Source organism: Gastrolobium bilobum, unplaced genomic scaffold, assembly GCF_033153095.1.
Source record: "Gastrolobium bilobum isolate Gb01-03AN ecotype WA unplaced genomic scaffold, APGP_CSIRO_Gbil_v1 utg8583, whole genome shotgun sequence".
NCBI classification, from domain to species: domain Eukaryota; kingdom Viridiplantae; phylum Streptophyta; class Magnoliopsida; order Fabales; family Fabaceae; genus Gastrolobium; species Gastrolobium bilobum.
Window position 1 is genome coordinate 363,593 of NW_026898347.1, and position 135,542 is coordinate 499,134.

Here is a 135,542-nt window from a genome sequence, read left to right on the forward strand (position 1 = left end):
AAAATTGACGTGAGAGTAACTGCATAAAGCTTTCTAGTGCAGATACAGAAAATGATTTTTGATATATATATATATATATATATATATATATAATGTATTTCTATAATCATTTTAGATAATATTATTCACAATTATTATTTTTTTTTAACTAAGTCTGACCAGTAAGACATAGTTATAACAAGAAACCTATTTTTTTTTCCTTGGACATTGTCGGTGACGTGACGGAGAGAAAAAAATGCAATTTTTATGTCTTACTGCTCAGACTTAATTTTATCTAAAATGACTGTAGAAATGTTTAACTCATATATATATATATATATATATATATATATATATATATATATGAGATATCTTTTGACTTCAGAGTAAGATTTAAAAATTTTACTCTATATTCCAACCGTTGATTTTCTTCCATCTATGATTATAATTTAATGAGTTATAACAATTAATTAATTATTAATTTTAAATAAATAATAACTGTGAGATGTATAGAAATCAATGGCTGAGATGTGAAGTAAGATTTTTAAATCTTACCTCAAACAATCACTTCCCACACATATATATATGGGAAATCATTATCTTAATTTACATGAGATAACTATCTCATGTTGTTCTCACATCAAAAATTGTGTCACCATTTTTCTTTTTTTTACTAGGTGGTGGGCTCCACCACATCATATGTCTATAGTAAGAGATAACTATCTCCTGTAACATGAGAAAATAGAATCCCTATATATATATATATATATATATATATATATATATATATATATATGTATATATATGGGAGATGTTATAGTTACAACCTTTTTTTTACAACCTCTTACAACCATATATCATAACTGTTGATTTCCGCCAATTAACGGTTATGATTTTCACAAATTAAACTCATTAATTAATTATTAATTCATAATAAATGACAACCATGATTGACGGAAATCAACGGTTATGATATATGGTTGTAAGAGGTTGTAAAAAAAAAGTTGTAAGTATAACTTTCCTCTATATATATATATATATAAAGTAGAAGATAAATTATTTATGCAAATAGGATATGATATGAGAAACAGTGACCAAAATGCCAACAGTGTTAATTTCCAATATGCCACGTGGGCAAGTTCGCTACTCCGGGTAGCAAACTTGGTTGCAATTAATGCATCTGCACGTTTCCACCTGCCACGTCACGTGGCAGACATACAACGAAGTTCGCTGCCCGCCCTAGCGAACTTCGTTGCATGTCTGCCACGTGTCATCGTGGCAAGTGGAAACGTGCAGGTGCATTAATTGCAATCAAGTTCGCTACCCGGAGTAGCGAACTTGGTGTCCACCAGGAACGTGACACATCAGTAAACTGGGTTCGCTACAGTGCCCAGCAAACTTGTCCACGTGGCATATTGAGAATTGACACTGTTGACATGACATTTAGAAAAAAAAGTTAAGAAACAGTGATATTTTGGTCACTGTTCCTTAGTATGATATATTGTTTTCACTTTCTAATGCTGAGAGTCTCCACTGTCAAAGTGAAGATATCCCAGTGTCCTTATCGTTTTTCGAACGGACACTGTGCCTTCTTAAGGAACCGTGACCAAAATGCCACTGTTTATCAAGTTTTTTACCTAAATGCCACACGAATAGTGTTATTTTCCAATATGTCACGTTGCTGACGTGTCACGTTTTTAGTAGACACTAAGTTCGCTACATTGGGTAGCGAACTTGGTTGAAATACATATTCCAACCAAGTTCGCTACCCAATGTAGGGAACTTGGTATTTTTTTTTTTTTTTACTTGGTACTTTTTATTCACTAGAAACGTGACACGTCAGCAAACAGAGTTCGCTACAGTGCCCAGCGAACTTGCTCACGTGGTATATTGAGAAATAACATTGTTCCGTGACATTTAAATAAAAAACTTGATGAAAAGTGACATTTTAATCGGTATTCCCGTTCTTAATCTTCGCGCATCATAAATGAATTCAGGAATTGAGATCCGCTTTACAATGACGCAGTATTCCTTTGATTCACTTAATTGTTTTCTTGATTAGCAAATATGTAGGACTTTTTAAGTTAACGACTAAGTTTCGTTCTCATTTATAAATTTCAAGCCTTACGTTACACTTTCATTATTAATAATTGATGCATTGTTGGTCTACAGAAAATATTATTATTATTAATCAATTTATTCACAGAAAGGATAACAAACCATATATAGAATATAGTAATGTGAGGAAGAAAATAAGAAACATTAATAAGGGAAGGTAATTGTAGCAATTATACACGGGGAAGAGTTATATTTATAAATTTTGTATTTATAAATTTTTACAAATTACACTATATGTTTCCGGAAGTTATATTATGTACTTCGGAGAGTACATAGTGTAATTTGTAAAAATTTGTAAAAAATTTTTGTAAACGGATACCTTCCCATTGTATACTAACATATAGATTTGAATCCTGAAAAAATTGTCTTATTATTTAATCATAACCATTTATTAATAATGAGATAAGAGAGAAAAATTATATACTTTTTAAATAAGTAATTATGATCAAATATTGTGACCATATAATCACTTTTTTTCATTAGTGGATGCAAATCCTTATTAACGTGCAAATGCATGTGCCGCAAGTAATGACAGAAGAAACTTTCGGTGCAAACTTAAGTGGGTTCAAACGTCAGCAGGAAGATTGGAACTTGAAATTCAATCCCTTCTCCTTTTTTTCAATATTTTTTTAAATAAATTTTAAAACTATTCTACTAAATTTAAGAAAAAAAAATATTTTTAAAAATTGCTAATATTTTTTAAATCATTTGAAAGTTTTTTAGACATATTTTTAATGAAAATGTTTTTGTTAAACAAAATGTCGACAAGAATTGGATAATGACAAAGTGCCATATTTTTTGCAAAAAATTATCTGAATATCACGTTTTACAATTTTTTTTCAAAATGTCACATCACATAACTCGTTACAACACCTGGCGAGTTAGGTGTTAATACATGACAGAAGATATATGATCACGTAAGTCGATGCGTAGTGCAATTGTAAGTCGATGCGCAGTGCAGTGAGATTATGTGGTGTCAAACATGTTGTGGCAAACGTGTTATATCACTACAACAAAATTTCTCTTTAGCCACGGCAAAAACCGTGGCTAAATGAGTTGTCCACTGTTTCAAAAACTGTGGCTAAAGCAGGCGTTGCATTATTTTAAATACGGTCTTTTTTGCATCTAAGCACGGTCTATATAAGTGTGTTAACATTGAGTTAGCCACGGTTTATGTTATATTAGCCCCGTTATATTTGTGGCTAAACAATTTGGATCCCATTGATGAAAAGTTTTATTTTGCCACAGACAAAACCTTGGCTAATTATAAGGTTTTTTAAAAAAATTACAAATTTTCCCTATCATATAAAAAGCAAATAATAAAAATTGCATTTGATACAAGAACCAAAAACCTAATTAAGGGATAATCAAATAAAATGGAGTACATAATTTAATACAATACATTTTTTTTTCTATTCATGAATAAATCATGTTTTTTACACAATTTCTCAAAATTCATATTTTTTTCTATTTCATATAAGCTGAAGGAATTTCGTTTACTAACAAAAGGAGCTGATCAAATTTTCCACTTACATCATTTAAGAGAAAAAATTGTCAAATAAAGCTAAAACTATAAGTTTGTGATTGTCACAAGACATCTATACAAAATATTAACTTCATTGTTCAACTAAACAAAACATGACAACACATGAGGATGCCCAACAACAACTTAGGGCTGAGTTTGTTTGTTAGTTAATATGCACAATTTAAAAAATATATATATATATATATATATATATATATATATATATATATATCATATCATTCAATAGAATTATTTAAAAATTGCATCTAGTGGGATCGAACCTTTGTTGTTAAGATATAAATTGTAGTATTTACAACTAAGCTACATTTGGTTCTTGATTCACTTGCACCATTTAAAATATTTTTTAATAATTAAGTATAAAATATAAATTTATACACATATCCGATTCATGCGATTGTACCCAGTGACCCACTGACCCGGTACCCCGACTGAATCAATCATCAATCTGAGTTTAATAACATTGATATGATCAGAAAATGTGCTTTTGCTAGATTTAATTATTCCGCTGGCCCCAAAACAGTTAGAAGGATTTTTTTGAATTTTATTTTATTTTCAGATTATATTAATTTTTATCAAGATAACTTTTTTTTATCAATTCCAAAATAATACTGTTTTAAAATTGTAGAAAATAATTTTACCTCCTCTAATATAAGAAACACTTAGTTCGTAATATTAATAAATATCCTATGGGTGACAAGGGTGATTTTATATTTAAATAAAAATTCAAGAAAATAAATTAAATAATGTATTTAAGAAAAATATTTAAAATTATACGATAACATACCTAACTAATTTTTCTAGAATCTAAAAGTATAAATAAAAAGTACTAATAATTATTAAAATAATCATAATTAATTAAAAAATATTGAGTTAAAATTAAAAATAACATATGTCAATCTCAAGAAAAATTAATCAAGAAATTGCAACACTTTAAAATAATAAACTCTAATTTAATATAGGGAGGGGATGTTTATATATATATATTTTTTCTTGACAGAAAACTTTGTTCGCATATGATCAGTGGCACGAAATATATATAGGGCTTTTTCTTTATTATATTCTTTGTTTTTTTTAAACTGTGTTGTAAAATAGTTATAGAAATATGTGTTTTTTTTAAAGTGTCAAAACACAAAATAAAAACAACACAAACATATTTTCTAAATTTGATTCTCAAAACAAAAAAATAATAACAATTTTTTATTTTTTTTTTACAAAATAGACCTTATCAAATGATTTTTTTTATTTTTTTTCTAAAAACCAAAAAAATAATTTTAGAAACTGATCAGTCTAGTACAACATGGGCTGACCAATTTGGACTGAACTAAATCACACACAGTTGAAAAATAAAGCCTTTATGTTGGAAGAAGTACTTCGTGTACTGATGATATCTACTTTATGTTTGGTTGATGTTAAACTTTCTTGGCGCAGACTAGGAGTACCTGCAATGACACATCAGCGCTCAAGTCAGTATCAGTGCAAGGTAAATGTTATATTCTTACTGGAATTAATTTATCATACTTGGATGTGTACCCCTTGTTTATATAGCAAGTCTTATGCCGCCTTTGGTAGGCGGTATGCCTTCTGATTGGCTGTTCCTGGGCTGCAGACTTATCTGACTCAACTGGTGTCTTTCTGGCTATACTCCTATATGATGGTTGCCTTCTTAGAGTAGTGGCAAGCTAGAGCTGTCTTTCGTGTATTGGCTTATAGCACAGTGGATCTTAGTTTGTTATAGGATACTTCATTAGTTCTTAAGTCATATAAGGCGGTTAGGCGCAATGAGACCATTGCGCCTTCGGGTCTTTATGCGCAATGGAGACATTGCGCATTTCATTGGACGTATATGTTTCGGGGCTTTAATCTTTTGTAGACATATTGTATTTTATCCGGATCAGAAACAATATTCAAACATGCCATACAAGCTTAGAAACAGATATTTCATAAATTCAAAGCGACCTAGAAGTTGCAAGATGATGACGAATGAAACTAGAAATAATGAGAAAATTGCAAAACAGAAGTATTCGCAAGGAATCTCTATTTTTGTTTTTGTTTGTATGAAAAATTGGATTTAGGACTTATGAGTATTTGGTAGCTGATATTTGATTTTTTTTTCCTCGAGAAAATGTGATGAAAAAGGTGCTCGTATATAAATAAATTCTAACTTTTAATCATGTAAAAGAAAAAAATTGGGAAAAAAATGTGATTATATATAAAAAATAGTTACGACTATTGATACTAAAAAATTTAATTTTTCTATTTCTTTATAATATTTTATTTATGTATAATGTATACTTTATAATTTAAATTCTGTTTGCACTTTATTTCTTATTAAAATTTTGTTAATTTCTGTTTGCATAATTGATTTATTTTTTAATTGACTGCAAATATTAGTGATGCTTTTTTTTTAAAAGCATTGAAGTCTTTTATTTCTGCAAAAGTTAGTATGATATTATATATAAACAAAATATTATAAAGAAATAAAAAGAAGCCCTAGTATCCATGTGTACTGATAATTTGCAACTTGCAAGTGGACCAACGGAGCAATAGGTAGCAACAGAATTCTCCAAGCACCAAATTAATTAATCTGTGGGTACACTATATATATGTTTATTACTTGTTACTATTATGGAAGAGGCCTCGAGAACTAGGATTCCCGATACATTGGATCTGCTGCTCTTCTTTATTGCTATATGCCATATCTCCCTACCCCAATTATTAATTTGGTTCATATACACATATCAATTAGATAAGATAAGAATAAGGCCTTCCAATTATTTTCTCCATTACATAATCATTGGGACATCTTTGGAACTATAATTCTCTGAATGGTCCGAGCTAGATACAATAGCAGATTCTCTATCGACTTTACAAAAATAAAAAAACGAAAAGAAAGAAAGAAAGAAATATCCTATTAGAACAGTGACATTTTCATGATCTGCAGAATTGTTTGTTGCTCCTCTTATGTTTGTATTTAACTAAACGAAGATTAATATTCTAACTAATCATAATATTTGATTATAGATTAACTAATATGTATACTAATTCTTCGGAGGTGCATCATGTACTCTACTTTGAAAAAAGGACCGGGAAGAATATGGAACTTACCTAGTTAGCAATATAATATATAAGTGGCGAGACGACAATTAATTGTGCATACCATATAGGGTGTGAGGTTATCAAGACCGAATCAATTTAACCAAAAATTTAAATTGTTGGGTAATGACTCTTTTAATGATTTATATTATGTTACGAATAAAATATATAAAAATAGGAAAATGACTTTATCGAAGAAGTTTGACCTCAAATGGCTTTACTGAAGAAGTCTAACCTCTTGCACAAGTGCCTTTTGGGATAACTTTTCTAATTTGATCTGATAATTTTTATTCTAATATTTCAAGGTTTAAATAAATAATATGAGTCAACCATAAAAATAACTACTCACTAACATCAAATACACTTCACTCATAACAAAACAAGAAAAATAACTACCCACTACTTAAATAACCCAATAATTCAGAAAATAATAAAATAACATAAATAAAATCGTAACATTCTCTCCCCCTAAAATTACTCTTGTCCCCAAGAGTGTAAGTTAAATATAAGTAATTGAATCATTTTCAATATCCGCTTCTCCTTTACTTTCGTCCATCATCGTCTCATTGTCGCTCTCTTTTGTCACTGTTTGGATGGTGAACAATTGTTTGCAGCGATGGCCTGGAGCGAATGTGTCATTACAACGAAAGCACAACCCCTTTTGTCGCCGCTCAAATATCTCTTCGAAGGTCAAACAGCGAACGAGAGTCGAACCGGTGGAGGAGGCACCGCTGAAAGATGCAGCACCGCTGGTGGGAATGGATAAAGATGAACCCTTGGTGTTGCTGACTGTTATGCTTTGTTGCACATTCTGAGCAGGAAATATGATCTTCTGATTGCGGGCCTCGTATAGTTTTGCCAGCCCAATAGCAAATAAAAGGGTGTTGGGCCTGTTAGCCACCAAGACGTCCAACCGGTTGGATAATTGGTTGAACATCTCCTTGAATTGCTCTATTACTGAGAAAGCCTGACCTCTTGCACAAGTGTCTTTTGGAACAACTTTTCTAATCTAATCTGATAATTTTTATTCCAATACTTCAAGGTTTAAATAGATAATATGAGTCAACCATAAAAATAACTATCGACTAACATTAAATACACTTCACTAATAACAAAACAAGAAAAATAACTAGTCATTACTTAAATAACCCAATAATTCAGAAAATAATAAGATAACATAAATAAAATCGTAACATATTATTATCTAATATACTCATATAAAAGTTCTTTGAGCTTGAAGTGTGAATTTTGCACAGACCCAATTTTAATTTACCTTGTGTTTATTTATTTCATTAGAAAGTGGGACAGTGAGAATTGAATTTGTGATTTCATGATTATATATTGAGACTTTGATACAATATAAAAAATCAATTCAAATCAAAAACTTAAATTATCGAGTAAGAATATTTTTAATAATTTATATTATTATCCGATAAAGAAATAATGATAAAAGCACTGAATATAAGGAGTTAGTAAAAGACAATATGGGATGGACCGAAAGGGACATAGTAGTTTGCTGTTGACATAGACTAAAATGTCCACAGAGATAGCGACGGGGAAAACGATGTGGGGAAAGCAGGACCCATTTGCCTTTAGATGAGGTTTAGGGTCATTTCTGAGTGACAAAAAGTAAAATAAATTTAGTGGAGTATTAATTTTCTTTGGTTTAACAAAATTAGATTCGAGAGTTATATGAAGGAAGAAAATTGAAACCCATCACATTCTTATATATACATAGTAAAGATAGTTAAAATGTTTAATTTATTCCGGAAAATAAATCAAGCACGAATCCATAAAGGCGCCAGTCCGAATGTAACTGGCTGATACAATTTGTAATCCCTCCCAAAGAATGCATTGTTTTTGACTCGATCTAAACTAGGTGATGACACAACTTGTATCCAAAGAGAGAGAGAAAGAGCGAGGACCCATTAGGTGATAATGGAAGTTGTCCTCATCTCTGGACTCCTTCCTAGTTCCTACTCCTATCACTCCCAAATTATATTTGCTCACTATTGAGATATATAGTCTCACATTGGTTATATGAGCAATTAATGTGATCTTTATAAGGCCTTGAGCACTCTCATCCTTAGAGCTAGCAAAGTTCTTTACATGCCTCACCGTCTCCCACTTTAAAGTGAAATTAAAACAAAAAGCACACAACTACACAACTCACCGTCCCTTATCTTAAAGTGGAATTAAAACAAAAAGCAGCACACAACTCACCATCCCCCACTTTAAAGTGGAATTAAAACAAAAAGCATACAAAAGTAAACCAAACATTGGGCCTGTGCATAATCCACGCTTCAAGCCCAAAGAGCTCTTGTGTGAGTGAGCAACTAATGTGGAGTTTATAAGACTTTGGACACTCTCACCCCTTGAGTTAGCTTTTGAGGTGGTATATCCCAAAGTTCTTTACATGATTTAATACATAAAGAGTATAATTTTGCAAGCAAAGCATGATTTAATAGATAGAAAATTGAATGTTCATTCCAAGTACACTGCCCTATTTCAAAGCATCATCATCATATTATCTGACATTTTACCCACTAAGCTTCCAACAACAAATTTCAGCCCAAGACATGACTTCCTTTATTGTTTAATATGTCCCCTAACAATAACTAAAATCCGTGACAACTAACAAACTCAAAAAATCTCACTTTGTTTAGCGACCAATTCAGTAGGAGGTCTATTCCTCTTATATTATCTGCCACTGCCACTGCCACTCTAATTGGTCAATTTTTTTTCTAATCCATCAATCACTTTCTCTTATTTTTTAGACTTTCATGTACAACTTGTCGAAATAGAGTCCTCCTATCCATATCCCAACAGACAACAGTTGTAGTTTGAAGAACTTGCTCATCTGTTGGATTAAAAAACGATCAAAAGAAACTCACTAGTCAATTTTACTTTCATAACGTGGCGAGTGAATGACTCTTCAATAAAACTTAAAAAACATGATTAACATGTGATTGAAGTAAATTGAATAATTATTACAAAAAAAAAAAAGTAAATTGAATAATTAAAAAATCTACTCACAAAATTTAATAACGAGAGAGGTTATCCCCTTTGTGTAACCTCAGATATATATTTTGCTCAATATGAACTTAGGATGACCAAATCAAACGGACAAAGATTTGATTGATGGGTTAACCAATCTATCGATTGAAACTATCAACCAGTGTTTTAAAACATCGCCCCACTCCCGGGTTGACCCGGGTCAACCCTGACCCCTCCCTTCTGAGGGTTGGGGTCACAAGTTGGACCCTATATGCAAATCGACTCCTCTGATTCCCAAAATCCAGCCGATTTCAGTGACTCTCGGGTTAGAGGGGTCATAGGGGGTCATTGCATGTTTTTTTTTTTAAAAAAAATATTCCATGAAACAACATTGTTTTATTAAAAAAATAAAATAAAAATGCTTGCAAACCTAAATCTAATCGTTCTCTTCTCTCCTAGTGACTTAGACGTTTTCAATCTTCACCTCGCTACCGTGAATCTTCTAGAAAAGATAAAAATTTTACCCATTCAAAAGAAATCCTTACGATCGTCGATGGAAAACAAAACTCATTCTTACTTCCTTTAAATTTTCTTTTGTCAGAGACCTTATCAAAAGAGGCAGAACCAGGTCACGTAGTGACCCCATTGGAATATGAATTTTGTACTTTGGTATTTTGATACTTTAATTAGATTGTGTAATATTGACTTGTGGTTGTAATTGGTGAATTATGTTAAGTATATTTTGAATCTTTGAGATTGATGGTTTGTTTTTTAATATTTTCATATAGGATATATATATTTATATTTTTTTAATATATAAAATCGGGTCAGCATAGTGACCACGTGACCCCCCGGTTGAACCCGTGACCCCTGACCTAGGCCGGGTCGATAGCCGGGTCGATGGCCGAGCCGGGTTTTTAAACACTGCTACCAACAATTATACATTTTTTTTTAAAAATAAATAAATGCTAAACTAATGAAAATTAATTTTTATGATTAATTTTATTAATAATTCAATTATGCATAATAATATTAAACAAAGAATTAAAGTTAAAGACAAGAAGAATTTACTCCAAACCTGCAATTCCCACTCTATAGCTGAATAAATTTTGGAATATATTTACTCAATTAATCCGGTTTAAGTATTATGAGGTCTACCCTCTCAAAATAATTTTTCTCAATTTTGTTTGGGGTTCGAATTCAAGACTCTAATTAAAGGAACAAATTTCAAATCCGTCTTATTGTAAATGAGGCTATTAGAAGATAAAAGAGAGTAAAGAGAAAATATTGATTTCATTGATTGTGGTGAATTGATTTGTACAATGAGTGAGCTCTTATATAGAAGAGCATAACAGAAAAGAGAGATCTAGAATATCATTAAAATACTAAACTACCCTTATACCTAATATCTAATACTCCCCCTCAAGATGGAGAGTGAACAAAGAGAACTTCCATCTTGAACAAGAAAAATCAAGAAAACATAAAAACCAAATAACATGATCATCAGCTAATAAAGAGACAGTGCTGGAATGGACATCAGCAAAGGAAGGAAGGGCTGGGATGAACATCAGCAACCTAATATGAACTGCCGGGGTGGACATCGGCAAAATCAACTGTTCTGAAATAAACTTCAGCAACATGAACAATGCTCCCCCTGAATAGGAAGCCAAAATAAAGCCAAACAATGGCAAAACCAAATAACAGCCAACGACAGAACATCAGAAAAAAAAAAATTACAGAATAAAAAAGCCATGAATAAAATTCATCAAAAGCTACAATGATGTATTGCAATAAAATGCACAAGCTCCATGAATCGTCAGAAACCTGCAAAATGAGAAGAAAAAGAGAAGAAAAAAAAATAGAAAGATCCGGAAATGAAAATACATCAGAGACACAGATTGACAAAAGGTGGAAGACGACTAATAAGGGAGAGAGAAAAAAAATGGCATGGAAAAGGAAAATAAAAAATAAAAAATTGCAGATTAGAAAAGACCAGAGAAGAAAAAAATAGTGAGATAGGGTGAGAAAAACAAATTATAGATCTGAGAAAAATCCAACTCGAATAAGGACCCGAATGGTGAACCATGCGAGCAGATCCAAGCGATCGACGATGAGACGGTAACTCTGACAAGGGCAAACAGAGACCTTTAGGCTGAACGGTGCTAAGTGGAGGAGGAGGAAGCACAAACGGAGACCTCCATACTGAGACGCGAAGACGAACGGAGATGTGAACCAGATCCGGTTCCGACGAACCCGAACAACTTGCTACAGGAACTCGAACGGCAGCACGGTGGTCCATAAATAGAGTCGAAGGACAGCAAGATGGTGACTTGCTCGCGAACCAAAAATAGATGAAGAAAAAAAACCTCCAATCCCATTGTGACGAAGGAAACAGAAAGAGGGAAAAGTGAATGAATGAAGCTGAAAAATGAGATCAAACAAAAAAAAAAGTAGAAAGAGACGAACAACTCTGATGATAAAATAAAATAAAATTCACAGATCTGGAAGAAAGGGAGAGAAAAGATATAGATCTTGGAACAGATCTGGAAAAATAAAAGACTCAGAAAGATCGATGAAGAGAAAACTAAAAAAAAAATTGATGGCAGCGGAACCTCCATTCAAGGAGGATGAAAATGCTCTGATACCATATTAGAAGATAAAAGAGAGTAAAGAGAAAATATTGATTTCATTGATTGTGGTGAATTGATTTGTACAATGAGTGAGCTTTTATATAAAAGAGCATAACAGAAAAGAGAGATCTAGAATATCATTAAAATACTAAACTACCCTTATACCTAATATCTAATAGAGGCAAATTAAGGAGCCGCAGCCCGCAGGTCCTAATTAAGTTAGGAAAAGGAGATTACTATTTTGGGAAGGGGTTGACAACATCTTAATAAGTATCTTCAGCTGCTAATCATTACGGTACTGTGCTTTGCAACTTGATATCAAAGCGCGTGGGATGCACGGCCACTTTGTTAGGACGGTGAATGCGACGCTCCACGTGTCGTTCGGTGAGTTGTGTCGCAACTTCCCAGGTAAGGTAACGGAAGCCGATCAAGGAGAGGACTAATTCCGCGTTTCTCCACGCCACGTGACGCATCATCAACTGACATGTCAGATCGCAAGCTCATCAATTTGCCACGTGGAAGAACCCCATGTGGTCGAAGACGCAAGTTGGACCCAGTTCCTGCCATTTTTCACGGGGCCCAGAAAAACACCCAACACTAACGCAAATGCTTCCATTCCCCTCCATAACTAACACAACGGTACGTTGAGGATGCGACCATAATAAATTAATCTCACACTCTTTTTCTTCATTTTTAAGTATAATTTCTTATATTATATAACTTAAATAATGATAAAATGTGCAAATGAAATGTTTTATGGGGTGACGTCGTAGTATTTGACAAATTTGATTCGATAATGAATTATGCTGCTTCATGGATGGTGATTACTTACTATAATTAGTATGAATAAAGTATTACGGAGTCAAAGGGAGTCCCCGTTCTGCCATGGTTGTGACACGCCCACGTGGTGGTCATATCAAAGGGTCCCACAGCATGGTTTTATTTCTCAACCTCTATCTAATCCTATTTCTCTCTCTCCTAATAATTCCGGTTACTTCTTTACACACTAATAAAACTAAACTATTTCTTTTGTTTATTAATATTAATTATTATTTATGAGAAATGAGTTTTCCTTTCCCACTTTATTTATACCCCTACCCATTTTCGAGTTCAATCTGAACAAGAATAACGTATCATCATCATTCTTAGTTTTCTGCTTCACCTTCTACTCCTACATATCTGAATTCTGGAGCTTCAACTCACCTCATCACACAAATCACAAGAGGTTCGTGTGTTGGGGCATGAGGGTTTACTCAACTGACCCTACTTTGCTTTGCTCTAAAGTCTAAAGTATTATAGTGCCTTTTGAAACGCTAGCTAGCTCCTTTCTGCAAACCGAGCCTAGCCACATATTGTTTGAACAAGAAGCTAAGGCTAGCTAGGCTATAACTATTATTATTACCTGATTCGTAATTATTAATAACAAAACATGTTGCACTGTCTGAACACTTCGGGAAATCTAGATGGGAGCGGCTCCGACATGACAGTGATGGAAAGGCAAAGGGCAAGGATGAAGTGGCAACAAGAACGAGGATACTTCTCTGCAACTATGTTCTCTTCTAATTCTCAGGATTCTGAGGGGTCCATCATGATCGCTGCTGATTCCGCTTCTTCACTTGCTCAGGTTGTGGCTCAGGCTCACTCAATGAAGCCTGACCCAATATTCCACAACTTTGAGGCTGGCTTTGATGTCAATTCTGCAATTTCAAGGACTTATAGCTGTCCTCCTTCTCTGGCAGAACCCAAAGGCACAGACTTGTCAATTGGGAAAGACAGTTCTAAGAAGAGGAAAACTGACAAGGCTCAGAATCCCAAGGTGAGTGTGTCTTTCTATTTCTGGCCATTTTTGCATATAGAGAGAACATGTTACGCATCCTCAGATATTTATGAATATGATCTTTTTAGTGTTAGAATTGTCTAAACTAGGCATAGGAAATTTTTGTTGGTTTTGTTTAGGTTGTTGCAGAAAATGATAACAAAGACAAGAGGATCAAGGTAGGTGGTGCTGACGATGGGGAATCCAAAATCACAGGCAAGACCAGCACAAAGAATAACACAACAACCGCAGATAGCAACAACAACAACAGAGAAACTTGTGGAGAACATTCAAATTCAAAAGCTTCCGAGGTTGAAAAGCCTGACTATATTCATGTCCGAGCACGTCGTGGCCAAGCCACTGATAGCCATAGCTTAGCTGAAAGAGTCAGTAGTAATTGACCCTTTTTTTTTTGTTTTTTTTTTAAATTTTTGGTACAACTTCTCTCTTTAGATTTTTGCCGTTGGAAATTCAAAGCAAGTTTTCTTCTTATCAATTTTCGTGCAGGTTAGAAGGGAAAAAATTAGCGAGAGAATGAAGTATTTACAAGATTTAGTACCCGGTTGCAACAAAATTACAGGAAAAGCTGGAATGCTTGATGAAATCATCAATTATGTTCAGTCTCTTCAAAGACAAGTTGAGGTTAGAGTTAGGTCCATTTCATTCTTTGCTTTAGACATGGATCCATCCATCCAAAATTTATGTAAAACCCACTATTTATCTAAAGTATATATGGTTTCACTTTGAGCATCAATTAAAGGCCATGTGACTTAGTATATACATATTATGATCTTATGCAGTTCTTGTCAATGAAATTAGCTGCTGTGAACCCGAGGCTTGACTTCAATATTGATGATGTGTTTGACAAAGAGGTAAGGGACATGCAGATAGCTTATCTTTTAACTCAATTGCATTCTCTGTTGCTAATTAACATACTACTTTTATTTGACCCCCACAGGTGTTTTCTGCTTGTGCTGCTACTTTTCCAACCATAGGGATGTCATCACAGATGTCTAACCCTTCTTATCTTCAGTTCAATTCACCACAGCAAATTGTTCCGTGTGGTGGATTAGATATGACGATGAGCACTTCAGATGTGGGGCTCAGAAGGACCATAAGTGCTCCTGTATCGATGCCTGAAACGTTTCTTGACTCGTCCTGTTTCACTGTAGGTTTCACCTCTGTTTACCTGTCCATAGTGTTGTTCTAGTTGTGTTTTTTCTGTTTTCTCAATTTGATTTTATTTACGTGCGTTGCAGCAAATTTTACCCTCCTCAACATGGGAAGGTGATTTCCAAAACCTTTACAATGTGGCTTTTGATCAAGCCCCAGCAACATCCTTTCCTCATCAGCTATTCACTGGTACCTAAAAATTTGTGTCTTGTCAAATCACTTTTTTCCTTAGCCTGGTTTCTTAACAGGAGAAAGTAGAAACAAAAGACTCTGGATTTTAATAGATGATGGAGACGTCTGAGTCCCACTGATATTGATAAGAGCATAGCAAATGCTTACACCATATTTTTTTTTTTCTTTCTCAAAATAAAGAATTTTTTACAAAGTTTTCTTTTATGTTTTCTTTCCCTTTCGCACTACTTCTACTCACAGAGGAAGTAAAGGTATTGTGCAGTTTGATAAATGCTAGATTCTACATAAGTAGTATATTACACCGAATTATTTGAATCACATGACAAGAAACACTCATTTGGCATGTTAATTGTATTTTGTTAAATATAATGGATAACATTAAACAGGAAGCTCGCACTACTATTGAATCGTTTTCTTCAAGAAATTTTAGTCAAGGGAATTGCAAAGTGGACCTGTTTCTGCTTGCCATTCCACAGTCTCTCTTTTTTAGGACCAAATGAATTATTTACTACTTTGGGAGTAATTGTACTAAGCTACTCTAATATAAATTCTAAAAGTGTTCTTTGATATCTCTGCAGGTCTAGTTGAAGCTAGCAATCTAAATATGGACATGTAGAGCAGAGCTCATATTACCATTCGTTGGATTAGCTCACCCCAGATGCCTCTTATCAAGATTCTTTTTCTTTTCAAGTACATAGCATATATATTGTTTGTATACTGTTTCATAATATAAATAAAATTATATTAATACCTATTAGCTTCAGTCACCTCCTATTAGTGGCAACTTTTCACTGCTCTCTCTCTCTCAGTATAATAAATTTTTGGTAATGCTGAAACCGACATGAACTGGATACATATTAGAATATAAAGCATAAACAAATACTTAGTCACTTAAAACAATCTTTGTATTCACAAACTTATAATGGCTTGTACAGTGTGTGGAGCAAGTTAAGCAAGTGCAAGAATTTGGCTTTTGACTCTTATGACCTTTAATTAATAATTAATTATCAAATTGTCTTTCATTTAAAATTACTTTGAAAATTTAACCTCCCCAACAAATATAACACCAATCTGTCCCTGTTTGACCGTTGACCACGAAGCCTACTCGGGTATTTTTTGAAAAATTTTATCTACCCCGGTAGGGAGAGGTGTACCTGGGTATAGTTCTTGAATCTGGGAATTTGTTTGAATTATTTACCCGGGTAGGGAGGAGTGTACCCGGGTAAATCGCGTCCAGAAACCCCAATATCTATAGGTTTCGGCCATTGTTGCGAGGTATAGGGTTTTTGAAACCCCAAATCTCTCTCCCTTACCCTCTCTAATCCGAAACATCACAAATGATATAAACGAAAATACAATGAATCAGAACAGAAATCAGAACATAATTGAAAAAAACGAAAAAAAAATGCACGTTTGATCGATTTCAATTGGTAGAAGGCAGAGAGGTTGCAAGGTCCGCGAATGATGATCAGAAACAAGACGAATTGGTGCAATATTATGCCTGAAATCGCTCAAGACGACACACCTCTAGCAGCTCTACCCGGGTACCCCTTTGTGGGTTTTCGAAATGGGCTGCTGGGGTATTTAAAAACCCTACGGTCGATGTTTACCCGGGTACACTCCTCCCTACCCGGGTAAATAATTCAAAAAAATTCTCAGATTCAAGAACTATACCCAGGTACACCCCTCCCTACCCGGGTAGATAAAATGTTTCAAAAAATACCAGGGTAGAAAGGGGTGTACCCGGGTAGGCTTGGTGGTGAACGGTCAAACAAGGGCAGATTGGTGTTATGTTTTTGAGGGGGGTTAAATTTTCGAATTAGTTTCAAATGAAGGTTAAATTGGTAATTAATTAATAATTAAGGGACATAAGGGTCAAAAAGCCGCAAGAATTTACAACTATCGCTTAAACATAACATATTCCCATCAAATTTAATAATTATGTTGGCAGACTTTACCTGACTCACTGAAAATACCTTGAGATACTCCTTCCATCTTTTTCACATGAGAAGATCCACTCTCATCTTTTCTTTTCTTTTTCATTCAAATACAAATGATTCGAGAGTTAGTAGTGGAACTAACATATCACTTTTTATGAACTAAATTATCTACGGTTCTGTGATTCAATTAAGCCTTATCCATTTAGTTGGATGAAGCAGAAAGAAAACATTGAATGCTTGAAAGAGAGAGAGGAAATGAGAATGACAGTGGACCTTCACTAAAGAGCCTTTGCGGACAGAGTAAGAGGCTGTTGATTGAGACAGTGATAGCTAGGCCACACAATGATGAATACATAAGCTATAAATATGGTAGGGAGAGGAGAAGGATGGGTAGGCATTTCCATGTCTTCAATTTATTAGAATGATTTTTTTGTCTCTTAAGTACAAAAAAAGAACTATGATTCAATTCAATCAAAAGGGTCATTTCTACTCATTTGTCTATTGTTAAAAGGATAGATGGTCGGTCACCCCAGTTGTCAAATGTTTAGAATAGTATGGACAAAGGACCCACGTGTTTGTTCATTTGAGTTCTTCAATTGCTTAGACTTGGGATCATGGGATCATTTAAGGATTAAGAAGCTTTCTAAGCAGAGCTTCATGGATACTAAGAAGTTCATATACCTTCTAAATCATTAACAGACATAAATATTGGACGTAGATTCACGTCTTAATATGCATGAAAGGAGCTTTTCAATGTTAGGTTGCATCGACGGTTAATTAGGGATTACTTTTTATCTTGGAGCTACAAGTGAAGTGACACAGCTATACTTCACTTTCAAGGCACATATAATGGTGACAATGGTGGACCTGTCTCATTCATAGCCAAGATTTTGTTGATTCTCTACCCTTTCACTCACATGGGACGCCGTTGAGCTGTTCCAAGGCTCGTGAAAGGATAAGGAAAAGCCACAATGATTCCCTTGGTAGCAGCATAAAATATCAGTAAAACTTTAAAAGCATAAATCAACTTGAGTTCCATGTTTGTGTCTCATTCTTCTTCGGAAAATTCTAAATCTTGACCACATGCCCCCAGGCCGGATCAGGTTTTAAGGAGGAACGTTTGGCCCAACATTCTAATTGTATATTTTTAATTTAATATTTATTGACACATATTTTTTTTAAAAAAAGGAGAAACTTCCATTGTTATTGCTGACACGTCAGAAAAAAATTCTTACGGTATACGTAATAATTATGAAATTCTAGACGACGTTGTTTCTCGTTTTAATTTAAAAATAAAAAAGACTAGTAATTTGTCTTTTTGGGAAGATGCTTCTACTAGTACTACTGTTGTACCAAAGATTCAGTACATCCCACCAATAAAAATATTATATGTTAGCTAAATTTTTTTTTTCTGTCAGATTTTTTTTTGCTCTCCTGTGATGTAATACTCTCTTTGATGAGATGCACTGAATTTAAGTACAACAGTAGTACCAAAGATTTATTTCTCCCTGAAAAAGAAATTTATGTCCGACTCAAAACAGTAGAGGAAAGAAAAAAATAATGAGAAAGAAAAAATTGATGGTGTGAGCCACATGCATTTGTGAGTCAATTAGAAATGAATTTCTCTTTCCTCTAACATAAGAAATCTTTTTCCCCTTTGTTTAACTCCGAAATGTTTCCTAGTGGTAACATTTAACAAGCACATTCAACCAAAACAAAATTGGGCCCCAAACTAGTTGAGAAAGATAAGACAAACATAGTCATCTAACTCAATTCTCCATTTCCATTTGTTTTATAATGGAGAATGGTGACCCCGATATCGATATATATGCAGATAAACTTTAAGCAGTTAAAATTTTCAAAATCAACTAAACAGACAAAGTCTAAGAAGAGTCAATAGATTATTGACAGTAAGAGCAACAATATATCAGTTAACAATATATTACGGCATTGTATACAAACTATTCCTAGCGGTCACATAAAAAGCATTCAAAATGCTCGTAAAAGCAAATGAGACGGAAGCCATGGCAAGTAAGTCATAACGAGTTTCACAAAAAAGTGAACATAGGCAGCCAAACAATTATTAAGTTCCAGAAAATTATATTCTCCAACTACCATATTTGTGGACACTTCTTACTTGCAAAACGAAGTAAAATACTCGTGAATTTCCGAACTGAAAAGTGGGTTATCACAAAACAAAACACACCACATGAGGTTCATTTTTTGTTCCAATGAATTAGAATCAATCTTCACACTAGTATATGAAGTTAGCTATATACTCAAACAAAGCCAATATACAAAACAGACTCTTTTACAACATAATTCCACTAGATGATTGACGCATCCCCGGCATCTGTCAATCAAAGAAATGAAACACCTTCAGAATTCTAAAATTCAGCTGCAAGAAAATGTTGAAAAAGAATGACCAAGGTGAGGAAGGCAAACCTTTTCCAGGAACAATCACAACAGGTGCTGCTTTACAGTGGTGAAAGCAGTACTCACCAACACTTCCGTGCAATACGCTGAAGAAAATCACAACATCAAGCCCACAAGTGCATCAGAAAAATGGATAACAAAGACACAATCTCACTCACAGACACACAGGGAGGGAATGGAGGGGCAAACCTTTGAATCAAGCTTCTGCCTCTGGTCCCCATTACCACAGCTGCAGGTTTGATCCTCTCTGCTTCCTTGCAAATTACTTTTCCAGGATCACCTTCCACAATCCGAGCTACTGATTTCACCTGTTTTACATCATAAATAATCGATTAGGATTACATAATGGATGAGAATTTCAACCGAACAAAACCAAAGACTGACAGAGAAAGAGTAATAACAGGCGATCATCAATACAGGTTAACCATAAAATTGAATTCAGAAGAAATGGCATTTCTTGTACTCAACTAAGAAAGCACCAGAGTCACCGAAAAATGTTGGTAGGGTTTATTACTACATGCTAAGGACTCAAATATAAAGCAACTGAAAATCTTTGAAGCCATAATAAAAGGTCTCAGCTGTTCAAGAGAAACATTCTCAACCGTTGAAAAGATGTTTCAATTTAGCATTGTGATACAATCCTAGTCATCAAACGGTTTACAAGGTTGTCTAAAAGAAAGAGAAGCAGGGGAATATTGCATAATGCTGAGTCAGCAAAAGTTGTTAGGAGTGGAGATTAGTTGTAGGAAGGCACATTGGGTCACGTAGGGGGAGTTGGTTCTATTTAGAGGAGGGGATCAGCATTCTAAAGAGCATCTTGGAATATTGTGTAAGGAATGGAACCTTGGGAGAAAGTGAGGCCTCTCCAATTGTCTCACATTATCATTTCCCCTTTCTGCATTATCATTTCATTTTCCAGTTCACTATTATTTTTCCTTTCCCTGTAATTGCTGTCTCTGTTTTACTGCTATTAGGTTGTAATGTCTTTTTGTAATTCCATGGATATATGAAAAGCTTGGTTTATCAGACCAATATTCCCTATTCTCTGTTGTTGATTATGTTTGGTGTTGGAGGTCTCTATCAAATTGTGTTGAAATATATAAAAACCATTAACTGTAACCTCACCTAATAGCTTAAGCTTTTGGGTTGAATTGATTTTTTACGTGGTATCAGAGCCTCGTGTCCCAGGTTCGATCCTCGCCGCCCCCCACTTTCTTTCAAGTGGAATTTCTTTGTTCGCACAGGTAGGTGGGCCTGTGCATTGTCCACCCTTCAAGCCCAGTGAGCTCTTGTGTGAGGGGGCGTGTTGAAATATATAAAAACCATTAACGTAACCTCACCCAATAGCTTAAGTTTTTGGGTTGAATTGGTTCTTTACAAAGTGGTATAGAGCTCTTGATCTGAGAGCTTTGGTATTCGATTTTAAGATGATTCCAATATTTGATGGAGTGGAAGCATATGGACGGTAGATCCAAATGGAGCAACACTTCAAGGTGAAAGGAACTCCAGAAACTAAGAAAATTTCAGAAGCTGCGAAGGGACTGAAAGGATACGATCGCATTTGGTACCCTTTCAGGAGGGGGTCGAATTCGAAGGCAAGTTGGTGGGATTTCTCAAAGGCGATGCTAAAGGAATTTCAGCCAAAATACGATCCAGACTTATTTCTATATGACGAAGAGGAATTTGAATTCAGAAATGGAAAGTAAGGGAACTTCGTGATAGAGAAGAAGGAGACATTGAAACAGGAGAAGGAGGGTGATGGTGAAGATAAATCGACAAGAGCAAGGCTGGTTTCAGTTTTAGAATGGCCGGTGGAGAAGGAAACAAAAGTTGAAAAACCAAGGTCAAAGTATAAATTAAATCCGCATTGGAGGAGGAAGCTATACAATTGCTTCCAAAACTAGAAAAAAAGATGCTAAAAGAGAAAGAGGTCAAGGTTGAAAAAACAAATAGTGACAAAAGGGAAGTTATGGATGAGAGAAAGGATTGGGGCAAGGCGACACATAAATCAGCGACACAACAGTCTTCGTTGGTGGTAGTTGACCCGTCACCAGGGCTGTCGGATCTGCGCATTCACAAAAGGGAGGACACATCTTCACGCGGTCATGAAAAGAAGAAGATGCAAGAACTGATTGTAACTAAGTTGTGGCTACCTAGGTCAGGAAAGGAGTTGTAGATGTTAGATCATGTTACAGACGCAATGGGTCGAGCCCAAATCATGTGCAAATTAGCCAGCCCAATTAGATTAATTCGGGTCAAGATGAACCGATGCCCATTAAGTTGAGAATAATGGGTTACCAATTTTGTAAGAAGCCTCAAAAGACAACGATCTCCTTCCTACCAACCCTAGTGATACCGCAAGCAAGGAGACTGCAAAACCTTAGAGAAACAAGAGACAATGGCAGCCATGGATGCAGGGGCGGTGGGTGGAGATTTTCGAAGGAGGATATCCAGACGAAATCGCAGAATGAATTATTCTTCAATCTCGACTATAGGTGGAACCCAAATCACCAATGTAATGTTCGTTTGTTGAATTTGCTGATACCATAGGAGGAGAATGATGGCAACGAAGAGGTAAAACACTGCCATGGAGGGAGTTGGCAGAAGGGGATGAAAGCAAAAGGGAAGAGGAAAGAATTTGGATCAAGCCTTGGATTAGGCCAATTTGTATGTCAGGCCAAAGTTTCGGGCAAATGGATCCAAGATCAATCTTATCCTATCTATGTTCTAGTAGAAAATAAGCGCACTGTTCAGATATATGCTTTTGATATTGGGAGAGATTTTTTGTCTTGCAAAATGAATTAGGACTGTGCATGGTTCAAACTACTGGTCATGACTTTCTTGATAGCTTGGGAGGTGATACCTATCATGGGTTTCATGAAATTGAAAATGCACTAACAAATATAACTTGTTTACAGCTTGTTTAACCGTACAGGTTGATCCAAAATTCAAATTAATATATTTTAATCCTTATGCAAAGGTTGTGTTTGTACCAAATTACAATGAGTATATGGCAGGCGTGGTCATTCTAGGGAGTAAACTATCCAGGCATATTAGCATCGCAGACATGGAAGCAAGTGGCACAAGCCATATAAAATTTGCTTTGAATGGATGCCTTATAGGTACTTTAGATGGAACCAATGTTGAAATCAGGGAGGATATTAGTAATGAGAATTTTTTCCTCTATGGTGCAAAAGCAGATGTCCATAGTCTGCTGAAGGCAAGGGAGAAGGGATTGTGCAAACGCGATCCTTGGTTTGAAGAGACAAAATAGATTTCTGTAAGGGGGGTGTTGGAAGCTATGACTATAGCCCCATGCTTGAGTCCTTGGTGGAAAAATTCTAGTTATTGCCATGGTGATTACCTTCTTGGTCATGACTTCCCAGGCTATATAGATGCTCAGTGGGAACCGCCCAGGGGGGGGGGTTCAAGCAATGGGATCCCAGAGGCAATATCATTGTTACTTGCACTCACCTTGAGGACAAGGTGATGGTTTTTTTGGGTGGGGGGAGTATTGATACGATACCACCTAAGGACAATTTAGTGAAAGCAATACGGCTGACTCAGCTAGGCAGTTATAACTGCTTGCAAATGGTTCGAATAGACTTAATGGCGTGGGAAATGAGGTTGAGGTGGTTAAATAGTAAGTAATGAGAAGAGAGAGGGCTATCTGGAAGTTGTATTGAGAATAGACCTTAGAAAAAAGTGAGGCCTCTCCAATTGCATAGTTATAATTGCTTGCAAAGGGTCCAAACAGACTTAATGGCGTGTGAAGTGAGGTTGAGGTGGTTAAATAATAAGGAAGGAGAAGAGTGAGGGCTATCTAGAAGTCGTATTGGGAAAGGACCTTGAGAGAGTGAGGCCTCTCCAATTGTTCACATTATCTTTTTCCTATTTCATCTCTATATTTTTCTTTTCCCAGCTCTGCAGTTGATTTACCTTGTCATGTCTAAACTGTTTCACTGTCATTTTATACTGTAATACTCTTTGAGATTCCGTAAATACAAAAAACTGGTTTCACTAGGCCAAAAAACTCTGTTCTTTGCTGTTGTTTCTTTATTTAAGCGGAGGTCTCTACCAAATTGGTATCAGAGCTCTGATCCGAGAGCTTTGGTAACCGATTTCAAGATGATTCTAGTGTTTGATGGAGTGGTAGCTTATGGATGGCAGATCCAAATGGAGCAATACTTCAAGGTGAAAGGAATGCTGGGAACTAGGGGCCTAAATGGGCTAGGCTAGGCTGGGCTTTGGCCTTCCTGGCCTAAGCTTAAGTAAAAAAATATTCAGCCTATTGGCCTATTACAGGCTTCGTTTATAGGTCTGACCTGACCTATTTTAAAAAATATAGAAAGCCTGCTATGGCCTACAGGCCTCCCACTGCAGATACTGAGCAAAGAAAATAATTGTATATAATTGTATAGAACAAAGAAAGTTCCATTTATGCATGCACTAATACTTCTCATAAGAAATAAAAAATGACAAACAAGAGTCAATATAATACCCTAGATCTATAATGTATATCAGAAGAGATTTAGAGTCAAAGAAATGAGAAAAATAAAAAAGAAATACAATTACTGGGTCAACCAAAGATGAAACTTAGAGATAAGAGTGAGAAGTCACTTAGAAGCGGTGATGCACAAAAGAAATTAAAGTTGATAGTTTGCCACCTAAAATAAATATATTATTTTATTTTAAAGAATTAAATAAGCCAGCCTATAAGGCTTTAGGCCAGGCTTGACAAAGTTGGCCTACTTTTAAAAAAAGCTTTCTTGCAAGCCTAAGCCTACTCTACTTCTCAGAAAGGCCAGGCTAGGTCAGGCTCAACATAGGCCAGGATGTAGGTCAGGCCAAGCCAGCATGGCCCAAAATTTTAGAAGCAGCAAAGGGACTAAAAGGAAACGAACATATCTGGTACCTTTGCTAAAGGGCGTTGGTGGGATCTCTCAAAGGCGATGCTAAAGTAATTCCAACAGGGATACGATCCTGATTTATATCTATGTGGCGAAGAGAAAGGCAGGGGCCGTTTGTATTCAGAAACGGAGAGGGAAGGAAACTTGGTGATAGAAAAGGAGACACCTAAACTGGAGAAGGAAGCAGAGAAAGAACACGAACAAACGCGTAAGCAGAAACTGCTTCAGCGAAAGCAGGCAACGGAGTTGAGGGAAGAGACCATAGAAAAAAAGGATGTAGGTGTGCAAGAACAACTAACACCATCACCATCGGCAATGTTCGCCGATGCAACGCTATCGCTAGGACCGTCAGATTTGATTTTGTCTATAAGGATGGAAGATTATGCGCAGTGCAATTAAGAAAGAATAAGGTGGGTGATAAGTCTCTTAAATGAGACTTGAAACATATGGTTTAATGTGAAAATGGAGAGAAAAGAATAATTTTTGTGTGATTAAAAACCCCAAATTTATGTTGAGTTGAAATATAATAGGTTTTGGATACTAATGGGCTCATTTTTTATTTTCAGGCCCATATGTTACTTTCCAAATCAGAGAAACCCAAATCAAAGAAGAGAAGAAATAAAAGAAAAAAAAAAGAAATGGGCTGATGATTGTTCATTGACTCACCAGAAGCCCATTTGTAAGGGAAAGACACAAAACCTACGAAAAGACCAACACAAAAGTAGCTAAGTAACATCTGAGTCTTCAGATCTCACGAACCCTAATCCTCTCTTTCTCAAACCACGACTCAGACCCTAACCACAGCCTCACACCAAATCCTTAACCTTTCATTTCAATCCAACCACTTAGCCATCCAAAACGATCATCCAGTCTCATTTTCTGTCACCCATTGAACCACACAAGCCTGCTTTGTAAGGCTATTGTTCTAGAAGCCATACACAAACAGATTAGTGACGAGGATACTGTTATGAGTGCGGAGAAAAATTTCATTTGCAAAATTTGTTGCGATTGTGGAACGGTTGGGGACCACTGGTGTGTAACGCGCAAGGAGCGCGTGTATACCTGCTGAGCTGGAGAGGAAAATCGCGCAAAGAAGGAAAGGAACCCTATAAAAAGGGAAAGAGGAGTGAGTCAAAGCGGTCCCTTCTTCCGACTCCTGATTTTCTGATTTATCGTTTTTATTAGTTCTTGCTTTCTGCACAATTTTTATTTTCTTTTAATTTCTATTTTGTAATGAGATTCTGGTTCATCTGATGAACTCGATACATGCATTTACAGCACTGAAATTGCTGGTTGTTAGGCGAGTGCTGTAAATTATTTTCTAGCATTTCTTTTTTGTAATTTCTTTAGTTTTCTGTTACTGTGTGTAAGCCTCATCCATATGGATAGTGGCTAACTTTTTAGAGGTTGGGTTTTAGGTGATACCCAAACCTCAGTTCTTGTCAAATATTTGATTTTCTGGTTTTAATTTTTATATCTCAGTTGTTTAATGTTTTTTTTTTTATGTTTAAAATTATCTGCATTTTGGCCAGATGTCAGAGGTTTGGTTAGGATTTAGTTGTTGAGAAACAACTAATTCTGGATTCTGCATTAGACACATGGACTTAGATGAGAAATCATCTAAGGGATCTCAATTCAGAAATGAATGAGTCCTCATGTAATATTGGACCTGAGTCTCAAGAGTCCTAATCCCACTTGGCATAGAGATATGGAAGTGGGCAAATTTGGGATAAAATAATTTTTAAGAGATTAAAAATTAACAATACAGTTCTGTTAACTGAGAATCTTAGGATGAGCTTTTTGTTAATCAAATTATTTTTCAAGTACTGTGGGGAAGGAGAGCCAGAACTCAACCCACCTTTTTAAACTTCTTTATCAACTCAGATTTCTAATTTCCTTTGTTATTTCATATTTCAATCTCTGTTCTGTTTCAAATTTTAAATACAAAAAAAAAAGAAAAGAAAATTCTTGTCACATCTGTCATTTAATTTGCTTCATTCTTACTCCTTATTTTATAATTTAGGAAAGTAATTCAGAAAAATTTTAAAAGAAAAGTGAACAGTAGTATTTTAGATCCATTCTAGATTATTTTTACTTTACAATTTTTATTTCTTTTATTTTCAAATAGTAACTCAGTTTTAAGCAATTACAAATTTTAGTCATTTCAAAACGCCAACGATCCTTGTGGGAACGATAACTGGGACTTATAACAGCCCTATATTACTTGTTGTCGCGTATACTTGCGCGCATTACTTGCACAACTGTTAGCAAGGCAACAGTGGGCACAAGTGTGTAAAGAATCGAAGAATGAGAAGTGAAATATGGGCAGGATTGGAAAGAGACCCACAATGTAGCAATAAACATGGAGGAAGATTATGAACTCATTAAGGAGAAGAAGGGAAACAAATCAGATCTGAGTTGAAATTGGGTCAAGTTATAGACCCGTTCCTAATTAATGCCAGGTTTTTTCCAGCCCAATTAAAAAGGAATGGCATCTCTGGTTTATATAGTTATTGGGCTTGTAAGCCCATGAATGTGCTCGAGTTAAGTGAGATAAGAAAAACATGGTCGCCGTTTAAGCATGTTGGATTGGACCTTCGAAGAACAAGGAAATGCAAGCAGGCTCATTGAGTTAATCAGGGAACTATTGGTCCATTCTTCTTCCATATTGCAAACCCTCAACCTCTTGATTTGCAATGGGGACGGCTGCAGGGAACGATGTGGGGCATGAAGCCGTACCTGTTCCAGGTGGGGAATTGTTGCCATTTTCGTTCCATGGTGGTGTGAGGTATTGTTAGGGAGCATATACCAGAGGTGGTGGAATTGTTGGCCATTGGAGAAGGGTCTTCAGTTTCGTTTCAAAGTTGCGACAGTGCTTCAGTTCGGAGAAGCAGAGCTTGAGAAGGAGGCAAAGATCAACAAGGGTCACGTGGTGGGTGTCGATTGGCTACGAAATTTGAATTTCAAACCCAAACTCTTGCTCATGGCGCTAGTTAGCAACATTCTCGACGACATTTGCAGGTTTGTGAACATTTGTGATGTTTGGGCTTTGGGGTTCATATTTGAACAACATCAATCCGAAATGTTTGAGAGCTATCCGACGACCTAGGGCAACTTAGTTTTTGCAAATAGGGAGTTAGTTTGGTGTTCAACGGAGAATTACATGAATTTATTATTCTCCTCCTTAGAGCCTGATTTTTTCCACACTAGCTCATTGGTTCGATGGTTTGCGATATGGGGTGATAAAAGAATCCACGAGTCTAGAAAGGTTGTTTCAAACGAAGGTATTATGGAAAATTCATTGTATACAGTGGGGGGGCTTGACATTAATGGCTTATCTAGCGTAGAAGCTACTTCAAAAGTCATTGAGTGGGTAGAAAAAAATGCAAATAGAACCAATGCATCCAAGGTTCTTCCTGTGCTAGAAATATCCACTGGTTTGGTCAGTTCCACAACTTCTCAAATTGTGAGCTCTCTTAGGCAATATGTTCACATTTTTAGTGGAACCAAAGTTATCTCGCTTCATCAGCGAGACTTATGATTTTTTAGGATACCCTTCAAGGAAAGGTGCTGATGACCATGTATATCCCAATTTTATGGATGTGGCAGTGATAGAGGCTGCTTCAAAATTTCTAAATGTTCATAGTATTGTGGTTGGTTGAAGTGGCAAGTAAAGGCAACAATATTACTAGTGTAGAGACCCTTGATAGCTTATTCACAAAACCACATGGAAGAATTGAAGAGGGGCAATGGGATCCTGGTGGAGGTTATGTAGCCTCGTGCATTAGTTGGCCATTAAGTTTCAAGCAATGTGACCCCCGGAAAATGATCATCACCTTGAGGACAAGGTGATTGTCAGAGGGGGAGTATTGTTACAATCCTAATCAGCAAATAGTTTAGAAGGGTGTATAAAAGAAAGAGAAGCAGGGGAATATTGCATAATCATGAAAGAGAATCGATTAGTATATATTAAAAGAGAGAGAGAGAGAGATGCTAACCATTACGACTTCAAAAGCCTCGACCGCTAATTTCTCCATCAGCCCCTGGGTTATGTCGTAAACAACTTGGTTCTTCACATCTGCAAAATATTTACGTTACTTGGTTTGAGGGGAAAAAAGGAAAAAGAATGAAAAGAAAGCTAAGAAAGAATGAAGTAAAGAAAGGAACCAGAAACTGCGTGAACGAGATGGATGGTATCAGCGAGCCTGCAAAGGTGGATGAGAGCCCAATCAAAGGCATATTTGCTGTTAGGACCATGATCTATGGCTATTAGTATATCCCTTCCTCTTCTCCTTTCCCCTGTTTCTCTCTCAAGTTCTGGCTCCGGCACCACTGGTATCAGAGAAGGAAGCCTCACTTCTCTGTAGTTGTATTCTTCTTCTTCCATCACTGTCTCCATTTTCTCAGAATTTTCAGATCAGGTCAACTTTTTCTTCGCCAACACACTATTCACAATTCAGATCAACTACTTTTGCTTTGGGTTCTCTGTATCTGTATTCCAATTTCAGATGGCGATTATTAAAATTGAATTAAAAGATAGCAAAGGGTTTTTAAATAGTTGGGGGTGAGCTGGCCCTTCTTCGTCTTTTCTAAATAGTCGCCGAAAAATTTCGTGTCCAATTAGAAAACCTGTACCTGCGTTCAATGCTTATCGGTCTCCTCTTTCAACGTTTTTTGATTTCTATTGTTTAATAGGATTTTGAAAAAAAATTCTTCCTCCAAAAATTCTCTTCGAATTTAAAAATAAGTACAATATTTATGGAAAAGCCTTACTTATTTTTATTTTTTTTTGGTAATCTGAAAGCCTTTCTTATTTTAAAATGATATAAAGTTATCTTCTTTTAAATAATAAACGTTTTTCTTCAAATTTATATATGGAGTTTATTTTTTTCATGTTGCGTGAGAAAATAAATTCTTCTGACACACACCATAGAAAGGTGTGTCACTCATTTTTTTTGTTTTTTGTTTTTTTTTAAATAGGTGAATCTCACATGTGATATATCTATAACATGAGATTAGAATTCTCTTATAACATAAGATTTATTTTTCCATTTATATATTCAACATATCATTCATCACATGATGTTATCTCCAATTTAAGGTCTTCTAGAAACAAATGGATAGCCGTTCAAATTGACCAATCTCACTTTTCCAGATTTTAAAATTTTAACCACCCCCTAAAATTGATCAATGCAAATTAGAATTTTTGGATTGCTGGATAATTGTCCGTCACTTCACTCAAAATTAGTCGGTTACGAGAATACTGAAAAGTCTGACTAGTCCCAAATAGACAATTAGAATTATGAAATTCAAAATTAAAATTAACCAATGCAACACTGCTCAAAAGAACCACATACAACATGTGGAATTGCTAATAGAATTTTTAAATATTGTAAACGTGTAACTTAGGATAGGTAACTAACTGTTATTGAACAAGAAAAGGATTGGACAAGGAACCGATATATCTAGCATATTATTGAACACTTCAATAGAATCAATACTATAGTGTAAGGAACAGATAATTCACTAACACACACAAGCATATACAGAAAGGTGGTGGAAAATACAGAGACATTAATCACGATTCTTTGTGAAACTAAAAAAAAAACTGCGTAACTAATCAATTATAATAGGGATAACGAATCAGCTTTCTTAAAATAAGGAAAAATAAAAAGTACATTTGACATGCATGTTTGTAATTATTGATAAAAAAAAAAAGTTAACTTTCTCCTCGTCGTCGGTGATGATCTCACTAGATATATCAGCAGTTACGTCGTTGTTAATGGTTAAACAACCACACCCAAATATACAGTTTTGAAAAAAAAAAAAAACATGACTCAAGCTTTGGCGTGCTTATGTCAATGCTCTTGTGCAAGGTATCATGCAGAGAGACTAACTATTTTAATGCAAAGAGTAATTATACTTGTTTGAGGTAGGTGGGGTCATGCAATTGAGGTAGGTACGGTGGCATGCAAATGCATGCTGGAGGTACACAGGTAGTGGAATACGATGACTGATTCACTGCCTGGTATCCAATGCATGCATGCGCGAACTACCCAAAAAGTGACAGATGAACACCAGTGCCCTTTTTTCAATATTTTTTTTATTACTACACAAAATTTTTATATTAATTTTATGAAATAATATAAACTTATTTCTCATTAACGGAATGAGTATGAAATTTAAATCTTTAATAAAAATAATTTAAATTCAAAAAGTATTTATATAACATTTATAAAAAATGAAATATTGGCTTAATAACCGCACATTTAGTGGTGGGCTGCCCCAAAATTTTGCAGTGGAAGACTTGACGGACAATGGCGGACCCAGAAAAATTAATTCATGTCCGCACATTTATTGGTGGGCTGCCCCGAAATTTTTTTTCATATAACTCTAGGCAGGAACCTTTCCCACCAAAACCAGCCCACCCTGATTTGTCATAAGTAGCCCAATGATTTTGCAGACAAATATTTAGCAAATTCTGATTCAGAATTCTGAAAAAGAAGGAAAAACATATAGGGTGAATAGCAACTCTAGGCGAACAAAAACATAAACTAGTAAAAATGATGTATAAATTAAATGTTACTAGTGAAGCAAGTATGAGAGTGAACCTGTGTCCAATGATTGTTGCGTTGAGCGAATGAAGTGTGCAAACCCAGAAAATATATCATAACACATGGTAAGAACTACAGAATAAAGTATCTTTCTCTAGCGAGCATATGTTTGGGCCTTTTCTCTTAACAATTTATTTGAGCATACAAAGCATAAAATTCTAGCCGTCCTATCTCTTCAGTTACTACTTTAAAAACAATATATATCAGAATTAGTAATATTTAATCTCAACACAAAAAATGTATTTAGCATCTGCATTGACAGAATTAACAGTGACAAACCTCAAAATTATCTCTGTTTTGAACATATTCCCAAGAAAGTATTTTAAATTGTTGAAGAACAACAACAACAATATCCTGAAGATATCCTATTTTTCTGAAATTCTGAGGAAAAATTGCAAGCAACAACTTAACAGAAGAAACGAGTATTTTGGGGGGGATAAAAACAATACCCTTGAACATTTCTGAGGGTCTGGTTGAATCGAGTGTCAAGGATTCCTATGGTGGTGTCTTTGTTGGGCTGATGTTGTTCCCTATTGTTGTTATCCTCGTTCTTCAATCTTCATGGTTGATCGAAGGAGGTAAGGGTTTTTTTAATCACTTTCAGTCTTCAGAGAAGATAGATCGAAGAACCCAATAATAATTGTAAACTCTAATTTTTAATCACTTTGTCATGTGCACCTACGTAGGTCCGCCGCTGCGGGCGGGTATCAACGCATTCTTGAGGTATGTAGGTGCCATAAAACAAAGTAGAATCCGATGACTTGCTGGTACATTGTTTCAGGTTATCTTTATATTGTGTTTTTCTTTCATTGGCATGGATGAGATTCTTTTGGAGTCTTTCACATATTTGTGTCTGTAAGTCACATGAGTCTATTAGATATCACTACAATACAAAATTTGAAGATACAAAACTGCTTGTCATTTTCCTATATCATGACAACTTTGCATTAGGAAATTAATTTTATTTCTTGAAAAATTTACATCTCTTTGTTATTGCAAAATGTGACCAATTTTACTATAGCTTTGACTATATTGTTATTCGAAAAATTCTCGATGGTTCATCTGGTGGTGGATTCAAAAAAATTTATGATGCGGAAAACAAATTAAATATTAAAGTTACAAGTATTATTTTGATTAATAGGATGAGTTAACTATTACAATCTAGCGAAAGAGCTAATCTTATTTTATTTTAATCCATTCGTGTCTAATTTTAATAGATTGCATCATTGCATGGATGGATATCTAAATTAGTCATTTAAAATTATTTTATTTTATTTTATTTAATAAAAAGGAATTATATCTCTCATTAGTGAATCAAGGTTTTGCAATAAAGATGTATCTAAATTTTCTTTTAACAAATACATTTCGAAAAAAATGTTTCTGAGTTAATGCAGATAAGTTATCTGCGTTTATTCCCAAAACAACATCGTTTTGGTATTGAAATCTTAAAAAATTATGAATATAAGGACTATTATAACCCTAAAATAAATTAAAATTACAAAAACACCATGATTTCCGTCCCAAAACGACGTTGTATTGACTTACTGCAAATAAATTATCAAATTATCTGCAGTAAGTTCAGAAAAAACGAACCCATATATTTCATTTTTCTAAAATGAATTCAAATCCCACCTTGATATTTTGTCTCACCTAAATGCACTGAGACAGGCTATGTGTCGAAATACATTTATTTGTCTGAAAAGATCAGTACTATATAGGACAAGTACCATGATAACTCCATCTTATTGTGAGAGCAGAGCAATTTGTCCTCTTCTAGTTAAAAAAGAGCAAATTCTTCAATGGCAGGGACTAGCAATAGCAACGTTCTGATCATCGGAGGCACCGGTTACATCGGAAAGTTCATCGTTGAAGCAAGTGCCAATGCTGGCCACCCAACCTTCGTTCTGGTCCGGGAGTCTACTCTTTCCAATCCCGCTAAATCATCCATCATCGACAAATTCAAGAACCTGGGTGTCAATTTTGTTATTGTGAGTAAAAAAATCCTCTCAACCTTTGCCTACTTAAAAATTATCAAAGGGTGCTTTTTGACATATTTTTATGGGAAAAATTAGTAATTATGTGATTCGAGAGAGAATGTTTCTCTAGAGCATTCATAAATCAAGGATAGAACTTACTCTCTCTTTTTTCTGTCTTCTCTTCTCTCTTCTAATTTGTGAGTTCTCTCACGTTTAAGTAATATTTCCCTATTTTTATTTATAAATTAAAATTTAGACCCATCTAGACCAAAAAAATAAAAAACAAAAAAAAAAATCAAGAGAAAGAAATAATAAAAAAATTAAAATAAGTAATTTTAGAATAAATGAGATGGCAGTTATTTCATATTTGACCATTAGACTTTAGTTTTTGATGGATGTAGCTGGTGAAATTGTTAATTGAATTGGATGTTGTCCTTTATTATATATGCAGGGAGATCTATATGATCATCAGAGTTTGGTGAAGGCCATAAAAGAGGTTGATGTGGTAATCTCTACAGTAGGACACTTTCAGCTAGCTGATCAAGATAAGATCATTTCTGCCATTAAAGAAGCAGCAAATGTTAAGGTATACTCTTTCAATTTTTAAGTAAAGCACTTGCACCGTTTTCTTTCTGTTTTGTTTTCAACAATTCCTTTTTTGTGCTCTGCAGCATTAGCATTTTCTGATGTTGATACTGTTTCATAACCAAAATCAAACCTTTTAAGTATAGAAAGATCGGTTTAATATTGGTGGCTTCTTTTGGATCTATAGCTAAATTACCCAACTTAAATTTGAGCTGAACCACAATTTCGTGCATCTAAACATTAAGTGTTTCGAAGAAGACAAGGTGAAGCTTGTTCTTCTTCACCTTGATAATCGAAGACATCATAAAATTATCATATAATCTGAAATATGACATTGCATGTTCTAATTTGTGTAAAAACTGCTGCGATTGCTTCAGTTCTAATTCTGGATGACAGAAAATTTATATATATTTTGAGGTTGCTCAAACGACTATTTTATTTCACAGAGGTTCTTTCCTTCGGAGTTTGGAAATGATGTGGACCGGGTTCATGCAGTTGAACCAGCAAAGACTGCATTTGCCACTAAGGCCAAAATTCGCCGAACCATTGAAGCAGAAGGAATTCCCCATACTTATGTGTCAAGCAACTTCTTTTCTGGTTGGTTCCTACCCAATTTGTCACAACCTGGAGCTACAGCTGCCCCGAGAGATAAAGTTGTTATCTTGGGAGATGGAAACCCCAAAGGTTAAATCTCAAGATTAGAAATTTACATGTCACTCGTTGTCCTATTACTAACATGTGCTTTTTAACAGCTGTTTATAACAGGGAGGAGGATATTGCTACTTATACTATCAAATCTGTTGATGATCCAAGAACCTTGAACAAAATTCTCTACATCAGACCACCAGCTAATACCTTATCGTTTAATGACTTGGTATCTCTTTGGGAGAAGAAGATCGGTAAAACTGTTGAAAGAATCTATGTATCAGAGGAACAACTCCTGAAGCAAATTCAAGGTTAGTAAGTCATCATTATTTGGGATATGTGCTGGATTTAACAGTGATAACTTAATTTTCTTTTCTTTTCTTTTTTAGAGGCCTCACCACGCTTAAATGTGATCCTGTCGATTGGTCACTCTGTCTATGTAAAGGGGGATCACACTAACTTTGAAATTGAGCCAGCATTTGGTGTCGAAGCTTCAGCACTCTATCCTGATGTGAAATATACCACTGTGGAGGAGTACGTTGACCAGTTTGTCCGTTGATATATCCTCTTGGTAAAACTTAATTTTCTAACTAAATAAAACAATCTAGTAGCACTTCCTTGTTGAGCTGTGCTACTTAGGAACTATGTATGAGTTAGAAACCTATGCTACGTATGCTTTGATAGTTTTATTCCGTGCCTGTTTAAGTTATCAATTTCAATTTTTACTTTCCTTTACTTCTATGAAAATTCAGAGTGAAAATATAAATTTTAATGGAAAGGTAAACAATTTTATTTTCCTTTTTTGATTTTATTTGGAGTTCATCAATCGCGAATCAAGATTAATTTAGAATAAAGGTAATGATGATATTTGCTATGAAAATTGAAAAGGGCAATAATAGTACGTTTGAGGCCTTGTCATCTAAGACACCTGTAGTCGGGAAAGAAATGGATGTGAGACCTATTATATGCAAGCAAATACTAGGACTACGTAACCCATGTTAAAACATGTCCATATCCTTCATGAACTCTCTCAAATAGTCACTAACTTTCTCAAAAACCGTTTTGATCAGGCCTTTAATTTTACCTTTCATGATATAGACGACTTCTAATGCAAGGGGGTAATGATTACATGCCGTTGAACAAAATGATTAATTGGTAAATGCATGATGTACAACACTACTGAAAATGGACAGTGTCTAAATTGCTTAAGCACATCGGCTTTCAACTGCATCATAAGTAATGGGCCCAACGTTAGTCGTACTTTAAGAGACAGATTACAAGAAAAAGTGACCCCTATCAAATCTTTTATTATATAGTAGAGGCAGAAATAAAAGAAAGTGATGGGTGAACTTTGCCTTAATATTGTGGTAGAGAGCACCAGTCAAGGTAAGATTACAGCATCACAAACTCACAATACAAGCAGAGCTTTACAAGAAAATAAAAAACTGAACTCAATACCAATGTGTATCAACAATGAAGTTCACTGCCAATAGTAGCACGTCTTCTGGTATAATAAAACGAGTGAACACTAAGATTTTCTGTAACTGCATACTAGCATTCATAATAATCTGAATACAAATTCCTTCAAAAAAAAGGGCGAAAATTAACTACCCTGAATGTTCACAAAACCTAACTTGTCCTTCATTAAGTAGATCCGTGTTCTACACATCTCGCAGGCAAGTTTTAGTCTGCACGAGAGCCACTGCTACTTGCAGAAGATTTCTTACCGCCATACTTCTGTAAAATATTAAAAGAAATCGTGCATTATATGTCAGGTAGAGGATATAAAATAAAGCAAATCTTACTTCCGCTGGACTTAAGGTACAAAAAAATAACAGGTGCACAAGGCAAATGATACAAAAGAGATTTAAGCATAAGAAACTCAACCTGCTTTCCAAGGTTGAATGGGATATATTTGTATTTGATCATGTGTGCAATTTGGCGCCTCATTGTAAGGGCAAAGAGAACAATCCAATAACAAAGTAATATAGGCCAAAAGACAGGAACATCAAATACGGACAAGAAGGTCATCACAAATGCAATGCAGAAAGCCTTTGTGAAAGAATACCTGCAGCCATAATAAAATTACAAAATTCATAGACCAAACATAAAGGAATGCACATGAAAAGCACCCACCTCTTTCAGGAGAGTTGAATTATATAAATCAACTCACACCACCAGAGTCATTACTTAAAGTTATTCTTGTTTATGATGCCATCCCCGTCATACAACAACATCTAATCTCCACTCAGAAATAGATTTGTTCCTTAAAATATCATTTCTCAACAAGCATCAGGGTATCAATTTTAGCATGAAATCTTAACAAGTAAAAGCCCAAACAGACAATCAAGGCCAACAGTTATTTGACTCAAGACTTTAAAATCGTTTTCTAAAAGAGAAATCCTAAATTACCAGAACTTAAACTCAGGAAGTCTGCGAATGAAGGGTTTGAACTCATCAGAGCCTTTGGTTGGAAGCAAAGGTCCATTGGAAGGTTCCATGTCAGGATCAACCAAAGGGGAGAGAAAGCCAATCAAGAGATTGAGGAGGTAGATTCCGAGCCCATAAGACACAATGTAAAACCCATGGACATAGAAAACCCTCAAAGCATAGATGGATGCCAAAACCAGAGTTCCAATCCATCTATAAGTAGTATGAGGAGTAGATTTATCCAGATAATATTGAAAGAGCTTAGAACATTGCTGCCAATATTGGTTGACCGGTGAAGCAGCGGAGGCACTGCCGCCTTCAGTTCCCTCCATTCAAATCACAACCTGAGAAGAGAAATAACCCAAGTTTTCAAAACATTCACCAAATTAGATATATAACCAACCATTTTCTTCCATTATGTATTAGGATACAGACATAATCAACCATATAAACCTGAAAAAAGGAAAGATTTGGAGAAAGCCCTTTGTTCCAATGACTTACATTAACAATCTAATATTTAGGGTTCTAATGAATCTAACCTAGAATTTTAAAATCAGAATAAAAGTATAAAAACGAAAACAATTAGATGATAAAGTTAAGGGAAAATGAGATCTGGAAATAGATGGTGGGAGTTAATTGGCGATTAGAGAATGAAAGGATAAGGTTGAGAAGATGGGAAGAAGAAAGCGGAAGATAGAGAAAATGGAGAAGGAGAATGGAAGAAGAATAGGAGCTGACCTGAGAAGAAGAGTATTGTTCAATGGATGGCGGAACCGAAAAGCGAGCGAGCGAGCGGATCTACAAGGCTAAGGCTGATGCCAATTTTTCCCCTTTTTACTATTGTTATTCTCTCTTTTTCTATTTTGTTTCCTTTCTCCGTCAAGTTCAACCCTCGTGTTCGGTATTGTACTGCTTAAAACCCATGAATTGAGGTGAGGCTCAGGTGGACCTCATCACGTTATTATTTTTAAATTTTTATCAAATAAGACTCGTGGTTGAATCCATAAACACACTAGTTTGCAATTTAATCATTTTATTATTTGGAATAGGATATTATTCTTACATTTTTTTTATATCTACTTTATCTGATCTAACGGTATTGAAAAGGAGTAACTAAGAGTTAAGACAGATATGATAAAAAGGTAAGTAAAATATCCTATCCTTTATTAATTTGACTTGGAGTTAGCAATTCTATTTTGAACTAAATTGGATCATAATTACATGAGATATTATATTATACCTGCCTTTTTGTGTATATTTTATCCACTCATTTCTAATATAGTTAGGTTAGAATCATAAAAAAGAGAAGAAGAGTGAAAATTAGAGTAAGCATAAAAGAATGTACACACGGTATTCTATCCCTAATTACATAACCTCTTTTAAAAATCTCATACCAAATTAATCGGATAATTAATAAAGAAAAATCAAGCAAAAATTGTCATAATTTAATCATTATAGTGGAATATAATATTATATATCTATCTTTTTTCATATTTACTTTATCGGCTTATTTTCAATACTATTATATCACAATCTCAAGAGAAGAGAAAAAATATGAAGGTCAATTGAAATTGTGTTCCAACAGTGTAGGAAAAATAAGTATGAAAAAAAGATAGGCATGATACTTACCTTTTTAACAATAAGATACTAGTCTATATTTTTTATATATATCTACCTTATTTAATCCTCTCGAATATTATTAGATAAGAATATCAATTGACCTTCATCATTTTTTTCTTCTCTTAAAACTCTATCAAATGGTATTAAATAAAAGTAAGTAGACTAGGCATGAAAAAAAAAATTATACCTTACATCTTTTTTATGCCTACTTTATCTATTTTTCTCCAAATACCTTAGGGAAGTGTTTGGTTCAAGTTTTCTTAGAGGATGCCTAGGTATTATATATTAGGATTTTGTGTGATCCATATTTGGTTCAAGTTTTTTAAGAATATTAATAGCAAACCAACTTGCCTAGACTTTTAAAATTGTTTGGAAAAAGTGATATAATGCACTATGCCAAAATGCCACTTTGGAGATGGTATTGAGAGATGCATGGCTAAATGGAGAAGTGGAAAATAAAAACATGACAAAATACCCTCTTATAATTTGGAGGAGAGTGAATTTGAAAGAAAGATGTAAACATTCAAAAATTAAAAAGGGGTTAATTTGGTAATTTTACCTCATTTCCCCATCAATATTTTTCCTCAAACCAAACATAGACTTTATAAATCTTACCTAATTTGTCTGGTAACTTTTTTTCCAACCGAACAACTTTTTTTACATTTTCTTACCAAACTCACTTTCTAACCATTTCCCTATCAATTACATTTCCCTAGTATTCAAAAAATTTCTCTTCAACCAAATGCCCCCTAGATTACAATCTCAATTGATTTTCACTTATTCTCTATATTTCTATTGTTAGTTGAGAATTTTAGGTCAAGTAAGAATAAAAAAAAGAAAAAACTTCAAAAATCCCCCTACAAATTTTCTCAAAATCACTTAGCCCCCTCCCCAAAAATTTTAATCATTTTCCCCTAGTTAAAATTTCTTTATCATTTACTTTCCTAATTTTCCATCTAAAATTTTGTAAACAGAGTTAAATTTTTTAAAAAATTACCAAAATTACCCTTAATATAAAAAAAACATAATTTCCTCACAAATGCAATTTTAGACGAACTCACGAAATATTTTCTTTAAGATAGCCTTGTTAGAATTAGTAATTAATAACATTGTTTCCTGCAAATCCCATTGCTATTAAATATCGCACTCACAATTATTGGTACCGTTGTTCAAATAAAATGATTAAAGAGGCATTATCTCAGCAAGTTTAGATCTTCCCTTTTTTGTTATAAACTTTTCTGCTATCATATGACCAACATATCTGACTTTATAATTTTATTCAGAGCCGCATTTTATTTTGCTCGCACAACAACCGAAAAGTTTTATGTTCTGTGCTTCATGTATGCCTTGCTTTTCTCTTAATCACATGATATTACCAAGCAAACATGCACAAAATGCTATTTCATTGTTTTTTGTATCGTTAAAGAGTAGAGGAAGGATTCAAACATTGATTTACAGTCATATCTTGTGAGTTTGTCTAAACTTGTGAGAAAATCATGTTTTTCTTTTTTCTATTAAGGGTAATTTTGGTACCTTTTAAAAAATTTAACTCAGTTAACAAAATTTTGGATGGAAAATTAAATTATGGAGGTAAGTGATAAAGAAATTTTAAGTTAGAAGGTAAATGATTAAAAATTTCGGAGAGGAAATTAAGTGATTTTGAGGAAACTTAGAGGGTTTTTTTTTTAAGTTTTCCCTAAATAAAATAGTCTTAATATATTATCTCTGTATTATGAAAGAACGATAATTGTAATAAAGTATTCTTTTTAAAAATAATATCCTTTTTTTTAATTAAATCATAATATTACAATTATGTTAAAAGGTTTGTGAAATATTTATATTGGCAGTAAAATATTTCAATAAGATAAAATCTCTAAATAATAAATAATCTTAAATAAAAAGCGCCCTATATATTACTCATCCAATTTAAATCACATATACGCCTGAATAAATTAGTATTTCCAATTCACCAAAACAAAAAAAACAAAAATTAGTATTTCCAGTTTTCTATTAATAAAAAGGTCTTTAATTGGAATTCATGGAGATCTTATAGAACAAAGAATGAAAATTTTGTCCATTAATCTATCTTTCTTGACGTCAATGCATTGGCGCATACCATGATCAATGATTACGAACAATATTTCCATTTTTTACTTGACATCCACTCTGCTCCAAAGCAAATTCAAAAAAGCCACCTCCACCAATGCCAGAATCCAAACATGGTGGGGCAAACTGCAGAATTATATCTCTCAGTGTGAGCAAACCTGTAACTTGTTCATTATCATTGATCAGAAAGCTGAAACTGCTATTAGTCTCTATCATACGCTCCATTACTTGCTTGAGCGTATCGTTTTCCTTGTTGCTAACTGGTGAGTCCATTCTGGGTGTGAAGCTGTTTTTCAGACGGAGACTTCCTGCTGTAAGAAGAGCCCCATGGTCATCTTCAATGGTTGGTTTAATGTGCACTTTGTCACTCTCTGTGTGAATGAATTCTTCCACAGTCAAAATCCTGTTCTAGCACAAAAAACAGGCAACTTTGTCATATTGGTTACATTGTCATATGGGATAACAACTTCTCATGTTGGTGGAGAAGTTGTTATTTTGCAGCCGACACAATAATTAGGAGAGAGAGAAGGGAAAGAAGTGAGAGAAAAAAAATTGAAGTGGGTTCCGCCATTAATGTATCTATAACACGAGAAGGCTATTCTCCTTTTAAAGGAGAAGTATAAACCCCTTATATTATTCAATAAGGATATTGTAACAACCAAACCAATTAGTGTTACTACCAATCAATTTCACCGTTAGATCGATTATGTTGATCCAACGGTTATATTTATTTTCATCTTTGTATGATTAGGATTCCTTATATTTAATACTTTATATTTTATTTTCACCTTTATATGATTATGATTTCTCATATTTAATGTAAAATCATAACCATACAAAGATGAAAATAAATATAACCGTTAGATCAACATAATCGATCTAACGGTGAGATTGATTGATAGTAACACTAATCGATTGTTACAATATCCTAACTCTATATTAATTTAACGTTGTTGCATACAATAGCCATATATTCATTAGCTTATTAATTTTCTGAGATTGAAGGCAATGAGGAAGAGGACAAGTTTTGAGCATACGTTCTATTTGTAAGGAGGTTATCATTCTTTGCAAGATGATAAACGTCACTGTTCCTCACATTACCCAGGAGCTTCTTAGTCTGTTTATCTACAACGGCAACAGCACAAGTTTGTTTCTGCCAGAGCAACTTTAAAGCATCTGCAACAGTTTGGTCCCCAGATACACAATTAGGATGTTTTTGGTCTTCAAATCTGTGGAAGGATAAGAATAGGGTCAAAGAGCAACATAGAAGAAAAGCCTATTCACTTGAACAAGTAGCAATTAAATGGATGTAACTTGTAAGCACTTTGAGAAATGTGAGGGTTGAATACCTGAAATCTGACAAATGCTTGTCTGCAATACTATCAAACCACTCTAGTTCACTTGATTGAAGGAGGAGTTGGACTACGGCATTCTAGCATAAAGGCAAACATATCACTCATCCTGAATATATGAACTTTCATGAAATCTACATAAAGTCATTTCTTTATGATTTGCATCAATCCTAAATTCTAAACCTGTGTAACAAAACCGATGAGTCCAGGATCAGGTTGCTGCATGACCGGCAAAACGTGCAACCGATGCTTAGAAAGAAGTAGCAGTGCATGCAAAATCGTGTCATCCAAGCGTACGGGGAAAAATGGTTCCCAGAGGAATGACTTAGCCAACTCGCCAACCTAGTAAGATTGGAGTACAACAGAAAATTAAAGTTTTGTTCAGTTGGACAATTTTTCTAGCATACATATAATGAGATTCATTAAAATAAAGTGATCTTTTGGCATGGCTTGCCAGGGAGGATTAAGTAAATGTTTCAAGCTTCCAGGCAGTGGCGTAGCCACACATGCGCCAGCAGGTGCCTAGGCACCTGCTTGTTTTAATTTTTTGTTTACTTATTATATATATTACATAATTAATTATAATTAATCAAGGTTAAAATTATAATTTAGCACCACCTAAATAGAAAATCAAATGCTCAATATAAAGTAACAATAAACTATCTAAATGCAAACAAATAATAAAGAACGTGTATAGTTGTTAATTTTGTGTTTCACCTTCTTTTATTTTTTATCTTGTATATTTGTTTTTTTTTTCGCTTTATTCTAATTAGTTATGTTATTTATTCTTATTCCTATTATTTTAAAAAAGAAAGACTTCTAAACTTAATCAAAAAATTGATTAGTTGACTTATTTCAAAATTTAGACTCAACTAAACCCCTTAAAAGTAGGGAAAATAGTTTGTCCTTTTAAAGGACAGAACCTTGTGTCCTTTTAGTTTTGACACTATCTTTTAATGGTAAGACATAGTTATAATATGAAAAAATTGTTTTTCTTTTTCTTTTTCCTTAGTCACTTCAGCTGATGTGTAAAGAGAGAGAAAAATAACTTTTTCTGAAAATAGCTTTTTATGTTATAACTATCTCTTACCAGTATAGACATAGTGTTAAAAACTAAAAGGACACAATTTGTGTCATTTAAAAAGATACACATTTAACCCGTAACAATCATAAAACCAAATGAATAACAGGTCTATAGTTATGGAATATGAAGGTCCATTAAACTATTGTGCTTTGGGTTATTGGAAACACAAAGAATAGTCAAAAACCTAATTACCAAACGTGAGAACTTTCCTTTGTGCTTATGGTTGTGGAAAACAAGGGTGATGTTCTCTGACTACAGATATTGAAAATTTAAGGAATGGAGATAATGAAAGAGGAGACGAAAGACAATGCTTATTATATATATAATTATTATATTTGTGTGTTTTCATATCCTTAGGACAATGTTTGGTTCGTTATTTATTATGTTGCGGGAGGAAAGTGAAATTCTTATGTTTGAAATGCTTACCAAAAATGTTAGTGCATTTTTATATATTTGATTTGATATATAATCAATGATAATTGTTCATTTGAATTTTCAATATTATGTGATATTATTTAGTACATAATTTTAATAATTATGCTAGAATTCATACTAAATTATTTTCCTTATAATTTAAGGGGAAAGATATTGTAACAACCAAGTTGTGTTACTACCAAGTGACTACCAATCAATCTCACCGTTAGATCGATTATGTTGATCTAACGGTTATATTTATTTTCATCTTTGTATGGTTATGATTTCCCATATTTAAAGTGAAAGCATTAAATATGAGAAATCATAATCATACAAAGGTGGAAATAAATATAAAGTATTAAATTTGGGAAACCATAACCATACAAAGATGGAAATAAATATAACTGTTGGATCAACATAATCGATCTAACGGTGAGATTAATTGATAATTACTTGGTAGTAACACAACTTAGTTATCACAATATCCTTCCCCATGATAGATTTAATATGTGAAATTTTTTGGCACCACCTAAATTTTTGAGGTGACCCAAGCCACTGCTTCCAGGTGCACAATCACCAAGGGAAGAAACAAAGAAATGCAAAGAAAGGTAACAGAAAGAAAACACGGGAAACCTTGGTTTGCCCAATCTGAGGAATCTGCTCCAAAATGGAGAAAAAGCCACCGTTCTCTATATCCTTATGACACTGTTCCATGGAATTATTCCCGATCTTTTCATATTCCTATAAAATATAACAAGCTTAATGAGAAAGGTGGGAAGGTGTAACTCAGCGGGTTGGAGGTTTCTAAGAATGGAAATAAGTAATACCTCAAGACACCAAAGAACCATACTTGCAAAATCAATGAAGCCAATATACCGATCTGAAAATCTTATTCTTATGGTGGCTGTGTCGGGGTCTAAGACATCCACAATGGCTGCAGCAAAGATGTCCTTTTCGTACAACATATGAATTGCATCCCTTAGACTATCTCCAGCTTTCAATTCCAAAACTTAAAAAAGAAAGAAGGGACAAGGCAGGCAATTGAAAAAGTAAAAGAATCATGAGTATCTTCATGTCATGAGGGTATTGATATCTTAAACAAAACAAAGTTGCCAACAACTAACTATAAAAGTACCGGGTGAATCTTTTATGCCGGCTATTGAACTAATGGGTATGTGATCAAGAAATTGTTGGAGGGCAGAGCCAGAATCATTCTGCACATGCTGATGATTGTTGTTGATGCTACCAGAGAGGTTCTTTTCCTTGTCTGCTAACCCACCGTCCGATACGTTCAACACGTCCGCTATTTGCCTAGATTGCTGCATTGTCTTCGATTCTTGATCAATTCACTTGACGCATTTTAATTTAGCTTAAACTCTTTACTTTTTCACCTCTCTCACTCAACCGGTAAACCTCACCGCCAACTTAGGCCTTTGACTAGTCTACAAAGCCTGAATTTCTACGTGTTAATCTCTTGGTAAGTCAGTTACCCTGATTTTGCCACGAGGCATTGGCATTGCCACTTACCATGCATCCAAAGGGAAGCATTCAAAAAAAAAAAAAAAATTGAGTTTTGAAGCATCATTTTTACTATTACTATTTTCATCACATAAAATTTTAGATTATGTGCTTCAAATCACGTTTACCCATTAAAACAGGAAGAAAATGCTAATGAATCCATGTCTCGTGAGCCTGTAAAGAGTAGAAGTAGGTAATGCATTTTGCATTTAGAATCAGCTGAGCCAAACAATAATACGGCTGTGTTACTTGGAGCAACAAGTGGTCAGATAGATTCCTTATCACCAGCAAAAGTAATATTTTAGTAATACAAATAATTTAAATGGTGTCCTTTACAAGGGGATAAAGCAAATTCGTAGCTCTCGGTAAGCCCTTCGATTGATTTACTTTTGAGGTTTTCATGTTTTATTCATTCTATTTTTACATGTAGTGGGGGAGCTACTATTTTACACATAGCAAACCGGGTGCTGCTTTCTCTCTATTGGACATAAGCATTGCAACAGCGTCCCCAAAGATGAGTGTGTGTTCCTCAGAATGCTTCTTTTCAGCACTTTGGGCAACCAGCCCGAGAGATAAGCACTCACCATTTATATGACAGTTCCATCTTCTATTGTTGCCTTCTCCATTATGATGATGATACCTGAACGAATGTAAAATCCATCTTCTTGTCTATCTGCTTCTTGAACGCCCTATAGAGAAAGTATTTGAGTTGGTAAGACATAAGTAGGATACTTATGGTAGGTGTTACACAACGGCAATGGTACAGAAAACGCCTCAAAGGAAAAACATGGTCAGATATAGTAGTAGCCATGCTTACATCTTTGTTAGTGATGATGACATCTTTCCCGATCTTTGCATTCTTGTCAATAATACAGTTCCTTCAACAAAGATACCAAATAATTTAACAATTTCATGACTATTAGTTGACAATAGTTAATAGAATTGGTACATCATACATAACAATGCTAATTCTTTATAATATGATAGTGATTAGATATCTATATTTACTTTTAACCTTTTATGTTAAGAACCTTGAGGTCACCACCCCAAAAGCTAGCTCAAGGGGTAGGAGTGCCCAAGGCCTTATAAAGGCCATATTAGTTGTCCATCTAATCAATATGGGACTATATATCTCAACATTTTAGACTCACAAAATAAATATTAGATAATCTGTGTCCATTAACTGTGACTAAAAATTACCTAATTTTGGTATTCCTACCAATCCCAATTGGGACCTTCCCCTCTGCCAGCAGTGAAGCAATTTCAGACTCAGTTTGGTAATAGTCTGCTCCCATCATTACAGTGTCCTGTAAAAAAGTGACTCTAGTTAGGAGGAATCTTAAATGGAGCTTTCTAGCGTCCTGGGTCTAGAATTTATGGTAGTTTACCTGGAGCTCAACACCATAATCTAAACGTGAACGTTCACCCACAATGGAGTGTTGGACCATACATTCTCGCAGGAAACATCCATGGGAGATTATGGCATCCACAATCTACCAAAGTAAGTCAAACAGAATAAGCAAGACATCTCATGACATCAATATCATACATACTATAAGATAGATAACCATACCCTGCATTTGTCAATCTTTGTTGGTGGTAGGAATCCCGGAGATGTGAAAATGGGTGTCTTAGGATCATAAAATTTAAACTTTGGACTCTGCAAGAGAGTCGCATAAAGCAGATATTAGTTTCAATCAACTGAACAAAGACGCTGACAATTTGCAACATTCTAGCAGCTAAATGAGCTGAGTTTCATCGTAATTAGGTCAATGGTTCATGAACAGGTTGCTTAAGGCACGACCCTCCACCCCAACCCAACCCGAAACATCCTCCCATAATAAAGGTACCATTCCTGATTATACTAGACTGATCAATGTCTGAATTCTGGTTTAGTGTGGTACAATTTGCCATTTCATGATGGCCTGCGTTCTCAGCTAGCCTACATTACTGAACACTGGATGCAAAACAATGCCAACTAGTGTATCTACGGTATTGTAGCTTGTGACTAAAAGTGAAAAACCATTAAATTTGAAAAATGCCAGCCGTGAATATCTTGAACCTACCTCTTCAGTAAGGGCCAGGTTAGCATCGTAAAAGGATTTTATTGTTCCAATGTCTTCCCAATAGTCTCCGAAAAAATACGCCTGTAAAAACAACAGGTATTTAACTTTGCATTGCTACCGCCGTCATAGGTGTAATTAGCTTCTCATAAATGGCAGATAATACTCCTTCTAAAATGGATAAAAACATTTGAAAGAAGATATATTTACGGGAATTTCTCTTACTTGAACATCGTGTTCCCTCACAGATGAAGGAATGATTTCAGATCCGAAGTCATTGGATGTAGGATACCTCCATTTCAGAAGCTTGAGTAAAACATCTCTCTTGAATACATAAACCCCCATAGATGCAATATACGGTGACTTCAATGCATCTTGGGGTGACAACCCGAGAAGAGAGGTATCTACTTGCTACAGAGAACAACACAGGTACACATGACTATATTGAGGCCAGATATGTAGAAGAATAGCATAACTAAGGCAAGAAGAAAAAGATGAAACATTGGGGCTTAATTGGTACGGAAGTTTGCAAATCAAGCCTACATAATCTGTACATATTAAAGAAGAAATTCACAGAGAATGCTATAGTGCTACAACGTTCCCTCTTAGAATGAGGAGGAAAGACTATTGGAACTGAGGATGGTAAATTTATTTTTGCTTTCTGATTGTGAACCACCTCAGCATAATTACCAGATAACAAAGAAAACAGAAAGAAGGTGCAAACATTAGGTTAGCTTGTGAATTACCATTGCTTTCAAATCAGCACCCTTTGGTTTTTCTGCAAATTGGATGATGCGGCCCCTGTCATCTACCTTGACCAATCCATAATCTGATGCACGGCTGAAAATCAGGCAATTAAATTTGTAAATTTTTTGTTTTGAGGAAGTTAGTTGTGTTTCTATTCACTCGCTCTAGAATCAAATTAAGTATAATACTCATATTGTCTTAGCAGCATAATGATATCAAGCAACAAAACAGAAATGCATCTAACAGCAGATTGAACGCACCTGTCACCCACAGCAGCACATGAAATTGTAATATCAGCATTTCTATCAACGTGACTCTGTTATTTGTTATTGATAAATCAGAAAATTTGTGAAAATGAAATGAAGAAATTATCCACTCTATAAAACAATTACACTATATACCTGCACAAGGTCCATGTAATCCATTCGGTATAGATGATCCCCGGCCAATATCACTACATTCTCAACGTTTCTGTTCTTGGCATCCTACAACAATGAACCTAGTACTTATTGACTAGCTCAAAATGAGAAAATTAATAAAACCAAAAAGAGAGAGAGAGAGAGAGAGAGAAGGCATGTAGCATGTAAAAAAAAAAATTACTTGCCCACCTCAAATACCCATGTGAATTGCCTCACAGCATCTGCAGTTCCTTGGAACCAATTCTTTCCAGCCTCTCCGGGTGTTTGAGTAGCCGCCAGAACCTGTTTGGCATTTAGGTTGATTTAATTAGTCATCATGAATAGAAACAAACTTGAAATTGGTCAACAAGAATCTCTCTAGCGGGTTATACACTTATACTTCTCTATCAATCACAGCAACCGCACATGACAGATTTTCTTTTAAAACATATACTAACGAATATTTTATCAATTTATGCGAAGTGAATAACTTGAGTTTTTCTTTTGTCAATTGCTTTTGGTTTTATCTCTCATTAATATGAATATCTAACTCTCATAAAACAAGATATTGACGTGATGATGATGATGATGATGCATACCTCCACAAATCCATCCCCAAAGCTGATACCATTTCCAAAATAGGTGCGGGCGATGTGACGGTTGAGGGATGCAGAGTTGAACTGGGTTAGCACAAATATTTTGTTAATGCCACTGTTGATGCAGTTGCTCATTGGGATATCTATAAGCCTGTAACATCCACCAACAGGGACCTGAAGATGAATTGCACACCACATCATCAATCATTACCAACATGGAACTCCAAAATGTAATGATCCAGACAACAACAACAACAACGATTCACTTACCGCAGGTGTCGCAGCTCGTTTTGTGAGAGGAAAGAGTTGTGTTCCCGGTCCACCTCCCAATATAATGGAAATAACATTTTTTGGATCAGCCCTTCGTCTCATGAATGAAGGCACTTGCAAGGTCTGAAATTCAAAACACACTCATAAACCAAAAAAGAAATGCAGCCACAAAAACAAAGTAAAAGTACCTAACTTTACAATGATATATTTGATCATAACTCAAAAACATAATTTATTTTTTCTCTTTCCAAAAATGGAAGGTAGGGAAGCAGAAGATGAGTCCCAGAATCAAATTCAGCTTACCAGAGATTCTTTGGCATTATTTGAAGTAAGAATAGCAGATACAGCACAATGTTTGACCCTCTTCTGGGTTCTAAAACGTTTAGCCAACTGATTCGTGAACCAGGAACTGTTGTTCAGGCTACCTTTGATTCTTTCACCAAGAAAGCCATTGTCTTGACGAAAAAGATCGCCTTTTTTTGAGTTTGCTAAATCGGTGTTGGCTTTCAAAGTCACACAAGCAGACGCCATTGCAGTGACCTTACCTCACTGCAAAGAAGAACCCAGATATGTTGATGGGTCAAATGTTCAGAGTCCTTGCAAGGGACTAAACTCAGTTCCAACTGTAAGCAAAACCAAGTGAAGTATGCGTTACATAAAGATGATGCCACAAAGCAGGAGAAAACGTAACTAACAGAAAGAAAACCTTAGTTAAATCTAAGCAACGCCTATGTGAAGTAAGAAGCAAGAAGATGAAAAGCAAGCTTAAGACTTAAGAGGATGAAAGGTCAACTAATAAATTTGTGAGTGTGAACAAAAATAAAATGGGAATCCAGAGAAGCGATCAGAGTGACATTTGAGGTTATTGAAAGAAAATTATTAATGTGATCGAGTAGTGGTGAAGGTAGGGGTATGCCTTTATTGGCTGGTGAGCCAGACTCCTCACGAGAAAGGTTGGAAAAATCTTGTGGTTTTGGTAAATATCAATTTCCAAAAACTATAGACAAGCATATATAATAATGTTGGTATACCACTGTAGTCCATGACCCTCAATTCCCATAGTCCATGTTTCTAGGTGTCTGTTTCACATGGGAAAGCCATTACCGAACAGAGACGTGTCATTTTCAGGCACTGGTCATACATTAAATCAAATAAAATAATATTACTATATAGAATCCTTAAAACAAGTTTTTTTTTAAAAAAAAAAATGATGTGAATTTCTACGGTTGTTATTTGTTTGAAAGTATTATATACTAAGGAGAAATTACCCATTCCTATGGATGCATTTTCAGGCTGTTCTAATCTGACATTTGAGAGCGGGGCTTGGATGCATGCAAGCCACTTGACATGTTGCAAAATTTTGTAATAATGTTTTTTAGCCTGAACAATTCAATTAATACTTACAAAGGAACCTGATATTCATAATTTTTTTTTTTGTTTTTTTTTATTTTTTGTATTTTCCCATGGAACTATAAGATCAGCTTGACCAGGCAGAGCGTACATATGGTCAGTGGGCCCACCATCAGTGTTTCTGTTTGTGGCTCATGATCTCTTGCGGTCCACCCATACCTTTTCCTGTCCCATGTAACATCCATGTGCTAACTAAGTACTTCATTAATACTAACACTAACAAAACAAATAAACTAGGAACGTTTGGCAAAAGAAAAAATCACTAAGGGATATAAGATTATAAGTTTATTAATTATTATGATTGTTTTTATGAAATGGATATAAATTTTGTTGGGATCAATGGAACAATGAATGAATTACGAGAATGATATTTGGGGATCAAGATTAAGGGCCGTAGATGAGAACGTGGAGGCCCACATTGATCACTAGAAGATAAGGATTGCAGTGAGAGGGATAGATGCGTAGTGTGTTTGTGCATTTTTGGGGGTGAACTCTTTGTAAGAAACAAACAAGCGCATGATGTTATCATTCTTCTGCTCATACAGTATATGAATATGTGTGCCCTCATTCCATTGCTTCGTTTTAGTTGGTGACTCTACCTCCACCGTTCACTTGTCTTGAGAATCTTCATCATTCTTCCACTTGATTGATTGTTTTGTTTGATTTCTGCATATATTACTATTATTATTATTATTAGACCCAAAACTACGTTTGAGTTTGATCATCACTCGGTAAGTCTTGGGAACCGAAAATATCAACATTATTGATCCCTTGTACTTATGTGGTATCAGAGTCTCACAATCCACCGCTTTAATAAGTGGAATTAAAATTAAAAAAAAAAAACACAAAAAGGTAAATCAAAAATGGGTCTGTGCAATTTCCACGCTTCTAGCCTAAAGGGCTCTTGCGTGAGGGGGCATGTTAAGATATATAGTCCCACATTGATTGGATGGGCAACTAATATAGTCTTTATAGGCCTTGAGCACTCTCACCTCTTGAGCTAGCTTTTGAAGTGATGTATCTCAAGGTTCTTTACGTGTATTCTTAGATTTAACAGATAAGAAATTTTTTAAAACGGCGTTAAAATGATCTTTCGAGAACAAAATTAATGGTAATAACTATCTTTAAATGATGAATTTGATGCCAATATAAATAGAGAATTTAATGTCACTCATAAATAGAAGATAAATATGATATGGTATATACCTTTAGGTAGGGGACTATGATGTTTACGTGCTGCTGCGATTGGTTAAAAGAATCTGACACGAGGAAAAAAATAAAGAAATCTGATATGAGATTGTGTGTGAAGAGAAGACGATGTACAAAGTGACAAAATTCATGTGGCATGCTAGCTATTGATTAACACAAATACAACTTAAGTGCTCGATGTCACCCAGATTCACCTTTTTTTTATTTTAATTTTTTGAAGACGCTCTAGAATTCTGTGCATGAATGTTATTAACTTATTATTAAAATATTCTTACGCTGATATTTTAGACATGATGGATTTAATAATTTTTATCTAGTTTGAGATGGTTCTATTTGAATTTTTATGATTTTAGAAAATTTTCAGTATAAGAATCGTATATTATATTATATTTATACTTGTAATTGAAAATTAACTCAATCTATTAAGTTTATTCATGAATCTTTGTGACATTTATTTTATCTTAGATTGCGAGAACTTTTCTTGTTCCTTTCTCCTTACTTTTTTTATTGTAAGAAGAATATTATATTAGTTGTTAAGTTAATATGGACAAGGTAACAAACAACAAGTTCTGTAATTTCAATATCAATCAATGAGTTTAAATGAATCTACTAATTCGGTTTTAATTTCTTCATTTTTTCTTAAAAATTATAATTCTCAGGAATCAAATTCCATACTTTAAATCTTGAGATCTAATTAAAATATCATTGGACCAACGATTCTTCGATAATTATTTTATGTTTTAGGATATTATAAAAGGAAAAAGTTATATTTACAAAATTTTATGTTTACAAATTACACTACAAAGATATTCGCGGTCTGGATTAGATCGGTTTTGGAAACAAAAATCATCGGATCCAATCCCTTTTGTTTGATCATGTAATCATCCATTCAGTTTGGATTTTTTTTTCAAATCTGATCCAATCCATCCAATTTTATTCTATTTGGATTGGACCGGTTTTTTATTTTAAAAATCTAAAATTTTAGCATATAGAATTACAAACCACTAGATCTTCTCATATCCATAAATCAATGTTGTAAAATATTCATATAATATGAAAATAACATATTTTTTATATGTATTAACTTTATAAAGTTTGTATGATGATTATTGTGCAATCTAGATGCATCAGTAAACGATAATCTAATTTCAATATACTATAACAAAAAGTTGAATTACCATCTTTTACCTTCAACAAAAAATTTACAATGTGGTTGCTTGAGATATGAAATAACCGAAATCTTCATCCTACATGAGAGCTACTGTACAACAATAATCCATGTAATAAAAATATACGATGTATCTTACCCAAAAAAGCAAAATATAGATCAAGCACAACCTACTTTCTCCACAAGGATGTTGCGGAGCTGATGGGTTAATGGGTCTTGGGTTTAGAATTTTGCTATATGATTTTTAGGTTATGATTGGGGAATAGGCCCAAGTAGGTAGAGGGTGAGATTAGGGAATCATTGGATCGGTTTTCACCAACCAAACCGAAATCGATCCAACCAATTAAATGTTGCGATTTTTTTTTGTTTTTGATTTTTTGGTTTTCGGTTATCGATTTTTCGGTTCGGTGACCGCGGTTTAAATTTGTTTGGATCAGTTGATGAACATCCCTACTACACTGTATACTAGGGTAATACATTCCAACACACAGTACTACCTCTATCAATGTTATAAAAACCGGATCGACCTGGCCGGGTTGACCCGAAAATCAATGAATCGGTCATGTAATCGGTCCGGTTTTCATGTTGGATTAGCCATGTTAAAGAACTTGTGTGACCCGGTGCGACTAAGCCGATTTTCGTAAAAACCGATGACCTGGTCTGTTCAATCAGTGATCCAACCTGGTTCGTAAAAAAAAAAATCTAGTTTGTTCTCATCAATTAATGTCTTCCGTTTTTACTTTCACACACAAATGATTTGTTTTCTTTTAAAATATTTGAGTGATCTCTAACTTATTAACTTAGAGCCTGTTTGGATCCTCTCTTTTTTAAGCCAGAAGCTACTTATAAGCTAAAGATAAAAATAAGAGCTTAAAAAAAACTAAAAGTTGTTTGGTAATTACATAAAAATTTAGCTTGAAAGTTACTTAAAAGCACATATTTCAAAAAAATTATCTCTCTCTATCTTTATAACTCTTCATTTTAAGAAAAAAAACACATAATTGGTAGTTGTTGCTTGTTGGAGGACTACACCATACTGGTCTTGGTTCAAATGCTGGTAGAATCCGGAAAAAAAATACATAATTTAAGAAAAGCAGATAAGAGCTTAAAAAAAGCTCCTCCTAGGAGTTTTTAACTTTCAGTTTTTTTCTTCGTTATGAAAAAGAGAGCTTTTCGTTATAAGAGCTTTTCTCAAAACCTGTTTGACCTAGTTTATGCTTATAAATAGCTTTTAGCTTAAAAATAAGACAATCCAAACAGGCACTTACATAGATTATATACCTACAATGCTGAAATTATCTTGGTTATGCAATATGCAAGAAATTTTGATTTGATTTATAGTTAGAGATGTCGTTTACTGAACCTAAAACACCAGTGTCACAAATATTATATATTTGATTGATCTTTTGTTGGATAATAATGTGTAATTTATTATTTTTTATATTAAAATATTTGAAATTGGTATATTTTTTTACAGATATTTAAGTATATTTATAGTTTTTTAATACATATTATAGATTTACATATATTTATCTAGTTATACAGTTGAATCAATGACCACTTGTTGAACTAGTGACCCAATGAACTAATATCTCGATCGGGTCAATAACTGGACCGAGTTTTAATAACATTGACGCATAGTATGTAATGTAATTTGTAAAAAAAAAAAGTTTGTAAATATAACTCTCTCTATTATAAAATAATAATACTTGCAAATACTTTATGTTCACGATTTAAGAAGCTAGACTTTAGACCCAATGGGTGCAGCTCAGTTGGTAATTTGGCGCTGAGTTAGTGGGGTTGAACATGTATGTATTCGATTCCTGCTGAATGCATTCTTGGAGAGGGGCTGAACCTTTAGCCATCACTGCTCCCCTGCACTCCGGATTAGTCTCATAGCCGGCTCAAAGAGTCGAAACTCGTGGGAATACCGGAGGGAGCCAACTCGCCTCAAAGAGGTAATTAGAATTGGGTAACTCAAAAAAAGAAGAAGCTAGACTTTATTAAAATAAAATAAAAAACTAGACTTTAAAATAAATTTATATATGGACCATTGATAAAAATTATAATATATTAAGATATTATCGCGATGGTTTACAGGAGTTTTTTATTAGGAGTTTGTTTGAAGGGGTTTACGATTCTTATGTGACATAAGATGAGAATTTTTACAACACACACAAACTCAGGTGGACTCCATTGGAAAATGGTAAATAAAAAAATTAAAAATATTGACACGCAAAACGATATGAATGTAGCATAAGAAAGCTCTTCTTATCTTGCATAAGAAATATAAATCCCTTGTTTGAATTACAAGACAGTAAACAACAAATTATTACAGCTTTACAGGTTTGTATCGGAAATTTCTTCCGTACATCAGATATACCTAATTGGGTATATGAAAATTTTATTCCCATTTAATCTATATTTTTTAAAATATTTTCCATCAAATTTCAAAATTTCTTTTTTTTGACAAATATATCATATATCTGATGCATCAAAAAGCACTGTTTTGGATCACCCTTTTTCTTTGGCATAGGTTTTTTTTTTTTTGGATAATCTCTGGCATAGTTTCTTAGACCGGAATTACATCTTCATATTATTAAATTCCGTTCTGCGAATCTGGGATTGTAACTTAACTGATCGTACTTATTTATTTATTTTTAAATTAAAAAAATTAAAAAAAATTCATTTCATTTAAATTTAACCTTAGTACTCTTTTTTCTCAAATTAAAAAAAAAATCATAAATTTGAATCAATATTTTATTTATATTTTCCTTCAAGTCCTGATATTTTACTCATTTTATAAATGATATAGGTACTACATTAGTACCAAAAAAGTTATCAGGAGATATGTGTAAAGAGTTGGTCCCTTTCACTTTCATCTCTGTCTTTTTGGTTTTTTTTTCTCTCTGAAAAAACATGATTTTCGCGTTAAGTCCTACTCGAACTCTAACCTTTGTGTGTAACGATGTTAAATTTTGGATTAATCGGAAATGAATCAGTGGAGAATTTTAAAAAAGAAATCCTGTTATATTTTTAACATCTTCTTAAAAACAAAATTAAAAAGTAGAGCATTTAATATTTTCCAAGGACAAAAATAAAATTCATTTAATAATTAAGAGGAATCAAAATTATTATTCAATTAAAATACAATCATTTAAATATGAGTTAATTTTTTGTATATTTTCTTAACTACTGACTTACATCATCCTTAATTTTATTACTCCTTTAAAATATGTCACAAGTAGATTTTTTTATTTTTTAAAATTAAACTTAAATTCCTGTATAATTAATTTTACCTTTACATCTTTCTTTCTTTTTAAAAAAAATCTAGCTAATTTAGAAGAACACGTATAATTCATGGATTCTCAGCCATCAATTTGTATTTCCATGAGTAAGCACAACTACCATTAGAGAATTGACAGTTTGAGACTACCATTTAAATTCATTAAATTAGCTAGCTAGACAAAATACATATTTTTTTACGAAAGAAATAAGATGACCAAGGTTTAGAATATTTAGACCGTTTGATAAGGGATATGTGCTCAAAATAGTATCATGATGCAATCGAGCTACGAGTCAGGAAATGATTAATGCGCACATGAGGAAATTTCAACTAAAAAATTGAGGTAATTAATGTTAGACGGTCATATTCAAATGAAGCTTATGGGTCTTGCATATTCTCGTGTATTACTTGTAATTGAATTATATTAACCTGTTATTTATTTCCATTGGCTCGTCCTCATAACAGAAACACAAGCATCTGTTTTTTTAAAAGAAAAAAGAAAAATTTGTCCTTAGCTTATAAATATCGAGAACATGTTAGTGCACTGCAGGCATTTAGGTTTTGATATAATCATCAACCTAATAGCAGTTTTAAGCTTGACAGCTAGGATACAAGTTCAAATTAACTTTGACGTTTGAATCACATGGGGTTTAGTGCTTGGTTTGCAGAGTTTTCTTTTCTTGTAATAATTTTCACTTTTCGAATTAAGAAAAAATGTTTGTTCCTTTGAAATGACATAACTTATGTCATTTCATTCTCACAAAGGTAGGACCAGTACTTTTATTTATTTTTTACTCTCTCTTTTCTTTTATCTATCTTTTTCTCTCACTTAAAACACACACTTTTCCCTTTGAATTATTAGATGTTAGTCCTCCTGCTCCACCTAGATTGTTTGGGGTGTTTGCTAAGAGGAAATTTTTGAGTTTTTTGGAAAAGTGATACAGGTAATCTCATTTATCCATGTTAGATATAAGGTTTCTGATGCACTTACATTTGACCCATTACACATGGCCCAACTATTGATTCAGGAAGTCCAGAGTCAATCAGAATTGTGGCCCAATAAATATGACCAAATTGTTAAAAGAAGCAGTAATTTGAAATATAACAAATTATAATTAAACCCAAGTCTAAATGAAGCATCAGATATGATCGTGATTTGTTTGACAAGAAAAGGAAAGAAACACATTTGGCATGATTTGAGATATAAGATTTGGTAAGTATTTTGAATGATTTAATTGTAATTATTTATTTAATTTTAGAGGTTAGTTGTCGTTATGTTTAATTTAGGAATTTTCCTTATTTTTATGATTTTAGAATTTTGAATTTTGAATCAATTTGTAATTAGTATATAAAAGGGTGCTTGTGACCCTTATTTTAGGAATTGAATTTTGATATTTTGTTAATAGAAATTGAGAACCGGAGGGTTACTCTTTTGAGAAAATTCCAACTTTCTGTTTAGCCACTTTTCTATACACTTTCGGCATCAGTTTCTCAAATTTTTTCTGGAAATCTAATTTTCCCAATATTTTATTTTGTGTATAATTTTTCTTTCAAAATGCCATCCAAGGATACCACCAAATGGGTGGTATTCTTGGAATCTCATGTGTTAGAAAAATTTTATATTTTTTTGGAACAAAATTCTTGTAATATTTTAGACTACCAAACAGTTTTTGATAACATTGCTAAGACTTTTCCATCATATTTCTGATAATCATTGTTCCGTGAAAAAAATTATTCCCTACCAGGTAGGCGTTTGGTATAAGGTATTTTGTAAGATTTCCGGGAAACTGAATTTTTTCTAAATTTTTTATTTTCGAATATTATTGTAAATTGAATATTTTCTTCATGTTTGTTTTACCTTCTCTTTCCATTAACTTATTTGAGAGGTGGACAATTAAAAGAATAAGGGGAAATCGAAAGATGAGAGTTGGTGGGTACACAGGAATGGGGACAAGGAGAGAAGATGATTTGATCCGTAGTTAACATATATTCTATAGGAAAAAAAAATTAATCACATTCATGTACAATTGGGAGACACTACTCACGGGGTCAAAGATGATCATGACTGAGAAAGAGTCATGATGCAATTGATCTACAAGTCAAGAAATAATCAATGCGCACAAGAGGAAATTGCAACTGAAAATTGAGAAAGTGTTTTCAGTTTATTATCACTAGACATTTAGATTTGTGATTTCCACGTACAAGTGTATCTATATCACTACAAAAATTTGATCCACTGATATGTTCACCTAGTGGTTGAGGATATTAAGAAGGGAAACTCTGATTTTAATCAGACGCCTAAATAGAAAATCAAGCCCTTGTTCAAGGTCTTGAATGCACGACTCCATTTTCTCCAAGTGTTTTTGCAGCTTATTCACATCTTCAAATTTGCTAGTCTTGGCAAATACCAAGGACTGCAATGCTACATCCACTTGGGAAAATTCGCTTTCATCTTCCCCTAGAGAGCAAGCTACCCTTTTGGTCTGAATCAACTTGGAAAAATAAAGCCAGCTGTTAGACTTTGATTGTGTTGACCCTGAGATAAACTGAAGTAGTGTCTGAAATGTTGATAATGTGGCCACTTCCACATCTTGTAATAAGCTAATCAAAGCTACTTTTTTATGGTCTTTGTTTGTAGATAAGATGTTGCAATTTTTTCTACCCTTTAAATTTGCCAAGGTTTTGGAGATAGCCTTTCTCACTATCTTCCTCGATGTCAAGAATTTTTTAACCTCTGTTGTTAGCTCCATTTCACCTCCTCTCCTTCTTCTTATGATTGACTGAAGTTCACGTGTGCATTCTTTTGTATGCAGTAAAGCATCTTTGGATGCATTACACACATCTAAGAGCCTTAAGGATCCATCCAGAAGCTCATCTACCCAATTTTCTTGTCGATCATGGAGAAGGGTGTCTTGGGTGAGGGGAAGCTGAACTAAATTTTCAACACAATCAATAAAATCTTGCAAGCCTCCTATCTTATGGCTAAGCAATGATGATGGTGAAGATGAGGTGGTTTCATTGGAAGCCATTAAGCTGTCCAAGTGTTCGTAACATTTTAGAATGAGTGGGTGTGGTGTAGAGGGCAAGCTGTTTGAGCGAGCATGGAAATTGGATTTTGAGTTCAAAGGTGAGGCTGCCATTTTTCCTCAAGAGAAGAGAAGAGAAGCTTTGATTTTGATTGAAGAAAATTTGAGTCTATGGATCTGCCTTTTTTCCATTGGCATGTTCTCAATATATATTATGGGTGTTGGAGACATAAGGAATCTTATGTTAAACAAATATCAATGAGGCTAACTAATCGAGATTTCGATCTAGACATAATCACATAAATGTTAGAGCAGTGTCTCCAACAAGGAAACTCTCCAACTCATACATTGTCTTATCTTGCTCTCTCACTTGCATGATTAAGACGTTTTCAATGCAAATGCTTCAACAAAAGATGTGCTTTAACCTTAAAATGCAACCCATCTGCACGTGTGGACTGCTGCGATGCCAAACAAACGACTTAAATACTGCTATGCATGCCACTCGTGGAGGAACAAGAACCAAATCACTCGTTACCACACAACATGTAACATATTAAGTTAATATCCTTTGGTCTTCTCGCAGACAGGGAGGTAGGCTGTCTTCTGTAATGGTATATCATTCTTGCAAGCGTGTACTTGATTATAACAGATCATCATAAGAGAAGTCAAACCCTTCAAGAGTTTACAGAAAATATTAATATATCATCTTCTAGCCTCCTCTTTTCTGAGAAGAAAAAATGTTAGCCAAAGGAACATACTCAAAGAGCTTGCTACATGTTCGCTGCAACATTATGCTCTCTGTATTTCATCTCCTTGTTCAATTTGAGCAGCATTAGCATGGGTAATTCCACTTTTAGTCCATTCTTAATCGACGCGGGAATATATCACTCACATTCCCAACATTTTTTTCTCAACGTGCTTAACACGGTGTGGAGTTCGTTCTGGTTGTTGTCAGTTCTGGTTATGTGAATCATACGAGCTCTTTGGTTGTTGGTAACTAATCTGGTAGTTGCACCAGGATCCCCAACTCATCCCTCAATTTTTTAAGTTGGGAATTAGATGGGGTCTTGAAAAATGACATCTTTACTTGTTGCTGATATAAAAAATTCAAACTTTGAAGTGCATGCATCGAAATGCTGCATAAATTAAGGGCAAGGGCGAATCTTTAACCTCATATATGAAATGGGGCGTAATATGATTTGTAAGAGATACAGGGCGCTGGCACCCACCTCTGTTCCGTTGAAATGGAAATTGTTTGAGCCCTTTGAGGACAATCACATTAAGATAATAACTTTTACAGAATCTGCTGTTTTACCCCACCTTCTGTTTTACAATTTTTTTTTTTACAACTTCTTACAACCATATATCATAACCGTTGATTTCCGCCAATCAACGGTTATGATTTTTGCAAATTTAATTCATTAATTAATTATTAATTCATAATAAATGACAACCGTTGATCGACGGAAATCAACGATTATGATATATGGTTGTAAGAGGTTGTAAAAAAAAAAGTTGTAAGTATAACCTTCCTCTTGATAAATATGTTAGGTTTTGTTTTTTCACTAAAGTCCAATAGAGCAATAGAGTCTAATATATAAGAAGAACTTAAGAAATCTAGAAGTTTAGGGCTAGGGTTTTTTAAAACTCATATATATCCATGCACTCTCTCTTTTCCCCGGTAAGAGGTAGTCTGGAGGGTATGTGGCCAATTACAAGGAGATTGTTCGTGCTGTGACGCAAATGAGATCAGATAGTAAAGGGACTTTACATCGCTGCTCATAGATTTGCGCTTAAAGAGATATATGTTACTGAGACGATGATGATTCGATAAGCATAACAATGTAATAGGTCTTAAATCGCTTCCTCATGAATCCAAGGCTACCAGATTTCACATCAAGTATGTATTTATGTACAATTTAGCCTATGGAATATGGAACTGCTCCCTTCCACCGGAGTTAATGCAGCAGAAGGAATCTTCCATTTTTTGACACATAGAGATAGAGGTTTGACTGATTTAGATTCAGATCTCAGAAATGTTAATATAATAATGCAATGTCCTGCGCACAGGAACACTCCAACTCAAAATTCACATTTTTCTTTCTCACCCTTTCAAATATTGGAGCTTCACGTGTGGACAAATAATAATTAGTTTTAGTGTATGATACACATCCAACTGAAGCCTTTTCACAATTTTCGAATAAAAATACTGATGTCTGCGATTATAGCCTGTCCTCATATATATGAAAGACAATAAGCACGTCGTTCTCTGCACTTATAGCATAGAAAATTTGAACCAATTACTCGTTATTAAATATGATGTTGGCGATTTGATTCCAATTGACTTGAATGATTGAACCCCATGTGAGCTAAAGCTTTATATCAAATGATTGTCATTCTTCAACCCCTCCTTCATTGTACTTTTCCTTTTTTTCCCTGGGGAACTACTTTGTTTAACAAGGACTAAAAATGGAGAACTGAGAATGGGATATGATCAAAAAGTATATCCACTATTCTCTAATCACATTTATGTACAAGTATGAGACGATCATGGGTTAAAAACATATTTTGGTTGACTAGTTGTTTAAAATGTTGAGAAGGGAAACTCTGATTCTAATTAGTTGTCTTGAGAGGCGTTCAACTCCAACTTCAATATCTTCAATGCACAACTCCAAATTCTGCATATGGCTTTGAAATTTCTCAATAGATAAAGGCTTTGAATTGATGAGAAACTGCAACATGGCTTCAACCTTTTCGAATTCATTTGTGTCTGATTCTTCTGAATCACAAGATATTCTTTTAGGCTGCATCAGCTTGGAGATTATTGACCATCTGCTTTGCCTATGCTTTGGGCCAGTGATAAACAACAACAAAGATTCTAATGAGCTCATAGTGACCGCTTCTGCTTCTTTTAAGATGCTAAGAATGGAAAAACTCTCCTTGTCATTGTTTGAGGAAGAAACTACGAACCCATTTTTTATTCCTTTCAAGTTTCCTAAGGCCTTTCCAACCGTCTTCTTCATCTTCCTCCTATATGCCAAGTATTTTCCACCCTCAATTGTGAATCCAGTTTCAGCATTTCTCTTCCTTCGAATAACTGACTGAAGTTCGTGCATGCTGTCCTTTGACTGAAGCAGACAATCTTTGACTGTACTACAAATATCCAAGAGCCTCAGAGAACCATCTAATAGTTCATCAACCTGTTTGTCGCTGCATTCTTGTTTCAATGCTTGTTGGGTGATTTTCAATTGGAGCAGCTTGTCAGTGCTGTCTTGCAAATCCTGCAAGTCATTGAGTTTTTGACTTACTGAAGATGATGACAAAGAAGCAGTGGCTTCTGAATCCTTCAATCTGTGCAAATGATCCTCAATTTGTGATACAATGGGGTGTGGTCCAGAGGGTAAGCTGTTGCTGCGAATATGCAGAGAGATTTTTGTGTTTGCTTCTATAGCTTCCATTTTCTCTTCTCAGAAAATAAAGATGGCAAGGAGATGAAAATACAATTTGTTAGCTGATATCTGCTCAATAAATAGCAAATGAAAAGAGGAGACAAGAAGAATATTTTTATTTCCAGATGTCACTAAATGAGCATGCAACTATATCCCCTTGATTCTGGTTTAGCATCCTAGTGCTTCCACAGCATTGTTTGCTCAATGTTTCCCACGAACCAAGTTTCCCAATTCATCTCTCAATTTTTAACTAGGGAATCAAATGAAAATGGAATCTCCCATAGATGGGATACCTTAGCTATGTCTCCTCCATCTTTTCAGGTCAAAGATATAAAAATTCAAATTGTGAACTTCAAGGGGCAGGTGATTGGAGTTAGCATTGGAAGTGGATCTTGTGTCTGCAGGAGGAGAAGCAGTTCTATATAAATACCATTAAACAGGCTATGTTTGATTGTATATGGCTTGAGAATGGGGGAGGGATAGTGGGGGGTATCTCTTCATCTTCAAACATCAAAGATTGGTGATATCTGGATGGCGATGTTTATGCAGTGTTCCCAGATCATGTCAATTAATTTGTCGATGTTTATGTAAATGCATGTATTATACCCTATTGAATTAGAGAGAAATAAGTAGGCATCTTGTATCTGATCTAATATGTCTATGAATCATATACACGTGAAACCAATTTTTGTTTTTTTAATTAGGGTAAGAAAAAATAATTAAAATATTTGCAAACTAGTTTTCAACCCTCCTTGGTTGGTAGATATGAAGACTTGAATTACAGTGCACAATGTCTCCTTACAGCTGAAAACTCTATGTTAAAGGGTCTTGAGCGAGACGTAACCTTTTGCAAAGGATACTTGGACTAATGAGTTAGACAAAGTGACAAACCATTATAAATAGTCTTGATATCATGTCTCAATCCAAAACTTTGATGTTCCTAACCCAAAACTTTGATGTTCTTAACTTATGTGGGACTTTTCACTCACCCTTAATTTTCATGTCCAACACTACAGTTGTGGGGTATTCGGGGAGTCCTAAACCCAAATGATGAGACTCTTTGTTTTTTTTCACTTATATGATTTTCACTTGCTCCATTTCTTAACGGACATGGACTTCCCACTCACACTTGATTCTATGAGGAGAGGTAAGGATGCAAATTCACCCGATCTAAAAAACAAACAAGCTTTACAAATATACCCATTAAAGATTAATGATGAGCAACAAAGTCATACAAGAGCAGAAAATTCTGAAAATGTGCGTCGTAATCCATTTTTTTTTTGATGTAAATACAAAAGGCAATTGAAGCAACCTTGTTCACCCTATCTTTATCAGAATATCCAAACTTGAAAAATGGAGAAACTTCAAAATCAGCATTGTATTTATATTTATAATAAAACCATGTCATGCCATAAACTCTAAAAAGAAAGCAAATGTGTAATATATGAACAAGATATGGAGTAATATATTTTATCATATCATCAACATTGCAAGTACATTATCTACAACTTTATCCAAGAAGATAATATCTAATGCCATTACAAAAATTTGATGGCTCTAGATTAATCAACTAGTGATTAAGGATGTTGAGAAGGGCAACTCTGATTTTAATCAAACGCCTAAACAGTGACTCAAGTCCTTCTTCAAGGTCTTGCATACAGGATCCCAATTTCTCTAACTTTTTTTGCAAATCATTGATGTCGTTTGACTTGGTTGCCATGTTGAATACAAAGAACTGCAATGCAGCATCCACTTTTGCAAACTCATTCTCATCTGTTCCTTGTGTGTGGCCTACCCTTTTGTTGTGCATTAGCTTTGAAACCAAAGCCCAGCTGCTTCGTTTTGATATTGTTGACCCAGAAAAAAAATTCAGCAATGACTCAAATATGGAAAAAGTGACCCCTTCAGCGTCTTTGAACAAGCTAACCAAGGCCAGGGTTTGATAGTCTTTGTTGGTGATAGAAAAGTTGCATTTATTTGCATTACCCTTTAAATTCTCCAAGGCTTTGAATATGGCCTTTCGCACCACCTTCCTTGAGGTTAAGAATTTTTTAACCTCTACCATGAGCTCCACTTCCCCTCCTTTTCTTCTTCTTATAGTTGACTGTAGTTCCCGGGTGCACTCCTTTGTGTGAAGTAATGCATCTTTGGTTGCTGTACATGCATCAAGGAGCCTTAGAGATCCATCCAAGAGATCATCCACCCATTTCTCTTGGTGTTCATTGACAAGTGCTTCTTGAGTTAAGGGGAGTTGAACCAATTTGTCAATGCAGTCATGCAAATCCTGCAGACCACTTAGTTTTTGCATCAGCAATGAAGAAGAGGAGCTAGCTTCGTAAGCCCCTAATCTGGCTAAGTGTTCATTGCATTGTAGGATTATAGGGTGTGGCTTAGAGGGCAAACTATTAGAACGAGCATGGTTATGGAATTTTGGGTTCAATGAAGAGGCTGCCATTTCCCTCCACAAGAGAAGAGGAGAGAGTTGATGTTGAATATATGAAAATGATTGGCCAATTTGCTATCCTTCCTTGGCTATTGCTCAATATATATGGCCTATGGGCATAGGATACATGAGGATTCTCATCTTTACAAATACAAATAATTGCTAACCGATCTAGATTGATCTAAGTTTAATTACAGATATGTTTGTGCAATGTCCCCCCAGGATAATCTTGACAACTAATACTCTTTCTTTTCTTTTTTTGTTAGTTTTGTCCTTAGTCACCATTCTATAATCTCATGTGGATTTTGGTCCACACTTCTTTTAGGTACATTGTATCTTTATTATACGTTGCACGAGGGACATTGACATTACTTTGGTAGTTGCTACTGATAGAATTATATTTTTGTCTTTTGTGAAGAATCATTTCATCCATTTAAATGTTTGCACGTGCAAACAAATTGAGCTCCTAAAACGAAAGCTTCAGCCCTCTATCAGCTTGAGTTCCTACTAATGAATATCCAATCATTCTATCACTTTCATTCTGTCACTTTCTACTAACACTTTCGAGTTGATTGGATAGAGTATTTCATTATTTTTTGGCCTCATTAATATGCCTTTCATGTAAAAGGAAGCTCTACTATTATTATAAGCAGATGCTATACAAGAAATGCAAGTTCCCTGTCTTTCCCTTAGTTGCATATTCAGTTTAATTCAAAACAACATTACTTTTTCTTAAAAATAAATTCTCTTTTTAAAGGAAAAAAATAAAAATTCCATCTACATAAATTAGGGAATGCATAAAAATGAAAATGATGGATTTTGTGAACAAGATAGGCCTCATACCCTGATTGAGTTTAAGTATTGTACATTATGGGTGGGAAGGTGCTGAAATATAATTTTATCTGTGACGGTGTTAGTGTATTATAGACCTTGCTTTGCTGTCTGTATCATATAGAAAGATATCATAAGAAAACTGCATATTGATTTGCTTGTCCCCATAATAGGAAGACAACCATCACGTAGTTCATTGCACTCAACTTGTTAAATTTAAGTCCCTGACTGATAATTGAGGACAATCATTCAACCACCAATACACCAACCAAATGCAATCGTGACCAACCATGATATCCAAATGCTTAAGACTGGATAAAGCGTGATAGAATATAATGTCTAGAGACACCAAGATTTGAAATAGACCATAACAGTTATCTTCAGATAAGAAGAAATAACTAAGATTGTGTTAGAGAAGTTTAATTTAAAACCGTGAACGTGGTCCTTACTTAACAGCTTAATCTAGTAGGTGATCTCTACATTAATAGTTTTATATTATACTTCTCTAACAGATTATTTACGAAATTAAACCCCTTATTTCTTTATCTTGGTGGCTGATCTTTCAGATTATGTTAGAGTAGACATTAATAAATCGAATATCTTTCGTCTCAACTCTTGTTTTGTCTTTAACTTATTTTGCAGCTGGACTTGAAATAACAACAAAGAAAAAGTGAGATATGGTGGATATATAGAACTTAGGACCAAGAAGGTTAGAGGGGAAAAGGAAGAACAAATATAAGAACTGGAATTTGAATCTCAGTTAATATATATCCAGAACCAAATTCGTTTTAGTTACATTCATGTACGAGTATGCGACACTCGTGTCTACATCCCCGTTAGGTGGGGTTCTAATTGCATTTGAAGATGGTCAAATCCTATCTCTAGAAACTGAATGCACAAGTACAAATTTTCCATGTGATCTTGAAAACTCTTTAACAGATATAATACTGCAAGGCCTGTGGCAGAGAAGAGACTGCAATAATGCTCTATCTACCTCCTCAAATGCATTTGTTTTTTATTGGACAGAGTCACTGCATACTCTTTTAGGCTGCATCAACTTGGAGACTATTGACCATCTACTATTTTTTGGTTGTCCTCTTGAACCACATATAAAAGATAACAAAGACTCTAGTTGAATAAGAGTGATAACTTCAGCTTCTTTTATGTTGCTGATCATAGACACTGACTCAGACTCAGAGTCTTTGTTTGAGGAAGCTAAAAGGAGCTCCATATTAATTACCTTGAAATAGTTCAGCATTTAGTGTTTCAGTAGGAAAAAAGGTATATATAAAAAATTTAAATTAATATAAAATTATAGATTAAACAAGTAAATATTTAAAATTATAAAAATATATGTATAGTTGATAAAAAACAGTTTAAATGCAAAAAAAAAAAAATTGACAAATTTATACTTTAAAAGAAAATAAATTAAAATTTTAATTTAAAAAATTAATACAAAAAGAGAACATTTTTTCGTAAAAGTATTTTTTTAAAATCATATTTAATATAAAAGTTTTAAATACATATGAATAATCAATTTAAAATAATATAAAAATTATAAATAAGTATAACCAAAGAATTGAATATATATACTGAAAACTAAAGTAAAATAACGCTTATAATTATATTTAATTATTTTAAATTATATGCGACTTTAATTAACACATATTTTTTCATTATATTTATGTTACAAATATAAAAAAATATGGACAATGAAAATAAAAGAATTTAAACAAAAAATAAAAAATGGCATTTATCATTCTGTAAAAAAATAATAATAAAATTTAAACACTATAACAATATGAGTTTTAATTTAATATATAAGAAAGAAATTAAACTTTCATTCTTCTGATGTAAGAGTAAAAAAAAACACAATTTTCTATGTCGTAATTGAAAACTAGAAATTATTACTTGAAGATTGTGCACATGCTTCTATGCATGTTTTCCACTTCTTTCTGTATGAAAAATTATTAAACCTATTAATAATATTAATTATTATGTTTATTGGGTGGAAATTATTTAATATTTAAAATTCAAATTTTTTAAATTTGAATTTTGAACTTGATAAGTGAAAAAATAGTTCAGCATTTAAAGTTTTTGTAATGGGAAAAAAAAATATATATATATATATAAGAAATTTTAATTTTAATATAAAATTATGGATTAAACAAAAAATTTAAGGATGCTGATAGTTAAAGGTTGCAAACTGGGCTTGGCCCAGAGGGCCTACCCGCCCCTCCCTCCAACACGTTTTCATAATTAAATTAAAATTCTATTATTCTTTTTTTATAATTAAATTCCTAATTCAGATTTCAATTTTTGTAAATAAAAATTTATAAAATTTCAAATAATAACGACACAAATCATTGAAAAAATAATTTATTATTATTTTGTAATTCTAATTGTAATAATTGAAAGTTAATCTATAAAAACCTAGACGCAACTATAAGAGCCTTTTTGTGTAGATAAATATAAAAACTTATTACATGCTAATAGTTAGAGGTGATAAACTGGGCTCGGCCCGAAGGGCCGACCCACCAACACATTTTTATAACGAAATTAAAATTTCATCCTTATTCTTTGATAATTAAATTCCTAAATCTGATTTTGAATTTTATAAAGACAAATTTGTAAAATTTCAAATACAAACGACATAAATACTTGCAAAAAATAATTATTTTTAAATATGATTGTAATAAATGAAAGTCCATCTCTGAAATAAAATATAAAAACATAAATGTGACGATAAGAACTTTTTGTGGATAAATATAAAAATCTATTGCATGCTGATAGTTAGAGGTGGCAAACTGGGCTCGGCTCGAAGGGCCGATTCACCAACACATTTTTATATTTAAATTAAAGTTTTATCCTTCTTCTTTTATAATTAAATTCCTAAATCTGATTTTAATTTTTGTAAATATAAATTTGTAAATTTCAAAATACTAATGACACAAATCCTTGCAAAAAAAATAATTATTTACATAAAACGGTGATAGTTAAAGGTTGCAAACTAGGTTGGCCCAGAGGGCCTGCACGTCCCGCCTGCTAACACGTTTTAATAATTAAGTTAAAATTTCATTATTCTTCTTTTATAATTAAATTCCTAATTCAGATTTTAATTTTTGTAAATACAAATTTATAAAATTCCTAATACTAACTACACAAATCCTTGCAAAAAAATAATTATTTATTATTATTTTTGTAAATTTAATTGTAATAAATGAAAGTTCATCTCTGAGATAAAATATAAAATCCTAGACGCAATTATAAGAGCATTTTTTGTAAATAAATATAAAAATCTTTTACATGCTAATAGTTATAGGTGGCAAACTGGGCTCGGTCCAGAGGGCCGGCCTATCAAATATTTTTATAATTAAATTAAAATTTCATCCATCTTCTTTTATAATTAAATTCCTAAATTTGATTTTAATTTTTGTAAATACAATTTTTTAAAATTTCAAATACAAACGACGCAAATCCTTGCAAAAAATAATTATTTATTATTATTTTTTAAATTTGATGGTAATAAATGAAAGTCCATCTCTGAGATAAAATATAAAAACTTAGATACAAATATAAGAACTTTTTCGTGTGGATAAATATAAAAATTTATTACATGCTGGTATATAATGCTGACAATTAGAGGTTGCAAAGTGGAGTCGGTCCGAAGGACTGGCCTGCCTATTTTTTTTGTAATTAAATTAAAATTTTGCTCTTCTTCTTTTATATTAAACATAATAACTCAAAAATTTGCCAACTCTATATGTACAAAAAGTTGGAGTTAGGTAGCTAATAATATTGATTTAAATAAAATGCAGAAATATATTTTTATGATTTGCATTAACTTTTACGAGACAGACAAACATATTTCTTTTTTTTTTCCATGCATCGCACGAGTTATACTTAATTTTGAAGGAGTTTTTTATGTAGGGTACTGATTTAGAACATTATCCAAGAAAACTTAACGTTCTTAATGAAAATTCCATATTATTTAACGTCAATGTAAAAAAAATAATTTGGAGTCATATAATGAGCCAAGATATCAAGTTTCAAGTGTTTGAAGCAGCGAAGCTATTGTCACCTCATTCTTTAAGTCTTTGGTGGACCCTAATGTATGTTGTTATTTTTTAAAAATTTATCATTGTGGGTTCTTTATATTATTACAAATTTTTAGCATGTGTATTGATTTGATGATGTTTAGACACATTTGTTCCAATGTAAGCAAAAAATACGACTCATACATGACCATTTGGTTAATTTGCTTTCAAATCCCTTTCCGACAACGTTTTTTGGGTTCTAAAAAAAATAACCCATTTTTTTAGCTGAGATTATTACTTCTGGGTGTTAACATATTATCGTAATTTATTTAATGAGCATTTGCATTTTGTATCGTAGGCATACATATGATGGTAGAAAAGGATGTCCCTGGTAATGCATAAACATAGGAAATCACATGTTTGGTATGTGTTGAACTCATCCCTCCCATGATTGTTACAGAATGACACTGAATTAATAGCGTTTTCTTATTATAGGTACAAGCTGATCTTTTAATTCCATATTTGTTTTGTATGTTTGTTACCTTGATTTTATTAGTAGCTGTTATAGTTAGCAATAAGTTGTATGCATTTTTTTTTTTTAACCGTCCTCATTTTAACATAGTCTACTATGGCGTATTTATTTTTTACATAACTTATTGAGTAGATAACTATATTTGATTTGCATAATATTGATCACTCTGGATAGTAAATTTTTGTTTATGGTTGACTTTTGTAAAGTTCTGTGTCAATGCTGTAATTTTTTTCACCTGAAATATAGAACAGGATAACAATACAGGTTTTTGTAAGTACAAGATTTGCAGTGCGATTAACCAACCACGACTTATAACTATAGCGGCCAGCCGCATTTTCATCTTACAAGTAAGGACGCTATTACTCTGCAACTGCTGCTTGCATTCCACTTTTCCAGCAATCCAATCAGTAATTTATTGATCAGCTCATATGGTAAGATGAACATTCTGCCTGGATGCTTGACTCAATCAATTGCTTGTACAGATTGATTCATGATAAATTTTAATATTTTTAGTTTTTGCCAAATAATGTCCTGGAACTTTATTTTACGCCACCTTATCATACCTCCACTACTAATACGGGTTTTGAAGTTAAATAAACAATGGTACTTAAATGATCTAAGCGCTGATTAAATATAAAGCAAAGCAAGCGAAGGCGTTTCTGCCACACAACTTTTCTTGTAATCAGATTTCTATGTGCAGTTTATTCATTGACAACTTACAATATTTTTCATAGTATTAACAAATGGAAATCACTGGCACGGTAATCTTATCACCAACAATTGCATTACATGATTGACATTTGACACATTAATACCACCTGTATAATTGCAAAAGGAATATTTTTTATGACGTTAAGAAAGATAATAAACAAATTATCTGTCATGATCTCTACAGTTAATTTCTTTTAAGAGTTAAAAAATCCGAATATGTTCGTTTAGGCTAGCCTTTCAAGTAGAAACTCTACAAAATTTGGACTCCAACTAAACGAAATAAGCTATAGAAAAACATGCAAAATAAATACCCAAAAAGATAAGATATGAAAACCTCATGTCAAATATACTACCAAGAATATAAAAAGAAATAAACCATGGATTTAACAACAATCGTTTAAGCAACCTAGCTCGAGGTGCGTCTCAAACTGAAAAAGAAAATTGCTTCACCGGTCCCATCAATACTACATAATGACCAGCACTACATCTAGGTGTTTGTAGCTCTAGTGTAAATCTGCTGGCTTGCGTGGGCAGATACCATCCTAATTGAACCTCTAGCCATCAAGTCTCTTATAGCCTTCCTTGCAAGTGATCCATTAATCTGTAAGGTGCATGCTAAATGATGAGAATCTTGTTCTCCGTATAGTGCTCATGAATTGATTACAATCATCCATAAAATATTGCCAATCACAAGTCATCACTCAATATAATTCTCGAGTATGTGTATATGTGCAAACAAGCATGATATGACAGTTAAAAAATACATTGTTGTAACTGCTATTGCTAGGAATTAAGACAATCCTACGCTACACAGAATTACAGATGATAGCCACAGAATGACGCGCAAAGCTCAAACACAAGACATGCACATAACTCCATTGCAAAATGAAAAAACAAGTATATATTTTTAAACTAAATTAAGGGCAAAGCAAGTTCACAAGGCTCTTCGACTTTCCTTGACATTTTCCCATAGCTGTTTCCTAAACTCAAACCCATAACCTTATGATCACAAAAGAACAACCTCACCAGTGCACAACTAAAATGCATAACGAAAATAGAGAACTTGAGCCTAAGTGAAAAAATAAGATATCAAATTTCAAAAAAAATAATAATAATAACATGACCACAAAATTGTAAAATTTTGATCTCATTGAATTTACTCTCAATTTTCTTTGGCAACAAGTTTAAGTAATCTCAGACAAAAAGTTCAAATCAAGTTTCTATGATGTGTACATTGTTACCTGAGTATATGCCTCAGGCCATCAACAAATTGATAAATTCAGTGTTAAAACTAGTAAACAAACATATTCGCAATGAATTAGGGTTTCTACATCAACTATAATTATAGTGAATGTTTCCACATTACAGTATTCTTGATGAGTGCAGAACCTGATATGCCCAATTATAGAATCATGGTACTGAAGACACAGGCAAAATAGAATTGATTTTCAGTTACAGTCCCATTTATAGTGCAAATTTCAAATGAGGCACACACAGACATTGTCTCGGAATAAGACCAGCCTAATATAAATAAACAAAGAGCACCAAAAATTACCAATATTAAGGTTACTTACTGTTCAGCAATTCCTTACTTCATATTTTCCGATATACAGTCAGGCACTTCATATTTTACGATATACAGTTAGGCAATTACAATTAGCATGGAAAACTATAGTTAACAAATCTAAAAGAATATCAAAAAGATCATGGCGAGAAAATGTTAGTATAACCATGATCACAGACGACTGCCAAAAAGTTTACATAAAACAACAATCTTCACAGGATTATTACAAAAAAGGCAGCAGCAGAGATAAACATAAACAGGAAATGCAGCTAATAATGAATCATTATCCAAGGTTTAAAGCTTGTAATATGACACAACATCAGTGAAGTTTAGAATATGTTACGGTTGAAGTTGGATCTCAGCCAGAGAGAGGCCAAAAAAGAAGGAGAGAACATAATACCAATCATATTCTCTAGATAATCCAAATCAATATAGGAAAGCAGATCTTACACAAAACTACCAACTAAGATAACAGCAGCAACTGACTCCTTACTCACATCATAACTCTTATCATTCCCAATTAAATTTACAGAACATGAATCATAGACAAAGCAACACAAACGCTATCAACAATACGAATAAACCATTAGCATAAGAAAAAAAGGTGTAATAGGAGTGGTACCCTCAAACGATCAGAGAGAATAGAAGGGGTAATGAGTTTGTATTTGGGTGCCTCGGTTAGAAGCTTGTCATAGGTGGCCTGATCAAAAAGCACCTGGTTATTCACCTTCTCCTTCTGCTTTCCCTTGCTCCACTTCTGTTAAAACACAAATTTGACCTTAATACCACACACACCATCCATCTCTCATATATCAATTGGCAAAATCACAATTATATGAAGAAATAATAATAATAATAATAATAAAAATAACAACTTTAACAAGTAACACGAACCTTCTTCTTCTGCTTGCCACCGCCAGACTTTGCGGGTTTCGAGGAAGGTGGAGGAGCCTTGTCTTTCTTTGGAGCCTATAATTACCATGAAAAAAAAAAACAGGAACACAAAAATTACCAAATGTTAAGAAGAATAGAGTAATTGAAGTTTGCAGGAAAACATACCATGAAATCGGACCGAAGATAGCAGACCCTCACAGATCAGGGGACAGCAGCAGCAGCAGATGGAGGCGATCACAATCACAAACCTATCTAGGGTTTTTTTATATATAGGGAAGTGAGTAATTAAAAAGGGTGTATAATTAACTAAAAACAACTTCGTTTTAACGGGCTTTGGTTTGTGCCTCTTTTTTCCGGCTTCCCTGTACAAAACCCAATGGGTCCCTTGCAATTGAAAAAGAATTTGGGTTTTTAAGGCCCAATTTAAGTTTAAAAAGGCTGTACTTAGGCTATCTAACGGCCCACTGTTCCCCTATGAACTTTTTGGGCCCAAGCATGTAAGGACCTGTTTGGATGAGCTTTTAAAAGAATGATTTTTTATGTATTGCTTTTTTTAAAAGAATTTTTTTTAAAAGTAAAGTTATTTTACGTTTGGATGTATGATCTGAAAGTCACTTTTACATAAAAAAGTTGTTTGGATGTTAAAATATAAAAAAACACTTTTTATATATAAAATTACAATAAAGGAGAGATAAAATAACATGATCGTGGGATAAGAAGAGATAAAATAGGTATGATAGGATGAGGTTAAAATTGTATTTTAAAAATTCATATTATCTCTTTCCCAAAAAAAACAATTTATATTATATTTTAATTTCTGTTTTTTTCAAAAGCAACTAACTACTGGCTATAAAAAAAAGCAGCATTTTAACTTTTATTTTAAATTTTGCTTTTTTAAAAAGTTGTTGTCCTAACAAATAAAAATTCTCAAAAGGACATTTATTTTTTAAAAAAACAACTTTTTAATAATAAAAGCTCATCCAAACGGGCACTAATTAGTTTGGCGCTAAGTGGATTTGTGTAACCACGCCAATTTCCCCTTTGAATTACTCAGATGGAGCGCATCTGGGTATTATGATAGCACTAAAATCTGGGTGCGATATCGACTTTACATTATGTACTATCCGTAGTAGATAGTGTAAAATATAAAAGTTATTTTTTTTCTATCCAAAACAATTACAGTTGATATGGCGCACTCTTATTCATTGGATATATCTACTATCGTAATATATTAAATTTTTCGGCTTAGATGATGTTTTGCATGAGTGGTAAGCTAACCACTCTTCCATCTAAACTAAAATGCAAGCACAATCTCCATTTCTGATACTCCGGTAGAAGAACCGAATAATACATGAGTTACCCAAAATTCTAAGTAGCGGTGTGTGATAGGGAATAGTCCTCAAAATTCAAAGAAAACGAGGGTCGATACCAAGATGTGGAAATTACAGGAAAAGAGTGCTGAGTTGGAGGAGGCTAAGGTTGATGATGGTGCTAAAGATGAGAAAGATAGGTATTTTTGCTGTGTCTGTTCAAAATAATCAAATTTGAGCACTGATGAAGTCTCACACCGATTAGAAATGTTTCAAGTGAGTAGCATATAAGTGCAAAAAAGACCCATACAACTCGAGCTTTCAGGTTTTGGGTTAAGATGTTATGTCGATTCTCTTATTGGGGTTTGTCGTTTAACCTAGGGTTGGCAAAACGGGCCAACCCGGCCCGACCCGATCCAACCCGAAAAAAACGAGCCGGGTTAAGGTCAGCTCGAAAAAAAAAACGAGCTAGAAAATCCAATCCAACCCGACCCGAGTCGGTTTAGGGTTGGCTCGCGGGTTGGCTCAAAAATATGGCTCGTGATTGGCTTGAAAAAATAGCTCGCAAGTTGGCTCAAAAATTGGCTTGCGGGTTGGCTCGAAAATTGGCTCGCGGGTTGGCTCGTTTTCAGCCTATTTAAATGACCATGTAGTATTAATGTACCAGCTATGTGGCTTCCATTAACTTAAAAAAGGGTTACAAAATGAGAAATAAAAGCAAAATATTTTAGTTTCAAATTTTCTTCACAACAAATTTGCATCAACATCCAGAAACAATCAGAACCACTTGCTATCAAGTGGGTAAGATATTTGAACCAAACAGAGCCAGCACAGCCTAACAATATAAAAATGACAGAGATGTGAGAAGATTAGGGACTTAGGTTTAGATAAGAAAGAAAAATGATGACAACATGTGTGGATTTTGTCCATTTTTCTATATTATATTTTGTATTTTTTTATTAAAAAAAAAATCAACCCGCGAGTTGGCTCGTTTGACCCGCGGGTTAGATCGTTTTTTCACGGGTTGAAATGAGCCGAGTTGGCTCGAGTTGGCAGCTCATTTTTGCCAACCCAACTCGGCTCATTTTTGGCGGGTTACGAGCCAACTCGACAGGTTGGCTCGTTTTTGCCAACCCTAGTTTAACCCATTAGTGAAAGAATCATTGTAATGGTTTTTGGGCTCTCTTGTACCATTCATGGAGATGGTGATGGTGATGTACTTGAAGAAGCCTCCGCAGAAGGCTAATGTGACCCTAATTTTGGGCCTCACACTTGAGGGGAAGGGATAATGAAAATAATCAAGTGTGAGTGTGATGAAGTCTCACACCGATTAAAAATGTTCCAAGTGAATAATAGAAGTGCAAAAAAGACCTATATAACTTGAGTCTTAAAGTGTGACCCTTATATTGGGTCTCACTCTTGAGAGGAAGGGATATTGAAAATAATCAAGTGTGAATAGTGATGAAGTCTCACACCGATTAGAAATGTTCCAAGTGAGTAATAGAAAAATCGGCGCTCAAAAGAGAAAGGAATTTCAAAAAGATCCATATAACTTGAGTCTTAAGATTTTGGATTGAGTTGTGATGTCGGCTCACCTATTATGGTTTGTCGTTTGTGTTGAAACCGAAAGTTGAAATTCAAAATTTGAGTTTGTAATATTGTTGTAAAGTCTGGAAGATTAGCGAGTTATCTTAGGAGTTTAAAAGTTTGGCCCATTTGTAAAAGAATCCTTGTAAAGGTTTTGAATTATCTCGTACCATTCTATTCTTATCAGTGTCAAAGATGGGAACGGGAGAGCAAAGGAGAATTTGAATGGAGAAGGGAATTGGTCTGATTTGGAGAAGTTGAATCTTGGTGAGTGATTTGATTTCTTGGAAGTTCACTTGCCAAAACAGATAGTTGATGCAACTGATTTTACATGTTTCTTTCACTTGTTTGTTTTTAAGTATGATTAATAACATGAAGCATGGTCTTCAAAAATTTAATTCCTACTGCAAACGCTGCATTACATGCAAGATTTGCACCGAATCATCTATTTTAATTTATGAAACAGGCTGCCCCACGGCCCACGCTCACATTAGATCCCTAATCAAAACTCATTTCACAACCCTCATAGAGTCATATTTTAATAAGGACAAACATATCAAACTTGATATTTTCAAATTAACATTGCAGAGGAAAGATACCTAATGTGGCTTACTTTATCCCTTTAATTATATTCCTTGTTATCATCGTTCTCACAATTTTTCTAGTGTTTGATGATGCCTAGTGTAAGATTTCATACCAGAGTATAGTATAAATTTATGTATTAGCTGTTATAGCCAATTTGAAAAGTGTTTAATGATACTGTAGGGTCAGGTTCCCTTAACAAGTGGCACGGACATACTTATCCTCATACCATTGCACTTAGAAATATACGGCTTAAACCTCAAGGGGGTGGCATACTTGGTAGTGTCTCAAGCTTGGGTCGCATGTTTAATCCTTGCAAAGATTTTTTAGGGTTAGAGATGAAATCTTTGTACTCTAAGCTTTAGTGGGAGACTAATCGCACCCTACCTCCATTTTAATATATTATCTGTTTCGATGAGAAGTTAGCTAATAAAATTAAGAGTAAATATATTTTTTACTCCTTAACAAAAAATATGGTCCTCATTTTAGTCCCTTACAAAAATAAATTAGTCAATTAGTTCCTAATAAATTTAAAGTGGACTCATTTAGATGAAATTGTGGTCCTTCACAAATTCAAAAAAGACCCATATTAGTCCATCAAAAGGATTAAAATGGGTCCACCTTGAATTTGTTAAGGACTAACTGACTAATTTTTTTTTTGTAAGAGACTAAAGTGAAGATCGTATTTTTTGTTAGGAATAAAAAAAATCTTTACTCTAAAATTAAAATGGCCAGAGATAGTTGAATGGAGATTCATCCTGATGCTAAGTTAAAAAAATTGAAAAACACACACACACAGAAGTCAAGAGGATACAGTTGATGGGATGGAGGATGTCTTGATTTTAAACGGTCAAAATGCTACGGCTACTTTAATCGGACGCGAGCTCTTCATGATTAACAACAATAATCAAATCCTTGTACTACACAACACAATTCAAGTCTAGTGCTTAATTATAACCTGTAGGGGGACCCTTCAATCCAAGCTACTAATAGTGCTCCTTGTCATTATCTGTGTGAAGGACCTGATGTTCAATAATATCGAGTGTAGATTATTCTGCAATCATATCCTTAGGCCGCGTTTGATTGAAAATTTATTTTGGGATTGATAAAAAAGTGTAAGTGGATATTAAAAAATACCATGTTTGGTTCAAGTTTTTTTAAAAAATATGAGGCAAATAAGATAGATAGTAAAATGACTTTTGTGTTGATTTTACAGAATACCACCTGAGAAATGGTATTTTGAGATAACTGGGAAAGTGAAAAAACAGTGCAAAGTTTTTCCCGAACATAGATTTTGCATATTTAAATAAATTTCTCTGGTAATATTTCGGTCAACAAAACAACTGTTTTTACATTTTCATACCAAACTCACTTTCCAACCATTTCTCTAGTAAAAAAAATTTCTCCGGAACCAAACACTACCTTAAGAAAACTCAAAATAATATTGTAAAGACCGAGGAATAATTGAAAAAACAATGTCACGTTAGTTATCTATTATTTCAATATTGATACCATTTTTCCTGGGATTTATTTTTATTTATCTGCACAGGAATTATCTTATTTTTTGACTAATCGCGTTTAGATAATAAAATTACTATAAAACTAAAGTGCAGACTTAATCAATTTACATATACTGAAATCTTTTCTTCGAACAATGTTCATCCTATACGCCACGTTTCATCTGAAGGCTAAAGTTGCATCCTCCTCCATTATTGATGGGACTACTGAGGACAAAAGGGAACTGAGGGGACCATTGGAAAGCTGACCTGAAGAGGCTTTTGAGTGTTGAGGGAATAAGAAAGGAAGGCAAAGCAAAAGTCTGTGGCCTTTTCTTACGGAGTAAGAAATGGGTTGCAAATCTCTGTGACAGGTATTTGTGGTTTCTATGTTAACCTAATTGTCATGCACTCCAATAAGGTGCTGCCAGATTGCCTTAAGCAGTTTTCTGATTTTTCTTTATATTTAGTTGCATCTGAAGTGATATCTTTTTTTTAACTTAAATATGCATAAAAAGCCAAATAAAAAGTTTGTTATAAAATACCATATCCGTATACGTTTAAAGGCTCCACTGTATAATAATAAATTATTTGAAGTGCTGAAAATCATCAATTATATATGTTGCTAATCTAGTTTAGTGCACATTTAACAGGAAAAAGTAAAAACGAAAGTAGATAATGGAATAATGAGAAAAAGTAAAGGGGTTGGATTCGGGTATATTATATATATATATTTTTTATGAAACACCTTTTTTTTCTTTTTCTTTTTTAATGTAATTTGAAATCGGGTCTATAAATTAGAAGAAGAGCACCAAATTTGGAAAAAGCCGAAAGGAATTCAAGACAGAGGCATATTGTCAGTTCTCACAGTCCAAGCAGAGTCAATATAATAATAAATTTTCACTTCCAACTCTGTTTCCATGCTTCGTAGCCTAGAAACCGCTGCAGTGTCCATTATAACTCTATTATCTGCTCTCAGATGCTCACTGGACAAACCCCCAGCCCCTTTTGAGTGAGAACAACCCATAAGTTGTTTCTCAACAAACAAAAAGTTCTATCATTATATTGTTGTTAAACCCTTTAAGCAAATGGATTCATTCAGTTTCCACAAGCTCAAAGCAGAGAAAAAAGCCAACAGAACCGTAAAACATCGGCAGCTTCGAAAGATAGCGAACTTGTTGCGGTACGTAGAGGTGTGTGTTGTTTTGGTCTTGATTTCGAGGCTTTCCATTCAACTACCAGTGGCTGTGAAGAACTCAAGCGAGTATTTCCGCGGATTCATGATTAGCCCGCGCTTTGTTTTCCTCGTTGGAAACATCATAATCATCACACTGTTCGCCCAGTCTGGTCAGTTCTCAGCTCACGCTTCTTCAACAACTGCTCCAGAACTTGATATTTTACATGAGTTCCTCCATAGCAGCACCATCAATCATAAAATTCAAGCGAACAAGCCCCGAGAAAAGCCAAGCATGAAGGGTCAGAGAATCGATAATGGAGGCCTAATCAAATACCAAGAAAAAGAGAATAATAGTTTGGAGGTGAAGGATTACAGAAGGTGTCAATCAGAGATTAATATAAGGCGTGTGCAGAGTGAGAAACCTCGGCGTGTGTTGCAGAGGTGTGAGACCGACAACAGCAGGAGAAACATTGAATTCGGTGGTGTTCCTGAGAGTGAGAGTGAGAGTGAGAAAGTGGCACTGTCAACGACTTCATACCCTGAAGATGGAATGAGCAACGACGAGTTTCGTCGCACTGTAGAGGCTTTCATTGCCCGTCAAGTGAGGCTCCGAACATAAGAACAATGCTTTACAGCTTAGAATTTTACAAGCCTTTTCTTCCTAGGGTCAGAAAGTCTGTAATTAGGGTGAATTGAAAACTATATGCCTCTATAATGTAATTGCTTCTGTTTTACGTTTTTAAATAAACAAAAATACATGTGATGTGATGTGATGTATATCGTGTAAGTAAAGGTTAAAAGAAGTGAGTGAACTAAAGTATAAAATTATTTACGTGTATATTAATCGAATTGTTTAAATTTTTGGGATAGTTAGCAATATAAGTATTCACCAATTTATATACAATATTAACGGGAACAGTCACCAAAGTGCCACTGTTGGCCAAAAAAATTACTAGAATGTCTCGCCAACAGTAAATTTTGTCAAAATGCCATGTGGCATATTTCGCTGTGGAGCGAAATATGTGTGCAAATAATTCGCTACACAGTGTAACGAAATATGCTACGTCAGACTGCTCAAAACCAAAAATGCCATGTGTCAAATTGAAGAAATTCGCTACATAGGGTAGCGAATTTCTATAATTTTGACACGTGGCATTTTTGGTTCTGACGTGACATATTTCGCTACACTGTGTAGCGAATTATTTGCACACATATTTCGCTACACAGTGTAGCGAAATATGACACGTGGTATTTTGGCAAAATTTTCTGTTGGCGTGCAGTCTGATAATTTTTTTGGCCAACAGTGGCAAAATGGTCACTGTTCCATATTAACGAGTCTTTTCCCTTTTTCTCCATATATATCGAAACTCGTATAATTTCAATGTGATATACAGCGCTATCATCCTACGTTACTTGTTTCGTCATTATTTAGCTTTCCAGTTTCTTAAAATCTGAAACTCAGTTTTAATAATATCGTTATTTCCATAATTCTTTAGTTCTCGCATCTCTCGACAAATCCTAAACTCACTGTGCCCACTGCTTAGCGGTAAACTTTTTCAATCTTATCATGTTGTACGGTGGTTCTCTTTTCCTCATTGTGCCTCAACACCGGCAAGTTTCCCAAAATTTGGAGCGCCACAATATTATCATCATTGTTTACCTTCTGATTATTTATTCACTGTCGTCTTCTTGGAGCGGCAAACCTTTTGTCATTTAACAAAATTAGTACCACTACACCCAACAATTGAATTCAAACGTGTCATTTTCAAAATAAAAAATTCTCATGGTGCCATTTACGGTTGAGGGCGAACCCGGCTCAACCTAATCCAATCACGTTCAACTCAAAAAAAAAAAGTCGGTTAGGGTTGACTCGAAAAATAAATGAGTCAGAAAACCCAACCTAACTCGACCTGAGTCGGGTTAGGGTTGACTCGCGGGTTGGTTAAAAAATGGAAAAATAAAATAAAATTTCATTGATGGTGTAACTTCTAAATTTTTTCCTTAAATTATCAATTCATTCAATACAAAGACATTATACAGATAAATCATAAAAAAGGTTTTGGACTTATTGGCAGCTTTTGGGTATTTTCGTTTGGGTCTTTGGAATTGAAATTTTAAGTTTTAACTTTTCACTTTTCCTTCATTAATTTTTATACTTTTATAATAAAATAAAAAAAATCATAACCGAGCCAACCCATTTGACCCATAGGTCGGCTGGATTTTTTTCGAGCTGAAACGAGTCGGACTGACTCGAGTTACTAACTCATTTTTTCTAACTCAACCCGACTCATTCTAGCCGAATTACCGGCCAACTCACTCATTTTTGCCAAACCCAGTGCCATTCAGGTTTTTTTTTCTCCAATCGTGACATTATGGTCGTTTTCCCTATCAAATCAATTCTAATTTCATATTATTAAGTGTTTATTGTCTGGTAAAGTCAACTATTTTAATCCTGAAATATTGCAACTATTTCCTGAACTTTTTTATAAAAAAAAAAATATTAGCTTTGTGTTTGTCAATTTAGTTGTCATATCATGTGGGTAATCTGATTCTTAAAACACTTCCATATGCAAAGGGCATGTAGCTAATTAAAATTGTCAGTTCCACACAGCATATGCCATTTTCTATTTTGGATAGAGGGAAATAGCGCGCGGTAGTTTTCCTCTCCACCTGTGAGCATAGTTCCTATTTGGGACATTTTTTGTTTTAATTTGATGTTAGATCATATGAAACAGTTGTCTTTGTAAGTTTTCTGGGCTAGGCTCCCATCTATGTCAAAAAAAAAAAAAAAAAAATAGCGCGCGGTAGGCATTTTAATTTTGAGAAGCAATGAATTTTGTCTGAAATTCACATCCTATGCCTTAACACCAAAAAAAATTTGTTTTTTTTTTCATAAATATTTAAGGGCTACTAATTTGTAAGCTTACGGATAGAAGTCGAATAGGATCCTACCCTTCTAGTGGGGAAAGTAACGACCGAACAAGGGAAAAAAGCAAAGCTACCTAACGAGAAAGCATTCCTCTTAGGAACCTGGAATGGTACTATTACTGTCTCATATGGAAAATTGAAAAAGCAAATGCATCTTTGCCACAATGCGAAAGGCATAATAGGAGAAATGTTTTGTTATTGGCGCAAATTCAGCATGTCACTATCTATTGTCAACCACTAAGCATATGCGTCTTGCTTTTAATTATATAAGTGTGGCAATTATTAGACCGTGGCAATTATGCTTTGTTTTCATTTTCTGTTGAGATATATAGTCTCACATTGATTATATGTGCAACTAATATGGACAAACTGTCATATCCGTGGCCTTGATTCAGGAATGTTGTGAGATTTCGCAAAGAGTCATGAGTATGGCCTCAACTAGTTTAACCCCGTTAAGTCTTATATAGGATGGGAACATTTGGCTGCAGAGCCAACACAAGTGGTATAGTGAATCTATTCAACGATTTGACCTCCAGGGCACTTGTTTGAAAAAAAAAAAAAAAAGTTTGTTTCCAACAGATACAAGATCACTTCATAAACCCCAGTCCAATGAATATTTAGAGGGTGTTTCGTAGAAGAAAAAATTTTAAAATAATGTTTCGTAGAAGGAAAATTTTTAAAATTATGGAAAAGTGAAATTGAGAATTCGATTTACCTATATTTGATACGAGGATTGTAAAAATTTTCTCAGAAAAGTCAAATTCCCGGAATTAATGTTTATAAAGAAAAATTATATTTTAAAATACCACCAAATGAGTGGTATTTTAAGAATCTCATGTGATATGAGAATATTTGATAATTTTTTTGGGACATAATTAACCTCATTTCACATTCTCATCAATATTTTACAATCAACTAAACATAGTATCAAGAAAATTAACTCAACATTCCTGTGAAAATTTTAGTCTATCAAATAACTTTTTGATAACATTTCCGATAAACTCATTTTTCCATCATATTCCCGAAAATAATAATTCTCCGGTAAAAAAAAAAAATTGCTCTAGCAAACACCCCAAAAAAGACTTATAAATGTTTCACTAGCAGAAGCTTTTAAATTCCATTTCATTTCATGCATTTATTTTGAGTGAAATACCCGAATTGAGTTAAACTTGTATAAGGCAACTAAACTTTTATTTTAATAAAAAATAAAAACGAACATTTGAAATGAATAGGCTGCACATATACTACAGTTTTGATTTGGTTAATTTACGAAATTTGATTCTCATTCCCCCCCCTCCTCATAAAACAAACAGAAAGAAAAATAATGGAGGCAAATTCCACTCTATCATTATCATTCTTTCTTTAATATAAGTTTTTACTAGTCTTTGAAAATAAGATAAAATAAGAAGAAAAAAAATTCATTTCTTTCTTCTTCTTTTTAACACTGAAGTTATATGTATTACAAAAAATAAAATAAAATAAAAATTGATGAGAAAATACATAAATTAAAAATTACTGAATAAGAAACAAAAAATATGAAGCTCTAATTTTTTGGTGTGTTTCTTTTGAGAAATTAGATATGAGAAGTTAAAAAGTTAATTAAAAAGTTACCAATATTAAAATAGGATGAAAAACCGTGACTTTCCTATGTTATTGGGTAACTAGCGAAAATCACTTAATAAGTTATAATTTCTGATCATATATAAGGGAGAGAAGTTATGTTAAAGTGATATTGTTTCTAAAATAATTAAATAATAATGTATTCACTCATGAATTTTATATATCATTAGTTGATGAATTCAGAGGAGCTTTGTGCGTGTATATAAGTAGGCAAGAGGTGTCGACTATCTCAGTAAAGTTTTACCTTTTTTTTTCTCAAATATATTTTTATGAATTTTCAAAATTGCGCTCACATTGTACAAAGTCACCTTTTCTTCAATAGGACTAGTTCTCCACCAATGATGATGCTATACAAAGTTTTGCTAATACGTTTTTTTTTTAATTTAATATTGTAAAAAATTAATAAAAATTTTTCCATACGCATATAATATTAAATTTATTACAAATAAGGGAATATGTTTATATTTTTGTAAACTCTTCATTATTATATTTTGAATGGGATTTTACCTTTCTTATGTGTAAATCTTCATTTATATAATTATATTACTTTATAATTTCGTAACTTCTTCATATTGTTTTGATGGGTCTTTACTATCCAACCAGACAAACTTAAGGGTGCACTTGGAAAAAATTTGAGAAAAATATTTCTGTGATATTTTTTTTTTTTTAAAGTCGCTCTTCTAAATTTCGAAAAAGTACAACATTTACCTTATTTTAGGGCTACATATAATATTGATTTGTTTTAATTATAATTTATTGTATCCATGGGATGAAAAAGAACAAAAATCTTCTCAAGAAAAATAATCATATTAAAATCATTGGTTAAACACTTCTTATGTTGTGACAATTGTGACTCAATTAGAGATAGCCACATACTTATTTAAAAAAATTATACGCAAATCAAAGAATCACAACATGAGAAAATACTTCTCATGTAACAAGAGACGTGGTTTTCCAAATGATTCATCAAATAATACATTTCCAATATTGTGTTTGTATTATAAAAAACCAATTCAACTCAAAAGCTTAAGTTATTGAGTGAAGCTACATTAATGATTTTATATATGTCTAACACGTCCCCTCACAACAAAACTCATTAGACTTAAAAGATGGATAATGCATCAGGTCCAGCCTATCTGTACTAAAACATTCCACAAACAAAATAGGGGACGGCGAGGATCGAATCAGGGACTAAGACTCTGAATCAATTTAACTTGAAAATTTAAACTGTTAGGTGAAGGCTTCTTTAATTATTTATATTATTCATTTATATTTTTCTTAACAGTAAGGATCGTACAAGTTAAATGACCCATAAATATAATGTTTTAAAACTTCAGGTTAAAATATAATATTTAACTCATTTATTATGATAGATTGCTGCTTAATCGATTAATATGGGCTTTCCCTAACTTCCCAACAAAACCTTGAGTTAGAATCTAATACTTGATTGAAATAACACACATATGGAATCGTAGAAACACAAGATTGCTAATTCGATCAAGGGACAACTTTATAGATGCTGAGATTTCATAAATAACTATGGGAGCAAAAACCAGAGAAAAAATAGTTATATCTGCATACTTTTGTGTAAAGTAGTGCTTGAGACCCAGAAAAATGGCTGCCTTCTTTGGACTGCCGTTCGAAGAACATTCATCCTTTCTGTGGAAACTACGTATTCTTTGTTTTGTATGTCTAAAAAGCTATAGCCCACAAAGTAAGGCCCATAACTCAACGTCAACGAGTTTGGTAAGAGTAAGACAGCCCAAGAGCCCGTTTGGATTTTTTTTTTCTCTTCAAAAACTATTTTTTTTTTTTCTAAAAAAAAAGAAGAACTTCTCACCTATAATGCAGATGTTTTGCCCTTTAATTTTGGGTTTTAAACTTTTAATAGAATGGAATTTAAAAGAAAGGAGTTGAGTGCAATAAATTTAGGAACCTTTTTATAGATACGTTTGGTTAATTTTGTAAAAATGTGTTTTTATAATGTGATTTTCTATTAAAAAAATTCACCAGGTATTATTTTTAAATTACGTAACAAATATTAAAATTTATTATTTGAGAAATTCATCATTTTCCTTTTTATTATTCTATGGTGGCTCTCTTATTTTGCAAATGGTATGTTCCTAATATTATGTTATTACTATTTCAGTTAATAGAAAGATTTTCATCGAGTTTACTCTCTTGATTTGTAGGCTCATTTTTTCTTTACTTATTTTTGTAATTATAGTTTTTAAATATTAATTTTGAAAATTATTTAATCAATTTAAATTAAAATACTTAATTTAATCTACATTAAAAGATTAAAAAATAATCAACACTCAAAACATATGAATGCTTAATTAATTATTATATATCTGGTTTGTGGATTAGCCCGAGTCACTGTGAACCAACCCACATCAAGCTAAACCAAATTGGGTGGGGCTGTGTTGAAAAGAATCTTTTTATTATTTTAACCTGCCCAATTTATTGGGGTGTTATATTAATTAATCCATCATACTCAAATCGTTTTAACATTAAAATAAAATAAAACTTCTGTTGGAAATAATTAAATATGAGTTGTAAAGAAGTACCACATAGACTAGACATAGACCAAGTGATGACCATATAAGTGTGAAAGACCCATAAACCTACAGCCTTAAGGTTTTGGGTTGAGATGTGGTGTCGGCCCACTTATTGTGATTTGTTATTTGGTCTATTGGTGAATGTACCATTTGCAAAGGGTTCTGAGCTCCCTCGTACCAATCCCAACAACTTCAACCTTAGCTGGAACAGTGTCCTTAAATTGAGTGGTTTCTTAAGACGATTATTATTATTATTATTTAAAATCGAGTACATGCATGGCTGATTGGCTGCTTCCCAATTCTAAAATGAAAAAAATAAAAACTAATATTGAGAACAAAAATTCTTATACAACAACAAAAAATGAAAAAAATTATTTTTGCTTTTACTGAAAAAAAAAAAACAATTTTTCTGTCACACTAAATTTCATTACAAAAAAAAAAATATTAGTGGAATTGACTTATTTTTATGTGAGGTGTGGTAAAAAAAAAAATTTATAATAAAAGCAGAAACATTAAACTCATAAAAAAATAAAAGGGGATGTGACCAAAAAATAAAGATGAATCGGAATATATACATAAAAATTTCTCATTGTTCATTACCTACCGGCATTGCCACCCTGAATTCAATGGATAACTACAAAGCTTTGCGAAAGCACATTAGTAGTTGAATGGGAAGGGAGGATCTTTTGCCCTTGCACAAACATTGAACCCTCAGTTCAGGGCAGCTGCAGCCAAAGACCTTTGGTTGGTGCTGGCTGTACTTTAATAATTTAAAGTATTGAGGGAGAGCACAACTTGCACATGAATACAACGGAAATATTTAATATGGTCCAGGACCACTGAATCTTTTGATGCATCCTCTCATATCATTAATTTTTTCTTTTTCTTTTTATCCTTATTATTTTCTTTCTTTTTCAATTTTACCCTCCTATTTATATTAAGGGACCACCTAAAAAATGGTGGTCCCGGTCTACAATAAATAATCTCGAATACAACACGGCAACTACATAGTACATATAATTGAAGTGATTGCATTGTCCTTTTGACATATAAATACAACGCAACAACTACAAAGTACATATAATTGAAGTGATTGCATTGTCCTTTTGACTTCACAAGTTGCAAAACCAAATATTCACGAATTATATCAATTTTTTTTTTTTTAAGTTATAGTAACCAACGCTGTCTTCTTCCTGTTAATCAAATCAAGAACTTTTATTCTCTCGTTATATATTGCTAGCTTTCTTATGCGTGCCGAAGTTGCCTAAAACCAAATTGATTGCGAACCCTTATTTAAAGAAGGGTTTTATAAGAGTTATGTTGTAGGAAAAGTGATTGTGTTATGTTATAGAGATTCGTTTTGCGTGCCGGAGTTTTTTTTTTTTTTTTGCTGCGAGTCCCACAAAATGTTGTGTGTGTAGAAAAATTTTTGTAGTCATGTTAAATGATAGATGATAAACCCTTTAAAGAATCACACCCATCAATTCATGAAAGGATCAAAATTTTATTAAAACAATCATACCTATGTTTTAATAAAATAAAACAAAACAATCAGTACCACCTTTGGGAGGGGTTTAAAGCCTTAATCCTGGACTCGCCCCGAATCGGATTAGTTGCGAAGCGATGAACCGATTGGAATATTTCCAAAAAAATAAAATAAAATAAAATAAAATATTTACATATTTTTTAGCAACTTTTAAATATACATTAAAAGTAATATTTAGTAAAATTTTGCCTACTTAAGCTATTGTCTAGGACTTTTAAAAATATGAAACTAATAATAATACAAAATATTAAATTATATAATTTAATATTTTGTAAACAAAAAACACACCTAATAACAAAGTCTATCCAAGCGAACAAAAAAAACAAAAGGGATAGGATATTGTGACACTCAAGTTATGTTACACCCATGTGACACCCAGTCAATCTCACCGTTAGATCCTTTATGTTGATCCAACGGTTATATTTATTTCCATCTTTGTATGGTCATGATTTCCCAAATTTAAAGTGAAAGCATTAAATATGGGAAATCATAACCATACAAAGGTAGAAATAAATATAAAATATTAAATTTGGGAAATCATGACCATACAAAGATGGAAATAAATATAACCGTTAGATCAACATAAGCGATCTAACGGTGAGATTAACTGGGTGTCACATGGGTGTAACATAATTTAGGTGTCACAATATCCTATCCCAAAACAAAATAAAAAAATATCAACATTGGCACATAAGAAACATAAATTGAAAAGAGTAAAATGAAAAGAGGAAACTTCTAATTTGATATTAAATTTATAATTTAAAATTTTTGACAACTTTAATTATTTCTATAAATTTTGTTATTGATTGAATTATATCCTGAATTTTAGCATTTTCACATATTGAGCTTATTTGGTTTTGTTAAAAATAGAAACAAAATAATCAATATTTTAAAATTTAATGACATTAATAACCGGAAAGGTTTATGTTTACAAAGTCATTAAAACTGGAAAGGTTTATGTTTACAAATTACGCTATGTACTTCGGAGAGTACACTCATTTAGGAATGTACTCCCGAAGTACATAGTGTAGTTTGTAACCAATTTTTTTTTTTAAATATAACATATCCCTTAATAATTATGCTTAAAAATATATTTTTGCCTAAATTAAAAATTATAAAGTTAATAAATCATATTCACAATTTGATGGATATCCCAGTTATAAAAGTTAGTAATTAAGTTTTTAACTTTTAAAGCTGATATTCCAATATATATATAATATATATATATATATATATATATATATATATATATATATATATATATATATAAGATAATGAAATATACACTTTTTGTGTTAAAGAATTATAATTGTTTATAATATTTATTGAAAATTTGATGATAATATATGAATATATATTTTAAAATCAGAAAAAAGTACAATATTTTTTAAAATATGTGATTTTTATTACATTTTTAAAAATTCATTTAATTTTTATTTCATTAACATAAAAAGAAAATTGAACTCTCTTCGTTAAATACAATTTTAAAATCTTCTCTTCTCATGAAAACTATATTATATACCATTAGTCACTTTTATATTTATCTTTAAACCGTTAAATCAACATGAAATCAATGGGAGAAATGTATGTAAGAGACTAAGATTTTTATTTTTATATTCGTGTAATGTGAATTGATCCTGATCCTCACGCTAACGCTTCTAAGGTAGCATGTGAACGAAACTTTTGCGTGAGACATGCTATGCACGTTATATTTATTTTATTTTTTTTGGTAAAGTACGCATGTTATATTTATTTATGGGAATGATTTGTTTACAAACTTTTTATACAAATTTTTGTAAATTACATTATGTATTTTCGGAAGTATATAGTGTAACCTAGTGTACTTTCCGAAGTATATAGTGTAATTTCAGGGGCGGACCGAGGGGGGTGCTAGGGTAGGCGCCCCCCAAAATTTGAAGATTTTTTTTTTTTTTGGTACATAGAAGAATTTTTTTAATATAAGTATAATGCAAGAAACCTCCATTTTTTTTCTCCACTAATGTGAAGTAATTTTCTCCTACCGCAGAGACTTTACAGAGCTTCTTTATATTCTCAGGTCCTATATCTATTGAAACCCCTCTAACTCTGATTGCATTTTTTCTCTCTCCAAAAAAGTTAACGAAATGAACAAAACAAAAAAAGAATGAGAAAGAGTGCAGTACCATGATTGACACTTTCTTGTCTTTTTTTGCTTTAACAAAAAATAGGTTTATTTAAGATTATATCATGTCGGGAGTATCAATGACCACCAATAAAGCTACATGGTTTCTCTTAGTTCAAATTCTTTTAGCTACGTGGTGCTTGTTTGTTGGCACAGACCTGATGGTAACAATTAGCATATGAAATTAGCATCAAATTATGGAGAAATATCTGTTTACAATTTTTTTTTTACAAATTACATTAAGTATGACCAGTCATAAACTCTTGATTAAAGTATGACGGTCAGATACAGTGTAGTTTGTAAGAGTTTCTAAACAAAAAGTTTATAAATATAACTTTTCCCTTAAATTATAGTTTAAACCTTGACTTGAAACTTACAGTTTCAACTTTTATTATGCTTAGATGTTAGCACAAATCTTTCCATCCATGAATAAAAATAAGAAGTTTGAGAGTCTTATGAAAGAATGAACTTTATTCTTTCGATCCCTCTCCTTTTCTGATAATTCGTGACAGAGAGGGAAGTGAGGGGCATAATGATTTTGGTGATTGTGCGAGAGGGAAGTGAGGGGCATAATGATTTTGGTGATTGTGCTTCTTGACAATCTGTCTCTTCTGATTTATCTTTGACTTTTTTTCTCTTGTTGGGCTAACAGTGAGTAAATAGAAAAAGAGGTTAAGAAATGAGAGGGGTCTGTTTTGAATTATCTATTTAGATTATAGTAATTAGTACATATTTTTTGTGAAATCTAAATCGTTGCTCTCTTCTCTTTTTCTTTGCATAAAAAATGTTCATTTTAGGGGTTGAAAATGTATAGTTTTTTCAAATTGATAGTAGATTTTACTGTGACATCTTGCACCTCTCTCTTTGTCTCCTTCTTTCTCTCTATAACAAGTTAAAATAGGTATTTATGAGTTATGTTTTCTGGATTGGTGTTTCGGCCTCCCACATATTGTGGTTGAAGAGAGGAACAAATATTTAATTTTTCGTATTTTGACATCTCATATATTATGTTTGAAGAGAGAAACAAATATTTAATTTTTAGCCCCCCACAGGAAAAATTCCTGGGTCCGCCACTGTGTAATTTGTAATAGTTTGTAAACAAAAAAATTTATAAATATAATATTTCTTTTTATTTATTTAAAAAAGTATAGGGATCGACTCCACGTTCCATATTTTTTATGGGTGTCCAATTTCTCCTTGTTCTGTATAAGAGATTTTATACATCAATCAATTATAATTATATCTTACCATTAACATATAGTTGTGATATTAAAGTTTTTTTTTTCTATTTACGCCAAGCCAGTCGACAACCTTACGAGGAGAAAGAAAAAATAGCTTTTAAAATTACAATTATACTTTAGTGGTAAGACATAATTATAATTAGTTGCTGAAAAAAAACCTATTCTCCCATAAAAGGAGAATTACATTTCACATTTTTTTTTATAGTGAAAGGATATTGTAACAATCAATTAATGTTACTACCAATCAATTTCATCGTTAGATCGATTATGTTGATCAACAATTATATTTATTTTCATCTTTGTATGATTATGATTCTCCATATGTAATATTTTATATTTATTTTCACCTTTGTATGATTATTTTTTCTCATATATAATGCTTTCACAGTAAATATGAGGAATCAGAATCATACAAAGATAGAGATAAATATAACCGGTAGATCAACATAATCAATCTAACGGTAAAATTAATTGATAATAACATTAATAATAACACTAATTAATTGTTACAATATCCTACCTTTTTTTTATACGCTAAACGTTAACAATTTGTGAGTTGGCGAAAGTCTTAACAATTTTGATTTTGATATGCATTTTTGGTTGGCGGAGTTGGTGAGTTAGAGCCGTAATCAACTTTTCAGTTTTGAGCCAACCAGCAACCAGGATTGATTAGTTTCTTCAATATAGAATTCTTGAACACCCTCTGTAGTTTCTTTGTTGAGACTAGACAGTCAAATTGGTCCAGAAAGTAACGAGGTGTTATTCTGGATTTCTCTGGTAGTAATATTTTTATGTAAAGAAATTATTAATTTATATTAGAAAACTATTTTATTAGTTAATGTTAAATAAGTAACTCAATAGCTTTTTTTTTTTGGTGGACAACACAATAGCTTTAACCTGAACTAGTGGTTTCAAATCATCATTTTTTTACAATGATTTATAATTATTTTTTATCTGAATAATTAAAATTGATTTAGAAGAATAATGTATTATTTAGGTTATTAATTTATAAACAATTTTCAAACATCAGAATGAAACTTATCTAAAAAATTAGGGTTCAAGGAATGCATTTTAACCATAAAGTTAATCATCAGATTTTTTTTTTAAGTGGATCATTGTAAAAACAAACAATAGAACTAAAATTATGTTATGTTAATTGGTTAATAATTAAAAAAATATATATATACTAAAATGTTATTTGCTCTCAACTATTCTCAATTTCTCTTCTTCCTCATTCAATTTCTCATCGCTGTATTCTCGCCTCCCTCTATCAATTAAATTTTTTCACAATTATTCTCTCTTTTTCTTGCCCTCTCTAATTCTTTTCGCAATCCCATTGTCTCTCAATTTAATTATAGTTTTTAACATTATAATTGATGTAATACACGTCCAATGATAAAAATGAAATATTACTCTAAACACCTAATTATCTCCCAATAAAGCTACTAAATACAGGGCGGCTGCATTATATTTTTCTTGACTTGCTATAGGAATAAATGCCAGAGATCTTTCCACCACACAGAACACATAAACATCTTTTAATTGTATTTCTAAGGACTGTTTAGAATACTCTGGCTTTGTAAAATCTGTTATATTGCTGTAAAAATGTACGTGTTAATAGTGAGAAAGTTATTGTGATAACTGATAAGTGTTCGAAATATTGTTTGGTAACAAAATGATATTTTTTTATGAAATTCATTTTAATTATGAAATTATAAATGGATATTCTGAAGCTAAATAGAGATAAAATAAATTAACAAGGAAGCATTAATAATGGTAAAATATAATTAAAAGAAGTTAAAGATTCTGCAATGTTTATATTGTTGATAATCATGTTTCCAAAAAAATATTATTGTTGATAATCACAATAACAGTTTAATTTGAATATCATTTATATATTTTAAAAAGCTTGGAAAGAAATAATTATATAACAAAAACGCGTGATTTGTTGGTCATGTAATATATGTCAGCGATAAATTATACTTTTTTATTTTATTTTTCATTTAGCCATCCAAATAATGTTAATACGTCATTGGTAGGTGAAGTTTTTGCTTAGACCTCTCGTAGTCCCGCTTCTTATATAAAGGATCGCACGCCTCAAGCTCATATAACAGGCAAGGTGTGCTACGTGCTCATAATCTTTTTTTTTGGCTCAATTGCTTCATCAATAGACTTTTAATTTGACCTTGTCAGCAATGGCTATTGAGCAAGTCCTTCACATGAATGGTGGTGATGGAGAAGCAAGCTACGCAAACAACTCCTCATTTCAAGTACTCTTATCATGCCCAAATCAATTTAACTATCTTTCTTTTTATTTTATTTTTGGTCTTTGATATATAGAATTTACATACATGCATGTTATTCCAAAAGGTTTTGATATTGTTAATTTCTATGATATTGACTGAGATTCTCCTTGACATGCAGAGAAAGGTGATGTTCATCACGCAACATATACTTGAAGATAGTATAATGAGGCTGTACTGCGCAACTTTACCAAACTGTTTGAAAGTGGCAGACTTAGGTTGCTCATCAGGTCCAAATGCACTTCTGGTTGCATCTAACATCATCAACACTGTTGATGCAGTGAGTCAAACCTTGAATCGTGAGCCACCCATGTTTCAATTTTTTCTCAATGACCTATTTGGAAACGATTTCAACACCACCTTTAAGTCACTCCCCTATTTTTATACAAAACTGGAAGAAGAGAAGGGTCACAAGTTTGGTCCATGTTTCTTTAGTGGAACACCAGGGTCATTTTATGGCAGGCTCTTTCCCAACGATTCCATTCACTTCTTTCATTCCTCCTATAGTCTGCATTGGCTTTCTAAGGTACAATATTTATTGAACTTAATATTTCTTTAACCAAAATATAAAATAGCATACTCACAAAGTCAACATATAACAGCTTTGGTATATATTAATTTTCCTTTCTATTTTGGCAACAGACTCCAGAGGAGTTGACACATGCTGCAGAACCACTGAACAGAGGAGCAATTTACCTTACAAGGACAAGCCCTCCAGCTGTGCACAAAGCATACTTTGCTCAGTTTCAAAATGACTTCAAATTCTTTTTGAGGTCACGTTCGAGTGAACTGCTTCCTGGTGGTGCTATGGTCCTAACCTTTATTGGTAGAGATGAAAATAATGAACTAATAAATGCTTGGGTGGTTATTGGTATGGCACTCAATGACATGGCTGCAGAGGTACACTTTCATTTTTAATATCCCCACTATATATATATATATATATATATATAGGAGGTAGGATTATTTGACACCGGTGTCAAATTTGAAGTTTGACACCTCATCTGAGAGTCGTTTGATAAAAAAAGATCAACGACTCTGATTTGTACGCATGTGACACCATTGATCTTTTTTGATCTAACGGCTCTCAGATGAGGTGTCAAACTTCAAATTTGACACCGGTGTCAAATGATCCTACCTCTCTCTCTATATATATATATATATTTATGAATTTGTAGCTTGGCTTTGTTAATGAACTATCAAAATTAAATGGTGAATATATGAATTATATGGTGCAGAATTTGATGGAGCAGACAAAATTGGACTCGTTTAACATTCCATCATACTGTCCTACGCCTGAGGAGATTAGACAAATAATTCAAGAAGAAGGATCTTTTGATATTCAAAGGTTGGAGACAATAAGAACGGATTGGATCAAGAACATTAATGTGAGTGATGATGACTCACTTATTGATGAAGAAACGAGAGCTGAGGCAGTAGCAAAGTACATAAGAGCTGTTGCAGAACCAATTTTGAAGTCAGAGTTTGGGGAAGCAATCATGGATGAGCTATTCCGCAGGTTCAAAAACAAGATTCTCCAACTCTATGGGGTTGAGAAATTGGAGCTCGCTAATCTAGTCATGCACATCACAAAAACTACTTGAAAGCCTTCATGAAAGAGTACCTTATAAAAACATAGAACATTGGAGGCAATAAATTACCGTTTAAATGTGTTGTAAACAATTATAGTGAGTTTGATGTATTTATGAAAATTCAAATTTGGAATTATTGTTGTAACATTTAAATTTTACACTTTATTTTTGGTTTCTTTTTAAAACATTTCCTTTAAATATGGGTGTGCATGACAACCATTCTGTTCTCTGATACTATTTCTGAAAATAAATAATTTTTTTCTATTTTTGTGCCTTTGAACAATTTATGAGGAAAAAAATATGTACGGTAATATGTTCTATTTTTATTCCGAGAATGAAAATAACGTTTGATAATACAACAAATAATAGAATAAAAAATTCTTATTAAGCATAAAATTCTTTCATATCATCATTTTCTTTTTCATATGGTGTGGCGCTGGTGGTAGTAGTGTGATGGTCGCAGTGGCATCGGTTACGAATGTGGTTGCGATGGTGTTGGTAATAACGGTGATAGTAGTGGTGGTTGTGGTGACGATAGTTGCTACGATGATGGTGGTGGTGGTGGTGGCGGCAGAAGTGGTATTGGTGGGAATTGTGGTGGTGATGGTGGCAGTGATGGTGGCGGTGGCAGTGGTTGTACAACGACTGTGATGGTGGCGATGGTTGTGTCATGATGGTAGTAGTGGTGGTGATGATGGTCGTAGTGAGAGTGATTGAGTGAGACAAATATTTCTCATTTTGCACCCGAGAACCAAAAAGAAAAGTAAAAAAAAATTAATTCTTTTTCTATTCCCCAGCACAGAAATTGAATTGGTTCATTCTTGTGATATAAAAAATAAATCAATTTTGTCAAACACTATTTTATCCTTTTCTATTTCCGAAAATAAAAATTATAAAAAAATTGATTCCGAAAAGGTTATTATTTATCCCCTTAATCAGTAGCTAAGGATTAGATAAGTGAAATATTCTTCTTCCATTAACCTATTACTCCATGTAAACAGAAAATAAGTGAACTCATGGTATTATATTTGAAATTGTTATTGGACATTTATGTTACATGTAATGATTTAAAAACACGTTTTCTTTGCTTACCAAAATACAAAACAATTTTTATTTTATTTTTAGAAATATTTCAATCAGTTCATTGCTTCGCAACTAATCCGATTTGGGGCAGATTAAGGATTAAGACTTTAAACCCCTCCCAAAGGTGGTATTAAGGAGATTCGAACAAATGCTCTTACCCCACCTGCTTAACTATCATGCGCCAACTGAACTACCACCATTGGTACAAAACACGTTTTCTTTTTGTGAACAAAAACACTTTATTGTAATTATTGATGTAAAAATTATTGTAATTATTGATTGCATTTAACGTGTACTTAAGGTTGTTGATGTAAATTATTGTAATTATTTACCGATCAGTTTGGATATTAATAAAAAAAATTGAAAATTGAAATTAAATATATAAATTAAAATTAATGAAAAATAAATAAATAAGAAATTGATAAAAAAAAATAAAACAACAAAAAGGAGAGGTCCTTCTCAAATGTAAAGCCACGTGTTAAATGGAATAAAAAATTACATTGAGATATTATCTCACTTTCAATAATAAATATTTTTTGTTATTACATAGAAATAGATTCTTAAAATTATAGAGAGAGAGGAATAGAAATGAATTTTTTTTTTTTAAATATTCCAATTCATTCATTGCTTCGCAACTAATCTGATTCGAAGCGGGTCCAAGATTAAGACTTTAAACCCCTCCCAAAGATGGAATTGAGGAGATTCAAATACATACTCTCACCCCCACCTGCTTAGCTCTCATGCGCCAACTGAGCTACCACTATTTGGTTGAGTTACATTTTTAATATTAGGCGTAAATTCTATTTATATCTAGTCACTCTAATTTATTACATACATCAGTACGTATATAAACTTTGATACTAACCACTTTACCCTTGTTGACTACGTAACAACGAAACTTTAAAAATCTTGAAGTGTTGTGTCTGACATTTCTGATACTCTGACAAGCTTTGAAAAAATTGATCGATGTTTTACCAAACTGATATAATAAAAATTAAAAAATGGATACTGAATAAATCTTACTAGAGTGTATAAGATATTTTTAATTTGAAAATATAATAGTGATTTTTTTGGTAATTATAATAATAAATATTTACATCTTATGTTTCTTTGCAAAATTGAATCAATCGATGAGTATTATAAGTTTAATTTTAATTTTTTGCTAAACTATTGAATCTTAAATATAATATACACTATATAAATTAAAAATATTATTTAATATCAAAATGTGTCCTAACGTGTTAAAATCTAAAAAAAATTAGAATTAAAGTATCAGAGTGTCGTGTCGTGTCGTGATCTGTGTTCTATGTCAGTGTTGGTGCAACATAGCTTGTTGACATTGAGTTGTTTTAGATAATACAAAATTTGCAAAATTTAGTCATAATTTATTGAAATTCAAATATGATTGTTGCATTAAATAAAATAATTATAATCACACTTGACTAAATAATAATGTAAATACATTTTTTCCCTAATAGAAAAACAAAAATTACAACAGAAACTACATCAGCTAAGGGTGTGCATGACAACCATTCTGTTCCCTAGTACTGTTTCTGAAAAGAAACAATTCTTTTCTATTTGTGTGCCTTGGAACAGTTTCTGAGAAAAAAAATGTGTTTGATAACATGTTCTTTTTTTATTCTGAGAATGAGAATTGCGTTTGATAATATAACAAATAATATAATAAAATATAATTCCTATTAAGCATAATTTTTTTTCATATTACACTTTCTTTTCCATATGGTGTGGTGGTAGCAGCAGTAGTGGCGGCGTGGTGTTGGCGGCGGCGGTAGTGGTGTTGGCGGCGGCGGCGGTAGTGGGGGTGGTAATGACATGGTGGTGGTGGAGACAACACTGACTGCGACGACGACGGAGGTAGTTGGTGGCAGTGACGGTGGTAATGGTGGTGGTGGTGACGGCAGTGACTACGATGGTGGTGGCGGTTGTTGTTGGTGTGGCGGTGGCATGGTGGTAGTGGTGACGGCAGTGGCTGCGACGATGGTGGTGTCGACGGCGGTGGTGGTGGTAATGACATGGTGGTGATGGAGACAGCAATTACTGCTACGACGATGGTGGTAGTTGGTGGCGGTGGTAATGGTGGTGGCGGTGCCGATGATATAATGGTGGTGGTTACGACAGTGGCTGTGGTGGTGGTGGTGGTGGCTGCGACGATAGTAGTGATAGTTGGTGGCGGCGGCGGCGGTAACGGTAGTGACTACGACGATGGTAGTGGTGGTTGGTGGCGGTGGCATGGTGGTGATGGTGACGCTGTGGCTGCAGCAATAGTGGTGGTGACAGTGGCAATAGTGGTGGCGATGGTGGTGGCTGCGACGACGATGGTGGTGATGGTTGGAGGCAGCGGTGACAGGGTGGTGGTAGTGGTGGCGATGGTGGTTATGGTGGTGTGGCGATGGGTGGAGGTGGTGGTGATGGTGGCAGTGGAATCGTGGTGGTGGTGACAACAACATTGGTGGTACAACGACAACGACGACATTGGTAGTGGTGGTCGTCTCGAGATAATGGTGATGGTAGAGAGTAATTGAGATAGACAAATGTTTCTCATTATGTGTCCGGGAACAAAAAAACAGAATTTTTTTATTCTTTTTTCTATTCCCGGTACAAAAATTAAATCGGTTCATCTCTGGAACAAAAAAATAAACTGATTTTACCAAACAAGTTTTCTATTCATTTTTGTTCTCGGAAACAGAAATTAAAAAATAATTGATTCCGGAAAGGTTGTCATGCACATCCTAATAATAAGTGCCTAACTCCATGTGGGGGAAAGTGGTAAAATTAGAAGCAAGCGTCTTGTGGGTGTCTAGGGGTAAGTTGGATAGTGAATCTGCACACATGTTAGCCTTTCTATAGATAAGTTCTAGATGCATCTGCCAATCTTATATGTCATCTAAAAGAATAAAAAAAAATTCATTTGAAATATCATGTGTCCTTTTGTTTATTTTATTTATATTTTAATTTTTTAGCTTTAATTAAATGATATAATTAAGTATATATGGTTTTAAAAAAAATAAATAGTAATTATAAAAAAATTATTACTGTTTAGAAAATTAAAAAGAGTAACTTCTGAATAATTTTTTTAAAATTATATTACAGATTTTTTTTCAAATCAAATTCAAACACATCCATATTAAATAGAAATAAATTCTCTTGTCTAATATGAAATCATGTGAAAGAATCTCAAAAAAATTTATTTTATACAACCATATAACTTGCTGTAATAAGCAAACAATTTTTGTGTGTGTGTGTTTGTGTGTTGGGGGGACATCACTAATTTGGAATTTGTTTAAATTGATGACATTGAAAGCACCTGATAGTACAGCATTATCTAGAATAATATTTAACCTATTAAACAATAATTTTCCAGAAATCGAATATTTGGATGATGTATAATCGCATTTTATATTGTTAAAATTCCAAATTATAATAAAAAAAATTTTTATTAATAACAAGGCGATCGTTAGAGACAAACTTTCTATTAGAGAATCAAATCAGAAGGTGGAGAAAGAAGTTATTCTGTAGTAGGTAGTAGAAGTTCTTAATTTATAAGAATCGTAGGTAGTGCTAATCTTTATTTAAAAAAATCAGCTGAAAATTTGGCTTACGAAGCTCGACTCAACATCCAACGCATGGCCACTGACCAACCTATATATTTGCTGTATGACGGTAAAATATATTTTTTAATAAGAAAAATCATGTTATCAATTTTTTCTAAGGGTGCGCATGACAACCTTCTCGGAATCAATTTTTTTTTTTAATTTATTATCCCAGAACAGAAATGGATAGGAAACTCGTTTGGTAAAACCGGTTTATTTTTTTGTTCCCGGGATGAACTGGATTAATTTTTGTGCTTGGGAACAGAAAAAAGAATCAGAAAATTTCTGTTTTTTTGTTCCCGGGCACAAAATGAGAAACACTTATCTCTCTTAATCATTCTTCATCTCTACCACCACCACCATCATCCCAACACGACCATCGCCACCATTGTCGCCGTCGTCGTACCACTAATGCTTTCGTGACCACCATCACCACCATGATGCCACCGCCACCATCACCACCACCTCCACCCCATCACTACCACCATGCCACCATCACCACCACTACAACTACCACCACTTCAACCACCACCACCACCACCACCATCACCACACCCGCCATCAACCACCACCACCACCATCGCAATCACTGCCGCCACCATCGCCATCGCCATCACCACGCCACTGCCACCACCATCATTGCCACCACTACCTCCACCACAACACCACCGCTACCATCATCACCACTGTCACCAACCACCACTATCATTGCTGCAGCCGCCGCCGCCACCAACCACCACCACCATCGCCACCATTACACCACCCCCGCCACCATCGCCACCACCATCGCTTTCGCAGCCACTGCCACCACCACTTCCATGATGTCATCACAACCACCACCACCATGTCATCGCTACCATTGTCGCCGCCACCAATGCCACCAACCACCATCCCCACCACCATTGTCACAGCCACTGTCGTCACCTCCACCACCACAATAACACCACCGCTACCATCACCACAATTGTCACCAACCACTACTATCATTGTTGCAGCCACTACCGACACCGCCTCCGCCGCCACCACCATCGTCACAGCCACTATCGTCACCACCACCACCATCGTCACCATTACACCACCCCCGCCACCACCACCTCCACCGCCGCAGTCACTGTCACCACCACCATCTCCATGATGTCATCACAACCACCACCACCACCACCCTCACCCTGTCACCGCTACCATTATCGCTGCCACCAACCTCCATCCCCACCACCATTGTCGCAGCCACTGCCGTCACCTCCACCACCACCACTGTCGCCGCCACCATTACCACCGCCATCGCTGCAGCCACTGTAATCACAACCACCACCACTATAATCACCACGTCACTGCCACCACCATCGCTGTACCGCCGCCGCCACCACCACCACCACCATGCCACCCTGCGCCGCCACCACAACCACACCATATGGAAAGGAAAGTGATGATCCGAAATTTTTTTATATTTAATAGGAATTATTTTTTTATTATTTGTTGTGTTATCATACGCAATTCTCATTCTCAGAATAAAAATATAACATGTTATCAAACATTTTTTTCTCAGAAACTGTTCCAAGAAACAGAAATAGAAAAGAAACAATTCTTTTCAGAAACAGTGCTAGGGAATAGAATGATTGTCATTCACACCCTAAAACACAAATAGACTACCTAACTAAATAACACAACACCACAACTAATCCAGGTAAATTTATTACAATCATAGATTTGATTTATTTATTTTTTTCATTCTTCTTTTTCTTTGGCAAATATCGTGGAGGTTAATATTGAGTAGGGGTGTTAACGGGTTAAGCTAGGCTGGTCTTTGATCTTAAAATGTTAAGTTTGTATTTAGATGTGTTTGTCTGATGATGTGCGTCTAGCATATGATGCTTTCTAACTTAAAAGAAGCAAGGAATTAATCATAAATGTGTGAAAATAAGTCATAAATACAAGAAATATTGATTATTCCTTCTCAATCATTCTCTCACTCAATTTATGTGTTTTAATAGCAGAAAACGACACAAAAGGAAGCAAAAGAGAGAAGTCAGATTTTCCAGTTGGCGCACGGTGCTCGGGACCTTGCGCACGGTGCGCCATTTTATGCAATTTGTCCCTGTATCCTGGCGCACGGTGCACGGGAGGTGGCGCACGGTGTGCGGGACCTGGCACATGGTGCGTCGTTGACAGCTTCAGCTCTGTTTTCTCATGCATGGTGCGCCAGACTTGGCGCACGGTGCGTGGGCGATATAAATTTTATTCCAAATTAATGCAAATTACACTAAAAAGGGCCCAATTGAAGGGCAAGTGAGATTAGGTTTTCCTAAAACCTAATAAAAGGGTCAGAAACACATGGAGGAGGAACTTTTGGACAACAAGGAAGAGAAAACAACAAAGAGAGGGAGAATTCTTGGGAGCATCTTGGAGTTTCAAAGATTCGAATGATCAAGACGGAAGATCTTCATCTTCCTTTTCTCTTTTAGGTTCTGAATGTTATTTTCTTTTATGATTATTTTGTCAGTCATGAATATGTCTGGCTAGTTTCATAATTGTGGTAAGGGTCACAACCCTTGATGTGAACCCCTTGTAGTCTGGTTGAATTTTACGTTTATCTATTTTAATTGAATTTATCTTTCCTTGTTCTTCATGCTATAATTCTTTTGGAACTGATCAATCTATTAGGATTGCGAGGGTTAGGGTTTGCAATAGGGATATTGGAATTCTAATTCCTGACAAAGGATAAGATAACGACGGTTCATGCATGCACTAGAGATAGGCTACATGAACTGCAAACGTTAAAGATTCATTGATTCTAATGTTTAACTTGAAAAAGGATTTCTAAGGGATTAGGATTCTAATAGAGTTAATAAGGTTTACGTCACTAAGGATTTGGGGCTTAACTAATCATATAAAAGATGATGAATCGTTTGATCAATTGAATAAGTAAACGTAAATGTAATCCAAGTTGCAAGGTGGGAGGTGTTTGTTTCTCTTTACCGCAATATTCTCTCAAATATTACTCAACCTTTATTTCGTTCTTGAATTTCTTTAAGAACTTTTGAATCATTTACATTTTCTTGAATTGTTCTCATATTTCACAAACCATAATTGTTCTTAAACCATTTTTATTAATCCAACAAGAGAGGAATAGTTATAATAACTTTGGTGCCTCAATCCTCGCGGTGACGATACTCCACTTTCCCTATTATTACTTGGAACGATCGGTGCACTTGCCGATTATTCGCAACAAGTTTTTGGCGCCGTTGCCGGGGATTGACTACGCCAAGTTCATTTATAACTTTTGATTTTCTTGATTGGATTTTGTGTTACTAATCTGTTTGCTTTAGTTTATGCGTGGTACAGTTGATCCTGAAACTTTAATCTACGATCCAGAGATAGAAAGGACTGCAAAAAGATTAAGACAACTCACCAAGCAGAAGAGGCAAGCAGAGACTTCTACTTCACGTTTTGAAGCAGAAAATTCTACTCCACAATTTGAAGTAGAAACAGAGATGGTAGCTCAAGATCCACCGGCAGAGGAGTTGATGGAGTCAGTTTTGGCCCCAAAATTCACAAGGCCAAACTCGAGCATTGTCAAGCCACCAATTAATGCCAATAACTATAACATCCAGCCAGCACTAATCACGTTGGTGGAGAAAACTCAGTTTGGTAGGGAAGACTATGAAGATCCTCACGACTTCATAGACAGATTTTTAAGAATCTGTGATACAACTAAGCACAACGGAGTGACAGATGATGCGATCAGACTCCGATTATTCCCGTTTTCTTCGACCAGGGGAGCTCTCAAATGGTTAAATCGACAGGCTCCTAACAGTATCCGCACATGTGACGAGTTAGCAGCCAAATTCTATGCTGAGCACTTTTCCATGGAAAAGTACAATAAGTTGGTGAATGAGATCACCAACTTTACCCAACAGCCAGGAGAGACCTTACGTGCAACCTGGACTCAATACCAGGAGTTGATCAGAAAGTGTCCACAATATGACTTGCCAGAGACAAAGAAGGTCACAGTCTTCTATAATGGGATGACACCAGATTCCAAAATGATTGTCAATGGTGCAGCTGGTGGGACTATAGGAAAGAAGACAGCAACTGAAACCTTAGAGTTGATTGATTTTATGGCAAGGAATGAGAATGCCTCTACTGCAGTTCAACCAGTTCAACCAAAGAAGAGACTTTTACAACTGGGGAATAATGATGCATCACTGGCTGAGCAAAAGGTGATTTCTCAACAGTTAGCCAGTATGAACGCCAAGCTAGATAAAATGCAGATCTCATCTAAAGTTAATGTATTCAACTGTGAGTACTGCAAAGAGCCGTATGATACTAATGAGTGCCCTACACTCAATGGAGCTAAAGCGTTCCAGGTCAATGGCGTTTGGTATGATCCAAGACCACCACATAATACCCAAAGTTTCCAGAGGAATCAGAATGGCGGCCAAGGGAGCAACTTTCAGAGGAGAAATCAAGGGGGAGGCTTGGATTATAAATCCAACTATTACCTGTAACCTCTTCCTCTTCCACATAAAGAGCCATCAGAGTTGGAGAAAGCTATGATACAGCTTTCTAAGACCACAAATGATCACATGCAGACTAATGATGCCTTTATGAATGAGACAAGAGCCTACCACAAGAACCAAGATGCTTCTATCCGGAACTTGGAGAACCAAATAGGCTAGTTGTCTAGGCAGTTAGCTGAAAGAACTCAAGGGCAATTTCCTGGTGATACTATTGTGAACCCTAAGGCAGAATGCAAATCCATTGTAACCAGGAGTGGAATTGTGATCATTCCTCAAGACAAGCCAAAAGTGGTTCAGAAAACGAAAGTTGATGAACCAGTGATTGAGCCGGAGCAAGAAAAAGAGGTAGAAACGCCTGCACGGCAAGAAAAAGAAGAGGCAAAGGAGAAACCTGTTGAAGCCCCAAAGCAACTAATGGATTATTCTCGCTTTGAGAAACCTCCTTATCCTATGAAGCTCAAGCAGCAAGCACAGAAGCAACAATATGCCAGATTTTTAGATATGTTTAAAAAGTTGCATATTAATATTCCTTTTGCTGAGGCTTTAGCTAATATGCCTAACTATGTTAAATTCATGAAAGATTTGTTGTCTAGAAAGCATAGATTGCAGGATTATGAGACAGTAGCACTTATTGAAGAGTGCAGTGCCATTATACAAAAGAAGTTTCCACCAAAGCTTCGAGATCCTGGGAGTTTCAACATCCCAATTGCGATAGGCAACACCAATGTTGGCCGGGCACTTTGTGATCTTGGAGCAAGCATCAATCTGATGCCATTGTCGATGTATAAGTCGTTGGGAATTTCTGAATTGAAGCCAACTATGGTCTCTCTACAGCTTACTGATCGTTCATTGAGGAGACCTAATGGAATCATAGAAGATGTTCTTGTTAAAGTTGACAAGTTCATCTTCCCTGCTGATTTCATCGTGTTAGACATGAAGGAGGAGAGTGAAATGCCCCTTCTGTTGGGTAGACCGATCTTGGCCACAGCTCGAGCTATGATTGATGTAGAACAAGGAAAGCTCGAGTTGAGGATGAATGATGAGAAAATCACTATCAATGTTTTCGATGCTATGAAGAATTCATCTGATCAGAGTGATTGTTTCAGACTTGATGTGTTTGAAGAGGTGGTTATGGAAGAGAAAAATGATTATCAAGAGCTTGAAGAAGAGTTGAAGGCTCAAAATGAAGCTACTCCACAAGAAGAGTTAGAAGTTGTTTTTGAGGTGCTAGAAAAGAAAGGAAATGATATAGTTACATTAGCACCAAAAACAGAATTGAAAGAGTTACCTGAAACTCTGAAATATGCCTTTTTTGGAGATGAAGAGCAATACCCTGTTATCATCAATAAAGAGTTGTCTATGGATGAAGAAGAGAAGTTGTTGAAAGTGCTCAAGGAGCACAAGACAGCTATTGGGTGGTCTATTTCTGATTTGAAGGGCATCAACCATTCTTTCTGTACTCACATGATTCTAAATGAAGACAATGTTAAACTTGTGAGACAACCTCAGAGAAGACTAAACCCCACAAAGAAGGAAGTCCATCAGCAACATGAAGAAAGCAAGACAAAGGTTAAGATGGAAAAATCCAAGAGTATGGAAAAGCATGTGAAGACTAAATTTAAAGTTCCTGAGAACCCTCCTCCTCGTCCACGTGCATATGATTATTATGGAAAGACACAATACTGGACCAAGAAGATTGGGTCATCAATGGTAACGTGCTTCCAACCACCATAATCACATGGGGTATGTCATACTCGTGACGTTAAACAAGCGTTAGTTGGGAGGCAACCCAATAATTTTTGAGTAATTTTCTTATTTAATTATGTTGAGTCTTTTAAAATTTAGAAAGAGTTAGTTTTTGGTCTTTGGTTTGTAATTCTCCAATACGGTGGTCATGTTATTTTCTGCTTGATATTTCACATGGGTGTGTTTTACTTGCGCAACAGTTACTTTCCACGACTAGTTTAGTTATTGTTGGGGACAACAATGTTCTAAATCTGGGAATTGGCCACAAACGCGTTATCTGAAGTATCACATACAGCGGAACAACAGAAAAGTTCAACAGAAAATCAGAGAATTCATGTCTACTTTAGGGGAGTTATTTTAACCTTTCCAGTTTATTTTTGTTTTAGTTTTAATTTTTTAGTAATAATTGATATGTGAAAGCATGTTCAGATTTAGAGGTGCTACTCAGTCAATTCATTGATTGAAAATAAGGAAGCGTTGTATGATATGTATTATTGTCATGGCATTGCATAGAGCATGAATAGAGATTATGATTGCTCGTTTGTTGATTTCTATGTTAATAATGGATAATGATGCTTGAAATAAAAGTAGGAAGAGTCTAGTTTGATACCACAGCTGGTGAGGTTTGAGCCTATACAGTTAATTTTTTTTTAGAGAGTCCTCCCTGTGGTAGTTCTCTAGAACTAGATCTAATTCTCTCCAATGCATGTGTTGATTGAGGTGATAAAGGCATTCTATTCTACTAGCTTATGGCCAAATAGACACCCGAAAATTTTTTCATTGCTAACCATGTTGAGCCTGAGACTGTTTTTGTTCAATTACCTGATTAAACTATCTAAACCACTTCCACCAGAACTTACCTTGATAGAGATTGAAATGTCAATAATCAAAAGTTAGAAGTGATTAAGGTAAGCTCCACTAGAGTTAAGCAGTTGAAAAGAAAAAGAAAAGAAAACTAGTCCTCAAATGAATTCAAAGAGGAAAGAAAAAAATAAATTGAAAATTTGAAAAACAATGATGAAGAAAAAGGTGAACAAAAAGGATGAATCATAAATTCAAGTAAATAGTGGAGTTGAAACCTAAATTGAGATATGATTGAGTCTTAATGAAAATGGTGTTTCAATCTCAATGATTATTCAGCCACTTTCCAAATGATCCTAACCTTAAGCCAAACCAAGTTATAACCTTAAGAAGCCCTTTTGATCAATCATGCATGTGTTGGCGTTCCTCATCTTCAGGAACTTGAGACTAAGATCAAGCTTATGGTAGTGCAACAGCTGTGATGAAATGAGTGATGATGAATACCCCCAAACACTGAGTGATGAGTGAATATTATGTCTTTGTGAGGGGTAATCAAGTTAGACTCTGATATTTGAATGAAGTTGATAAGCATCGTTTTCAGTTTTGACTTGGAAATCATTCATGCTTAGCATAGTAATCTTTATGATTGTCTGTGCAATGCTAAGCTTGATTAATTGAACCTTGCTTCCCATGTTTTAATTCTGTTTATTGCTGAGGATAACAACATCTAAATCTGGGAATTGTTTGATGTGCGTCTAGCATATGATGCTTTCTAACTTAAAAGAAGTAAGGAATTAATCATAAATGTGTGAAAATAAGTCATAAATACAAGAAATATTGATTATTCCTTCTCAATCATTCTCTCACTCAATTTATGTGTTTTAATAGCAGAAAACTCCATAAAAGGAAGCAAAAGAGAGAAGTAAGATTTTCCAGCTGGCGCACGGTGCTCGGAACCTGGCGCACGGTGCGCCATTTTATGCAATTCGTCCATGTATCCTGGCGCACGGTGCGCGGGAGGTGGCACACGGTGCGCGGGGCCTGGCGCACGGTGCGCCATTGACAGCTTCAGCTCTGTTTTCTCATGCACGGTGCGCCAGACTTGGCGCACGGTGCGTGGGCGATATAAATTTTATTCCAAATTAATGCGAATTACACTAAAAAGGGCCCAATTGGAGGGCAAGTGAGATTAGGTTTTCCTAAAACCTAATAAAAGGGTCAGAAACACATGGAGGAGGAACTTTTGGACAATAAGGAAGAGAAAACAACAAAGAGAGGGAGAATTCTTGGGAGCTTCTTGGAGTTTCAAAGATTCGAACGATCAAGACGGAAGATCTTCATCTTCCTTTTCTCTTTTAGGTTCTGAATGTTATTTTCTTTTATGATTATTTTGTCAGACATGAATATGTCTGGCTAGTTTCATCATTGTGGTAAGGGTCACAACCCTTGATGTGAGCCCCTTATAGTTTGGTTGAATTTTACGTTTATCTATTTTAATTGAATTTATCTTTCCTTGTTCTTCATGTTATAATTCTTTTGGAACTGATCAATCTATTAGGATTGCGAGGGTTAGGGTTTGCAATAGGGATATTGAAATTCTAATTCCTGACAAATGATAAGATAACGGTTCATGCATGCACTAGGGATAGGCTACATGAACCGCAAACGTTAAAGATTCATTGATTCTAATGTTTAACTTGAAAAAGGATTTCTAAGGGATTAGAATTCTAATAGAGTTAATAAGGTTAACGTCACTAAGGAATTAGGGCTTAACTAATCATATAAAAGACGATGAATCGTTTGATCAATTGAATAAGTAAACGTAAATGTAATCCAAGTTGCAAGGTGGGAGGTGTTTGTTTCTCTTTACCGCAATATTCTCTCAAATATTACTCAACCTTTATTTCGTTCTTGAATTTCTTTAAGAACTTTTGAATCATTTACATTTTCTTGAATTGTTCTCATATTTCACAAACCATAATTGTTCTTAAATCATTTTTATTAATCCAACAAGAGAGGAATAGTTATAAATCCTCGTGGAGACGATACTCTACTTTCCCTATTATTACTTGGAACGATCGGTGCACTTGTCGATTATTCGCAACATCTGACCTAATATGTTACTTGTTATGAATATAATTATCGGCATGTGACTTGATTTATTTGCAAAAAAATAAAAGACTGATTTAACTTATTAGCTTGATAAAAAAAGATAAGACAATAAAAATTTATCCAAACAGAATATAGAATCAACAACACTAATAATTCCACTGATATTCATAAATTCAATATATATCAAAATAACATAATATTGAACAAAAGCATTCATAAAGTTTGTTTAACTAATAAAATGGGATGAAATAGGTTGGAGAGAGAGAGCGCTATTATCAGTAGCATAAAAAATATAAAATAAAAATAAAAGTTAGTATACTAAGCCAGTATCAGAGGCTCTAAGGCCGAACTTTTCAATTGGAACTTGAGGCCTTTTTATTAAACGAGCTTCCATATAAGTTCAAGCCTAGTTCTAACAACCAATTTTAGACAAGTAAATCTAAGCCTTCACGAGTCGGGTCAAATACCCTTAAAAAATATCTGATTCGTTTAGCTATCACTGCTAATCTCGGGACATACATTCCAAAGAATAGTGCATCGGTAGTTCATTTCAAACATATAGGATATTTTTATTTTTATAATTGTGTAATCATAGTAATAGCCAGATTTACAAATTAATGTTGAATACTATTTACGAAAATTTATACCATGCTATAAAAAGTTCATAGTTTTTTAAGAATACCCTTAATAATCCAAAAAATAAATAAAAAAATACCCCTATATGTATCATTAGTAAAATATATTATCACTGAAAACTTAAGACTTCCTAAATATTTTAAGTGCAAAATCTTAATTAAGTATTATAATTAAAGGCAAAATCAGGAAATTTTGTGTGGGGACGAAATTATAACATATATTCTTTTTGAAATTATAATTATTTATATGACAAAAATATAAATATTTTAGTCACAACTAAAGGTTTTTATTAATTTTGAGAGGAGCGATCACTAATTATATGATCAAAAATTCAAAAACAATGCTTAAACTCACAAATTTGAAGGAGGAGATCGCCTCCTAACTGCTCCTTCATTTCACCACTAATTATGATAGCTATTAGCTAATTAAGAAAACAATTGAGAACGAGAAAAGGTAAGAATAGCCCCGGAGTTACAGCATCTCGCATGTTTTTTTAATCCGTTACCAAGCACATGACATTTCATGGATGATGGTAATCATGGTATATTAATATGTCATAAGCTAGGCTTTGCACGTGAGGTAAGCTATTTTACGTGTTCACATAACTTGTTTAGACTTTGGCATCTTATATATTGGATACGACTCATACTTCGCATACTGATAAAGGATCTTATTAGCGAGGTCAGCGGAAAGGCAACTAAGCCCATGAATAGTTGCTGGGGACCTCCGATTTATTTTAATTTTATTTTTCTTAATAGTTTGCCCTTGAGCCATGAATAGTTGTGCTGTTAGAGTTTTTTAAATCCTATTTATATTCTCTTCTAAACCGAGTGATAGTGAGATGAATGTAGTACAGATACAAGCTAAACGTAGTCTACGTTTGGTGAACCAGAATAAATCATCGTGTCAATTTTCTCTCTCTCTTTCTCTTTTACGATACAACACGGAAGTCGAACAATACAAATCGACAACCTGTATCAAAATTGGTCATGTATCAGACCATAAATTCCACAATCATGCAATTTATGTTATATCCCAATTTGTGATTCGAAATTCAACCTAGGATTTGTGATTTCAAATTTGAATTGAAAGGACAATCCAATCCAATCTGATTTATGATTCAAATTCAAAAACTAATTTGAAAGTCATTATTAATTTGATAAGTTATTATTTTGTTATTGAATTTATATAATATTATATATTTTTCACTATTTTTTAGGAAAGAAAGTACTTTACATAAAAATTGTTAAATTTCTATTATTTTTTCTATCATGAACATGAGAATAGTATGTTCCAGTTTCTCTTCTTCCAACAGTTTCACAACCTTCTTTCTAAATGTGAGGAATGATTCATTAATTATTCCTTCTCCAAACTGTGCTTTCATTTAAGTTTCAGTAGTAGCTCTCACTTATTTGGCTATGATATTGGATTTGATAAATGTATTTGAAACAAAGTCATCATTACCAATGTACCAAAAAAAATAAAAATAAAAATCATCGTTACCATCCCCACAACCTGAATTGATAGTCTTCTAGCTTTTGAAGAGTGAAAGACCCCTGTGCCTCAATTGTTTAACTTTTTATTTTATTTTTTTGGTACACTATTGTTTAACTTTCTCTGCTGAAGGACAATATCTTGACATTTTAACGGAGTCCAATTTCGCGTCTTCAATCAAAGTCTGCAGTAATATGAACAGCGAGATTGCCCTGTGATATTCTTGGTCAAGTTAGATCTGCATGTCTATACAATGTGTTGTTGGAATTCACGTCCCATTGTCTTTTGGGGGGGGGGCTTTAGTAGAGGGAAAAAAAAATTATCAGAAAAAAAAAAATTTCAAACACAAGTTACTAAAAAGTGTTTCTTAGGCCACAATTTTTCCAAAAATATTAATTTAATTTTACTGATGTTATGTGTTAATTTTCCCAAACACATGAAAAAAAAATCAACTTCATCCCTTCAACAGTAATCTTTTCCAACCATTTTACATACAAAAGCAAATGATGGAAAGAAATTTTTCAGGCCAAATTTTTACTTCACCTCCTATCAAACATAAACATATAATTTTCTCCATCCCATTTTCCTAGGAAATTTTTTTTCACCTCCTACCAAACATTAGAGGTGACTTTATAGGGATTCCTCAAATTCATAGATGGGTTGTGAGGGCTCACACCAAAACTACTTAGGTAACGTGGTTTCATTGTTTTTGTTGGTTAATGGCTTCTCCCACCGGCTTTGTACTCGTTAATTATTTTCACTCGGTAACCTCCCAAATCCAAAAAACGAATTGGCAAGCATATTCGAGGACACAACCAAACAAGTATAAACAACCTCATCAAAATGTAAGCAAACACGAAGAGGAACAAAGATAAAAAAACAGCCACCTCAAAGAGACAGCCGATCTTTAACTTAAAGTTTCTGATCCCTCAAAAGTATCTATGAGCGAATAAATCCGAAGAAAAGAAAATGCACCTAACCTAAATCACCTTACAGTCATAACATGTGGACCTAAAAGATTTCCACTAGCAATATATATGACTATTGAAGTCTGTTCAACGAGTTGTTCGTAATTTGTACACAGATCTAACATAATCCTCCAATGATTGTGCCTGAAACAATGAAATACAAGGCTTCCGCATCGAATAACAGCATATGAAACACTGAAAAAGAAAATATGCAAATCAAGTGACTTGGTATCAATTAAAAAAACTCACCAGAAGAAAAAACCTAAGCATTCTCATAAAATTCTCTGAAGCAGAATCATTAATAACATTTTATGGGCACGTTCGTAAAACTCACAACAAAATAATTAGGTGTGATGAAATTGGTGTCGAATTTTTTATGTTTGGTAGCTGTGCAAATTTTGAATCTTACCAAATCAGTTTTTAAGTCAAAACTTGTTTCAAAAGAAATCCAAAACAAAGTTTAGAAACTACCCCATAATTAAAAGGACAAACACTTTTCCCTTATTTAAATCAATTGCTTCCTTTTTCTCTTCCAACTTTATTTGAATTTTAAAGACACAAGTTTTACTAAATAACATTTAATGCTAAACCAGTTCAAGACCAAATTTCAAACAAAATAATTATTATTTTAAATCAATTTCAAATTTATATAGATTTATGAAACTAGTTATGAAACCTAAAAATTTCTGAACCTGTCATTTAGTTCGCCATACAGCCCTTAAGGTGACAAGATGATAACAAATTAGAAGCGATCTAGCACAACACTTCAGCATACAAGCTCACCATGGTTCTACGGCTTATGGACCATAATAAAGCACCAAAACACATTCTATATATCTCCTTTACATAAATAATAATGATAAAATAATATCCAGCGGAGTTCAATATATAAGATTAAATTGGATACTTGCCTCATTTTAAAAAGCAGACACAACCTGAAGACGGGACTGAGAATCTACTAGATGTTAAACAGCCATCTTCATCTCAATCTTCTGGTGAGGATCATAGCCTATGAGCTTGAAATCAGCAGCCACAAAAGAATCTATATCTTTCTTCTTTGGATTTATCTTCAAAGACTGCATTGAAATTAAGGTAGTCAACAAGGAAACAAATTGTAAAGGGTGCTAAATGGTAAAAGTTTTATAGCAAACTACATTAAAGCAAATAATTTCCTTGAACATTACACATACTGGAAAAGGTTTTGGTAGGTTATGTAGCTGCTCCTGCAAAGGCATCAGATGATTGCGGTAAACATGTGCATCCCCAATAACATGGATAAAATCACCTGGAATAAGTTCTGACAAGAAAAAAACAGAATATAACGATTGGTAAGTCTATTTTTAAATTACTTTTTTAAGCTGTATTCTTCTATAATGATACTATCAAAACCAATAAACTTCTGAACCCTGAACCCACCTACACCAACCTACAATGGTAAAACAAAAACTTTTTGATAAACTTCTGAAAACAACTTTACCCAAAAAAAAAAAAAAAGCTATAAAAAATGATGAAGAGTGCATTATACGAAAGAATACTACCAAGAAAAATCAACAGAAAGATAAAGGCTTTGGTCTCTTGTACGCATAAGTTTTTCAGTTACTAAAAAAGAATATATAGAACTGAATCAACCTCCTCGCAAGACTGATATCCCAAAAAAAAAAAGATTTAAAGAGATAAACTTTTCTGGGGTCAATCTCAGTTTAACCAACAAAACTAAATCAGGCTTGGGCTGAGCTCAGCACATGCACAAGTCTGATTATTACCCCCTGGCCCCTGCACACAAAAGTAACCGCAACATAATATTAAATATTAGAGAACCACCACCTATTAATTTGCTTAAAACCATTTACAACCAAATGAAATGGCATATATCATCTCTTATTCCACCAAAAAAAACTCAAGATTTAAGAAGATATGTACATACAACTACATATTTTTAAGTCTATAGCAAATGCTTTCATAATTTGCATACCACAAACATGAGCAATCATGCATGTCAAAAGGGCATAAGATGCAATATTAAATGGCACGCCCAGGCCCATGTCAGCAGATCGCTGATACATTTGACATGATAACTCCCCATTTGCTACATAGAACTGCAAAAGATAAAATTAAAAATTAAAAAAAAAATCTTTAAAATGGAGAAAAAGAGAGAGACTTTTTTAAATGAGAAACTCAAATATGGCTGCAGACCTGTGCAAACATGTGGCAGGGTGGAAGAGCCATCAATTTAAGATCAGGTGGATTCCATGCAGAGAGAATGATCCGTCGATCATCAGGATTATGCTTTAACTTGTTAATAACATCTAAAAGCTGATCAAATCCTTGGCCGGAGTAGTCAGTATGCATGTCAGTATACCTATAAAATGCAAGACAGGGAATAAAGAACTGGGCTATTACACATAAATCTATTGACCTACTCAGAAAAAAAGTATAATCCACCTACCTGGCACCAAAGTGCCTCCACTGAAACCCATAAACAGGTCCCAAGTCACCTTCCTCCCGCTCTGTGAAACCAATACTGTAATAAAAAAGGTAAAGCCAGCTAGTAATTGCAAGAAGAAAAGTATACAATTTGTACTTAAAACAATTGATAGTCATGCTTGCCTATTGAGGTATTCTCTGGATGCATTGCCATCCCATATATGGATGCCTTTTTCCTGGAGAACCTGTCAGTATAACATGTTTTAAGTATGAAGTTCAAAATAATCATATCTGCTCTACCGACAAAAGATTCTTTGAGAACCAAAAAACAAAACACCTCATGCAAGTTAAGTATTGTGATTGAAGTTTTAGTCCAGAACCATTTATACTTTTGACATCAACAAAGAAAAAGTGGACAAGCAAGTGGAAATTGAGCTATCATCAAACTATCTTATATTCTATAGCATCACAAATAGATTAATTTTTTCAATCTCCAATATAAACAAAATTCCATGAACTTCCTTAGCGACCATCAAGATCTAATGTTTCATCAAAACAGTGACAGATATGAGTCAACAGCTTATGAGTTTGAAGCTTCTTATGCCTGGCTTTTAACTATTCACCAAAGAACCAAGCAAACATTCAACAAACTCTCCTTGAGCAAGTGAAACGTTTCCCAATTTTTCTACATATCATGACATTCTGTCTCAAAGCATTTAGCATAAAAGATAAATTCATTCAGTTATGTATGGATTAACAAGAATCCAATCATATTATACACATTTGATCAATAATTTCAAATTTACAAGTTCAATAAAATTTAAAAAACAAATAATACTGGGAAAGTGAGTTGGATTGGAAGCTCCTAGCTTTCCATAAGTCTACCTCTATTTAGACCTAAACTTAAATAATATAAAGTACACCAACCTCAAGTTCCACAATATTTGGCTAAATTCAGCTTGTTTGTGACCTAACTAAGAAACGTGAGGATTTGTATGCGTGTGGAAAAAATTAGCAAAAGATATCATTACCTTGGCATTTGTTGAGCCACTAATAAACCAAAGAAGCTCTTCAACAACCCCTCGCCAAAATACTTTCTGGGAATCAAATGAAGAAATCAAGTCAACTTCTCTATCAAATGTTAAAATAGATATTCCTCTTCCCCAATAAACATCCAAAGTAGGAAACACCAAAAATAATTAAATCAAAACAACAGGAAAAAGAAACAAAATCACATGAATGACAAGTCATTTTGCACAATAGATTAAACACATATCTTAAACAGTAAACTCCACTACATGCCTTAGTTGTTAGAAGAGGAAAGCTTTTGCGCAGATTGAACCTCATCTGTGGAAATATAGTGATGAAGTCAGCATATAAAACACAACCACCCTCAATATACCAATAAAAATATTACCTGGCAACCGAATTTTGACAAGGTACCGGTCCCCGTCCTATCATCCTTAGTTGTACCTTCAGAAATGATTTCTTGAACCAGCCTAAGATACATGTACTCCTCATGTCTCTCAAAAATCATATTAGGAAGAAAAGAAAATTTCTCAATCTCAAATTTAATGTAATCTGAATTATTATCCAAAGGAGGATAAGCATTTTGACTTAGGCACTCTGCTGCAGAACTCCTTACACGCACATAAGTGGTGAAAGAATAGCTGATGTTGTTTTCCATCTTAGGGAAGGATGAGTACCATGGCCGAAATATAGTAGAATCAACTGGAGGCATAAAAGTGTCACACTCGATGCTTGCTTGAATTTCTGTGATGTGGATAGCTTCACATCCAGGTGCGTTGAGAGCCTCTCTGTACATGGAAATTATCAGCCATAACAGAGAAAGAGCTCAATATGAAAGGGAAGGAGTAGAAGGGAAAAAAAAAAGGATATACCTAAATATTTGACCACCTCCTATGACGAATACTTTCTCAATTGACAGACAGTAAGGAGAAGCAGCTAAAAGTTCCAATGCAGAAGACATACTTCCACATATAACAACATTCTCTGCCGTTGCAATATCAAAGCTACCTGAGCGAGTCAGAACAACATTAAGGCGACCAGAAAGAGGCCTGTAATCAAGAGGGATACTCTCCCATGTTTTTCTTCCCATTACAATAGCATTCTTCTTCTCAGGGTCAGATGTTTTCGCAGTGATCTCCTTAAAAAATTTGAGATCAGTAGGTAATCTCCAGGGCAATTTTCCATCCTTACCGATGCCCATATTTTGGGTGGCAGCCACCACTACTTGGTAAGTCCTCTGCGGAATAGGTAGTGGCTTGACAATGCCAATGCTGTCTCCATTGGAGATTAGAAAAGAATCACCTGCCATAATGGAACTCAAAAGCCGACAGACACTTAAAGCTGGCGTCCGGAAACAAGGGCTGCACAACCAATTCTTTTGGAAGTGCAGCAGAAACTGAAACCCAAAAAGATACTAGATTAAAACTAATAACTATAAATGACACCACTCATATACAAAACATAATGAGATAAAATGGATACAACATACTGTTAGAGAATAATATAAATCATTAAAAAGGCACTCACTCAACATCTTAAGGTTTTGGGTTGAATTGGTTATGGTATCAGAGCTTGAGTGACTACAAGGTCACAAGATCGATCCTCACCGCCCTCCACTTTAAGGTGGAATTAAAATAAAAAGCACAAAAGGTAAACCAAAAATTGGGCATGTGCAATATCCACGCTTCTAGCCCAAAGGGCTCTTGCGTGAGGGGGTGTATTAGAGAATAATATAAATCATTAGCAAGGAGTGGAAAAAGAACAAGAAGGATATACACCTAAGACTTAAGTTGCTTCAAAGATGACTAATAGGGAGAGGGGACATAACCGCCATATTTCAGCAAGAATTGCTGAAGCTAATGTGTGAATAAATCCAAGCAAGTTACGTTACAGAATGGTGCTAAACACTGACCCTACGACGCTATTTTTGGCTTCACAACAAAAACGAAAGCTTCCTCTCCCCTTTTCCCCTTCAGCACACAAAATAAACTTTCTCAAAGACTCCGTAAATTTCCCAAAACCTGTTTAATCACTTAAACTAAAATCAAACACACACATATGGCATTATCACAGCACAAGACGCATATAAGAAAATCAATCATTTCCCGAACTATCAGAACGACTGAAGGAAAATGGAGAGATTACGAAGCAAACACGAGGTTTAAAAAACAAAAACACTGAAGGTCCCAAGCGCTTCCTAACTAACCATCCCTACAGTTAAAATAAATTCATCCGTATCTACGAACAACACAAACAACCCATGCAACATATTCAGTAAAAATAAGTAAATTAAAGAGGAAAAAAAGCATAAAACTGAAAATGTGAAGAAGGAACTGACCGATCTCAAAACGAAGCGCGGAATTTTGGAAGAGTTATGACCTAAAAAGTAAAAACCTTGCGCAAAATTCCATGAACGTTATAAACTCGTAAGCAAAATCAAAATCAAAATCTGAAAAGAAAGAATAATTAGATAATAAAAATAAAGGTTGTGAGAAATTTTGGAGTAATGGACATTTCAAAGGTAGCAGCTGAGAGTAGAAAGTGAGTGAGCGAGGGAAATCGGGAAATATCCCTTTGTGAGCTTTGGCCTTTGGATAATATAATATTATACTTTCAACTTATTTTTTCTTTATAATTTTTTATAATTATATTTTTATTAATTAATAATTATCATTTATTGTAAATTAATAATTAATTAATAAAAATAATTATTATTAATTAATAAAAATTAATATTTAAGATATGATTATAAAAAATTATAAACAAAAATAAATCGTATAACCTTTCTTATATAATATAATGGGAAAACTTTTTAACTCTTATGTTAGTGACCCTTTGATTTGCGTGCAAAATTTTTCTTTTCTTTTTCTTTTTCTTTTTTAATAAATATGGGGTCTACCACTAGTTGAGTCACAACATGAGAATTGAATTCTCATTGCAACGCGAGAAAATCAAATCCCTAATATAATATAATTTTTCCCGCCGAAAAACGTAAAGTATTGAACAAAGTCAGAAACCAACAAAAATGAAAATCCAAAACCAATTTTCACGCAGAGTGCCGCGAACTCATTGCACTATATAACAGAGTACTGTTTGTAACAAATCATGTAATAAATTTTCAATATTTGCAAATACGCACCCTGTATTACAACTCACTGTTAAAACCGTGCTTATTGACAAGTCATAGGAGAGTTTTCTCCACGCGTCCTGGAGGCTAAATAGAGTTTTAGACAGAAAAGAAATGATGGCATTCTCGTTATTACAGCCAAAGATAGCGCACATATAGTAATTTCACGCAAATATGTTGCCTACATAAACCGCTCTCGCTTGCACAAACAGACAAATCGTAACACAACGGAACCAAACCAAAAAATGACAACCCAACGGCCTCTTCATCTCTTACTATCCCTCCTCTTCTTGGCAGCCGCATTCTCAGCGGCCATCGCCGTAGAAAACGGCGGAACCACCGGCAGTGACGGCAACACTGATTTCATCCGGACGAGTTGTAACACCACGCTCTACCCGAAAGTCTGCTACAGTTCCCTTTCTCAGCACGCCAATGCTGTCCAACAGAACCCTGTCCTACAGTTCGCGTCGCCATAACCGTTAGCCTCTTGAAGGTCCAAAGCACAGCTTCCTACCTCTCCAACCTCACGCGCGAAGCCGACAACTCGCCCGCTGCCAAGGCAATCCATGACTGCTTCTCGAAATTAGACGACGTTGTCAACCAAATCCGCGACTCACTGGAGCAAATGCGGCAGATAGGATCCTCCGGCACCGGGGATGGCACCAGCTCGTTCCGATTCCATATGAGCAACGTGCTGACGTGGATGAGTGCGGCACTCACCAACGAAGGGACGTGTATGGACGGATTCAACGAAGTATCGGAGGGTCCGGTGAAGACGGATGTATCCCGTCGGGTGACGAAGGTGAAGAAGATAACAAGCAATGCTTTGGCGCTTGCGAATAGTTATAGCAACAAGGGAATGCCTTGAACTTTCAGATTCTTCGGTCTTATGTGATGTTGCACAGAAGATTAACATTTATAACGATGATCAAACTAGCTAACTGATTAACATTTATTTTTCAATCAATACACCAAACTCATTTATTGATTGAATTAATGCAACATTTTCAGGATTTAATTTTGGTACAATGTTATTGTGTTTTTTTTATTGTTATCATTCAATCTTGCATTGAAACTATAAATTGTTACATTAAAGTCAACTATATATAATAGAATTGACTATGTTAATAATCGCATAAAATGTAACTTATTTAATTCACTAACTTGAATTAATTTAGTCAACTCTGAGCATGCCTCTCTAATAGTAGAGGAAGGATTGAATAGATGATTTAATTTGCATTTATGTCTTGCTTCCCTGAGTTTGTCTAAAACGAAGATTGTGTTTGAGTAATTTACTAATCGGATTGCATGGATGAGTACAATCTGTCAATTCGGTCGAAGTATATCCTAAACGGAATGATTTTGCTCTCTGTAAATGATCATGTTTTACTTCCACTTCTCACTTGTTTCTCCGATTATATTTTTGCGCAGGAAAATAGCAGCATGTTATTCAGTAATATTAGAGGCACGAATTTCATAGCATTTACCATCTTGGCTTTGAATGTTTGAATGAAAATGATCCGCTTCTGATTACTGTTCTGCTTTGAATTTAATCTGCAACTGGACTTTTGGGGAGGATTTATTCTATGTAACTTGATCTTGTTTGCATTCATTACTCGTAAATAAAGTTTCTTGTTTCCCCCCTAATTAAAAGTATATATAATAAAATTGACTATATTAATAATCACATAAGACATAACTTATTTAATTCACTGACTTCAATTAATTTAGTCAAATCTCAGCATGTTTTCCTGATAGTAAAGGAAGGATTGAATAGATAATTTGATTTGCATTTATGTCTTGCTTCCGTGAGTTCGTTTAAAACAAACTCATTTATTGATTGAATTAATGCAACATTTTCAGGATTTAATTTTGGTACAATGTTATTTTGTGTTTTTATTATGGGGAATAATATTGTAACAACCAAGTTGTGTTAGTATCATATTACTATCAATCAATCTCACTGTTAGATCGATTATGTTGATTCAACGGTTATATTTATATTCATCTTTATATGGTTATGATTCCCCATATTTAAAATGAAAGCATTAAATATAGGAAATCATAACCATACAAAGGTGAAAATAAATATAAAATATTAAATTTGGAAAATCATAACCATACAAAGATGGAAATAAATATAACCGTTGGATCAACATAATCGATCTAACGGAGAAATTGATTGGTAGTAACTCAACTTGGTTGTTACAATTTTTTCCCCTTTTGACATTATTCCTATCTATGATGCACCGAACACTGACATGGGACACGACACACCGACACGTTAATTCTAAAAAATGGCATATTTTGAAACCTTGGGACATGTTTTGATATTAAATAATACTTTTAATATATATAATATAATTTATATTTAATACATATAATAGTCCATAATAAGTCATATAACCAATCAAATATTCAAATTTTATAACATAAATAAATAAAAATATTTTTTCGTACCTTGTTAATTTTTCATGTTAAATTTCATAACAGAAAAAAATTGATTTATATATTATTTTTTTATGTTTAGTTAATAAAATAAAATTAAGACTAAAAAAAACGTGTCGGAGAATTGACCACGTGTCCCAAAATATTGACCGCGTGTCGGAGCGTACGTGTCGATGTCGGACATGCATTTTTTTTTTCAAAAAAAGGCGTGTCCGAGTTTCCTAGATTGTTATCATTCAATCATGCATTGAAACTATATATAATAAAATTGACTATATTAATAATCACAAAAAATATAACTTATTTAATTCACTAACTTGAATGAATTTAGTCAACTCAGCATGTTTTTCTAATAGTAGAAGAAGGATTGAATAGATGATTTGATTTGCATTTATGTCTTGCTTCCGTGAGTTCGTCTAAAACGAATATTGTGTTTGGGTAATTTACTAATCGGATTGCATGGATGAGTACAGTCTATCAATATGGTCGAAGTTTATCCTGAACTGAATGATTTTGCTTTCTGTAAATGATCATGTTTTACTTATACTTCTCACTTGTGTTTCCGATTATATTTTTGCGCAGGAAAATAGCAGCATGTTATTAAGTAATAACTAATAACATTTTTAGAGGCACGAATTTCATAGCATTTACCATCTTGGCTTTGAATGTTTGAATGAAAATGATCCGCTTCTGATTACTGTTCTGCTTTGAATTTAATCTGCAACTGGACTTTTGGGGAGGATTTATTCTATGTAACTTGATCTTGTTTGCATTCATTACTCGTAAATAAAGTTTCTTGCCCCCCCAACATGTTAAATTAAAAATCTAAAATTAACGCACTCACAATTATTTTTTACAAAAGAACTTGCCAATCACACATTGAGAATATATATTTTCTTCGATCTTATTTGTCTAGAGATTATATTAGTTTGGTTTCTTTGTTGGATATCTTGATAGATTTTAGAAGCTTTCCTCACTTGATATGCTTTTTTTTTTTAGATTTTAGATTTTTTTTTTCAGGATATCATATTATCTAAGGAAAAAAGAAAAAGAAAACACAAGAAGAACAATATTTGCTTTTGGTTTTTTTAATGGGGCTTTTTGTAGATGTTACGTCATTATACATGTATTATTATTGGGACTTAATAAATATTACTTGTTTTTCTTCTTCCTTATTTAGTTTGATTTTTTTTTTTTTTGAAATTTTCTAATCGGTGTATCGCTTCGCGACTAGTTTGATTCGGAACGGATTCAGGATTAAGGCTTTAAACCCCTCCCACAAGTGGTACTTGGGAGGATCAAACACATTCTCTCACCTCACCTGCTCAGCTAATATGCACCTCCCCACCTGCTCAGCTAATATGCGCCAACTAAGTTACCACCATTTGGTATTTCTCGGAATTGATTTCTGAACAGACAAGTACGTGTTCCAACTCCATTATTGTAACGATTACAGGAAAGTCAAGCATCCCACAGCCACAGGTTCTACCACAGACTTTGGGAACATGTCTATTAGCACATTTCATAGCACCACACAATTTAGTATGTTTTTCCTCTCAACATAAGATTACAACTACTTACCTTGCTCAAGTGCACCCAAATTAGCATAAGCAGATGAAACAGAAACCATGGTTATCTCATCAGGGGAAACTCCCATAACTTGCATTTCCCTAAACAATCCAATGGCAGATGCAGAACGTCCTAAAGGCGCATACCCTCTAATCTTGGCACTCCATGTCACCGAATCTTCTTTGGATTTTCATCAAACACCTTCCTAGCAAACTCAACCCTTCCTCGCAACAACAATATATGTGAATCATGGTGTTCTGAACATGGAGATCATCCTCAAATCCAAACTTGAACACAAACCCATGAACTGATTTTCCCTGACTCAAACTAGCAAAGCTAGCATAGGCCTTGAGGACAAAACGGGTAGGTGAATTTATTAGGAAAAACCCTATAATGAAGCATGATTCGATAGAAATGTAAAGCCTTAAACTTGGAATCACTCGTTTAAGCATAAGCCCTTATGATAGTGCTGAAGATGAAGGTATCGTAGAAAGGATTAGGTGCAACTTCTTAAACTTCAACATAGGAGAACAGGAATGGGGAAAAATAGTATATGGCATTGACTCCATTATTGAGATTGGAAGATGTGAAGGCGAACTATGTGAGATGAAAAAGGATGAGAACGACAATGGATATTTAGGGATGAGAAAAAGGAAATGGTGAAGAATCAAATTGAAGAGAAAACAAAGATGAGATGAGGAGATTTGAAATGGGGAGACGTTTGAGAAAAAAGGATGGGAATAATATTTGGAGTGAAATGCTCCTTTTCATTTAAAAAGATGTACTATTGGTCATTTAAAATGACAAATATTTTTCCCTATATGTATATATATAATGTTATTTTTCTTTTGAAATTCTACGGTTTAGGTAAAGAAGAAGAAAATGAGAGAACATAGACTCAGAATAATTTGATATTAAATTGATAAATGTATTATGTGATACAAAATTTCAGGGGTGTTCGCGGTTTGGATTAGATCAATTTTTAAAGCAAATATTATCCGACCCAATCCCTTTGATTTGAATTTTTTTCAATATAATCTAATCCAATTCAATTTTATTCGGTTTGGATTGGATCGATTTTTGATTTTTTGAAAAGCCTAAAAACAGAACTTGTGAGAATTATTTTTACCAAAATAAGGGAGCATTCTTTATCATAGAAAATTTTGGCAATATCGGAGTAATAAGTCTTCCAAAATCACTAACAAAAAAAAATACTTGATCGCAAAATTGAATAAATACCGTAGACAGAAATTCCATAGCATAACGAAAGTAAACTTAAAACATTAAACTAAATTCTTCCGACCCCTAGATAGATCTTTCGTTTACGTTTAGAAGCTGATGGGTGGGTAATGGGTCTTGCGTTTTGAATTTTGCTATATGATTTTTGGGCTATAGGTCCAAGTAGGTGTAGGGTAAGGTAATATATTGGATCAATTTGAATTGGATCAGTTTTCATCAACCAAACTGAAAATCGATCCAATCCAACAAAAATTTGGGAGTTTTTTCGGTTTTCGTTTATTTGATTTTCGTTTAATTTGGTTATCGATTTTTTGGTTCGGTTACCACGGTTTGCATTGATTTGGTTTGATCACCACGGTTGCATTGGTTTGATTTAATGCTCAACGGTCAAAATATGATTGTAAGTGAAAAAAGGTTGTAAATATAACCTTTCTCATACTTATTATCATTTTTTAATCTTATTATTCTTACTACTTGGTTGATTATCGTTGGATTAATTTGAAATCAACTGCAATTAATTTTTTTTCCATTTTTTAATCATTGATTTCAAATTGATCTAACGATAACTAATCAGAAAGTAAGAGTAATAAGGCTAAAATGATAATAAATATAATCGCCCCTCAAATTAAATTAGAATATATGATACAAATACAAAAGCATGTCAATTAAGTTTTGATTTATAGGAGTGTCTCCACTCATTTGGATGAAACTAAGTGCCTGTTTGGATGAGCTTTTATTCTTAAAAAAGTTGCTTTTTTTTAAATAAAAGTCCTTTTGAGAATTTTTAGATGTTTGGATAACAACTTTGTTAAAAAGCAAAATTTAAAATAAAAGTTAAAATGCTGCTTTATTTTATAGCCAGTGGTTAGTTCACATAATACTACTTTTTTTTATCATATCTATTTTATCTCTCCTTATCTCACGATCATGCTATTTTATCTCTCCTTTATTGTAATTATATATATATATAAGTGTTTTTTTTTTACATCCAAACAACTTTTTTATGTAAAAGTGATTTTCAGATCATACATCCAAACGTAAAATACTTTACCTTTTAAAAAAAGTTATTTTAAAAAAAGCAATGCATAAAAAGTCATTTTTTTAAAGCTCATCCAAACGGGTCCTAATTGCATCAATTACATTTTTTAAAATCATATTAACAAGCATTAAACTACTTTTGATTGAATTTGATGCCGTAAGTGCATAGAAAAATAGCTAAATAGAAAGTTATGATACGATAAAAGAGTGGAAATAGTGATCAGTTATAATTATAATTATCAAAATAATAAATTCAACTACTAAGGTCATAAGCACGCTTTTATATACTAATTATAAATTCATCCAAGATTCTAAATTCTAAATCTAAAATAAGAAAATTTTCTAAAATAAATATAATGATAATTAACTTCTAAAAATAAATAAATAATCACAATTAAGTCATTCAAAACACAACTGTGTTGTTTTCCTTTTCTTGTCAAACAAATCACAATCATGTCTGCTGCTTCATTTGAACTTGAATTTGATCGCAATTTGTTATATTTCAAATTATTGCTTCTTTTAATAATTGGGCCAAACTTATTAGGCCACAATTTTGTTTGACTCCAAGCTTCTTGAATAAATGGTTAAGTAAGGTACAATGAGCTAACTGTAAGTGCATTAGAATTACTTAAATTTAGAACCATATAAAAAATTATACTTTTACATTAAATCACTTTCCATCAATAGCCACGTTTATTTTTATATTTACCGAAATCCAATCATATTTAATTTTGTTTCCATCAACATTATTAATAAATCAAATTTAAAGGATTTTTTATTAGGTGAATTGATTATATGAAGTGAATTAATAATTAATCAAATGTAATTTTACTATAGTGGAAATGAGTGATAAGTTATCATAATAGACATGCTTGAGGTCACTAGAATGCTAAATGAATTAGCGACAGCCCAAAAAGGGATAAAAATTAAAAAAAAAATTGACCATAACAAAAATAATAATAATAAGTATAGGGTTCACAATGATGGCTTAATGTACAGAACACAAGGAAGCAAGAGTTCTAGCTCATATTATCCAAGTTTGACAGTGACAAGGTCTCTTATTTGTTTTCCCTCTCCTGTTGCGAGTGGCATGGATGACGTTTTCATTTTAGTGAGTAGTAGCAGCCATGAAATCTGGACTTAGTGGTGCACCATATTATCCTTCCACCACCCAGCTCATATCTCAATTATTCAAGTAATTAACAAGTGGAATCACTACTTGTTAATTCAAGCAAAAATCACATAAATTTAATTTCATTTAATCTATCAAAGAAAAGAAATGCTACACACACAAAATTAAAATTATATTAACAAAAATATATAATATATATATATATATATATATATATATATATATATATATATATATACATATATATATATATAGGGGACGGTTATACTTACCACCAGGTAAGTTTACCACCTTTACAACCAATCTCCTAACCGTTAGATTAAAATTAAATCTAATGGTTCATAATTATCCCTTATAATCCTAATTTTTGCTCTCATATTTTCTCTTTGTCTTTCTCTTTCTAGGTTTGGGAATTATATCTCTCATCCTCTCTTCCACTGTTGTGCGCTTTCGAAATCAAATCACGGTAACAACTCTGATTTTAATTCCACTGTTGTGCGCTTTAGACATTTTCTAATGAAATTGGTTTGACTTAGACATCAAATCACTGTAACAACTCTGATTTTAATTCCACTGTTGTGCGCTTTAGACATTTTCTAATGAAATTGGTTTGACTTAGTCTATAAAATACCCTTTAGGTGATGAGATTCTCCAATGAAATTGGTTTTCTAATCACATATTTCATCAAATCAACACAAGACTATAAAATACCCTCCAATGCGAATTATACCCAGCTTTGCGAATCATAGATATGCTCCGGTGGCGCTACACATTTCAAGCAAGGGGCACCTGTATACATATTTTCTCATTTTCTTTTTCTTTATTGTCCATGATGTTGATGTCGATAATTTATCAATTATTTTATTAATTTTTGTGGATTCTTAACAACTATTAATGAATATACTTCTTTCTGGGATTTTATTGATTACTTTAAGCCGGTTGTGATGAAATAGTACGATTAGCCATATTTTGTTAGCAGTGTCGTCGATTCTCAAACCTTAATTGTATCGATTTCAAAATAATATAACAACTATTAATCTTAATTGTATCGATTTCAAAATAATATAACATATGAGCATACCAAAATAATATAACATATTTTTGCTGGAATTGAAGATTAAAGCACTGTAACAATAAAGAGAGGACGAGATAGTTGATTCCCAAACCTAAAGAGAGACAGAGAGGGGATGAGAGAGAAAAAATTAGGATTGATTCCCAAACCTAGAGAGAGAGACAGATAGGGGATGAGAGAGAAAAAATTAGAATTATAAGGGATAATTATGAACCATTAGATTTAATTTTAATCTAACAATCAAGAGATTGATTGTAAGGGTGGTAAACTTACCTGATTGTAAGTATAACCGTCCCCATATATATATATATATATGGGTTTAGCGGATGCACAGTGGCTGCATCTAAGGATTAGTGCAGTCATATAAAATTACGTCGATTTATAGTGTGAAAGCATTATATATAGGGAATTAAAACCATATAAATGTGGAAATAAATATAAAGCATTAAATATGAGAAATCATAACCATACAAATATGGAAATAAATATAATATTTTTATTTTCTACAATTAATTTTGAACGCGAATTTTCTTTATCCCACCCAAAATGATGTAGTTTTTAAGTGACTGCACCAATGTTTATATACAGTCACATTACAAATCATTTTGCCTGGTTTAGCGGATGTAAAGTGACTGCACCTAAGGATTGGTGCAGTCATATAAAATGTGAAAGCATTAAATATGATAATAATAACCATACAAAGGTGGAAATAAATATAAAACATAAATATTTGTAATCATAACCATATAAATGTGAAAATAAATATAATATTTTTATTTTCTACAATTAATTTTGAACACAAACTTCCTTTATCCCACAAAAAATGAGGTAGTTTTTAGGTAACTGCACTAATGCTTACATTACAAATCATTTTGCCATATATATATATATGGACTTATCATTTCTCAGGCTGCTTGAGGCAATGTTATCTCCGGCTACTAAATCATAACCGTACAAGGATAGATCAATGGTGATAAAGGAAGAGAGAGAAAAGGAAATCATAACCATTCAAAGGTAAATCAATTAATATAAGGAAATAAATAAACAAAACGACGTAGTTTTGAGATGGCTGGAGATAACATTGTCTCAAACGACCGGTCGTACATTGCATGATTAAAGTATGACTGGTCGTACTTAGTGTAGTTTGTAAGAGTTTGTAAACAAAAAAGCTTATAAATATAACCTGCCCCATATATATATATATATAAATGAATCAACAGTAAAGTTGTTACCACTGTAGCATGAATGTTGGTTAGAATTGTAATTATCATTAATGCTACAATCGTAACACATTATAATCATAACAATTTTAATGTTGACTTAATACTAATGTTAGACGTAATCATCATTAATGCTATCATGATAACGTATTAAAATCGTAACAATTTATAATTTAATGTTGCGCTAATGCTAGAATTGTAACCCTCATTAACACATTACAATCGTAACAAAAGCGGACAGAAAAGTTAATTAGTACGGTTGCGTGGAAGAAATATGTGATTGTGAAGCAACGGAGTGGCTTACATGTCTGCTTGCCTCTCTTAGCAACTGAAGCTGACAAAGAGTCATCACATGCAGACCCTGTCAATGCCAAATTACAATAAACAAATAAATAAATAAATAAAACAAAAAACGGAAAACGGAAAACTCTAAAATTGTATACTATAGACTATAGTTGTACCAGCCTGGCTTAATTACCATTTTGGCATTCCTAATCCCATCATGGCCGCAACTTTGAGAGAATTATTCGGATGATATATTTGCACTCTTCTCTTCGTTTTGCAAATTCCTGTATCAAGGTATCTTCTCATCTCCTAATATTCTATCTTCTTCTCCTCCTTCATTACCTACCCATATGTATGATGTTGATATCCATTTTGATTCCATTTTAGCGTTTTTATTTGCTTGAGCTGCATTTGATCATGCATATAATTAGATATCTATCTGGTTCTTTCTTTTTATGGTTTTTCTTTTTGTCCATGCATGCTAAAATATGAACATGGTTGATTGTTTCATTGGATAAAGAATTGATCTTTTAAGCTGCTGACATGTTGTTTATGGCTAAAAGGTGGTAGGTGCACGTGAAGGCTCGATTGCAGGCTTTTCATGTATGTTACTGCTTGATTCTCTTTTGCCTTACGGCTAATCTTACAAGATTCAATTAATCATGTGTGACATTATGTCTGGATCTGTTGACCGAACTATGACACTTGGTAAGTCTAATTACTTGAATTTCATATCTCAGAACTTTCCTTTGCATCCTTTGTGGTTCTTTGTCTGTATTTACTTATATTCTTTGCATGCACTATGAAATCTTTATCTATTCTATATGGTTACATTCGTACTAGCTAGAATTGGAATGTTATGCCATATCAATTTTGCATGCTTTTTAACATATGATGATGAGAAAAGTGGAAAATAGAGGAAACTGAAATCAGTTTATCATCACAAACAAGCATTTTGTTGTACGATAACAAACAAAAAGCAGTTATAAATCCAGATGTTATGCTATTGGAAAACAGATGATTTATATTTTCCTTGGTTATTAATTAAAACATCAGCATCAGGATGAGATGTTAAACGTGTGAATATCTTAATTTCTGTCATCTGATTCAAACTTCTTTGAGTAAATTGTTTTCTTCATGCAAGCACAGGTCATGAAATTGAAAATTCCGAGGATGAGAAGAAGAAAAGGCTTGGGTCGCTAAAGAAGGCTGCAATCAATGCCTCAACTAAGTTCAGGCATTCCTTTACCAAGAAGGGGCGAAAACACAGCAGAGTTATGTCTCTTTCTATTGCGGATGAAATTGATGCTGAAGAGTTACATGCAATTGATGCTTTTCGCCAAGCACTGATCTTGGAAGAGCTATTACCCTCAAAATATGATGATCATCATATGATGCTAAGGTAACCCTTTTAACATAGTCTTTTGTTCACTATTTATTTATAGTTGTAGCATGAGTAACTCCGTTTAACATCTTAATTGATGATCTCTCAGATTCTTGAGAGCAAGGAAGTTTGACCTTGAGAAAACAAAACAAATGTGGGCAGATATGCTTAAGTGGAGGACAGAATTTGGTGCTGATACTATCATGGAGGTAATCATGTGGAAAAGATAAGAATCACCATTTATATATTTTGTGGTGTTCTTCATCTAATTATAAATTTTGTGTTGTTTAGGATTTTGAATTCAAGGAAATTGATGAAGTTCTAAAATACTACCCACAAGGGCATCATGGAGTTGATAAGGATGGACGACCTCTTTACATTGAAAGATTGGGTCAGGTTGACTCTAACAAGCTTATGCAAGTAACAACTATGGAACGTTATCTCAAGTACCATGTTAGAGAGTTTGAGAGGACCTTTGTTGTTAAGATGCCTGCTTGTTCAATCGCAGCAAAGAAGCACATTGACCAAAGCACAACTATTTTGGATGTGCAAGGAGTGGTGCGTATAAAATTCTAACCCTTTATTTTAGTTCTTCAATCTCTTTTGCCCAATGAGAAACCAATAAGAGGAAAGAAATATTGTAACACATTAGATGATAGTCACTATAGATTTAAAGAGGCAATGTCCAATTCCAATTATACTAGTGGATATCATATCAATTGTTATAAATGTTTTTCATATTGAAAGAAGTTTCACACAATTGCTGACTAGCATGCTTGGTCAGGGTCTTAAAAGTATGAACAAAGCTGCAAGGGATCTCCTCCAGCGGCTTCAGAAGATAGATGGTGACAACTATCCTGAGGTACTTGTTAATCTACTTAGGCATGGCAATAGTTTAAATTGTCTTCTAAATTTACCCTAACTGAGTTTTCCTTTGCATGCAGAGCCTGAATCGTATGTTCATCATCAATGCTGGTTCTGGATTTAGGCTCTTGTGGAATACCGTTAAGTCATTCCTTGATCCCAAGACCACCTCAAAAATCCATGTAAGCATTTTTAGTCTACTTATCAATTTGAACCAAGGAGGATTTTCAGTTAAGTAGGGGGCAATAAACATATTAATGTTTTGTTCACCAGGTCCTAGGTAACAAATACCAGAGCAAGTTGCTTGAGATCATTGATGCCAGGTTAAATTTATCTCCTTCTTCATTGAAGTATTTTTTTTTCTCTTCATGACCAAATTAAATTCATTGATTTATAATTATGTTGTTCCATCATGGCACTGACATTACTCCTTAAGACTATAAATAACACTAAGTCTACGGTATTTAACAGTGAACTTCCAGAGTTCTTGGGCGGTACTTGTACTTGTGCAGATAAAGGTGGTTGTATGTTTTCCGACAAGGGACCATGGAATGACCCAGACATCTTGAAGGTAGTTTATTTCTGAAATATCAATTTTCTTTAGTAATATAATATAGCAAATGAAAACAATAAAGTATTTCCTCTGGATGAATTAGATGGTTCAAAATGGCGAGGGAAAATGCAAGGGAAAAACCTTATCCGGCATTGAGGAGAAAACAATCACAGAAGATGAAACATCACTTCAAAAGGCAGTGAGTTTCCTAAATTGTTAGCAATTTCAGAGAGCAAAGCTTTGTCCTGAAACTTTTCTCTGTATTTATTTGACAGAATATTTGATTAATATTTTTTTTTCTTTTTTTGCCTATAACATTAAGGGATACAAAAAATCATTTCCAGAGACACATGATGTGCAATGTTTGTCTCCAAAAGTAAGTTTCCTAGGCTTCAATCAGTTGTTGTTCCCGTCCTATATATTATTTCTTTCAAAAAATAGTTTTGAGGAAACTGCCTAGTTTATCTAGTCATGTTGTTCGTTGTGTCTGTAAACTTGAGGTCATATTAATTTCTCCCGTTTTCTACTTCTGTTTCTGAGATCATATATATTGCAGGTCGAAAAGCAATGTAATGTGTATCAGTATGATGCCTTTGTCCCAGTGATTGACAAGCCAGTCGATTCATCTTGGAAGAAATCAGTAAATGATAAATATGCACTTTCTCAAGGTATTAGGTACTTCTATTTGATTGTTCTTTCATCTTATGATTAACATATATTACATGGTAAGTAGTAAAACACCGCTCATAACAATTTGAACAACATAATCCGCATTTTTGCTCATTGACAAGGAAGAAACATATCACAATATGGTTTTGTTAAAATTCTAAATTTATTTTCCTTGCAAGCAGATTGTTTCCCTGCCCATAATAGCAAGAATTTTGATGGGTTTAACAATCAATTTGTTGGTGGAATCATGGCCTTAGTAATGGGAATTGTAACCATGATCCGTATGACAAGTAACTTGCCAAGGAAAATAACTGAAGCAGCACTCTATAGCAGCCCAGTATATTATGATGAGACTATGATGAAAGCGCCTGCAATTTCAAGCAATGAATACATGACAATGATGAAGCGCATGGCTGAACTAGAAGAGAAAATGACTGTTCTCAGCATGAGACCTGTCATGCCACCCGAAAAGGAGGAAATGCTAAATGATGCTCTAAACAGGGTCAGTACTCTCGAACAAGAGTTGGCTGCAACCAAAAAGGTATTACTGTTTTTCCTTGATACTTGAATCAATGCCATCATTATTTGGGGAATAAAATAAAAGATGATAAAACATCTTCCACTAGATAACTACGTGTGCGCTAACATTTTTGGAATTTAATTTGCTTCCTATTTGGGGTTTAGGCACTTGATGATGCCCTTGCTAGACAAGTAGAACTTCAAGCTCAAATTGATGAGAAGAAGAAGAAGAAGAAAAAGTTGGTATGTCATACCTGCCATGCATTCCTATAAAAAATTTCTATAGACTATCGAGTGCTTTTGTTCACACACATTTTTGGGTTTGTGATTACAGTTCCGCTTCCACTGGTAAGCTGATAGGTGTGCTTTGCTATGTGACCTCAAATATTTAACATCCGCGCGACACAATCCCTCAAGCATCTGAGACAGTTTGTGGGAAGGATACTCAGTTTGTCTATTCATAATGATTGACTCCCCAATAATATACTTTTCTATTTATTTTTTGGAACGGTACTAAACCCCATGTTTTTGGTGGCTTTCTATACCCTCGAATGCCTATTGCATTTGGCTATTTGGTTTATTCAATATTCCGTTAAAAACTTCCGTACAATATAAAGTTTGTCATTCCTTGACACTTGTGTATATGTTGCATGAAATTAGGCACGATTTACCTTTTATTTTTAAAAAATAATAATAAGATTAGATTGCTTTGCAAATTAATGGTCCCAAAAGCCATCGAAAGTAACACTAATTTTGCATTATTATTGAAACCCGTCTGGTTCTATGAACTTGAAAAAACAGATATTTTTAGAAGTACCTTGTGCATTCATATAGTTATGAATTACGCTCTCCCTCTTTCACTTCAATAAGTATTCTGAGTAAAAGTCCCACCAATCGAATACTAAAACCTTATTTTCTTCCCTTAAATCTACCTTTGATAAGAAGGAAGACTTCATACAAACCATCTTGTCAAAACTTCCTACCAAAACATTTTACCAACTGAATGTGCTCTTAACATATCTCAAAGGAATCCAATCAGGCTGAAAGCCGTCTTGTACCTGTCATCGCAGTCATTTTGGAAACACTAGTGAAATGCTTGCACCTTTGCATGAATCGATTCTACCAAAGATATTTCTTTCGTCCCACCCGGTAAATAAATTCGATTACGATATAGCTTTTAACAGTAATTACTATAAACTAGGCAGCCGAATGATAAAGCAATATTTTACTTTTTTTAGAAAGCATATCTACAAAACCAGAGGACAAGGCCAGCAGACAATCCTAATCAGGCACGTGCATTACTGATATAATACTCGATGCACCTGATGAAAGATCAGATGAACAAAACCTTTTCAACCAACAAAGGCAACCAAAACCAAACACACCGATAACCGAAGCTAACCACAACAAAGATTGGGTTTTACAAGCCAGTAAAGATGCCATTCTGGATATACACATTAGAAACAATTCTCCATTAAGTTTACTCATAGTACACTGAAAATCAGCGGTTAAGAGTTACATCATGTGCAAGGTCAACACTCCATAGAAATAAGTGTGCTTTGAGAAATATCCTCCTCCGTAGAGTCTCTTTCTATCGAAATAAATCTCACCAGCAAAACTTCTTTTTCTGATTCAAACAGAGCAAAATGTGAAGCAAACAGAATCATCAGAAATCTGGAAAATGTCCATTTAAGGTTTTAACTGTGTTCGAAAAATACACGTGCAAACTTACCCGTAACTTGGCTTCTTCATGCCTATCAATGTAAGCAAGCAGCTCTTCTTGCCTCATTAACGCATCATGGAGAGCCTATGCACAATCAAGCAAATCCAAATATTAGGGCCCAACTCAGGTAAGTAATCAAAGAGACACTGTATTCTTTACATCTCAACACTATATTGTGCATTTCCAAAATGCACAAACAAATCTCAGTTCCATGCAGATTGTAATTTTTTGTAACATTGAACACGACGTGCAATCAGATATGAAGCAATGACATGTTTTTAGTTTTCAATTTAAAGATAATAGGCATGTAAGTACTCCATAAATATAAAGAGGAAAAAGAAGAAATAGAAATATCGCATTGCTT

At 33.8% G+C, this 135,542-nt stretch overlaps 14 protein-coding genes and 1 pseudogene across 15 annotated transcripts; 6 read left to right on the forward strand and 9 right to left on the reverse strand.

Moving 5' to 3' along the window:
* Positions 1-13,594: 13,594 nt before the first annotated feature.
* Positions 13,595-16,209, forward strand: LOC133315144 (transcription factor bHLH63-like). Its single transcript, XM_061516715.1, has 7 exons — positions 13,595-14,179; positions 14,320-14,565; positions 14,687-14,821; positions 14,980-15,051; positions 15,138-15,347; positions 15,439-15,541; positions 16,123-16,209. Exons 1-7 carry the CDS (start codon positions 13,793-13,795, stop codon positions 16,158-16,160), a joined length of 1,191 nt encoding a protein of 396 aa, XP_061372699.1. The 5' UTR covers positions 13,595-13,792; the 3' UTR covers positions 16,161-16,209.
* Positions 16,210-19,547: 3,338 nt separating this feature from the next.
* Positions 19,548-29,441, reverse strand: LOC133315141 (universal stress protein PHOS32). Its single transcript, XM_061516713.1, has 5 exons — positions 28,998-29,441; positions 28,829-28,908; positions 20,110-20,228; positions 19,930-20,006; positions 19,548-19,837 (listed from the first exon to the last, which is right to left on the reverse strand). The coding sequence occupies exons 1-5, from the start codon at positions 29,227-29,229 to the stop codon at positions 19,812-19,814; spliced, it is 534 nt and encodes a 177-aa protein (XP_061372697.1). The 5' UTR covers positions 29,230-29,441; the 3' UTR covers positions 19,548-19,811.
* A 3,733-nt stretch (positions 29,442-33,174) lies between these two features.
* LOC133315110 (phenylcoumaran benzylic ether reductase POP1-like) lies at positions 33,175-35,397 on the forward strand. The gene is made up of 5 exons (XM_061516668.1): positions 33,175-33,432; positions 33,872-34,006; positions 34,452-34,689; positions 34,758-34,961; positions 35,040-35,397. Exons 1-5 carry the CDS (start codon positions 33,244-33,246, stop codon positions 35,207-35,209), a joined length of 936 nt encoding a protein of 311 aa, XP_061372652.1. The 5' UTR covers positions 33,175-33,243; the 3' UTR covers positions 35,210-35,397.
* A 613-nt stretch (positions 35,398-36,010) lies between these two features.
* LOC133315120 (protein RER1B-like) lies at positions 36,011-37,984 on the reverse strand. Its single transcript, XM_061516686.1, has 4 exons — positions 37,819-37,984; positions 37,063-37,424; positions 36,538-36,718; positions 36,011-36,387 (listed from the first exon to the last, which is right to left on the reverse strand). The coding sequence occupies exons 2-4, from the start codon at positions 37,410-37,412 to the stop codon at positions 36,334-36,336; spliced, it is 585 nt and encodes a 194-aa protein (XP_061372670.1). The 5' UTR covers positions 37,413-37,424; positions 37,819-37,984; the 3' UTR covers positions 36,011-36,333.
* A 2,837-nt stretch (positions 37,985-40,821) lies between these two features.
* Positions 40,822-44,981, reverse strand: LOC133315135 (SNF1-related protein kinase regulatory subunit gamma-1-like). Its single transcript, XM_061516705.1, has 7 exons — positions 44,792-44,981; positions 44,484-44,665; positions 44,290-44,397; positions 42,342-42,500; positions 42,156-42,238; positions 41,844-42,035; positions 40,822-41,209 (listed from the first exon to the last, which is right to left on the reverse strand). The coding sequence occupies exons 1-7, from the start codon at positions 44,979-44,981 to the stop codon at positions 40,822-40,824; spliced, it is 1,302 nt and encodes a 433-aa protein (XP_061372689.1).
* A 443-nt stretch (positions 44,982-45,424) lies between these two features.
* Positions 45,425-50,208, reverse strand: LOC133315107 (glucose-1-phosphate adenylyltransferase large subunit 1-like). Its single transcript, XM_061516665.1, has 15 exons — positions 49,955-50,208; positions 49,552-49,871; positions 49,249-49,371; positions 48,982-49,152; positions 48,593-48,685; positions 48,386-48,469; positions 48,245-48,300; positions 47,984-48,077; positions 47,463-47,648; positions 47,241-47,321; positions 46,748-46,834; positions 46,563-46,667; positions 46,375-46,481; positions 45,992-46,052; positions 45,425-45,863 (listed from the first exon to the last, which is right to left on the reverse strand). The coding sequence occupies exons 2-15, from the start codon at positions 49,777-49,779 to the stop codon at positions 45,762-45,764; spliced, it is 1,578 nt and encodes a 525-aa protein (XP_061372649.1). The 5' UTR covers positions 49,780-49,871; positions 49,955-50,208; the 3' UTR covers positions 45,425-45,761.
* Positions 50,209-58,570: 8,362 nt separating this feature from the next.
* On the reverse strand, positions 58,571-59,461 carry LOC133315105 (uncharacterized). Its single transcript, XM_061516664.1, has one exon. The coding sequence runs from the start codon at positions 59,459-59,461 to the stop codon at positions 58,571-58,573; it is 891 nt and encodes a 296-aa protein (XP_061372648.1).
* A 2,462-nt stretch (positions 59,462-61,923) lies between these two features.
* On the reverse strand, positions 61,924-62,370 carry LOC133315109 (uncharacterized). The gene has a single exon (XM_061516667.1). The coding sequence runs from the start codon at positions 62,368-62,370 to the stop codon at positions 61,924-61,926; it is 447 nt and encodes a 148-aa protein (XP_061372651.1).
* Positions 62,371-64,366: 1,996 nt separating this feature from the next.
* Positions 64,367-65,251, reverse strand: LOC133315108 (uncharacterized). Its single transcript, XM_061516666.1, has one exon. The coding sequence runs from the start codon at positions 65,249-65,251 to the stop codon at positions 64,367-64,369; it is 885 nt and encodes a 294-aa protein (XP_061372650.1).
* A 6,407-nt stretch (positions 65,252-71,658) lies between these two features.
* On the reverse strand, positions 71,659-74,110 carry LOC133315115 (small ribosomal subunit protein eS25). Its single transcript, XM_061516680.1, has 4 exons — positions 73,974-74,110; positions 73,809-73,883; positions 73,537-73,671; positions 71,659-71,951 (listed from the first exon to the last, which is right to left on the reverse strand). Exons 1-4 carry the CDS (start codon positions 73,974-73,976, stop codon positions 71,838-71,840), a joined length of 327 nt encoding a protein of 108 aa, XP_061372664.1. The 5' UTR covers positions 73,977-74,110; the 3' UTR covers positions 71,659-71,837.
* A 5,515-nt stretch (positions 74,111-79,625) lies between these two features.
* LOC133315145 (uncharacterized) lies at positions 79,626-80,676 on the forward strand. The gene has a single exon (XM_061516716.1). It carries the CDS (start codon positions 79,872-79,874, stop codon positions 80,577-80,579), a length of 708 nt encoding a protein of 235 aa, XP_061372700.1. The 5' UTR covers positions 79,626-79,871; the 3' UTR covers positions 80,580-80,676.
* Positions 80,677-94,212: 13,536 nt separating this feature from the next.
* On the forward strand, positions 94,213-95,924 carry LOC133315152 (probable caffeine synthase MTL2). The gene is made up of 4 exons (XM_061516726.1): positions 94,213-94,287; positions 94,442-94,846; positions 94,963-95,220; positions 95,559-95,924. Exons 1-4 carry the CDS (start codon positions 94,213-94,215, stop codon positions 95,922-95,924), a joined length of 1,104 nt encoding a protein of 367 aa, XP_061372710.1.
* Positions 95,925-112,820: 16,896 nt separating this feature from the next.
* On the reverse strand, positions 112,821-118,878 carry LOC133315118 (bifunctional dihydrofolate reductase-thymidylate synthase). Of its 2 annotated transcripts, none has more exons than XM_061516683.1 (12): positions 118,675-118,878; positions 117,209-117,732; positions 116,725-117,124; positions 116,610-116,654; positions 116,339-116,404; positions 115,491-115,552; positions 115,330-115,404; positions 115,077-115,242; positions 114,856-114,979; positions 114,074-114,180; positions 113,795-113,959; positions 112,821-113,027 (listed from the first exon to the last, which is right to left on the reverse strand). In XM_061516683.1, exons 2-11 carry the CDS (start codon positions 117,643-117,645, stop codon positions 113,849-113,851), a joined length of 1,593 nt encoding a protein of 530 aa, XP_061372667.1. In that variant the 5' UTR covers positions 117,646-117,732; positions 118,675-118,878; the 3' UTR covers positions 112,821-113,027; positions 113,795-113,848. The 2 variants fall into 2 exon arrangements, with proteins under 2 accessions (XP_061372667.1, XP_061372666.1); XM_061516682.1 differs by having other exon boundaries at positions 112,821-113,078.
* An 830-nt stretch (positions 118,879-119,708) lies between these two features.
* LOC133315106 (21 kDa protein-like) lies at positions 119,709-120,331 on the forward strand (annotated as a pseudogene).
* Positions 120,332-130,128: 9,797 nt separating this feature from the next.
* On the forward strand, positions 130,129-133,807 carry LOC133315111 (phosphatidylinositol/phosphatidylcholine transfer protein SFH3-like). The gene is made up of 14 exons (XM_061516669.1): positions 130,129-130,174; positions 130,616-130,868; positions 130,960-131,059; positions 131,142-131,408; positions 131,635-131,712; positions 131,795-131,896; positions 131,988-132,037; positions 132,186-132,285; positions 132,371-132,463; positions 132,590-132,643; positions 132,833-132,935; positions 133,119-133,477; positions 133,621-133,698; positions 133,790-133,807. The coding sequence occupies exons 1-14, from the start codon at positions 130,129-130,131 to the stop codon at positions 133,805-133,807; spliced, it is 1,701 nt and encodes a 566-aa protein (XP_061372653.1).
* Positions 133,808-135,542: the final 1,735 nt, after the last annotated feature.

Coding starts and splice junctions, on each gene's coding strand:
- LOC133315144 (XM_061516715.1), top strand. CDS start 13,793: ATGTTGCACTGTCTGAACACTTCGGGAAATCTAGATGGGAGCGGCTCC. Junction 14,566..14,686: donor GCCATAGCTTAGCTGAAAGA/GTCAGTAGTAAT, acceptor ATTTTCGTGCAG/GTTAGAAGGGAAAAAATTAG. Junction 15,052..15,137: donor ATGATGTGTTTGACAAAGAG/GTAAGGGACATG, acceptor TGACCCCCACAG/GTGTTTTCTGCTTGTGCTGC.
- LOC133315141 (XM_061516713.1), bottom strand. CDS start 29,229: ATGGAGACAGTGATGGAAGAAGAAGAATACAACTACAGAGAAGTGAGG. Junction 28,909..28,997: donor TCTCGTTCACGCAGTTTCTG/GTTCCTTTCTTT, acceptor AATATTTTGCAG/ATGTGAAGAACCAAGTTGTT. Junction 19,838..19,929: donor TGTGATTGTTCCTGGAAAAG/GTTTGCCTTCCT, acceptor TTTGATTGACAG/ATGCCGGGGATGCGTCAATC.
- LOC133315110 (XM_061516668.1), top strand. CDS start 33,244: ATGGCAGGGACTAGCAATAGCAACGTTCTGATCATCGGAGGCACCGGT. Junction 34,690..34,757: donor GGGAGATGGAAACCCCAAAG/GTTAAATCTCAA, acceptor GCTTTTTAACAG/CTGTTTATAACAGGGAGGAG. Junction 34,962..35,039: donor ACTCCTGAAGCAAATTCAAG/GTTAGTAAGTCA, acceptor TTTCTTTTTTAG/AGGCCTCACCACGCTTAAAT.
- LOC133315120 (XM_061516686.1), bottom strand. CDS start 37,412: ATGGAGGGAACTGAAGGCGGCAGTGCCTCCGCTGCTTCACCGGTCAAC. Junction 36,719..37,062: donor CTTCCTGAGTTTAAGTTCTG/GTAATTTAGGAT, acceptor TTATGGCTGCAG/GTATTCTTTCACAAAGGCTT. Junction 36,388..36,537: donor CATTCAACCTTGGAAAGCAG/GTTGAGTTTCTT, acceptor AATATTTTACAG/AAGTATGGCGGTAAGAAATC.
- LOC133315135 (XM_061516705.1), bottom strand. CDS start 44,981: ATGCAGCAATCTAGGCAAATAGCGGACGTGTTGAACGTATCGGACGGT. Junction 44,666..44,791: donor CGGCATAAAAGATTCACCCG/GTACTTTTATAG, acceptor TTCTTTTTTAAG/TTTTGGAATTGAAAGCTGGA. Junction 42,239..42,341: donor TCATCGGTTTTGTTACACAG/GTTTAGAATTTA, acceptor CCTTTATGCTAG/AATGCCGTAGTCCAACTCCT.
- LOC133315107 (XM_061516665.1), bottom strand. CDS start 49,779: ATGGCGTCTGCTTGTGTGACTTTGAAAGCCAACACCGATTTAGCAAAC. Junction 47,649..47,983: donor GTGCTGATTTGAAAGCAATG/GTAATTCACAAG, acceptor TGTTCTCTGTAG/CAAGTAGATACCTCTCTTCT. Junction 47,322..47,462: donor TGAGGGAACACGATGTTCAA/GTAAGAGAAATT, acceptor TTGTTTTTACAG/GCGTATTTTTTCGGAGACTA.
- LOC133315105 (XM_061516664.1), bottom strand. CDS start 59,461: ATGGCAGCCTCACCTTTGAACTCAAAATCCAATTTCCATGCTCGCTCA.
- LOC133315109 (XM_061516667.1), bottom strand. CDS start 62,370: ATGAAGAAGACGGTTGGAAAGGCCTTAGGAAACTTGAAAGGAATAAAA.
- LOC133315108 (XM_061516666.1), bottom strand. CDS start 65,251: ATGGCAGCCTCTTCATTGAACCCAAAATTCCATAACCATGCTCGTTCT.
- LOC133315115 (XM_061516680.1), bottom strand. Junction 73,672..73,808: donor GTGGCAAGCAGAAGAAGAAG/GTTCGTGTTACT, acceptor GTGTTTTAACAG/AAGTGGAGCAAGGGAAAGCA. Junction 71,952..73,536: donor TTCTCTCTGATCGTTTGAGG/GTACCACTCCTA, acceptor TGCACCTTACAG/ATTAATGGATCACTTGCAAG.
- LOC133315145 (XM_061516716.1), top strand. CDS start 79,872: ATGGATTCATTCAGTTTCCACAAGCTCAAAGCAGAGAAAAAAGCCAAC.
- LOC133315152 (XM_061516726.1), top strand. CDS start 94,213: ATGGCTATTGAGCAAGTCCTTCACATGAATGGTGGTGATGGAGAAGCA. Junction 94,847..94,962: donor GTCTGCATTGGCTTTCTAAG/GTACAATATTTA, acceptor TTTTGGCAACAG/ACTCCAGAGGAGTTGACACA. Junction 95,221..95,558: donor TCAATGACATGGCTGCAGAG/GTACACTTTCAT, acceptor TATATGGTGCAG/AATTTGATGGAGCAGACAAA.
- LOC133315118 (XM_061516683.1), bottom strand. CDS start 117,645: ATGGCAGGTGATTCTTTTCTAATCTCCAATGGAGACAGCATTGGCATT. Junction 114,181..114,855: donor CATGATTGCTCATGTTTGTG/GTATGCAAATTA, acceptor TTTTCTTGTCAG/AACTTATTCCAGGTGATTTT. Junction 113,960..114,073: donor ACCTACCAAAACCTTTTCCA/GTATGTGTAATG, acceptor ATTTCAATGCAG/TCTTTGAAGATAAATCCAAA.
- LOC133315111 (XM_061516669.1), top strand. CDS start 130,129: ATGTGTGACATTATGTCTGGATCTGTTGACCGAACTATGACACTTG. Junction 131,060..131,141: donor GTGCTGATACTATCATGGAG/GTAATCATGTGG, acceptor TGTGTTGTTTAG/GATTTTGAATTCAAGGAAAT. Junction 132,038..132,185: donor CTTGAGATCATTGATGCCAG/GTTAAATTTATC, acceptor GGTATTTAACAG/TGAACTTCCAGAGTTCTTGG.